At 36.2% G+C, this 105500-nt stretch overlaps 4 protein-coding genes across 5 annotated transcripts; all 4 read right to left on the bottom strand.

Annotated features, from left to right (window-relative positions):
- Window positions 1-25613: 25613 nt before the first annotated feature.
- LOC121411182 (PHD finger protein 14-like) lies at window positions 25614-63933 on the bottom strand. 2 transcript variants are annotated; one of them, XM_041603747.1, is made up of 18 exons: window positions 63843-63933; window positions 61788-61910; window positions 61167-61360; window positions 60559-60620; window positions 58284-58339; window positions 57549-57658; window positions 57059-57114; window positions 55049-55160; window positions 54504-54598; window positions 46910-46952; window positions 45913-46079; window positions 44986-45233; window positions 44008-44114; window positions 42511-42707; window positions 41341-41472; window positions 34383-34533; window positions 30070-30150; window positions 25614-28678 (listed from the first exon to the last, which is right to left on the bottom strand). In XM_041603747.1, the coding sequence occupies exons 1-18, from the start codon at window positions 63910-63912 to the stop codon at window positions 28637-28639; spliced, it is 2046 nt and encodes a 681-aa protein (XP_041459681.1). In that variant the 5' UTR covers window positions 63913-63933; the 3' UTR covers window positions 25614-28636. The 2 variants fall into 2 exon arrangements, with proteins under 2 accessions (XP_041459681.1, XP_041459682.1); XM_041603748.1 differs by having other exon boundaries at window positions 25614-28675.
- A 19071-nt stretch (window positions 63934-83004) lies between these two features.
- On the bottom strand, window positions 83005-84918 carry LOC121412043. The gene has a single exon (XM_041604954.1). It carries the CDS (start codon window positions 84916-84918, stop codon window positions 83005-83007), a length of 1914 nt encoding a protein of 637 aa, XP_041460888.1.
- Window positions 84919-85161: 243 nt separating this feature from the next.
- LOC121412042 lies at window positions 85162-86388 on the bottom strand. The gene has a single exon (XM_041604953.1). It carries the CDS (start codon window positions 86386-86388, stop codon window positions 85162-85164), a length of 1227 nt encoding a protein of 408 aa, XP_041460887.1.
- A 3450-nt stretch (window positions 86389-89838) lies between these two features.
- On the bottom strand, window positions 89839-91297 carry LOC121412041 (tigger transposable element-derived protein 4-like). The gene has a single exon (XM_041604952.1). The coding sequence runs from the start codon at window positions 91138-91140 to the stop codon at window positions 89839-89841; it is 1302 nt and encodes a 433-aa protein (XP_041460886.1). The 5' UTR covers window positions 91141-91297.
- Window positions 91298-105500: the final 14203 nt, after the last annotated feature.

Here is a 105500-nt window from a genome sequence, read left to right as displayed (position 1 = left end):
CACATCCACTACACATTTCCTATCTGTCTCACCCACACAAACCCACCGCACTTATCAGACAGAATAAGGGGAGAAATATACTTGTTTAATAGACAATATACACAACAAGCGGAACTCTTCAATTCCGGGAGATCTATAAGGCTGGCAAGTTATAACGTCCTTCAAATGTTTTTTTTTTAGATAATACCCCATCCTTTTCGGCTTTTTTGTTTCTTTTTTCATACTTCCGATTTTTTTCTTCGTTGCTTTCTACTCTTTTCCCGTCTTTTTCTTCCTCATCTTTCTCCATTTTTGTCAACTGAGTGTCATACTAGTGGGTCTTGTTACTTGGCAGCACTGAAGTTTTTTTGTACATTATTTTCAACACTCATAAATTTCCATCGCATGCCATTTAAAATCTGCCTTATCTGACTTTTCATATGCAAAATCTATTTAAGAATTACTAACATATTTACATAAAAGATGTCATGATGAATTTGAAAATGGATTACGTTATGTTCACACATGCGCAGAAACACTGATCACATGAGGTTGCTTTGTTCAATAAGCTGCATGCTATCACTGATAAATTTGTTAAGATATTTGGCTGAACTTTATCGCTCCATGTCTTCACTAATTTTTTTTTAGAATAATAAATGAACGGCATACAAGAAATGGATATATCAATCCCTAACAAAGTAATGAGCGCCATACCATCTTAACTTTGGTTTTGATAGTAAACGGCAAGGTGGATCATAAAGAAGAGGAACAAACATTAAAAAAAAATCAGCTATTTCAATTTGCACAATACAGTTTGTAATAACTTTATTTCAATAGATGCTTTGTCTTATCTCTCAAATGCGATTTGAAAAAATGAATTCCATTTCACGTTTGAGTCAGGGGTTAAAAAAGGCTTTGGGAAACTTTGATTTAATTAAGCTACATCACCAGTGAAGTTCGCCGGCGAACTTCTCCACCTCTATATACAGTGCGTATCAAAAAAAGTTTACACTTAGAAAAAGTCCTGTAAAATTCTACATTTGTAATATCCTAAAGATTTTTCCACATTTAACTTTGGTACAGATCCATTTAAGCAAATGACGATATAACTATATATAACGAAAAATATTTCCGCTCGAGTGGGTACCACTTACTTTTGAAAAGTAAGTGAAAAATGATTTGCGCAGAACTTTGAAATAGTTATGCGAATAAAAGTAGACCTTAATCATGAAGAACATGTTGAATTTAGCTAGTTAAATTTATTTTGAAGATATCTTTTACCTTTTTAACTTGTTTCCTTGCCCAAAACACTTCGAAGAGTGCACTGCGCCCCACCCCACTCCCCCTCACACAGAGGCCATCGTGACGATATTTGATTTACACTGAGCTGTGATTTACATGAAATGGCTCAGGCTTGATTTTCATTTTGTTAATCATTGTCAAGCTTGGAAAAATTGTGAAGAAGCAAGTATTAAATGACAAATGAAATGTAAACCCACTTTAAATGATAAAAACTTTGTGAAAAAATGCTGGAGATGTCTGATATAAACTTTTGTTCAGACTTAGTTATGTGCTCAGATCCAGCTGGCACAAAAAGGGTAAAGGTTGTGCTTACTAAGTATTGAAATTTCAATTTGGGTGGCAAAATTGTCACAAAATGCTTGAATGTATCCATTTATTACAATTGACAAAAAGTGCAATGGGAAATGTATGAGAAATATTTCGCAGGGTAAGTTTGATTTCGCCCTTTCCCCTTGACACAGTGTGAAAACGAGCATTTCTGCGCAAACAGATTTCTGCGAGCTTTACAAAAATGGACAGTGCTCACTCAAGTGTAACATTCTGTCAAAACTTTTACTTTCATTGGATAGATGAGACCCAAACCCAAGATTAGATGTGAAAACATTACCCACATGTTGTATATTTTTTAATTCCCAGGGCTTTTTCAAAGTGTAAACTTTTTTTGATACGCACTGTAGAGGTGGAAAGCAAACCGGAGAACTTCTCCTGTTTAAATAAATGACGTCCGAGGTCATTCTTTTTCTCTCCCGAAGTCCCCTGTACCGAGATTCTGCGTGCGATAGTTGCAAGCTCAGCTGAATGCTATGGCCAAGTAGATACCCTCTAACATACTTTTTTTTACTAACAATATATTTATTAAAAAGCATTTTTACATGTATAAAATGCGCTAAAATATAAAAAAAACATGGTGATATTTTTTTTCTCGTAATACTTCCGAAAGATGTTGTATTAATTTTTTATACCTTTTATAATAGGTAAGAAGTAATGTTTACAATTTTCTTTCGTTCTGCAATCGCCCATTGACTTTCGCCGGGGAAGAAATGTCAGTGCGAAAGGGTACATTTATTTTTTCGCCGGGGAAGTGAGGAATGCGAGGCAGAGAAGTTCGCCGGCGAAGTTCACCGGTGAAAAATGAAGAGGGCAGTATGAAAGGGGTATAAGACTCGTGTTGCAGGAGAATAGTTTTGATATTCTTTGGTATTACCAAATTATTGAAAATATATCAACATTTGTATAAACTAAACGACCTTTTGCATTTTTCAGGTTGAAGTAAGGGAAAGAATGTGGTTGTAAAATTTTGCGAATTCTACATTACTATTTCCTGTTTTCTAGAAAATCATGTCCATCCTAGAAACAAAAAAGGTTAATATAAATCAAAAGGGAAAAATAAAACGAGCATAACACTGAAAATTCCTTCCAAATCGGATCTAAAATAAAGAAAGTTATGAAATTCGAAAATTGTCCTTACTTTTCACAATGCGTTTTAGATACACGACTCAGTGACATATACAAATTAGAGTGCGAATGATAAACGGATTCACCGTTTGTTTTTTATTGTATGAATCATACAATGTTCCATTTTATTATACATTAGGACTCACTTGATTTAACCATAAAAGTTTATCAGTATGGCAATTATACAAGTCAGGAGGAATCTATACATGTTTATATTTCTCTTACTTTAAATCCTATTTTTAATGAACTTTTCATGATTCAGTTAGGTTTATATTTTATTTTAATAATTTTCCAAATTAAAAATCTTCCTTTAATTCACGAATTGCCTATATTACAAAATTTGTTCTTCAATAGACATTTTCCTTTTGTATCTCATCTGTGCTCATGTTTGCATATTTAATGTTTGTCCAAGGGTTCATAAAATGTAATCATTTCCAGCCCTAATTTCGCAATGTATAATTTTCACCAACGTATAATGATTCTAATTGCTAATTCAAGCATTACTCTATTCCTTTTTTGTTGGTTATTATCTGATTCAGATGAACTTAATCAAATCTATGACCAGACGACATAATGTCGAAACGGTTGAAGAAAAAAATCAGTTTGTAACTTCAAGATAAAGAGAGGGGGGGTCTCCAAAGTGGTTTAGGATGTTTAATTCGACCTCCAAATGCAAAACATGGTCTCATTAAAAGGCAAATCGAACAGAAATAAGGTGGGTATTATTTAAAAAAAAAATCACAAGAACTGACATATTAGTTTTCATCATTCTAATTACGATTTCTTATTGACGTTCATCGGTAAATATGAAAGGCAGACGATGCACCATGACCTTCACTTCAAATGATTTACATTTTACAGCCTTAATGCTTACGTTGTTGTCACATTTCCTTCATTTTAAGTTTACTTTCAGATAATCATATTGCATGTTAAGCTAAATTAGTCATTTCCAAACAGTGAGCAGTTCCTGTTATTCCCTATATCTCTTTAACCCTTTCACTTTTTTATCAAGATATGAATCTGTTGCCGTATTGAACATATTTCTTGTTGATTCAAGTTCGGTGGAGCCCTCTTCATTTACATTTAGATGAAACTTTCGGCGACGTTTATTAAGAATTCCGTCTACTTCTCTGGCACGCAATTACTCTTATTTCAAGATACATCTTTTTTTTCTTCAGACTAGGTTATTATTAAGACCATTATGAGAAAAATCAATTTTGGTTGACTTGGAATGAAGTTTAGGTATTGATTGATCACGGTAAGCTTGATATTGCACCCAATTAAGAAACCAGAGGCAAATTGTTTTAAAAATGGTCAACCTACATCGGTGACAGGGATAAGTATAGATGGACTTTAAAATGATGGAAATCGTATGGAGATCCTTTGGGAGAGCTTTCTCTTTATGAGAACCGCACTAATTATGTCACGTGCTTGGTTTATTGTCATCAACATCTGTAAGAAAAAGGCGGGATAAATACATTAATAGCGGACCCATTTCCAGCGGGCCGCGATTTATTGTCACACGATACTCGGAGATAAAAGTCATAAGTGTAGGCGACTTTACGAAGCCCGCGCAATTTGGCGTAGATTCAGTTTGGCTTTTAATCGGTTTCATTAGGGACCCCTTAACACGGCCGAACCAGTAAGTGCAAAGAGGTCGAGATGGACTCCTTAAAGAGGACAAGAGATCGTGTTTCCATACTAATGAAGGGCGACGAGAAATACTCTGTCCATTATACATGGATGGAGTTTTTTTATTACTGGATTCATAGTCATTCACTTTGTTGTCGCCATCCATGAAATAACTGTTTAGGGAGAAAACCATTATGCTTTGATTTGCAATTGAAGATGTGCTATGAATCTTAGTCATTCTTACCTCCATTGATTTTAGTTCACAAAAATGTGCATGAAATAGCACTAACCGGAGACTGGTGTATGTGTGTGAAAGTATGTGCGTGTGTGGAATTACGTTCTTATTATATCAATCGGATACATGTGTGATAATATGCGCCTGGGACTGACTTGAAACTGTCACCATCCGAAGGACTAGGCCCCAGACTAAAAACCGCGGACCATCGAAATATTTTGAACAATTCAAAAGAATATACGAATATTTGAGGCATCGAAGTTGGCATTTATCTTATTGAATTTTATCCACCATGCCAATTGAGTTTAAATGACTTTCTGCTGATAATGCGCAAAATGGAACACAGAACTAGGGATCGTTTCATGAAAGAAGTGGTCGGATGTTTTATTCGATATTTACCATAGTAACCGTGCCTGTCAGCCAATCAGAATCAAGGAAAGTTGTCAGATCTGAAAACAGTTGTCCGAAAAAAAAAGTTTATTAAACGCTTCCAAAGTCTATAGCTTTTTCCAATTATGTTTCTTGTACGATCACCTACACATAATGTAACCGGACACGAAAAAGACAAGTCATTATATTGTGCAAAACAGTAGCATTTTCATATCTACATAAGATTTCTCACTTTCATCAAAATCTTAACATTTTACGTCTTCGTTTTCTTTTCCCGTGTCTGGCTCTATGTCTGACTGTCTGAAACTCATTCTCGTTATATCTCCCGCTCGCTCTAACACATCATAGCATTCCACACTTGCACACACTACCACATGACAATGAATTTGTTCGACCCCTGTCACCCATATTAGGGTATTGGAGCCACTTTGGTGCAAACTTTACAATGTATTCTTGAATATAAACCAAAGAACCAAAGACAAATACGCAATCACACAAACATACGCACACACCCAACACACCCACACCTCACAATTACACATATACACATCCTCACACAGGCCGGTGTACCTCACACCACTGACCATACAAACTTGTCTAGCTATAGAACTAATACTCCGACATCCCCCAACTAGACAGACACCCTCATCCTCAACATCACCAACTTTCTTTTACCATTCGTCTCATCTGTTTCTCCCCTCCCTGTTTCCGTAGAGAAGTTCGATTCTCCATAAGCTGTCATTTTTTTTTTCAATGTTCTACACATAATCAAGGGTAACGCGGGGTTCTTTGTAGAACCCTTTCAGAACCAACGTCATTTCCCACCAAAATGTCATTTACCCCATCGTTAGTGATTCCTTTTTTAACAGTTTAATAGGAAATATTTCCTCTGACCTCTTTACTTAAAGGTGAAAGTTTCTTAATATGAGACCGCTAAACTCCCAATGGTCGACATACGAGCATAATGCAAAGTGAATATTGATTTGCGAAATTAGGTTAGGGGAGTATAGATTAATACGTGAAAGACTTCAAAATCGTAGATTTTGTAGGCCTACTAATGCAAAACTCGTATCAATATCTGTTTATGAGATGTTGCCATGGTAGCGAATTTGATTTTCTATCTCTCTCCCTCCCCCTCTTACTCTCTCTCTCTCTCTCTTAATTTCGTCGTCTTTTGATTTTGATGGTAAAACGCATTTATATGGTTTTAAGCCCACGCATGCTTGATTCATAATTATAAACCACACCATCGGCAGACAATGCAAGCATATTAAATCCTATAATTTCATATTGGTATCAAGCAATATAAATATAGTTTTTATCAACATTTCGTATAGATGGGGTTGTGAGGGTAAAATGATTATAAAATCACAGTATTGGCGATAAATACACAACAAAAAAAGTAAGTGCCCCCTTAAACAAACATCAATTACCAAACCAATGCGAGTTTTTAATATATTGTTACATGAGCGTGTAGGTAATTTTATAAGCTTCCCTATGAGTAATTGCTATGGACGTATTTTACGTCATGCTTCAGTGAGCACCGTCAGAAGGCAAAAATATCACTTTTCAAAAGTCAAAAGCCAAATATGACTTTGATTCAATTCAACCTATGGACAGAATTCTGTGCAAAAATTAAATCGATTTGTTTATTTATGGATGAGTGAGCACGCATCAAGGTGGGAAAATTGGTATTTTCAATGTCACAGACACATTTTAAAGGATAATAAAGTGATTATTGGGGGCAAATTCGGTTTCAAATGTGACTTAATTGCCGTTGTTTTTATCATCCATCATTTCTATCACCATACACTTTCCGAATTTTAAACATTTTCATGGTTGAGCGAGCACAATCGAAAACTTAGGAATGAATACTCTTTATACTGCATAAATGTATTCTTTTCCTAACAATTTCTCAGGATCAGTTGAAAGTATGGACAAATCAGTGGTGGATCCAGAATTTTAAATGAGGGAGGGGCCTATAATCGGGGGAGCCACTAACATTTTCAAATTTTAACATGATCTAACAAGTTGTAGAGGATACTACCATAAACCCCTATAATGATACGTTACAATTCAGGGGCCGCGGAACGGTTTTCAAAGTGGGGGGGGGGGGCGACTGAGCCAAAAGTGAGGGGGCTGATCATGCAAAAAAAATCAAAACCGTATGGTAATTTTTACATTTTGTACATGCTTTTGAAAAAAAGTTGGGGCTGAAGCCCAGCCCCCCCCCCTCCCGCTTCCGCAGCCCCTGCAATACATTGTGCTCACTCAACCATGAACATACGATATCAAAATCTGGTCTGAAGTGGTTGAATGATGGACAGTAAAACAGCGTTACACCAAAATATTCACCTGAAAACAACTTTTTCCCAACTTTGTATTTGAACAAACTGAAAAACGACTCTTGTGACTTTAAACCATTTGTCAAATTGTCATTTTTAATTCAATCTTTAATCACTCATGCATGACTCCACCGATCGATCTCACTTTTTCCCAGGAGTTGCTTAATGAGTGCAGAAAACCACCTATGAAATATCATATCTCAAACTAATTTGGTTCAAAAGTTACAGCAATTTGATTTAGGGGGGCTTACTTTTTTTGTTGTGTATATATATAAATATGGACTGCGGAAAAATAGTTTCTGCATTAAAAAATGTAAGGTTTTTTACCACATTTGTTACTTCATGAATTGGGCAAATGCGTCACACGGGATGACCTACAATGATTCGTAACTATAGCTATCTGCGCTGTACTAAAGATTGATCAATAACTATTTGATCGCAAATGTCGCAGAAGGGAGATGCGATATAGCATGATAAGTTTGCAGGATTTTTAGAGCATTACAAACTTTTTTTTATTCAGGCGGCCAGTGGAAATTACGACTATGATAATCTATCAATTTACCAAATATCGGTTGGTCAATGACCGCATCATCTACTGACGGAGTTTAGTCATAGGATCTTCGACAAACCGTCGGACTTTTGGACAATATTATTCTGTAGAACCTTCTTTCCGACCCATAATTTAGTCTATCATGTTTTTGTGCAGTCAACATGGTAACAATACGAAACCATGTAAATCCGTGCATTAATCATGTTAATTGAACTTGTTATATTGCATTGTTTTCTTCAAAGGTTGTCAGTTTTTTTGTACCTCCGCCCATATCTCGACAGCATAAAGTCAGAAATCTAGATAGGTGACAATAATAACCAGTGGCGTACCGTGGGTCACGGCATGGGGGGGCACCAGCAAAAATTTTGAGTCACTTGGTGAGCGCGCGAAGTTGTCAGGTATACTGATCTAATATAGACATTTTAAGGAAGCACTTGTAGTCATTGTAATCATAAATAAAAATACGCATCTCAGCAATCAAATAATGCGAGCGCGAAGCGCGAGCTGAAAATTGTTTATATTCAGACCTAAAAAGGGACATTATAATCGATTTTGTAATCATGATACGTACCTGTCTCGCTAAACAATGCGAGCGCGAAGGCGAAATTTTTGTATATATTGACCCCAAACAGGGAGATCTTAAGGACTATACTTTAGGAATCCCTTAATAGTATTCATATCTCACCATAGTCATCTAATGCGAGTGCCAAGCGCTTGCTGATTTTGTTAGAATTACATCTGAACACATGAAGCACTTTGTGTAGTCATTGTAATCATGATTACCATACGCATCTCACTAATCAAATAATGCGAGCGCGAAGCGCGAGCTGAAAATTTAGATAATTCAGACCTGAAGCGGGGCATTCTAAGGCTTGCTTGTAGGAATTCACTAAGACCATACGTATTTCACTAACCAAATGATGCGAGCGCAAAGCGCGAGCTGAAAATTTTTGATATTCAGATCAGAAAAAGGGACATTTTAAGGACTGATTTTATGAATTCACGGAGAGCAGACTTTTCTCACCAATCCACTGATACGAACGTAATCATGGACAGGAAATGTTTTATATTAAGACTTTAACATGGGGCAATCATTTTAAGTAGTCATTAAAAAAAAAGCATATGTCACTACATAAAACAATAATATATTTGGTGCATATTGACTTGAAACGGGGGCTTTTCGTAAAACAGGTTTATATATCTCTCTAAACAGACAATGCGAGCACCAGGAACAATAACAACATAGGCCCTGAGCAAATTATGTTCCATAAAGTTATGATAAAAATGTTTCCTATGTAATATAACGTAACATGATTATAATGTAATATACCATTATAATGAATAATTTCTTCTTTCCCACTACGTTCCTCTTCTTTTCTTCCTCTTTTTCTCCTTTTCCCCGGGTTTTTTTTTGTCAGCCGATGGGGGGGGGGAAGGTGCCCCCATGCCCCCCCCCGTAGTTACGCCACTGATAATAACAATGACATGGGGTTGCGGTATGTGGCCTGTATGTAGCCCAAGTAGTCCAAGAGCATAAGGCCAAAATGGGCTTAAGAAAGGAAATTTCAGGCAAAATGCTGATTTTTTCAAGATAGGTCCAGGAATATGTCTAGAATAACATACTAAAGTCCTCATGTATCCTCCTTGAGGGTTTTCCGTAATCCAAGATGGCGTCCAAAATTGCCGCCATTACCGAAAATTGCCATAATGCTCTCATTATCCGACCTAGACATCAAATTTTTGTGCATATTTCATGGTTTAAAGTTGTGAAAGAGCTATTGATACAGGTTGGAGTGAACATAAGCAGATCAGTAAACCCAAAAATTCAAGATGGCGTCTAAAATGGCCGCCAAAGCCTAAAAATCCACAATGTATCTATTGCTTATGTTAGTATATTTAATTCTGTTTCTATTCAATGGTTTTAAGGGTCAAGTAGTACATTTGGACAAGTTACAAGGACAGTCAGTGGTCAAGTATGTCAAAAAATCCAAGATTTCTTCCAAAAATGGGGTTTAAAATGGCTTATATTACATACAAATGGACATAGTACATTTAATATCTGCCTGGATATATGATTGTGGTGTCCAAATCACAGTTTGAAGGGAATGGTTAAAAAGACACTCAGTGGTCAAGTATGTCTAAAAATCCAAGACGACTTCCAAAAATGGAGTATAAATTGACGGCTGTTCCTGAAAAATTGACATAAAAATCAAAGACGGCTTGTAAAATGGAGTTTAAACTTGACATAGTTCATCTAATAACTGCCTGGGAGATAATATTTTGGTGTCTAAACCATGGTTTAAGGGTCAGATAATACATAAGGACAGGTTGAAAGGACATGCAGCGGTCCAGTATGTCCAAAAATCCGAGATGGCTTCCAAAAATGGAGTCTAAATTGACTACTATTACTAAAAAAATTACATATTTCATTAAAAATCCACCTGAGAGATATGATTTTGATGCCGTCTAAACTATGGTTTTAAAGGGTCAAAAGATCCACCAGGACAAATAAAAAGGACCGCCAGAGGTCTAATATGTCGAAAAATCAAAGATGACTTCCAAAAATGGAGTCTAAATTGACGGCTGTTCCTGAAAAATTGACATAAAAATCAAAGACGGCTTGTAAAATGGAGTTTAAACTTGACATAGTTCATCTAATAACTGCCTGGGAGATAATATTTTGGTGTCTAAACCATGGTTTAAGGGTCAGATAATACATAAGAACAGGTTGAAAGGACATGCAGCGGTCCAGAATGTCCAAAAATCCGAGATGGCTTCCAAAAATGGAGTCTAAATTGACTACTATTACTAAAAAAATTACATATTTCATTAAAAATCCACCTGAGAGATATGATTTTGATGCCGTCTAAACTATGGTTTTAAAGGGTCAAAAGATCCACCAGGACAAATAAAAAGGACGCCAGAGGTCTAATATGTCGAAAAATCAAAGATGACTTCCAAAAATAGAGTCTAAATTGACTGCTGCTACTGAAAAATTGAATTACTTCATTAAGAATCCACCCGAGATATATGATTTTGGTGTCAAACTATTGTTTAAAGGGTCAATAATACACTAATACAAGAAAGAAAAAAGGGACCGCCAGTGGTCCAGTATGTCCAAAAATCGAAGATGGCTTGTAAAAATGGAGTCTAAAATGGCTGTTGTTACAAACAATTTAACATAGTTCATTTAATAGCTGCCTGGAAAATGATAGTAAGCTGTCTAAACCATGGTTTAAAGGGTCAAATAATACATTACGAGAAGATAAAAGGACACTCAGTAGTCCAGTATGTCAAAAAAAATCAAAGGTGGCTGCCAAAAATGGAGTCTAAAGTGGCTGATATTACTTACAAATGGACATTAGTATATTTTACATCCGCGTTAGATATTACTAGTATTTTTGTGTCTATAGTTTCAGGAGTCAAATAATACTCTGGGACCCCTCACAATGATATGCAATCGTCCATTTTGCATTAAAATCCAAGAGGGCTTCCAAAATGGCGTGTAACTCCCATCACTTATAAAAGGTCATACTTAACTCTTTCAACGCGTACTTCGCACCGATGCACGATCGGTGCCGCGCGAACTTCGCATTTCATGCTCAAACATTCAGTCCACGGTATTTGTGCGAATTGTATTGATTTCCCTGGAGGCGGTTTTCATTCAGCTTCCGTTATTATCCACACTCAAAAGGCTTTCGCATGCAGTCGTTTTCAATATAGATTTACATTGCAAATTTTGGAGAAAAACGCGTTTTTTACAGCTTTTTTAGTGTTGCCATCATGGCTCAGAGGAGGTTCTTCTCCGTAGATGAAGCTCGTGAACTTATACTGGCGGGCTCTTCGGATTCACCTAGCTGCTTTTGTCATGGATTCCCGGGGGGGGGGGGCACTTAATTCGACGAGTGGATACCATGCGCGACCAAAAAACACGTAAAAAGGATGTCTTTTTCACGATAGGGCACGTTACGTACGTAACGTGATAAGGGTGTCAAAAACACAAAAATAATGAAAAAAGGGTATCTATTTCGCTAGGAAAATTAAGTGTTTAGGGTCGAATTTGCAGGGATGATAAAACAAAATTAAAATGTTTTATAAAGGATGTCCTTTTTACCCAAACACTTCGTGTTTAGAGTCCGATTTGCGCGAGGTGTAGAAGGTGGGTCGTACTAAACCAAATAAGGTAAAACCGATGACCGAAGGACCCGTAACAATAAGACATTCCTGTACTTGTTTAGGGGTTCATTTCAGGGAATATTTGCCAAGAGTATCGTTTTGTTTCCAATACCTGTTAAGGGTAGGGTTTCACATGCCAATACTTGTTAAGGGGTGAATTTTCAGAATATTGAAATTACGTGTTTAGGGTGCTTTTCGAGACCCCGTGGTCGCGCATGGTATCCACTCGTGAATGGAAGTGGCCCCCGGGCATGGATTCAGATTCGGAGCATGATGATATGTTTATATATATATATACATTGGTATAACGATTCAATCATTTATAAAATTAATATAGAAATAAAGACGGATGGATAAATGAAAATAGTTTGCAGGCAGACATACAGATAGAAAAGGTATATGCAAACAGTTTTGTAATGGGCATTTAAAATAGGCAAACATGTACCCGTGTACATTGTATGGTTGCTATAAAAATAGATAGAAATATGCGTAGGTGGGTAGATAGATGGATGGATGGATGGATGGATGGATAGATAGATACATACATGTAGATAGATAGATATATAGATGGATAGAGAGAGAGAGATATACATATAGATAGATAGATAGGTAGGAGGTAGATAGATATATACAGAGATAGATAGAGTCTAGAGAGATTGATAGATTTATAGATCGTTAAATAGGTAGATAGATTTATAGATAGATATATATAAATAGATAGATTTATAGAAAGATAGATAGATAGGTAATAGGTAGATACAAGATACGAATTTAGCAAGTGGCTAATAATGTAACTTGTTTGTGTTTATTGGGTTTTGTGCCAATCATTTACAAACTTTTGACTCAAAATATAGAGATATATAGAGTACAGTATGTCATTTTTGACCTGCAAATACCAAACTTGTTGTCTAAAGGGTATTACATAAAATTCCGAAGTATCTCCCTAAAAATCAATAATTGCACTCAAGGCCCCTCTCAGACAAAATAGACAGGATATAGATACAATAGTTCATTGAGTTACATGGTCATGTACTCTGAATAGGGGGCAGGATATGAGTACAATAAGACACACTTCTCAACCCTAATCTGGGCCCTAATCATCTCTTTTTCTTTTCTCCTTGATAACTACTTTTCTTTAGAAAAATGGTATATGTTTGGTATCAATGGAAAGCTTATATGATCCACTCTATAATGACAGTATTTTATTTGAACATGTGGTTATGTAGACTCTTATACACTAGGCTTTGAACATCCTTTACCATAATAGAATCATCTTTCTATGAAATTATGGATTATATACCAATTTTTTATCATTTTTCCCCAAAAAATTGATACAGTTGGAAAGCTTGTGAAATTTTCTACAACTTTGCTGTGAAGCATTTTCAATCAAAATGTTGGAGTAAAAAGATATAGCAAGTTGAAGTAAGTAAGTCTATATTGTTTACTTCTCCTGATGCCTCCTTGAAAATAATTTAGCACAGAGGGGGTTCATGGCCCAGCACACAAAGAGTTAATATCCACCTGTAAGAAGTGAATTGGCAACTATAGGACAAGAAAGTAACAAGGATGTTCAGCTTTTCATTATGTGCAAAAATCTAAGGGGGTAAAATTATTGAAAAATGCCTGCTGTTACCTGCTCCTGAAATCGTAAGCCATAGGATCAGTTTTCCCTAATGCATTTAAGAGTTGATACCGCAATTATTCCTCACAGGTGGATATTTTATGAATTAACGCTATTTTCAAATGATAGGAGTCATTGAGACGCCATCTAAGACTTTTAGGCAAAATGGACAACTGCATATCATTGTTTTCAGTCAAAAATATTATTTGACCCTTGAAAACATCGTATAAACACCACAATCATATCTCTCAGGTGGATTTTAAAATAAATTTGTCATTTTCCAGTCACAGCAGTCAATTAAGATTTTATTTTTGGAAGCCATCTTGGATTTTTTGACATACTGGACTACTGGCTGTCCTTGTAACTTGTGTCAATATATTATTTGACTCTATAAACCATGGTTTACACACCAAAATTATATCTGCCAGGCAGATATGAAATGAACAATGTCCATTAGTATGTAGAAACAGCCATTTTAAACTCAATTTTTAGAAGCCGTCTTCGATTCTTGGACATACCTGACCACTTTACTACCTGACCTTTTACACCACTGAATAAAAAGAAAATCAAAGATACTAACATTAGTATTCGACGAATTGTGGATTTTCAGGCTTTGGCGGCCATTTTAGACGCCATCTTGGATTTTTGGGTATACTGGTTTACTCTAACCTGTATCAATAGCTCTTTTTACACCTTTAAACCATGAAATATGCACCAAAATTTGATGTCTAGGGTGGATGATGAGTGGGATATGTCCATATTCTGTCAATGGCGGCCATTTTGGACGCCATCTTGGATTACGGAAAACCCGCAAGGAGGATATATGAGGACTTTTAGTGTGTTATTCTAGACATATTTCTGGACCTATCCTGAAAAAAATCAGCTTGTTACCAAAAATTTCCATGTTAAACCTAATGCTCTCGGCCTAAAGCTGAATTAGAGAAGTTCGATGTTCGATCTCTCGTGACGTCTTTCTGGCGGTGACTCTAAAATTCGTCCCAGTTGAAAATAATGATCTGATTGAATATTGATATGAAACACGTCTGCAAAAAAAAATATATACAGTGCGTATCAAAAAAAAGTTTACACTTAGAAAAAATCCTGTAAAACTATGTATTTGTAATATCCTGACGATTTTTCCACAATTCAGCATTGGCACAGATCCATTTAAGCAAACGACGATATAACTGTAGAAAAATATTTCCGCTTGAGTGAGCACCACTTACTTTTGAAAAGTTGGTGAAAAATGATTTGCGCAGAACTTTGAAATAGTTATGCGAATAAAAGTGGACCTTAATCATGAAGAACATGTGGAATTTAGCTATTAAAATTGATTTGAAGATATCTTTTACCTTTTTAAACTTATTTCCTTGCCCAAAACACTTCGAAGAGTGCATTGCGCCCCACCCCACTCCCCCACATACCGAGTCCATCGTGACGATATTTGCTTTACACTGAGCTGTGATTTACATGAAATGGCTTAGGCTTGATTTTCATTTTGTTAATCATTGCCAAGCTTGGGAAAAGTGTGGAGAACCAAGTATTAAATGAAAAATGAAATGTAAAGCCACTTTAAATGATAAAACTTAGTGAAAAATGCTGGAGATGGCTGATATAAACTTTTGTTCAGATTCAGTTATGTCCTCAGATCCAGCTGGCACAAAAAGGGTAAAGGTTGTGCTTACTAAGTGTTAAAATTTCAAATTTGGGCGGCAAAATTGTTACAAAATGCTTGAATGTATCTGTTTTATTTCAACTGGCTAAAAGTGATAGGGAAATTTATGAGAAATACTTCGCAGGGTAAGTTTGATTTCACCCTTTCCCCTTGACACAGCGTGAAAACAAGCATTTCTGCGCAAACAGATTTCTGCGAGCTTTACAAAAATGGACAGTGCTCACTCAAGTGTAACATTCTGTCAAAACTTTTACTTTCATTTGATAGATGAGACCCAAACCCATAATTATATGTGAAAAAATTACCCACATGTTGTATATTTTTTAATTCCCAGGGCTTTTTCAAAGTGTAAACTTTTTTTTGATACGCACTGTATATATACACGCGCGTGCACCACACACAAGCACATATTATAATGATGTCATGTATAGTCTATTCATATATGCACAATCACTATCATTAGTACTGCATCATTTTCACAACAGTCATTCATATTTGACCTCAAGCAGTGGCGTACAGGTGGGAGGGGGAGACTTGGGGCGTTTACCCCTCCCCCTAAAAAAAGCATGACCAAAAGGAAAAAGAGAAAAGGAATAAAAAGGAAAGATAGAAGGGAGAAATTTAATTATTTTCTGACTATTGTGTCAAAATCTATTACAAAATTGGATATTTGTAATAAATATATCGAAATTTTTGCTCGCTCGACTGTTTTTAATACCTTTTGCCCGATACGCAATATCTTGCCCCCTCAAAATTTGTTGCTAATTGTGCTACTGACCTAAAGGATCGGATTAGATTAATATGACTGAGAAGTCACACTTACAAAACAGTTATGAAAGTACAATAATACCTATCGAAAGGATTCTATTTCAAAATGAGTGACACTATTTGGCGTCGACCATGGATTTGAGTTTCGCAATTTATGGACATCTTCGTCAAGACACCATCATATTACTGGAGAAATTGTATGATATCACAGTTCAGAGTAATCCTATATTCTGTCACATGCAAATAAGTATCCCCCTCCCCTTTCCGGGTTCGTGATCATTGAATATTTTAACCAAGTTGGTGATCATAATGTTTATGGCTAGAAAATATATCTAAAGGCCACCGCACACCTTACGATCGGTAGTGCGACCCAATTGTGAAATAAAAGGTAGTAGAATTTGGCGCTATTATTGAGAAGTGAAATATCTTACTGTGTAATGTTCCAAATCATATTCGAATACCTATGTTCAAATATGTGACTGCTATCATCCTTTAATATTAGAATATAAACGAATTCAATTTCTAGTCTGTAATCTAATGCCAGAGATAATTGTGGCGTTCATACGACCGGCAAAAAATGAAATTTGAAAATCGATGTTTGAATGGCTATTATTTTGTGTGTGTGTGTGGACCATCATCCCTATTCCAATGGCAATTATTTTGGTGTGTTTTTTTTCTGAATGATTGGGAATATTTGATAAGCGCTGTGTGTAAATCCTTTTGCGATGTTTTTTTTTAATAAAACGTAATGAAATTTGATGCGAACATAAATTTTAGACATGAAAATGTGTAAAGTTTATGTTGTCGGACGAATAATTATATTCAAATGCATGACTATGGCACCATTATAATTAGAATAAAACGAATTGAATATCTAATGATTAGATGGCGTTATAGCAATCGAACGATTTGAAACTAATTTGGCATTTACTCCAAAGAAAGACCTGCAACCATCTAAAATGGTTATAATTGTATTCTTACGGTTAAGTTGAACCTCGAATAAATAGTTACTTTTCATTCACATTTTCAGAAAATAAGCAAAATGCAATTTATTCTAAAATCGGGTCTTGTACCAGTCGTAAGTTTGCAAAGACCTTTATGTACGTGCATATACTGTACGCCTGTCGATCCAATGCTTGGAATTAAGGTCCATCTCCGGTCATGAAAAATCCGTGCATTTCTTCATCGAGATTTAGATGGCGATTTTTTTCGCTGTGTATGAATGGTAAAAAAAAAACACACCGAAATTTGGATCGCTATCCAGCTTTTAATTTTCCTTGTGTAATATCAACGCATCTGAGGATTATACCACGGTCGGGAAACGAATTACAAGAGAATACACGAGAATACATGCAAGCGAGAGGGAACAAAACGTCTAACTTGTGTTCTTTTCTTTCTGTTCCATTTAAAATGGATTTTTGTGCATATCTTACGTGGATTTTCTTTGATTTTTTTTCAAAAGCAGGTTTTACATTATCTCTTTTTTTTCAATTATCTATTTTATTTCATTATATTTCTTACTTTTTTCGAGGGGGGAGGGGGGGGGGCTGTAAGTAAAATTCCCTCGTTTGGACATTAATTCTACTTTGATAAAAGTTTTAAGAAACAAAATAGCTCAACTTTGTTTTCAATCATATCGCCAATCCGTTATCATTCTCTTTAACTGTCCTCTGATTGTCCCGGAGACCAGTATTCATAGTATTCTGAACACGGGACTGCGAAGTCGGTTAAGCGTCTGCCCGTAGAACCAAATATCGTGGGTTCGAGTCCACCCCATGTGGATGGCTGAAGCCAGTGCGTTGTGTGTAAACGTCTTTCCCGTTTCATAGATGCTAGTGCATAGATACAGTGGAAAACACTCTGTCCCTCGGATAGGACGTTAAATGGAGGCCTCTTGTAGAGTATAGGTGTATTCGGATGGATCGCAGTTGATTCGGTTCTGGTGTGACCCGGCCTTTAGGTTCACACCCGACTTGAGAATACAGCGAGTTGCGTACACTACTCTCTGTCTCTCTTTAATGTATCCCTATCTTTCCCTCACTCAGCTTTCTATATCCTCTGTCTTCCCTTTTCTCTATTCCTCCCCTTCTCCACCCCCACACCCTCTTTTTCTCTCCCTTTTCTTTCTCATTATAATCGAAGTTTTCTTACACCTTACCCCTCTCAAGCTTTCTATTTGTCGATATCCGACCTTCGTTGATCTATAACAAAGAAGAACTTAATCATCCTTGGTATGAAATTGTCGAGTTGCACTCGTGCGGAATAGTCTTGTAATTGAATCCCAAATATAACCGAGGTAAAAAGAATGTAAATTATAATTTCTAAAATAAAGACATGATGTTGCATACTAATGGCTCTAAATTACCTTTCTATACCGTATAATAACCCCGTTTGATCGTTGGTTTATTCTCTTTTCAACGTGATTACAATTATTAACGATCCATGTCGCAAAAAAGTATTATTTGAATGAAGCAGATTGTTTATTTATCCCATCATTTTCATACATGATGACCATCTTAAACGACTATTTTGAATTTGGTTTAGGCGAATGTACAAGTGGCTAACACAGAATGCAATCAGAAATCTCATTTGCTAATAACAGTATTAAATAGATTTCACTGGTCAGGAATCATCAAGCAGTCGGGTTGAGTAAAGACAGCTTCGTTCTAATTTTAAAATATATAGCAGCCCTGCTGCTGCCGGACTCTCCCAAAAGGATTAAAATATAATTATCATGCAACGAGTGATGTTGCATAGATACAATAAACATCCGGATGTGCATTAGCAAGACATTTTAGGATGCAATACATGTCACTAAACTGCGCCTTGTTCCCTAGTTGAAAGATGCTCTTTTCCATCAGGTGGTGATGACGTCATAATGAGAATTTGTTAATCTTCAGGTCCCATGACGTAACCATCCGGCCGAACATTAAACTGTACATAGCATGACATGTAAGCCGATCTTTTAGAACAATATCTCTCAATACAGAGCAAGAATGGAAGAAATTCATTTGTTTATTAAAATGGGACGAGGACAAAAATTCTCATTTCTCACAGCAGACTCATTCGCTTGAAAATACTGATTTTCAAAGAAGAAATGTTGTCAATTTCTGATATCTTTTTCTCGCTCTTTCTTGCCCTGTCTCTTGTTTTGTCACTTTAACTCTCTCTTCATCACCCTCTCATTCATCAAGTCCTCACGCCCATTATGTCAACAATTGTAATAGATTCGGACTTTATATTTCAACCGATAGCGTTCAGATATAATTAAAAAAATAAATAATTGAGTTAATGGGCAGGGGGGGAATTAAATCTACACTCTTCCCTTCTCCTTTTGTTTGAAGCATTTATGTTCGATGAAAATCCCATTCTCGTAATTCACATGGATATCATAAAATCGTATGTATATATTTTCAGTCTTTTTTTTCCACGTAACCTTTTACTAAATTTTCAAGGCTTTCCAGGAATTGTACATGACAATTTGTCCAACTTGAATTCAATGTTCTGTTGATATCCTGCGTATATTCATTCTATTTTCATTTCTTCAGTTTATGATTGGGTCGGGGCATTACAAAGTGGACACAATGCTCGTATACTTTCTTGTGGCTGGGCGATGTACATGTATGAAGTGATAAGGGTCCCCCCCCCCCAAAAAAAAAAGAGGTATAGCAAGAGTGTCACTAGGGCGAGCACATAATACGTCCACCTGTAAAGCTGAAAATTGAGATATCGGTCAAGCAAGAAAAGTGGAAGGTGGCGACTTCACCTTTGACTGTCTGACCTTAATATCAATAAAATTCCTGAGATCTATGCTAGTATCATACAAACCAAATCATATGAGCCTAAATGTTAAGTTAAACTTAAGTTACTACGTTAACAAGGACTTCAGAAGGGTAAGATGTAAACATGTGACTGTGATCTTGACCTTTGACCTCAAAATCGATAGGCTTTCTGGGATCTATGCTAGTATCATACACACCAAATCATATGAGGCTAGGCTAAATTTAACTAAAAATATCACGTTTACAAGGACTTCAGAAGGGTAAGATGAAAACATGTCACTGCACCTTTGACCTCTTGACCTCAAAATCAATAAGCTTCCCGGGACCCATGCTAGTATCATACACACCAAATTATATAAGCATAGGTTAGGTTAAACTGAAGTTATTGCGTTTACAAGGACTGCAGAAGGGTAAGGTGAAAACATGTCACTGCACCTTTGACCTTTTGACCTCAAAATTGATAGCCTTCCTGGTATCCATGCTAGCATCATATACACCAAATCATATAAGCCTAGGTTAAGTTAAACTGAAGTTATCACGTTTACAAGGACTGCAGAAGGGTACGATGAAAAAATGTCACAATGACTTTGACCTTTTGACCTCAAAATCAATAGGCTTCCTGGGATCCATACTAGTATCATACACACCAAATTATATGAGCCTAGGTTAAGTTAAACTGAAGTTACCACGTTTTCAAGGACTGAAGAAGGGTACAATGGAAATACATCACTGCGACCTTGACCTTTGACCTCAAAATCAATAGGCTTCCTGGGATCCATGCTAGTATTATACACACCAAATTATTTGCCTAGGTGAAGTTAAACTGAACTTATCGCGTTTACAATGAAAAGTAAACCGACGGACGGACACTGAATGTGATACCATAATACGTCCCATCGAGACAGGCTTTACGTGTATAAAAAAGAGGTTTTCGACCCTGGATACATGAAAAGGGAACATGTACATATTTCACTACCCCCCCCCCCCAAAAAAAGATAATAATCATTAGATGCTAAGGGTGGAACAACAACTAAAAAAATTGGTTTAGGGTACTCCAAACCCAATCTGAGTATAAATAAAGGGGGCATTTCTAATTGGTTTATGAAGTGGTAAATTGTCTCTAGGTTTAATTCTGTTTTGTCTTATCCCACATGGTTCAACCCCAGGACATCCTACAACCAGTTCGTCTACTTACCATCTACTTACTATCTATATGCATACAGATTGATTAGGAATTATGATTATTTGACATAAGATCATTTAATTTATGTGCTTTGAATAATATCACTTTAATCACTTGCTTTCACATCTACAAAATAAACATGAATGATGAATAACTAAAGTCTGATCTCCTTAAAGGTGAGGAAGAGAAATATTTTGATCTGAAAGGTATATATTTCTTTAATAAAGAAACTAGGACGGAAATCTTTTTTTAAAACAAGGCATAAGCGATGTTGTGTCTCGCCCACTTGTTGCAAAATGTGAATTTTGTCTTTGTGACAGTATGCAACAGAATTGTATTAGAGGTTTATTTTGGAATAAGTGGGATGTAATAGTTTTTGAATATGTAAAGGGTTTCTTGATAAACTGTTACTGCATTGTCTTTTGCATGTAATGTCATTGTTTATATGGATTATAGATATTTTATGTTGAAGTGAGAAGGTAAAAGTGTTTGTGGTTGTAGCAAGAGTCTTGCATGTAAACTTTAACGTTGACTTGAAAATGACCAGGAGTCATAAGAGAGTCTTGCATGTAAACTTTAACGTTGACCTGAAAATGACCTTTGACCTTACCATGTGACCTCCAACTGCAGCATAACACGCAGGTCCCCCAAGTCCATCTACCATCCAAGTTTGGTTGAAAAGTGACTTATGGTTGTGGAGTTGTGTGTCATAAGAGAGTCTTGCATGTAAACTTTAACGTTGACCTGAAAATGACCTTTGACCTTACCACGTGACCTCTGACTGCAGCCTAACATGTAGGTCCCCCAAGTCCATCTACTTAGCAAGTTTGGTTGAAAAGTGACTTACGGTTGCGGAGTTAGGAGTCATAAGAGAGTCTTGCATGTAAACTTTAACGTTGACTTGCATGTAAACTTTAACGTTGACCTGAAAATGACCTTTGACCTTACCATGTGACCTCCGACTGCAGCATAAGACGCAGGTCCCCCAAGTCCATCTACCATCAAAGTTTGGTTGAAAAGTGACTTACGGTTGTGGAGTTATGTGTCATAAGGTTTGTGACGGACGGACGACGGACAACATTTGGATCCCTAAGTCTCGCCTTCACCTCTGATGGGCGAGACAAAAACGGATTGTCTATGAATTATATCATAAAGAATGCATTACTAGTACTTTTTCATTTAAAAGAAAAAATGGTTAATTACATATTTTTGAAGAGGTATTCTACATATGTGTAAAAGAGTTGGATTCATTGTGAACATTTTCATTTGTTATGAAATAAAAATTCTTTATATTCTCTTGAATAAACAAGTGGAATGCCTCTGGCCGTCTCACCTGCGTCACGCGGTTCAATATAGCAGCAGTGCTGACTATGAATACTACTCTAACTCGCACAAGATGTTCAGTGATACATGGTTACTCTTATGTCCAAGTTTAATGAACTAGACCACTTTTTATGAACTAGACCAATAAACTTACAGAGATATGATGGTTATTCAACAAAAAACCCCAACATGGCCAAAGTTCATTGACCTTACATGACCTATGACCTTGATCATGTGACCTGAAACTCGCACAGGATGTTCAGTGATACTTGATTACTCTTATGTACAAGTTTCATGAATCAGATCCATAAACTTTCAAAGTTATGATGGTAATTCAACAGATACACCCAATTCGGCCAAAGTTCATTGACCTTTGACCTTGGTCATGTGACCTGAAATGAGCACAGGATGTTCAGTGATACTTGATTACTCTAATGTCCAAGTTCAATGAACTAGACCAATAAACTTTCAAAGTTATGATGGTAATTCAACAGATACCCCCGATTCGGCCAAAGTTCATTGACCCTAAATGACCTTTGACCTTAATCATGAGACCTGAAACTTGCACAAAATGTTCAGTGATGCTTGATTACTATTATGTCCAAGTTTCATTAATCAGATCCATAAACTTTCAAAGTTATGATGGGAATTCAACAGATATCCCCAATTCGGCCAAAGTTCATTGACCCTAAATGACCTTTGACCTTGGTCATGTGACGTGAAACTCATGCAGGATGTTCAGTGATACTTGATTAACCTTATGTACAAGTTTCATGAACTAGGTCCATATATTTTCTAAGTTATGATGACATTTCAAAAACTTAACCTCAGGTTAAGATTTCGATGTTGATTCCTCCAACATGGTCTAAGTTCATTGACCCTAAATGACCTTTGACCTTGGTCATGTGACATGAAACTCTAATAGGATGTTCAGTAATACTTGATTAACCTTATGGCCAAGTTTTATGAACTAGGTCCATATACTTTCTAAGTTATGACATCATTTCAAAAACTTAACCTCAGGTTAAGATTTGATGTTGACGCCGCCGCCGTCGGAAAAGCGGCGCCTATAGTCTCACTTTGCTTCGCAGGTGAGACAAAAACCCCTCCAAAAGAAAAATTATGTTATTACATTCCATTAAAAAATATTGAGAAAATCCACTTTCAATTCAATTTAGTCTAACAACACAAAATAAACACGATTTACATGAACTACTTATGAACCAATTTTCTGTTCTACAAAGTACAAACCAAGTGCAAATATTACTAGGTAAAGTGGAAATAAGACAATCTCAGCATCAGACCAAGTAATGGTTGGACTAAACAGTAATTTATTAGTCTAGCCATGATGGTGTTAGATAAGTTGATATTTAGACCATCTACTTGTACTTCTAGACCAGAGCCGGCCGCACAGAAACGCTGTGCCTTAGCCTAACAGAGCGCTTATAGTACGCACAGTCACATCTTTCAGATTGTTTCGGATTGAAGTCAAAACATTTATTTCATTCAATATGTAAGTAATGCATTGCTGTTATATTAGGCATCGCTACCACATTGCCGATTGTAAAGGGTCTCTGTTAGAGCACTGTTAGCACTAACAATGTTTCTGTGCAGCCAATACAGGATACAATGTAACATGACATTTGCATATAGAACATAGCAAAAATAACAACGCATAGGCAATTTTGTGTCTCGCTCATGAAAGTAACCAGAAATATTGTGATTTGCGAGGGCACGCAACAGAATTGTATCAAAACTTCTTTGTGAAATGACTGGGATGGAATAACACTTGTCATAACACAGTCTTGCCCATAAACTTTCATGTTGACCTCAAAATGAACTTTGACCAAATACCATGTGACCTCCGGACACAATAACATGCAGTTTGGTTGAAAAGCGACTTACGGTTGCGGAGTTATGTGTTGTAAGGTTTGTGACGGACGGACGGCGGACAACATTTGAAATACGGAATTAGTCACATAGAGTGGTGTTAAACCAAGTTATTAGACAAAATTTGTGTAGTCCAATTGGATATCAAGACACAAAGAAGTAAAATGGACTACATAGCAATCAAACCAAATGGTAAGTAGACAAACTAGTTTTAGATGAAATAGGGTTAGACCATGTGGAATGATGAGGCAGGCATTAGTTGTAAACCCATAATTTTGCAGGGTTTTTTTTCTGTCACTCTCACTCTCAACTTCTCTGTCTTTGTATATCTGTCCTCCTCTCCTTCTCTCACTCCCTCCCTCTTTTCCTCTCTCTTCAAAATGACTTTTTCCCATTTCAGTAATTGGTTCAAGGAAACAAAACACAGTGTATACATAGCAAGTACATTATTTAATGGTACCAATGAATGACCCACTAATAATACAACCTGAACATGATCCCATGTATTTAAAAGGGAAAGACCACCTTGAAAAGTTGATGGATAAAGGATAAAACTAAACATTTCATCAAAATTGGATTAAAATTAAACTAAAAATAAGATGTGACATTTCAAAATTTTCCTTATTTTCACAAAATATTATACGCAAAACACAGAAGCATGCAAATGAGAGAGGTTATGGTTTGGTAACTTTAGTATTTCTTTTTAATTTTAATAGGATGAATTAGAGGATATGTTGCAATTTTTGAAGATTTGAAAAAGGAACGTCTTCATTTGAACACAGTAGGTTATAACAATGGTAATTCCTCATGATCAGGGAGGGATTAAATTTGATTCGCATTATAATGAGAACAAAATTGTAATACAGTATAGTAGTAAACCATATAACAAATAAAGACCTTAACTGAAAATGTGACATTGCTAGCTTTCTCATTTGCATATCAGCTGTGCTTGAAATTTCTTAGCTATCTGAACTGAGAAATTTTCAACATTATGCTTGTTTAATTTTCTATTTTTTATCCAAATCAACTTTGTTGGAGGTGGACCTTCCCCAATAAACTAAATGTTTCTGTCACTTATGTACTAACGAATAAACGAGCACAAATTATAATGAAATAACATAATACATAGAGCCTAATTGGTATACACCAATGACACAAAATAATAATTAATCATTTTACATGTATGTGACACTAACTGACACAAACACAAATTGAAATACTGCTTTGCTAAAATACATAAGTAATTCATCTCATTGTTACTGACATAGCTGAAATTATGTATTTTATCTCCCTTTTTTCTTGGTAAAATAAAATGGAAAACCTGACATTTTACATGGATTTTCTAGCCGACTTGAAGCACACTCACGAGCAGACATTGGGAAATTGTTATTAGTATATCAAGCGAAATGTGATGCCATCTTTTTGATCAAGAAAAAGGCAAATTTTTTGTGACCTCATAATTTTACCTTTCTTCAGTGTTTATAAAAGGAATGATTCTTTTCCTTTATATGTAAAAATGACCCTTGACCTTTTGACCATCCAATAAGATTACAGGCACCACAAATTTTTAAACAACATACATGTCTTTGTTCTTTAGACACTTTCACAAGGTCTGTAACCTTTTTGCCTCCATAAAAATATGCTCAAACTCAACATGGTCCAACTTGTTACCATTTTGGTCTAATTTTCACTTGATTTTAGCCCATTTTTTCTTACTTTAGACTACATTAGACTACATGATAATTAAATCCAGGTTGTCATCAGACCTTGCAGGATAGTTAGACAAAATGACACATGGATCAAAAGGTTTATCCAAAACAAAGACAGCCAATCTAGAAATAAACCAAGATGTTTGAGACCTAGCATACACAAATCCTCAAGATAACAAGTTCCTGTATAGAAACTGACAGCCATTTCCAAAAAATAAAAATAAAATTCATGGGAATGAATCCCTAAAACAATACTGCATTTATATGTTTTCATTTATTTTAAGAAATTGAGAAATCAATTTAAGATTTCATTGTCAGGAGAATAAATATATCATTCTCAAACAAAATGTAAATGTTGAAAAATAACTTGATTCTCTATGAAAGTTGTTATGGAATGAGATATGCAATCAAACATTTGTACTGAAAAAAGTTGATGTTCCAAAAAGCTATCATGCAAGGGCATCATATTTATCATTTTGAACTTACCACTGAAATGCAGTCAATAAACATATTTCTAAAAACACATCCCAAATTAAGTTACACCAACAAATTTGTTATGACCAAGCAGCTTTCATTATCCACTATACTACACACAGGATAACGACAATCGCCAGTTCCACAAACATCGGTATCGAAATGGAAAATTATATTTTGATATGTACAATTCAAGCCTAATGATGAATATCTGTTATTGTTCAATGCCTTCAGAGCTTGTAGTATACAAACCTATGGATTTTGAAATTTGCAATATCATACCATTGCACTCTGACGCTATCCTCCAAAATACACCATTGCAAGGCCACATACCTGTACACAAGCACTGTACATTTAGCTCTGTGTTTGATAACTGCACCAGTGATAAATTTACTTATGTTTCTTTTGTGAAACCACTGTTAGCTTGCGAAGTATAAGTCGCTGTAAAGTCATGTATGTGTACCGGTACTGAAAGTTCTGCACTACAAGTAAATTCAAAATGTGTAGATCTGTTTCCCCATTTCAAAATCTTGATCATTTTTAAAGAAAACTTCATTTTTCCATAGTGAATATTCTAACTTCTATCATATTTTCAAAAAATTAATGGCAAATAGTCTAATTTGTGCAACACTGCAATGGTATAAAATTTGGCCTAAGGTGAAAGAATCTATTCAGCAAGCCATACATGTATGTCTCTTTGGTATCTGTTAGAGCCAAAGATTCAAAGCCTGTATTAAGCTTTAGGAGTAGATTCAATAATAAGACTGTTATAAACCGCTTTTATCCATCTATTTTTTGTGAAAACTTTCAAGCATCCTATCTTACTAATGATTCTATTTTTTTTAAATGGCCTCCTAAACACTTGTCCTAGATGTGAAGTGATTTCCTGTCACAAAGCTACAAACATTGAATACATCCTGAACTTTGTTATACTTTCCATGTATTATAAATGGTCTCGTACAGGTATGAGTTATGATTATCTATTTTTTTTTTAAATTGCCTTTTTGGAGAAAATTATGAATTCCAATTCACAGGGCCTGTCTATTGGAACTTTTCCTATAGACATTGTACACATGGAGACACATAGAGCAATTCTCATTTATAACAGGGAGCATTTACTATGATGACTTGAGATCAAAGGTGCTAAAAACAATTTCTCTACATTTGCTAGAGTATATTATGCACCACTGAATATAAACATCCTATTAGACAGCCTCTTCGGTATTGGTACTATGAATACAGCAGAACAATAACAATCAGACTTATTTTGGTCAGGATATGCTCCTATCCTATGTGCACTACAGTGGTGGTGGTAGACATCATGCCATGATACACACAGGTACCACAGGAATCAAGCCTAATTAGAGATGGGTAGCATACTATTAGGTTGCAAGTTTACTTCCTTCTACACTCCATCTTAAAAGTAAACATTTTTGGGATTACATTTTTATTTATCAAAAAATGTTTATGCTATAGTGTTATTCTTAAGTGATTTTCAATGATTTTCATCCTGAAGTGATCTTTTTTCCATCTCCAACAGCAATTTCCATGTTTTCCATCCATTTTCTTTGATTGACAATCATCATCCTTATTTTGTAAGGACATTTTCAAAAAGATACTTTCACATAAAATTACATGTACATCCAAACAAATTTTTACATAACATCATCTACATCATAATTATAATGTAAATAATTTGAAGAGTGGCCAACACTTTTAGGGGGATTAACCAAAATCAAAAAGAAGCTTTTAATCTGAAAACTACAAGTTGGCAATGTCAGGGACTCGGATTACAAAAAAATATACCTGATTTCTGTAAGTTGCAACAGAAAAACGGTACTTCAGTAAAATGACGACTTCTCAGCCAATCAAAGCCAAGGATTTCTCTCTCTCTCTTTTTGCCATTTATCGATTGATTGCTAATCTTTGTGTTACAGAGTCCAAGTCCAATGGGAAACACCTGGCTCTGTTGTGTGTAAGAATACAATACCCCTATATTCAATGATAACAAATACTTCATATTGACCTCTGGGGCTTCTCATTGCCCATAACAAAATACCCTGGTGCTGCTATTGAACACTTTCTTTATTATGCCACTATTACCTGTATGCTTGATCATCATTAATCTCAGCCTATGCTTCAGTTCATCATCTTGACTTTCTCCTTGCCTTTGAAGTTGGTTCAGGCTGCTGAAATTAAAAAGCAAATATATACAGAGTGTGATTTACTTGCATGAATGTGGGGGAGAATTTCTAGGCACTCTTTCAAATTCACAAATTGACTAAGTTTGACTAGTCCTCACCAACAACTAAGAACAAGTGGAGTGCTTCTAGCCTATCCTGAATTACGTGATTCAATATAACAGCAGTGCAGACTTTGAAAACAAATATCAAATAATTTTTCACCAAAAACACAATACATATAATAATCTATGTTCATTGACCCTAATTATGTGACATACGCCTTGTGCAAGATGATCAGTGATATTCGATTACCCCTATGTCAACATTTCATGAATTATATCCATAAACTTTCAGTTATAATAGCAATTCAACGATAACCCCCAACATGGCCAAAGTTCATTGACCCTAAATTACCTGTGACCTTGGTCATGTGACCTGAAACTCGAGCAGGGTGTTCAGTAATACTTGATTACCTTTCTGTCCAAGTATCATAAACTAGGCCCACAAAACCTTTCTAAGTTATGACATTTTAAAAAGTTAACCTATGGTTAAGATTTTGATGTTGATTCTCCCAAAATGGTCTAAGTTCATTGACCCTAAATGAGCTTTGACCTCGGTCATGTGACATCAAACTCTGGCAGGATGTTAATACTTCATAACCATTATGTCCAAGTTTCATGAAATAGGTCCATATAGTTTCTAAATTGTTGATGACACTGCTACCGTCAGAAAAGCAGCGCCTATATTCTTGCTCTGTTATGCAGGCAAATAAAAAAAAAAAAAAAGCTCGATGTTGATCCGACAAACGTTTCATCAAAATAACAAGAACCATTCATTTTAAAATATGAAATTACCTCTGGAATGGAATATGCATTGGCACAAGGTTTTTGAAACATATAATAATGAAATTTATTTTGCTGGATGTGACTTCAACTGAAATTTCCAGAAATCAATGTTTTTAGAGTTGAGAAAGAAAGGAATATATTTCATTTTCTTGGTCTTTTATAACTAAATAAAAATAAATTCAAGGAAACTTGAACAATACAGCAGAAATATGAAATGTGAAATTTTGGGGAAAAGGTCCTCCCCCTCCTCCTGTACACCAACACTGCACATTTTTTGAAAAGTGGTTAAATGTTTTCAAAGGAAACTTAACAATTCAGGCTTTTATGTAATCATGGACTTCATGGCCTTCCCTAGTGTCAATTTAATGAATTCTAAGTGTTGTTTCAAATGTACCAACACTTTACATTTCTTTTCAAAGTTGTGAGCAGAAACATGATTGATTTCGAATCCCCCAAAGGATTGTTTATTGCAGATTCAATGTTGTAACATTTCAAAGATCAGAGTACAGTGCAGAGGTGATGAAGGAAATGTTCTTGGCATAGTAAACTTACTACATCATCATTGTTATCCATGTTGAGTTGTTTCCTTTTTGCTGCTGTCCTGCTATTTGCTTTTCCCTTTGGTTTGGTGACCTAGAAGACAGTAACATCAAATGAACTATTTGATGATTAACACATTCTAATTGGTATTCATACAGGATGGCAAACAAGGATTTTACCCAGCTTTCGCCTATAAATGCAAAGGCCATAATTCAACAAGGTGGTTTTGGCAGATTTCCTGTATGAATTATGCTTACATACAATACCATGCATATTAAAACAAATGTCAATGGTGTTTTGCCACATTGCGCTTGACGCCTATTGCCATGGTTGAATTCACTATTTCACACAAGAGCCCACTGTTTTTAACATGGGAAGCATTAATTCAAAGCAGTGGATTCATGAATGATATAGCATGCTCATCCATGGCAACATGCATCAATTTCCTTTTTGAAAAGAGGACGCATTAATTCAAAACAGTGGATTCATGAATAAAATAGTGTACTCAACCATGACAACATGCGTCAATATGGAAAAATGTGACAGAGCAAGCATCAGCATTGGCCATTTTTTAATATATTTGGTAAATCAGCCTAATTTATGCAGGAAATTTGCATAAACCATGGGTTCAATCAACGGTTTTCAAAACCACCTTTGAGAATTCAGGCTAAAGGGTGAACAAGAAGAAAGCTAAAGGCCTGGTCCAACTGGCCGACGGACACAAAACATATAACAGATATAGCGGACAAGCAAAATTTTGGGGTGTATCCATCCATTTTCATCCGTTCCAACCAATGGACAAAATGGGCAAACAATGAAATCAAAGTGGACGGATGCTCGATAGAGCATACGAAACAAAGTGTACACCATGGAGACATAATGTTTTTTCAACGGATGGCAAGATTATTTTCCGTTTTACATACTCTCTGCAGTCGCAAGTGCAGTGGGACCAAGCCTTAATTCCTGTGATGATCATTTGTATGGTGTGTTATCAATAACTTGTTCATTTAGGCTCATACTCTGGACTCGGGTTTAAATTAAACCCTGGATTAAAGTTGTGGTTTTACTATAAATAGCCAATTGGGGCACAAATCTCTATTAGTACAGTTTCAATTTATTGATTCACATGACACTGAAATCATTCATAAGTGCTGGGAATGATAACTCAAGTATTTTTTCTTCATTATGCAAGCAAATGGAAACAAAATAGTAAACATCAGGAATATACAATGTACATTGTAACCAGAATTTTTAAGTTTTTGGCTCCCCATAATTTTAGCACAGAGTTAGACCGGAGTCTAAGTTTAACCTAGTCTCAGAATATGGGCCATTGAGTTCTCAATTATATCATATCTCCAAAACCTTAAAGTTAAAATGTGAAATTCAAAATAGAAGATACACTGACCCAGTTCCACAAGAAAGGATTTATATTCATATGGTTTCAGTTTTCAGGCAATAGATCAAATATGCCATGTATCAAGGCAAGAATATACTTTATTATGGTTTCACACTTTTCTGCACGTGAATCATGACATAACCTAATAAAAAGGAAGTTCACATTGAAGATAACAAGGCATATTAAAGCGATGTTGTGTCTTGGCCAATTGTGGAAATAACCAGAAATATTGCGATTTGCGACAGCACGCAACTGAATTGCATCAAAGGTTCATTGTGAAATAACTGAGATGGAATAACATTTGTTATAAAAGTCTTGCATATAAACTTTAATGTTGACCTCAAAATGACCTCCGACTGCAGCATAACATGCAGGTCTCTTAAGTACATCTAAAACACAAGTTTGGTTTAAAAGAGACCTACAGTTGCAGAGTTATGTGTCATAAGAAAATCTTGCATGTAAGCTTCAACGTTGACCTGAAAATGACCTTTGTCCTTTCCATATGACCTCCGACTGCAGCATTACATTCATGTCTCCTATTACCTCTACAACCCAAGTTTGGGTGAAAAGTGACTTACGGTTGCTGAGTTATGTCTCATTATGTTTATGACGGATGGAGGACATTTGGATCCTTTAGTATCGCTTCTACCACTGGTGGGCGAGACAAAAATAAGAAATATTTCAATAACAGTCTAGCATGTAAACTTTAACATTGACCTGAACGTAAACTTTAACGTTGACCTCAAAATGACCTTTGACCTTACCATGTGACCTGCAACTGCCCCATAACATGCAGGTCCCCTAAGTACATCTACAATCAAAGTTTGGCTGAAAAGTGAGTATGTGTCATAATGTTTGTGACGGACGGACGACGTTTGGATCCCTTAGTCTCGCCTTCACCTCTGGTGGGCAAAACAAAAAGAATAAATATTTCATTAACAGGATAGTCAGAAGAAAAAAGTCATATCAAATTGAAAGTTGGGAAGAAGTATCCAAAGCCATAACATACAATTTTAAAAACATAATTTTGTCTGAATGCAAGCATGGCTTCTCAACTTACAGGAAAGAGGGAGTTAGAGTCTAAATGAAAAACTTGATGAGTTTGTTTTTAGCTATCCAAGATTAAATCCTACTGCCACCACAAGCATACTTTGAAATCAGGGAACATTTATAACACGGAAATGAAACTTTTGAAACATTTGGACTTGTTTTGAAAGAGAAAAAAGTCATATATCAAATTGAAAGTTGGGAAGAAGTATCCGAAGCCATAACATACAATTTTAAAAACATATTTTTGTCTGAATGCAAGCATGGCTTCTCAACTTACAGGAATGAGGAGGCGGAGTCTCAATGAAAAACTTGATGAGTTTCTGTGTTTAGCTATAGAAGATTAAATCCTACTGCCACCACTAGCGTACTTTGAACTCAAGGAACAGGGAAATGAAACCTTTGGAACATTTAGACTTGTTTTGAAAGAGAAAAAAAATCAAAGAATAAGAACAAAGAAAATTTGAGAACAAGTGGAACGCCTCTGGCAGTCTTGCCTGCATTACGCAATTCGATATAGAAGCAGTGCTGCCTTAAAAAAAAAAGCTAATGAATAATTATTCACAGGAGAAAACACTAAAATATTATGTCCATTGACCCCAAATGACCTTTGACCATGTGACCTAAGACATGCGCAAAACAATCATTCATACTTGATTACCCTTATGTTGATGTTTCATGAGCTAAATCCATAAACTCTCTAAGTTATGATGCCAATTCAAAACATACTCCCAACATGGCCAAAGTTCATTGACCTTTAAATGACCTTTAATCTTGGCCATTTTCCTGAAATGTGCACAGGGTAATCAGGGATACATTGCTGCTCTTACTTCCAAGTTTCATGAACTAGATACATAAAATTTCAAAGTTACGATGACAATTCCTCAAATAACCCCCACATGGCCAAAGTTTGTTGACCCTAAGTGACCTTTTACCTTGGTCATGTGACCTGAAACTGGCACATGATATGATACATGTTGCTCTTATGTCCAAGTTTCATGAACAAGATCCATAAACTTTTTAAGTTATGATGACAATTCCTCAAATAACACCAATATGGCCAAAGTTCGTTGACCCTAAGTGAATTTTAACTTAGTCATAAAATAATAAAATACGGTAAATAATATAGGATTTGTATAACACACGTATCCACCTTGCTAGGTGCTCAAGGCGCTTCTACCTAAAAAGGTCTCTTTTTGCTCTTTCTCATGGTGATACAAACTCTCTATCCATAATGTTAACTTTGAAAATTGTATTACATATCCTCCTGTAGAAAGAATACATGATCTTCTGATAGATGTGATAAAAGAGGCAGTTTAAGTGACATGTATACAAAAGTACTGGGAAAGTGGTTCACAAGTGACATCACACATCTTTGTCGCATTGCCAACTGAAGGATCTCCATAGCATTAGTGATCACAATATTCAAATGTTTATAACTTTCTCATTATCTGTCAGATTTATTTCAAACTTTTGTTGATCTGTTTCTTTGATTTTATGGTTTCACACAATCTTGATTCAAAGGTTTCATTTTCCTTTAATGAATGTTGTCAGCTATATTTCAATAAATCTTTGGTTTTGATTGCCTGAGAAGCGCTAGCATCTCACTGTTACCATGGTAACAGTAAGAGAATAACAACTTGTCCATTCCGGCAAACACCATACTTCTGGTCAGTCACTGTGGGTCAAGAAATTAAGAGATAATGCATCAACCATTTGAAGTAACGGGGGAACACAGACTGCGTCACCTTACATTTGTTTGTTACAAAACTTTCCACCTTGGGTGATGGAGAACACTCATTACTGACAAAGTCCCAAAGTAAAATCAAATCTTTCATGAAAGCTGAAGACAATGGCATTAGAAATAATCATGAAATATTACCCTTTTGGTAGTCGGAAAGTCTGTATACTGAGTGGTAAACTTGAGAGGCTCCTTGATGATACGTCTCTTGCGTCTTGGCTCCTCTTCCACTTCCTTACTTTCTTCTCCCTCGCTTTCATCACTGCTACTGCTTACACACTCTGAACATTGCCTGGGGTAAAGAATGAATTACTCATTGTTTAACAAAATCACTTTCTTCTGCTTCATTCTTAGATGGCCTCTGCATGGTAGCAAATATTTGTAGGGTTTGTATTAACCCAAGGCCATCAAGGTGACATCTTGGGTGCAAACCTCAACTGCCTTCTACCCTTGAAATTCTCTATACACATAATGGTTCAAAGGCAATTCTAAAAAAAAAAATCTCCTTCCCCTGGAGGTTTACTTTTGTCACATGAATATAAATATTGGACATGGCCATTTGTTGATAAGCTTGCACATTCTTGCGAAACCTTCACATTAACATTTGTGAGCCCCCTAAAATGGCGCCTAGTGCTCTGTGGCTGAGCACACTTTCATTGTCTCCATTCAGACAGTCAGGACCTAATATTACACCACAGACCCGCAGCCTGGGTCTCGTTTTTATCATAAAGACTTGTTATAATAAAGAAATGCACAATTTCTATAACAAGTCTACTATCTGCCAATCAAATAGAATCATTTCAGTAGCTTTAATCTGTGATTGTAATTTTGTTATTTTTACAGGTTCCATGAAACGGGCCCCTTGTCTCAGACCTGGGTTTGTGTTGAAGAAAATTTGTTGTCCAAAATAATGCAAGGATTGGGATTAGGTTACGGATAGATAATTTAAGTGTAAGTTTAGGTTATAAGTTTCGCTTAATTTACAGCTTTACAATGATAGAATTTCACCAGAACACAGATCATGTAACCCCTGCAATTCATTGAGTGACCATGAAGTACCTATCTATTACACATTAGTTATTTAATGTCCAAAGGGAATATTCTCATCCTGATATTTTCCACCAATTCATACCAAGTTAAAGAATTATATTTTGTATTACGTTGCAATGTATAGTACATTATAAAGATGGGTAGTTGTAGTTATCTTTTTTTCAATAAATTTGGTTGAATCAATACATTAAAAGAAATGAAAATCCTGTTAATTTTTTTTGTAATTTCAATAAGCACATTGTTGAGTCAAGCCTTTTTGGTGGTAAATTCTAACAATAAATATCAGATCATAAATTCCAACATTCACCAAGCATGTAAAGCTTTAATGATAAAATCTATCATTTCACCTGGTAATACCGTAAATTCATTCATTAAAAATAAATCTATGTAATCTTTGGATTTACCTAGACTTTACAAGCTTAATAAAATCTACTTGTCTATGTACATCAAAATATTTTTAAACATCATTGACATCTTGGTAAAATTTCTCATCATAAAAAATGGAAGCAATCATCAAAAAATGTCTCTCTGACATAGGGCTGAATTAATTAAAAAAACATGATGGTATTCTCAAAAACGCTAGTTGAAAGTGTAACAACTCTAAAATAAAAATAATGTAACTTTCTTATCTGCACCTATTTAGCGCATCCCAGGAAAAAATGTCTCTCTGACATTGGGCTGAATTAATTAAAAAAACATGATGGTATTCTCAATTAAATGTACAGGACTAAAAAGGTCATTTCATGTTCTAACTTCTACAAAAAAATCATTGGTATCGCTTCAGTGGTTTTGAATACACATTAATTGATCTATATTATGTGATAGTGGTCAGCACTGTCTAGCATATCAGCCCCCTTTGATCATCCAGAATCTGACCAGAAAAATATCCATGATCTAACAAGGCTCATCAAATTGCATCCTTGAGCACGTTCACAGCAGTGTGTGATAGTCCATTTCAAATTTCATAATGAGAAATGCACAATGATGGAGACAACAGGTCATGACTGTTTCATGCCTAATTCCAACAATTGCATTTCGTTTTATATTTTTTGTTGTTAAGTTACTGGGGTAAGGTTAATTCACTGTACTGAGCACATAACTCCAATTCTGCGTTCTCTTCATTGGCTCCGCATACATCACCGTGTCTCTTTCAAAGTTCTCCTTCTTACCCACAAAATTCTCAATGACCATTCCCAAAAATATCTGACAGATCTCATTTCTTTACGCTCTAGTACCTTCTCAAGACCTCTCCATTCATCGTCTACGATGCAGTTAACTCCTGGACCTCGAACCTCTACAAAGTATGGTGACCTTTATCTTCAATTCCCCCTTCCCTTTGGAATAAGCTACCATCTTACATTCATAATGCCAAGTCTGTGAATCAGTTCAAAACCCTACTTGAAATCTACTTGTTTAATAGATGATTCACAGTTGTGGGTCAGTCAATTGGAGGTGCACACCAGTTTAAGATTTTTTATTATTAGTATAGTTGCATTAGCTGTGTCACTTCCCCTGCCACATCTTTTTTTCTTCTTTCTTTCTTTTCTTTTAATTCCAAGTAAAAACCATAAACAGAACCAGTGCGCTTACATGTAGAAACACCAGTAGTACGCGTCTTATAAATGTTATGTATCATTATTATTATAAAGTAATTGTTTCAGTAAAAAAGTCAATTTTACTGGTTATGTTCACTATCGTAGAGTGTGATACTCTTGTGGTTTGCCTCCATTGTACAGCTTTTAGTACTCATCCATCATTTGAGAATAATACCTTACTTTAGAATTAATTCAGCGATATGTCACAGGGACATTTGTTCTGGGACGCGCTGTATGTATTTACATGAGCATTCTAATAAGCATTAGTGTATAATTCCATTTCATGACCCCCTCCCCCTCCATCAATTAAAATATAATAAAGAAGTGCTTGACTAAGACATTCAAAATTATCAATCACAAAACATGAATCTCTGTATTTCAAAGACTTGTGCATGTTACCTCTTTAAATCATAAAGTGCAGGTGTCTTAATGAAATTCTTACATGTGACTTACCACCCACACTTAAGTAATGCAGAATGTCAAGCAAACCTATAATTCCATTATGATTACTTCTTAAACTGTCATGATTATCTCCACAAGTAAAAAAGAAATACATTAAGCAAGATGGGATTTTCAAGGCAGGATTAAATTGCTAAGGGCAATACCCTTAGAAGGTATTTCCCCTAGCTCTATTTCTAGTTACAAGAGATGATTTTCTAAATTTGCTTGATTTGTTCTAAATTTGCACCTTCAGCATAAACCATTGATCTTTATCAATGCCTCTTCTAAATCTCTGAGATATCAATTTAGCACTGACATATAAATATTCAAAAGATTATTTTTACTTGACTGATCCACGATTGATTATATTAAAACAGCTCAGAATGACATTTATATTATTTTGGATGGCTCAGAATGGAATACTAGAAATATTCTAAGAGTTGGGGCAAATATTCTGAAAATAGCAGACGAGTGGAATATTGGCCCTAACAAGTGGAGTATTTCTGGTATTCCATGAAATAAAGCTATCTAAAATAATTATTATTATCTACACCACCCCCCCCCCCAAAAAAAAAAAATTGCTAAAAAACCAGTTAAACGAGGCAAAGCAATCTTGAAAACTACATCCCAAGGTGGTTATTTGAACTGGTTTGGAAGATCGCTTCTAAGACCTCTTTGACTGTTCTCGTTACACGATAAACTAGTTTTAGGGCAGTAATGGGATCAGGGTCTTAGACAACAAGACTGCTTTACGTGAAGTGGTTTTGAAAACCACTTTTCGGGTGATCCGAAGGGAATGCGAGCAAAGCGATCTTCCAAACTGGTCTCCTGAACTGATTTCCAGTAAACAAGTTTTAGGTACAATTGTAGTTCATCATGACTTAATTAAGTATCATTGTGCTCTTTGCTTCGCATCTCATTGCATTTATTGCAGTACATGTTCAATTTTTCATGCATTCACTCATGCGCACTAGACTGTTGAATACGGTCTCATATTCAATAGCAACTTTTTTACAGGAGCCTAAGGGAAATTTGTCAGATTTTGGACCTGTTAGGAATACGCTCTAAAATTTTACAGGCAATTGATGCAGACCAAAATACAAATTGTTTTTAATTCATCACTAAAAAAACACTCTATAATTAGAGGGAATTGAATGCCTTCAGGTGGGATACATGAAAATATTGGATGACCTGATATAAAACATTAAACAAGATGCCACACTACAAGTCCATAGGATTTATAGCAAGAATTAACAATTAAGGATTCTCTACAAGAATACTGTCATTCAATATATGATTATCATCTCTTGTGCAATTACAACTGCATGGATAGATGCCATTCCCAACAAAAATGCTTGAGAGGAATACACGTATTGATTGGAAAATAAAATAAGACACTATAACTAAACTAGCATTGAACTTGATTTTCAAGATATGATTCTACATGAACGGTCATTTTTAGCCCCTTCCTATGCTTTCTAGCAGAGAAAATCTTTCATTATTCTGAATAATTTTCAATGAGAAAACACATGTATGCAACAACATTACACAAGTGTAAGGTTGTACTGTACATGTACAAACATTACACAAGTGTAAGGTTGTACTGTACATGTACAAACATTACACAAGTGTAAGGTTGTACTGTACATGTACAAACATTACACAAGTGTAAGGTTGTACTGTACATGTACAAACATTACACAAGTGTAAGGTTGTACTGTACATGTACAAACATTACACAAGTGTAAGGTTGTACTGTACATGTACAAACATTACACAAGTGTAAGGTTGTACTGTACATGTACAAACATTACACAAGTGTAAGGTTGTACTGTACATGTACAACATTAAACAAGTGTAAGGTTGTACTGTACATGTACAAACATTACAAAAGTGTAAGGTTGTATTGGTATAACAGCTGCTCAATACTGTGTTATCTATTTTTAAAATCAATTTTTATACTCTGTTAGGTCGTATGTTATATTAGGTGGTCCAATTTCGAGAACAGGGTAAAAATGGTCAAAAATAGATGTTTTCATATGTTATACATGTAGGTATTACCATTCTTCAAGCTTTAAGCTAAAATACCTTTGTTTTAATGCTATATTGGATCACCCTAGTATTTAGCAGTTGTATTTTTGGAACATCAATGCTTACATCCATTAACAAAAAAATAACAGAAAAATGATAATCTGTTATTGCATGCATATTAATTATATCTAATTTTTTAATGTTTAATTTTTGCAAAAAATGACTGTCATCTTACATTTACTACACCATGGATAGAAAAGTCTTTTTCAATGTTACAAGACTTTTAATAAAATACTATGAATGAAGTTTACAAATTGAATAATTGACATTTTTTCTCTCAAAATTTTACAAATTAAATAGGTTGCAGATTGGAGCTAACATGCACATGTAACTAATTGCATATTTTCAAAATTATCAAATTTGAACAAAATTTAGATGTTCTTTGCATTTAAACTGACTAGAAATATTAGGCTGACAGTCAAGATACATATTCTGACATAATAAATAGAATACATTATGACAGAATAATACATGTTTAAGAATATACATAGCAAGTATTATTGCTTGTTACAATCAACATACTTGGCAAGAAAGAGGTTCCAGAGCTCAACTATTTTTTTTCTATGAATTTTAACTGTTGCCTCTATAGGCCTACACCTACATGTACATGTATTTTGTTCATATGCCTCATGAATGGATACAAAATCAAGAATGCAAGATCAAAGTGTGAGCACAAATTTATATTGTATTACTGGCCATGAGTCAAATAATTACCCTGAATATATAATTATTATATAATAATAATAATAGGCATTTATATAGCGCCATCTTATCTAAAAATATTCTATTCCGAGGCGTGTTGTTATTATTATTATTACCCCGGCTTTAGCTCGAGCTGCCTTTCAGCGCTCATGCATTCAAGGAATTAATCCTGCCGGGTTATCAAAATATTGTGAACATTCATTTCTTCATTTATGGATTTCATTTTCAGGTAAAACACTGGCAGGTCAAGAGTTTGTTCTGTTTGGCTTTTTTTTTGTAAGTACATTTCATTGTAGGATCAGCCCCATCGTGCTGTAGCATATGGCTCTAATTTCCATTATTACCAACAAAAATATGAATTAGTAGGTACAGTATAAATGGCTTGACTTATTCCATTGGGCCTATATGAGTATATTCATGCAAAGATATGTTATTTGTGTATATTGTGGATATGTGCAACTGAGTTAATTACACTCTAACAATCCATATATTTTCTTTACTGTATTCATGGCATAAAATGCATTTGCCTTTAAGTGGTGTAAATCCCCTGTATTATGTGCCATGTAATTCTGTTAATGCTACAAGAATTGCCAACACAGAGCAGGGAATCACGTTTTCATTGCTATACTAAATAAGATTGAGGTTATCAGTATGGGCAGATCTATCCCCCCCCCCCCTCCCTCCCCAATTCCTAATAGAAAATGTACATATACTGGTAATGTACATATATCACAAAATTGGCAGGACTCAACATTAGTTTTCTTTCCAGAAAAGCAACGAACCTGATCACTTCTAAGACCATGTTTTCAATTCCTTGCTTGTTCCCTCTTTTGATGTCATCCCCATTCAGTACCAGTAGCCAGTCATAACAGATAACCAATAATAACAAAGTCACCACTTGCAATCAATCACTATTTCAGACCAAGTCTAGGCTACTGATAACAAGCGATAAAAGTATGAAATGGAAGATGTGAAATCAATCACCAATCAACTGGGCAGAGCCTGGACCCAGTATAATTATCATCATACATTGTGACACATAATACATTATGATACTGTCCATGAAGAGCACAATACACAAATCCCTATGGCAGGAGGTGATAAGTTACTGATATTATCTAGCAAATGTGGCAATACTGTGTTACTCTTTGTTACTGTCTACTGATAATGCTACCCATACCAGCAACAAGGCTGAAAAGGCTCTTTATAAGACTACTTACCAGACACTGAAAGCACTCTTCTTTGGTAGGCGTGTCAGGGGTGGGTCCAAACATCCCATGTGGTAGTATTTCTTGCAGATATCACATAGCACCAGAAGATGCTGGTCATGGGACTGTTCACAAATACCACACCTGAAAACAACAAAATCATTTAGGAATTGTTGGATGGTGTAACTCATCTGGCAAATGTATACTCTCAATGTAGTAGGATACATTAGTGGTTAATTCACACAGAAAGTACTAAGTAATTTACTTTTTACATGTTCATGACAAAAACTATTGGGCAAAATAATACCCCTTAATATTGGTAAAACCAAATGGTCAAAGAGCAAAACTCAAATGAGCTAACTTCAACCCTGCTCCATGTAGGGATATGGGTGTGATAAATTCATGGCATTTCTTTCTTCCTGAGATTCTATGATGAAACTATTCTGTTTTTTTTTTCAAAATCCTAAGACATAGTTTAAACACAATAGTGGTAGATGTACATCCGCATTATAGCCAACTCAAAGATAAATTAAGTATTCTGCATAAAACAGGAATACGCAGATATTGGATCCATCATGCAAGTATAGTAAGGTTGGAAGTGAAATGAAAGTAGAGATTAATACATAGTAAAGAAAAAAGAAGCAGACGATACAAGAGATGAAATGAGAAGTACATAATATACACAGATGGAAAAACAAAATGATTGATAAATAAGCCCACACAACTAGACAATCTACTGTGATACAATTTCAGACATGTATCTACCATTACCAAACACAGGCTTGATAAAATATTCTTGCTTAGATTCTGAATAGAAATATATGCAGGAAAATTGAAATTACAGCATCACTTGCCTTCTTGTTTTAGAAAATGCAAGAATGGTTTCATATGAGCAGTCATGCAATCACCTATGATCTATACAATTTGGTCTCTATTTGCATAGGCCTTTATTCCACATGGCATGCTTCCCTCACACAACCTTACATGCTAATTATTTATAGATTGATTATTCAGACTCTGAATTAGGTAGACTTGATAAGTCGAAATGTATTGACAGACTGCTATTTTGAATGTGAATCATTATTTCAATAGCATATCAGCAGATCACTACTGCGAAGGAGGCTTTAGACGCAACGGCGCAAATTGAAATAAAACAATGAAGGAAAAAAGGTATATAATTACAGATGAATAACCCCTGGAGATTTCAGCTCTTCTTTTTCTTCTCTCTTAGGTGGTGTCTTTCGAATTCGTGGTAGGCTCAGGACTTGAGGTTGCTGCAGCTTCTTTCCTGCCAACGTTCCCAATGTTTTCCACATGGTTTCCACATCACTACGGCTCTCGGCTTGAGAAGACCGCAGCTCTGCTACTTGCACAGAAAGCTGGTCATGTTAAGAAAAACAAAGAAAGAAAAAAAAACAGGTTAATTTACTGCTTCTCATACAATTATGATGATCAGAAAGTTAGTCATCGAGACGCCTATACAGAGACGCAATTTGGATAGCAAGCAAAGCATGAGATTTATGCAAAATAACAAAATATTACCAGAAATTTGGAATACAAGACTCAGCAACTGATCATACATTTGCCTCTAGGATTTCATGGTCAATGCAATGAATCATTAAAATTAGTCCTACAATACATCACTTAACTGTGTGTGCTACAGGGCCAAGATCACTGTCATTCCAACATGAGTGATGAAATATAAGCCAATTTTACAGTTAATATATTGAACAGAAGTCCTTTCTTTGAACTTTTTTTTCTCTGTAACCATACACATTTGAGTTTTATCAAAATGTAATATGATCATAATCACTTCGAAATGCAACTTCAATGAGCTGAAAAATAATTTATTTATCACGAGAAAGCCACGTTAAGCAATTCAATGACCCAGAAAACCCATAACTATTCAGATTAACAACATTATATGCTCTCAATATGCATATCTATCTAAAGTTTGAAGGTGACCTGTCAAATGGTTCTTCTGTTGTAGCTAGATTGAATGGACAACCCAGAGATGTGCATTACCAAAACATGATGTGAAAACAATCGACTCATGCATTGTTGATTGGTTGTTTTCACAAGTTGACAAATTGAGAGTTTCCACAATGCATTCTGGCAATATGGCCATAATGGATTGCGATAGATGTGCCTCTGCATGTAACCACCTATTTCTAATTTATTGTAGTTATCATTATCATCAACACCATCATTTTCACAATAGGAATACATTATTTTCTTCATTATCATTGAAGCTCTCTCTCAGGTGGGCCGCGAGTAGTTCCAAAGGGAGGACAAAATAGCAGAAAACAATGATATATTTCACAGACCTCTCCAATTGGTCTATATGGGTCAAACAAATCTCAAGCACGCTTAGGAATTATACATGTTGCAACGCATGCACATAATATACTATGATGGTTTCAAACTTCGATGTGAATTGTGTATGTAATTAATTGTCGCCCATTTACCGGACATTTGCTAATGCAGATTAGTTCTCAAACTCTCTCTGTTTCGAATGTGCTTCAGAGCTCTGTGTTCGAATATCAATAATGTTTTTTCATTAAAATGGATGTTTTCTTAAAATTTTTGTAGGTGGGCGTCAAAAAAATCTGAGAGTCAAAAGGGTCCTCGAGTAAGAAAAGGTTTAGAAGCGCTGTCATATAGGAATAAATGACTTACCCGATCATACTTGGTGCGTAACTGACTTTCAAGAGATTGAAGCTTCTCATTCTGCTTCATCAAATCATTGAGACGAGACTTAAAGGTATTCATCCTCTCATCTCGATCTGAATAGAAACAACAAACACTCAGAAATTATTTAATAATCTATCAGTAGTGGCATGTAGAGTAATTTGATCTAGATTTTGCCATAAAATTAACAGCAAATGATCTTTGATACTTGATAACACTTAGGTCTTAAAGACAAATGAAGTAGTTGCAGTAAACACTGATTTGACGAGATAGTGTGTAAAACCAAGCTTAATTGTCACTATATCATCAAGGATCTAGATCTGGTACAGTTACATAAACTGAACTTTGTGAATCTTGAAATCTACGCTGAAAAATGTTCACACTGTAGATCACCAACACAGATTACGCGCACGTGGGACAGTGTATTATTATTGCTTAGAACGTCGGCCCGACGCTTGGCCCGAATCCTGTGCTTATTTGCTAATTTCTCAGCAATTACACAATTTCTTCCAGAATCCTTTGGCACATATTTTTTATTTATATGAAAAGACACTTTGGTGGTCATTTCATTAGATTCTATACAAACTCATTCTGAAATCGTTACCACATCCATGGAGTAGGGCCTTACACTCGCATTATGTCCTAATTTCAAAAACTAAACCTTATGTAAAGTTGAATATGCAAATGTTCTTCAATGAATATCTCCTAATTGATGACTGATCTATAAGACAATAACACCTGAGAAGAACCTGACCAACAGAACATAAATAAACAGAACAAAAAACTTAAGTACATCGAAAAGCTTCAATATGCCTGTTTTTAATGCCATTCTCTGATTTTACAGTACCAACACTTATTCAGGGCATAAATGATATTACTGAGACAGAATATGTTGTTACTTACAATTGAAGAAGAGTAGGGCCCCTTACACAGAGGCCACTACAGGAAGAGATCCAGAATACTCACCAATGCAGTAATTGACAAACTCTGCAGAGAATGCTGGAGGGATATGCCACTTTCTGCTGACCTGCTGACTACTCTTGTGTCTCACGTGAGCAGCCCTCATGCTGTCAACAGTAAAGCCCATCAGTTCTGCCTTCCGCATGAGACGCCTACAGGCCGACGCGCTGGTGGTCAGGGCCCGGGGAACCTTCTCTGGGGGTATCCAAGGATCTGGCTTCAACCTTCTCATAGCCTTGTACTGGTCTTGGAATCTGTTTGACAAGTGGGGGGAAAAAAATGAAAGGGAGGGGGGGGGAGGGGGACATGGTGAAATTTGTAAACAAAGTACTTCCTCTAGGTGGATGACTGCAAGATTATGTGATTCCTACATAAAGAATACTTGAAGATTAGTTTCCCAAGATGAGATACCAAAAAAGACCAGTCTCTGTAAAGTTTAGACTCTTGGTTGTTGTATTCATGGTAATGTGTCATAAAAGGTTTAACAATCAACTCTGCGTACATATCAAACAAAGCTGCAAGTAACAAATGTTTCAGTCAACAAGTTACTATAAAGGAAATCAATTAAAGTTGTACAACCAAAACACCAAAACATTAATACAGTTGCAAGACATCCTCAATAAATGCATGTATATTATTTTCATTTGATACAATTATAAATGCCTTCAATAGGAAACCTTGATAACTTCTGTTCAAAATTTTTTGTCACATTTCTCGGGTACTTCAGATTACCACTTTACTGCTAGCTAGGAAGCATATTACACATAAGCTATGTGATTTACCTTTCAAATGAATAAAGAATTAATGGTGACCTTTGTGACTGTATAAATCTCTGGGTAAAGTTATAAAGAAAAAAATGTGGGATGCATTTATTTCAGTTTTTCTTTATGATATGATTACGGGACTCAGAATGGACAATGCATGGTAACAGACCTGAGAAATTTTGCATGTACTCGATCGGGCAGGGCAGCCAAACGCTGATTGACTGAGCTTGCTTGCTTCTGATTGGATTGGATAGCAAGCCAGTTCTGACGCTTGTAACGACGGATGCCCTTCTCAACATGAAGCTTGCAGTAAGCGTAGAATGGGTCTGCTATCGCCTGGTTCAAATAGGGAATAAACATACAGCACTATAGCTTATGGCAGTTTGTAAATTAAGGGTAGGTATATCAAGTGATTGATCAAACAATATAAGCTTAACAAGTGGAGCACCTCTGGCAGTCTCACCTGCATTAATGCGATTAAATATAGCAGCAGTACTTACTTTTAAAATGACTATGAAATAATTATTCACCAAAAAAATACCATTCATATAATATGCTACTCCGTTCACTGATCCTAAATGTCATTTGACCTTGATCAAGTGACCTCTAACTTGTGCAAGAAGAGCAATGATACTAGATCACCACTTTGTTCACATTTCATTAACTATATCCATAAACTTTCAAAGTTATGATGGCAATTCAACAATTACCTACAACATGGCCAAAAGGTCATCAACCTGAAATGACCTTCAACCTTGGTCATGTGACCTGAAACTCGCACAGGATGTTCAGTGATAGTTGATTACTCTTATTTCCAAGTTTTATGAACTAGCTCCATAATCATTAAAAGTAATGATGTAAAATTCAACAAAGCGGCGCTTTTCAATTTTATTCTGATCATAAAAAAGATGAAAATAATTGAGTTGAAATATTAATGTTATTTCTAGAGTTTTGGCTGAAAAACTATTTGCACAAGACTTGTACTTAAATTCACTTTTACTTCTGAATGTCACGTAATTTCAGAACAGCATACCTCAGGGTCACAGTTTGTTGCAGATTTAATGCCAAACATGTAATAAGGGGTTGAATCAGCCCCCCCCCCCCCCTTCGTCTTATTTATGGTGAAACTTAAATTTCTGATTTAATAATGTATAACGAGCATGTACCTCATCAATTGAAGCCTCTGATAACAATCCTTCTCTCTGACCACTGTAAGAGATAAAGTAATGAAATTAATTACTTTACAGAAACAACAATGGAATGATACAGCCCAATCCTTTCAAATCACAATTGATTTTTACTGATTACAACTGAATGGCGCTGAGTTTGCACATAATACAGAGTGCTATATCTTATCGACTGTGGAAAAATATGCATTTTGCACTGTGACACATCACATGTTTGGATCAAACTATCAACCTTGCAGTTTTTAGAAAAAGGAAGTGGAAGTTCTCCAGCTGTAAAAATTATATTGTATATTTTGATAGCAAACTGTCCTACCTGCCTCGTTGATTTAGCACCTCATAGAGTGATACAACAGTTTGGATGAACAATTGCCTTTAAAAGTGCAGTCACCTACGATGTAATGGTTACAGCCCGATAGACCGCGGGTCCAATAGACCACGGATCCAATAGTCCGCGGTGTGGGTAAAATTATGATCAGGACAATATAGTGAGATCCATGTCATCAAGAGGTCAAAAGGTCATTGATACGAGTCCATGGGGTTCTATAACGATGACCCACAGGACAATCGCCCCCTGACATCTACTTCAAGGAAAATATTATCTCCATATTTTTATCGTCGGGGACTTTTACCCCCCCTGGAAATATGCCCTTTTAGACGCCATACGGAGCCTCTAAAATGCCATCGACTTGACGACATGGCTAGATACTTTATCTTGCCATGTCGACTAAATAAGCTTATTATGTCCGCATGGCAAGATACGTTATCCTGCCAAGTCAGTCCACTTATAAAAGGTTATATGTCAACATTGTATCTTGCCAAGTCGACTTAAATAATTATGTTACATGTCAACATGGCGATATATCGGGATTCTTGCCAGGACTTGTACACTTCATATCTCGCCATGTTGACATATCGACTTGGCAAGATAGAATATATCGCTATGTCGAAATAAGATGCTTATTAATTACTTAGGCGGCAGAAGCGGGGGGGGGGGGGTGCTTTCCCCCCTAAATTTGAGGTGGGAGGACGGTCCCCCTTAATTTTTAGTTGAGATCCTTTTTTTGGTCGTCAATTTCTTTTCTACGTCCCCCTAAATTGAGGTAGACCACCCTAAAATATTTTTGGCCCCCCCCTAATTTTGGTTGATAACCATCTTTTTTTTTCCTTGTCAAAATATTTTGGTGGTCCCTCCTAAAATTTTGGTTGATTTGCTTGTCAATTTTTTACCTGTGTCCATCCCAAAATTTCAGGTGGATCCCCCTAAATGTTTTGCCTTCGGCCGCCAATGATTAATTAAGACATGGTAAGATAAAGTACCACGCCATGTCATCATGTTAAGGCATTTTCACAATTATTATTTTCATATTATCTGGGGTAATTGTCTGGAGAGTAAATTTCCGGGGGGTGGGGTAACAGTCCCCGGCGGTAAGAAATATGGGGATATTTTCCTTGAAGTAGTTGTCAGGGGGTGATTGCCCTTATTGGGTTATTGTTATAGAACCCAGGCGCGGATCTAGGATTTCAAGGGAAGGGAAGGGGGAGCAAATTCGACCTGATTTTTTTTGGCGCCCATGTGTACTTTTCGAAAAATGGCGCCCATGCCCTCCTGGCCAGGCTAACTTATCTTATAATCACTTTAAAAACAATAAAGACCACTTTTTAATGTGTTCTTGAAAAAAATCCATGAATACATCAATACCAAAAGGTGGGGGACACAGGGGCGGTTCCAGCCTTCGCCAATAGGGGGGATGGGGCGGAAATTTGTTTCAGCCATATTTTCCCCGATCGGCAGCTCGAAGTTAATTTTTGTTTGTTTCTTTGAAGGGGTAGTCTTCATTAGTCACTTCTTGGCTTTATTCTCATAAAATAATACATAATATCATAATCCTCTTCTATATGATGCGAGCGCGAAGCACAAGCTAATTTTTGGGGAAATTTTATGTATTCTTTCCTAAAATTTGAACTGATTCTGGGCAATATTTGTTATCCTGAAAAAGACATGTATGCAACGTAATAATTACTACGAACGCAAAGCGCGAGGGGAAATGAACTGATGAAAAAGATACCTGTTAAAGTAGCATTTAACAATCAAATAATGCGAGCGCGAAGGGCGAGCTAAATCTTTTTGAAATTTTCACCCAAAGATAGGAAATTCTAAGCACTTTTTTAACTCAAGCAGAATAGGTATATGAGTAAACAATTAAAGCAAGCGCGAAGCGCGAGCGGGAAATTTCTAGATTTAGTCCTATAATATTTACTGAACGAGACACTCTATTCATGATTTGTAAATCCTTAAAAAATATGAGTATTTAATAATGCGAGCGCAAAGCTCGAGCAAAAAAAAAAACGTTTTAAACTGGTACCTGTTAAAGCTTGTGTATAGTTTTGGTAAATCCACCAAAATGCACCTATCACTATTCCAATTCATTGCTAGCTAATATAAATGGATATGCCCTATAACAGTTATGATGTGGAGGATATGAAATGAAAATGTGTTTTACAGGATAAATTTTGCGATTTTACATGGAAATTTAACTTGATCGGGTCACCCGATCAAATTAAAATATCTGTAAGTTTTTGTCTTTCAATTAAATCCTATTCCAAATCATGGAATGGGCTGAAACGTTCAAGATATGTTCTTTGTCTGTAACTTTTGGATATCTAATCACTAAATTTATAAGATAAGTGCTTGAATGCCCATTTTTTTTTAGTTAAAAGAAGCATCAGCGAAAGAGGGCGCAATATATCCAAGGTTTGAATATTTGAAATTTTCTCAGAGAAGTGCAGTTGGAAAAATATCTGACGGTCTCTACGCTTCAGTAAGACTGTCATATTAGATGATATTCGATTATCAATCACATTATTGACCCTTTACCAAAGCTATACACAGGCTTAAAGGACTGCTTGCACTTAGCCATGAAGGCGTCACATATTTCAACAATCAAAAAATGCGAGCGCGAAGCGCGAGCTGAACATTTTTGAACTTTTTGAAAGAAAGAATGGAAAATTTCAATCAGTTTTTGTAATCGTGAACAGGATAGCTATGTAATTTAACGATTGATGCGAGCGCGAAGCGCGAGCAGAAAAAAAATCGAGATTAGACCTAAAAGTGGGCCACTCTGTTCATGTTTTGTAAATCATCAAAAGGATGAGTAATATGGGGTCTTCCTACATTAATACCCTTTACCAAAGCTATACACAGGCTTTAAGGACTGCTTGCACTTAGCCATGAAGGCGTCACATATTTCAACAATCAAAAAATGCGTGCACAAATCGCGAGCAGAAAATTTTTGATATTGTGATCTGAAACTGGATAGTGATTTAAATTAGAGAACAAGTTGGGTATCTGAATAAACATGCGCGAGCGTGTTTCATATTTAGACCTAGAATCTAGGCATTCTAAATACAACTTTAATCATGAAAATCATGAAGCTTTGATAGTCCGATCTGAAAAAAAAGAGTAAATTTCAGCTTTATATTTCTAGCACTTTGTAGAAAAATTGTAAGGTGGATATGGATCGCACTTAAAAAAGAGCTGATAATATTATTACTTTGAGTTTTGACATAGGACCGGGACATCCTTACAACATGCCATCATATGAAAATGATGACTATCTTCCTATTCATCTTGCTAAGCGCGAGATGGAACAAAGGGGCAATTTAATTATTAAATTGATATCATATTTATTAATGCCTAATGAGGGCGCGAAATTTCACTTTTGTGATTATGAATAGGATGTATCAGTTTATATATTTTTGACCATTAATGCGAGCGCAAGTCGCGAGCTATAATTTTTGATAAACTGTCATGAAAAGGGGATTTTAAGTAGTTTGTTGTATAAACAATATTGAAACATTTATATAACTCGCCAATCAAAATGCGAGCGTGCAGCGCTCTAGCTGATGCGCCTTAAAAATCAGACCAGAAAAGGGATATTTTGAAAACTTTATGGAATACACGAAAATAAAGGTACCTGATAAATCAAAATTTGCGAGCGCGTAGCGCAAGCAACAAATGTTAACATTCGAACCATAAAATTGACATTTTTACAGAGCACTTTTTAAAAACCAATTTGTAAATTACACAAATTAATGAAAGTTTGATTTCCGAGGTGAAATATGTGTTGTATATTGACTTCCAAACTTGATATTCGAACTCCACATTGAACAATATGTAAATCACCTAATAGGCAATGTAAGCGCGAAGCGAGAGCGAAAGTTTTATATAGTTGCACGAAAGATTCTTTTTATTTTCCAAGTCTTCCCCTCATCTTATTTTATGCCTTCGTCGTCCTTCTCTTCCTTTCTCCTCTCTTTTTCCTCCTTTTTCCTTCTCTCTTTCCTTTTTTATGCTCCGCCAAGAGGGGGGGGGGGGAGCTCGGCCCCCTGGATCCGCCTATGGGGACAAGGGGCGGGAAAATATGACAAGCAAAAAAAAAAGGTTATCATCGACAAAGTAAGGTCATCTCGTCCCAAAATACATGTTTTATTTCGATTTAGAATGATGTATTTCTATGATTATCAAAGACCAAAATAGTAAGGGGACATTTGATATTGTGTCCCCCCCTACTATTTTGAGTAGGTGGGACACGTCCCCCTGTCCCCCCTGGGATTTCCGCCCATGATGTAATATCAAAGGGAGCGCGAAGCACGAGTGATTTTGGGGGGTTTCAATTTGGTTTAACTTCTCACCAGAGTAAGCCCTACTAGAATATTGTGAACGGGAGCTGTAGTTTCTGTACTGTTGTTTTAGTATACCCTCAATATTATTAATGATAACCTCTAGGAAATATGCAATCTCGACTAACTATCCTCATCAGTGGCGTATTTATTCAGCATGGGTGCAGGGGGGGGGGGGCGAGGGCAACAAGATAAAAAAATAAATGAAATGGGGGGGGAGTAGACGTTAAACAAAATCTGAGATTTTATTCTTGAAAAACACATTGAGGTATCTCACAAGGCCTAAATAAATAATGAGAACGCGAAGCGCGATCTCATTTTTTAAAAAGGATTTTCCTGAATTTTATCCTGAAAGCCTAAGTCAGGGGCGGACCCAGCTTCCGCCAATAGGGGGAGGGGCAATTTTTTCACCCATATTTTCCCCGATCGGCCGCTCAAAGTTGATTTGTCCAAGTGCCGTAATGAGCCATCAATTTCGAGGGGGCTCGATATGGCGTATCGCATAAAATTAATAAGAAGTTGGCAGTGAGCGAAGCGAGCAAGCAAATATGTTGACACTTTTATTACAAACATACAAGGTCGTGATAGATTTTGACATAATATTTGGAAAATAATAGTATATCTCATCCTAATCCCTTTCCTTTTCTCTCTATTTTTTCTTAGCCTTGATTCTCTCTTTTTTTTTTGTTAGGGGGGGGGCAAACGCCCATGTCCTAACAGTCATTTCCTAGATTTACTTTATAAGCAACTAAATGTGTTATAATTTCATAAGCCATATGCAAGCTACAAATTAAATTTCATGCATATTGTCCTGAAAATTTAACATTCTGGGCAATGTGTTTTCTTTGTTCATTATAATTTCTTGCAATGTAATTTAACGTAATGTAATTTAATGTAATATTATGCAACCTAATGTGATATAATCCATTATGCTCTTAATAATCCTTATACTTGTATTGCTTTAAGATATAAATGTTAAGCGCTTAGAAACTATTGTAATAAGCGCTATATAAATGTACATTATTATTATTATGTTTGTGAATCTGAACAGGACGCGTATGTAACTAGATAATTACCATGAGTGCGAAGCGCGAGCAGAAATGTTAAATATTATGGACTGGTCGAAAAGTTAATCATTAAGACGATACATATTTCAACGATTAAACTGATTTTTTTTTTATATTCCAACCTAATAAGATGAGATTTCAAATCCCCCAATCGGACATTCGACATTCATTTCCATCTCTCTTTTTCTTATCTTTCTTCCCATCTTTCTCTCTTTTTAATATTATTCTCTTCCTATTTTTCTTCTTCTTTTCCTTTCTTTTCTTTTCCTTCTTTTCCCTCTAACTCTTTTTTCTCTTTCCCCCATTACTTATCCCTCTTTCTTTTCTTTCCTTTCCCATTTTTTCTCTTTTAATTTTTTCTTCTCTCCCCCTTCCACTCTCTCTCTTTTTATTCTCTTCTTTTCCCCTCTTCTCTATCTCTCTTTGTTCTTATCTTTCTTCCCATCTTCCTCTCTATTTAAATATTCTTCTCTTTCTTTTTCTATTTTTTTCTTCTTCTTTTTCCTCCTTTTCCTTTCTCCTAGCTTTCTTTTCTTCTCTTCCTTTTCCCTCTTCTCTTTTTTTCTCTTTCCCCCTGTTCTTCTCCCTTTTTCTTTGTCTTTCCTTTCCCCTCTTACTCTCTTTTCTATTATCTTCTTTTCCCCATCTTCCTCTCTATTTTTATTCTCTCCATTCTCTCCTTTCCCCTCTCCCCCTCTTTTTTTGAGCGGGGGGGGGGGGGGGGTGGGGGGGGGGGTTGGATGAGGCAGTTCCCCTTTGCCCCCCCCATGGATCCGCAACTGATAGAACCCCATGGTCTCGTATCATTTGACCTTTGGACCTCTCGATGACATTTGATATATCTGATCATTTTTACACGCACTGCGGACTATCGGACCCGCGGTCTAACGGACCCGCGGTCTATCGGGCCCGCGGTCTATCGGACCCGCGGTCTATCGGGATGTCCCCGATGTAATACCCACGGTGTATTTGCGTGAGAAAACGCTAGCCTCCTAAACCAAAATACAAGCATTTATCCCTCAAGCAATTTCTCTTCCAATTCTTGATTAAAGGGATGGTCAAGGCTGGAGATATTTCAATAAATTGAGTATAATTCACAGAGCAATATGCTGAAAATTTGATCAAAATCGGATAACAAATAACAAAGTTATTGAATTTCAAAGATTTGCATTACTTCGGTGAAACAGTTTTAGGCATGTCTTCATGAATATTCATTAGGTGGGCTGATGATGTCATATCCCCACTTGTTCTTTTGCATTTTATCATATAAAATTAGGTTTATTCAATTTTTTTTCTACCAAGAACAAAAGGATTGACAACAGATTAAGTGCATTAGTTATTAATTGCCGCAACTAATTTCATCATAATAGAGACACATCATTTACACATGTATTGAAAAAATGAATCAATTATGATTTCATGTAATAACATAAGAAAAAGGAAAGTGGGGATAAGACATCATCAGCCCACCTAATGTATATTCATGACAATGTGCACAACTGTTTTCACAAATTATTTATAAACTTTAAAATTCAATAACTTTGTCACTTGTTACCTGATTTTGATGAAATTTTCAGCATTTTGCTCTATTTATTTAGACATAAATATTTTCAGCTGTGACCATCCCTTTAAGATTAGGGTAAAGACAAAGATACAACATTCAAAAAGTGAACTTATATAAGCCAGTCATTCACTTTTAAGATGACTTCTCCTTGGTATGAGTGGTTACCAGTATTTTCATTCCAGCAAGACAAAATAAAATTGAAAAGGGATCAAAACTGATACTAAAATATTGATCATTCTGGCTATGAAAGCTAGAGCCTCACCATGTAACATGAAAGAAGTTTCTACACATTCCTGCATCACAGCTGATAGCTACTCCTGTTTGACTAAACCTCTCATCTTCACAGTAGCTGCATGACTGCAGAATAAAAGAAGTTTTACAGAAGCATTCAAAAACAGGCATGTCATGGTGTTAATATAAACATTTAGGATGAAACATTCCTTTAACTATTCATTGTATGAGGATATTGATGCACGTCTTCTTGCCAAGAATTATTCAAGTTATTTGATATCAATAACAAAAAATAATGATTACCCTCAAAAATATTTTTGCAACCAAATTTCCGATGCAATTGCTAATGATCTCTAACAACTTTAACATTTGCTGACAAGCGCTGCATTAAGAAGAAAGATTTGTATCATAAAACAGTGATAAAAACATGTATGTTAATCAATAATTTAACACACACTTTGAAATGAGCATGTGAAAATTACCTATTTGCCTTAATGAAAAAATAAAACCTTATTTGCCTTATTGAAAAAAATAGGCAAATTTTGCATAGTAACAGTGGTTAGAAAATGAACAGACCTTTGCTCCCCACTTTGCTGGAGCCATCTCAGAAAGTGTGACCCATCTCAGCTTGGCAACATCAGAAAATGCAACCCCAGGAACGTACAAGGCACAAACAACATGTACCCACCTACAAAAACAAAACATGGATCAAACTCAAAAAAAGCTGACCAAGCAAGATCAGTAACATAACAAATTCCTTCTTTTTAAAATTACAATTGACATAGTAAAAGGTAACATCCATGGATCTGCCTCTTGCAGTATTTACAACTTTTATAATGCCTGATTTATCTGTATAAGGCAGTATGATTTAGAACATTGAAGCTGAACATGAACATGACTCTTGTGGAAGAATTGAAATAAACCAACGTTGGCCCATTCAGAGGAGCATAATCTCAAGACATATAAGAGCATTTACTTTTCAAAATAAAAATAACAAATAAAAAAATCAATTTCTTTTTTTTTCTTACTGAGTGGAAAAGTGTAAATTTGACTTCACAGAATAGATGCTTAATTTCACTCATTCCCTTGATCTGATTGGTTGATCGATTTCACATGTAGTAAAGTACTCTGATACTGTAGGCTATGTACGTTTAAAGCAGAGTTCAGTGGGAGAGAGTATTTTTGCTCAAATACATAATTCCCACTGTCACAAATTGTGTAACAATCATGGAGTAATCGCATTGACTATATCAGATCTAGATTGTAGTGGATCACAGAAAACTTTTAACCAGTCCCAATTTTTTCGCCATCAGCTACGAAAGGTCAAAAGTTGCATTCATTTGAGATCGCACAATAGTGGGAACAAGGTTTAGTCAATAAACCCTATCACTGTTCAGCAATTAAAATATAATCAATACCAGGATGTAAAAAAGCCCCTTGATTTGGGATGTAACAATGGTACCAACAGGGCATGGTTGTTAGAACATGCCTTTTGTGCCTTTTAACAAGGTGAAAAGGGAAGACCACTAAGGACTTTGTTATATGATTGTGAAGTCTTATAATATAACTTCTGAAGGTTTCCATGACAAATAAGAATAGTGCAGTAGGTTTCACAACATGCCATGTATCTTTCTGGGCAAGTGTTGGTCCTGAAAAGGACTAGCCAAACTTTCAGTTTGGGTGGTACTTATTTTAAGGACGAAAACTTGCCCCAAAAAGATACATGGTGTACTAGGAAACCTACTACGCTAGTCTTATTACACAATGACAAAAAAATCATCTGAAAACTAAAACAGTGTCTTTCTACATTCTAATGCCAGGGGCCAGTTTATTTTCACATACCTGTCACACCTCAAGAATAGTTGCTCCTTTACAAAAGCAAGGGCAAAATGATCATTATACAAGCACTTAAAAAAAAAACCCCTGAACACGCAAACCCGCTGCAAAAGGAGACTATACCACTGCACTTTTACTGGTTTGTGCTGTTAATTCTGACATTGGGACAGTACTTGTGGTCATTCTAAATAAATCCATGTAAATGTCTAATCTCCTCAACATTCGCATATTAGTCTGCAGGCACAGACTCTTATGGGCACTTCAATCAATGATCAAGACACAAGTTCAAATTCACTAAGTATGCATTCACCTTCTGCCCTGGAGACCAGTGGACTAAAAATATCAACCGATTTGACTATTTTGTGCCCCACAAACACAATCAACAAGCTATATATTGCTCCGGACATCAATTCCCTGACCCAAGTGTGTTATCGATGTTAAACTATTTTGCATATCCATATCAAATCATTTCTGGTCACAAAGCACAGTTGTATTGCGCACAGCCAATCCATCCATGTCATTGTCCTGACACACTGCCATAGAAAGAGTCAAGAGTACTGGTGGTAGAGATAATGAAGTGTTACATCTTTTAGAAGGAGCTTCTAACTACATTAGATGATACCAATATGTAATTCTTAAACATCTAAGATCAATTTTAAGTGTGATAACACATATTTCTCACAATTTGTTTGGTCAAAAAATAAGCTATACATGTGACACAAAAGGGGCATATTCAATGAAGCAACTCACCTCCCAGCATCTGTTTCCTTGAATGCACCTCCAAGATTAGGACATAACTCACAGGTCTGGCATTGACAATAAAAAAATGGGAAAAGAAAATACAATGGGAGTTTCAATGTAAGAAGTAATTTCATTTTCAAAAATTTTGAACCAACTGATTAAACAACTAATGCTAGGGCATATATAAGAAGAGGAGTTATTTTTTACAGGGCATAATGAACTTGATAAACATCTTTCTTCAATATTCTAAATGAGAGATAGAATGAAGGAGAAGATATACCAAAGAATACACATCTTTAAAGACATGCTTCATCGAAAAAATTGTTATATTATTAGTATTTTTTTAGTTAATTTGGAACTTCAACAAGGAAAATAATTTTTATTCACTTTTTCACAAATAAGAAGATGCCATTTGTTTCAAAATCAAAACGTGGACCAGTCGTAGTGTGTACACAGAGCGTAACACTCACGACCTTCATTGCAAAAGCTTCAAACTCACCGGATTAAGGATTCCTGCTTTACATGGATCACAGAACCACGGCTCTGTGGAGCTAGAAGTCTGATTGCTGGATGTCGAATCTGCATCACTTTGGCTCTCACCATAACAACCTAGTTGAAAAAATACAAACATGTTAAAGGCTCATTCATGTAATAACAAAATAAATATGTCATCAAAGGTATGAGTTGTGACATCGTAATGTGATAAGTATGTTCGAACAATTGATTGATTGATTGAATCCATTTATTTCATTTCGTTAAAAAGACATTTACAAAGTATAACATACATGATTATCACATAATATGCCAATATACAAATACATGAAAATATGAAATGAAATAAGAGAACTTAAAGAAAGGCCTTTAAGGCTTTGTGTGTAAAAGTTCCCTCAAATAGCTGTACATTTTACATTGCATTACAGGCATATAAGAATCAATTTGTTATGCCCCCCACCCCCTTTAACAAACATCAGAATAGTCTTACAATGGTATTATGAACATCCACACGCAAACCATAACACACAAAACACACTCACCCCACACGACACATCCATCAGCTATCAAAGGAAAATTTTGAGAAATGAAGTGTATAATGTGCATCAATTAGCTGAAGTATGATTTTTATCAAAACGTATTACTGTAACACTCTTCAAAATTTTTGCCATGCTTTGTCACATCATATCTGATACTTAATATGCAATCGGTTTTGCAAATAGAGTTGTAAAATTAAACAAACCTTCATGGACTGGGACTCCACACATGTCACATTCTACAATCTCATCTGTGTCTTCACTAAAATAAGGGAAGAAAAAAATATACAAATAAATCAAATATGTCCATAAGAGACCATTGACTAAAAAGTATAAAATTTCACACAGACAACTTTAATGTATCAAAAAGAGTGAAATGCATTCTCTTCACACTCCTTAGAATAAATGTATTTCATACAAGTATTATTACTGATTAATTTATGATTATAATAACACTACCCCCCCCTGCCTCAAGAAAATTGTTTATGCTCCTTGACATGTACAAGGAGAATAAATGATGTAGGAAAGCAGCAAAAACTCTGCTGAAAGACCTAGAAGATAATCATAAACATCTTGACCCTCATAAGATTACATGTATATACCATGTGAGTAAAAAAAAACCCTTGGCACCTCACAAATTCCCAATTTTACAAAAATATGTCATGAATACATAATCATTTTATAAGACCTGAAAGAGTATGTTTTCCCTAGTAATTTGATACCATATTTATGTGGTTTGTGTTATCGCTTGTACAGAGAAATTCTTTGCAGCAATGTAAAGTTTGGTTTTCGCCAAATTAAGGCATGACTGCAATGAATGAATCCAGATTAGGCCTGGGACTTTCGGATTTTTTTCTTTTCGGGTACCCGTGGTAATTTTCGGGCGGGTACCCGAAAATCATGTCGCTCGAAATATGACTGGTGGAAAAACCCATACACCCCATGTAGGTGACGTCATCAAGCCAATGCGATGCAAGCCAATTTATGAATGAAAATATAGTAAGTATGCGCATTGCAAGCCTCCCGTGCGCCACGCAGTATTCCATCGAAACAAGTCTGCAATACTCTGTCACCTCGTACCAAAATTGACCTAGAATTCCACTTTTCTATATTTTATATGAATTATAAAAGGTATTCTCAGAGGATCTGTTTTCTCACCGATACTGCACAGGTAAGCAAATTTTTATTACTTCTTGCTTTTCCGTCAAAATCTTACGAAGTATAGTGTCGATATTACATCGTGTTCGTGAGTTTGTAGAATCTATCGCTACGTGAACAAAGTCAATTGATTTCCGGGTTTCGGAGCGTCAAATGCGCCAGCCAATCACGATCGTGTTACCATTTTCGACTTATGATGAACTGAAAATGGTATCAAGAACGTGATTGGCTGGCGCCTCGTATGCTCCGAAACCAGGAAGTGGCTGGATGACGTCACTGCGCTGCAAAAGAAACATGGCGACGATTGCATGATCTCAGTCACATCATCATCACTTGAAAAACTAGTATATTTATGAATATTTCGAGGGTAATTGGTGAGATTCAAAATGAGACTTGTGTACTTTTGTGATGAGTTTACAATCATGTCTTACACTACGCAATACAAATCAAATGTACGGTATACTGGTGAGCAATTTTCGGGTATCGGGTATTGATTTTTCTACCCGGGTACCCGAAGCTTCCGGGCGGGACCCGGGTTTTAGTCCCAGCCCTAATCCAGATGATATCATAATTCTACAAGGATTGTATTAAAATCCATTCCAAAATATATTTTTGGTAATTTTCATTAAAATTGTTTAACAAACACATTTAACATCGATTCTCAAGTTAATTTCATTGAAAACGGATTCACAAACTCATGTAGGATTTTGACCTCATTGGCATCCGGATTCATTCATTGCTGTCATGCCTTACTTTGGCGCAAGTCAAATTTACATCACTGCAAAGAATACCTGATTATCCAAGCATAAAGGCATGCAACATAAATATGATATCAAATTATTTGGGAGAAGATACTCTTTCCAGCTAGATATAATTATGTGTTCATGACATTTTTTACCCTTAAATTTGGAATTTGTGAGGTGTTGGTTTTTTTTTATCACATGGGAGAGTGAAACCTGTGTAAAAAAGAGAACCAACTGAAGACAGGATTTGGTATTTACGGAAAGGTTCTTGTCATATAGGGGAAATTATTCAGGAGAGACACAAAATCATGGTTTTTGTAAACAGGTGGTCATTCTATACTGGTGGTCATTAAAACAGGTCTCAATGTAGTGTAATTACTGTGGCTCCCATCTTTCAAAATTATTTATAAATGCTGGGAAATGGTTATTTCGGGAAATGGTTCTTTCAGAAAATGCAGTAAAATCTCTATTTAATGATAACCTTCATAAACAGATTAAAAAATTTTCTTTAAATACTGTCAAACGTTTGGGATATACCACCAGCTATTTTTGTCAACGATAAAAGATGAAACATTCTTACCTATTCTCTCCGAGACACACGCAGCAAATTACTATTTTCAATTTGTCACCGGATGAGTTTGGCTGGATATATGGAGAAGGAAAGTACACAAAAAATATCAGACAACCTACAGCTTTAGACTGTAAAAGAAGGGAGCATTTAGTCATCCATGACAAGGAATCTTCTGCATTGGGGGAATCAACTGTATCATGTATGTGTGAGGTAAAGTATTGTGTGCCACCAATCTTTTCAAAATCCTCCTTACCCCTCAAGTAATTTAAATTTTCACAGAATTTGTGGAGAAGCAAGTTCAAGTGCTGTCTCAAGTTGCATTGCACTGCAACATAATATTTCTAGAGCAGAATCATTCATGACATTGAATAAAGGAGAACACAATGTTAAAGGAGAGAACATTTTGCGTCATTTGATAGGTCATGTGCTACAATCCAGCCATCACAGTCATATGCAGGACTCATATGAAATCAATATTTTATAACAGGTTTTTTTTTATTCAAAATATTTTAGCTTATAGTTGTTGCTATCCTCCCAAGTCACGTACAGAATCTGTGATCCAAAAGAACTTCATCTTACACAAGATTTTATATCATTTCTTTAAAAATATGGCTTACCGACTGAGAGTGACCTTTAAATCTCTTAGCCTTTGCAATCATTTGATCAACCGTAAGCTTTGCCTCAGTCTCACTGTCTGATGATCCTCTGTCCAGGCTGCTTCCACTCCCTTCATCACTCTCATCCTCATCACCATCATCATTGTCATCATCACTGCTACCAACACCTCCATCCCCATGAGATCCTCCAGAATCTACAAGTCAAACAGATGTTTTGAAAATCTTTGTTATTGTAAAAAGATTTGTTGTGGTTGCGTGGGAGGGGGGAGGGGGGGGGAACTTTTGCTATTGGAATATACATGAAACATTTTCGTGATATTGCAAACTAATATTTAGATATTGTGAATTGCCAAGAGATCACTGGGCTAATTCACCCCAACTGTAAAAAAAAAATCCTTTGCAACATGGAAATAATTCCATGGGATCCAATAAAAGAGATTTTTTCCCCTGGATATTACTGAAAGTACTTGAAAGTTTCATATTAAAGTTAAAGCAATTTATAGATCAGATTATAAAAATGTCCTATATACCTCTTCTGTTTAGAGTTGAAGAGATTTTGGTGGTCCCATATTTTAAGTTAGTCAAAGTTTTCTTGTATTAATAAAATGAACACATATTTACCACTTTCATGATCTCCTTTCACTTCAAAGTCACTATCACTGTCACTGTCACTCAGACCAAAGTCTAACTGCAAGAGATGATGATCAACTGGTTTGACTCTTCTCTTTTGTGGGTCTCTTTGGTCTGTGCAATGTAAGAAAGATAATCACAATAATGTACTCTTCTGGACAGCAAACTATATGCCTACACGAATAGTAATTATACTTGCTTATATAGCGCCTAATACTTACTTTGTCAGAAGTCTCTAAGCGCTCTACAGTATATGAAGCATAATCACCCTGGCTTTAGCAGTGCAGCTGTTACGCGCGCTGCGTTTCAAGAAATAAATTCCTGCCAGGTACCCATTTACCTCACCTGGGTTGAGTGCAGCACATTGTGGGTCAATTTCTTGCTGAAGGAAATTACGCCACGCCATCTTCTCTTCAACCTCTTGGTGATAGCGGACGCCGCCGTGAAGTTTTTAAAGGTTGTATTATTGATGGAGCTCGTTGCGTTACTATCTTACATCATTTATGATGATATACATCTTCTTTTCAACCTCGTGGTGATAGCGGAACCTGCCGTGAAGTTAATGAAGTTGTATTATTGATGGACATCTCTGCGCTACTCTCTTACATCGTTTATGATGATAGACATCTTCTCTTCAACCTCGTGGTGATAGCGGATGCCGCCGTGAACTTAATAAGGTCGCATTATTGATGGAGCTCTTTGCGTTTCTATCTTACATCGTTTATGATGATAGACATCTTCTCTTCAACCTCGTGGTGATAGCAGACCCCGCCGTGAACTTAATAAAGTCGTATTATTGATGTACATCTCTGCGCTACTCTCTAACATCGTTTATGATGATAGACATCTTCTCTTTAACCTCATGGTGATAGCGGACCCTACCGTGAGCTTAATAAAGTCGCATTATTGACGGAGCTTGTTGCGTTACTATCTTACATCGTTTATGATGATAGACATGTTCTCTTCAACCTCGTGGTGATAGCAGACCCCGCCGTGAACTTAATAAAGTCGTATTATTGATGTACATCTCTGCGCTAATCTCTAACATCGTTTATGATATCTTCTCTTTAAGCTCGTGGTGATAGCGGAACCTGCCGTGTAGTTAATAAAGTTGTATTATTGATGGACATCTCTGCGCTACTCTCTTACATCGTTTATGATGATAGACATCTTCTTTTCAACCTCTTGGTGATAGCGGACCCCGCCGTGAACTTAATAAAGTCATATTATTGATGGACATCACTGCGCTACTCTCTTACATCGTTTATGATGATAGACATCTTCTCTTCAACCTAGTGGTGATAGCGGACGCCGCCGTGAACTTAATAAGGTCGTATTATTGACAGACATCATTGCGCTACTCTCTTACATCGTACGAGATCAAGAGATTATTCCAATAATTCTAAATCGCTAGCACCTCACATAAAAATACTTATAAAAGTAGTCCCGCCAATCGTTTGACATGTGATCTATGAGAATTATTTTCATTTTATTTTCCTTTGCGTCTTTGCTCGGAAGATGCATCATTCGTTTATCGTTCTAATAAAAATCACTCATTTTCAGATTTTATTGTAAAGCAGTAACACCTCAAAACCCTTTTAAAACATGTTTCAAACGATCGCGCATGTTGGCGACTTCCATTCCAATGCATTCGTATTTGTGAAATGCGACTGTTTGTCAGGAAGATGGATGCCCGCGACCGCAAACAAAATTTTGATGTGTTCCTTTGTTTTTAAAGTTGCCCGACGCGACGGGAATTTTGCACTGTAAGCATGGTAAGTCCCCTAACTAATGGTGGCTGCACGATAGCGAGCGGTCTGTGTATGAGGAGAAATTTAAAAAAAAAACTCCTCGAAAGACGAAAACAGACGGCTGCCAGCTGTCGACTAGAGCTAGCCACTACTCACTAGGCCGGGCCATGCCATGGCAGCATCCTGGGCTCCCGCCGGCTTTGCCGCGGGGTGAGAGCCAGACTGGCCTGCGCCTGGCTACAGCCCAGCCTATGCCAAGGCCAGATAACACACTATTTTAGGTTTTCAAACTTACACATTGCCTTGTACAGGAATTGTACTTGCTCTGGCTCTTCATTAGATCCATTTGTCTCGGGGTCTTCCATCTTCCTCTGATTAAATTATGCCTTTCTATACATGTACCGTAGTTGATTCACGCAACGCGACCGAGCTTAACAATCTCCATCCAGAAACCTAGAGGGCTTCAACATTTTCCAAACTGCTCCCTTTGGGAGCTTACGTATACGTAAGATCGTATCTCTGTGTGCAAACTTAGTTTTTCGATTTTGACGTATTTTGACCATGATCCAACTCTATGGTCTTACATCACTTGGCCTAATCTTCAGAGATGTGCTAACAACATTCGGGCTATAGACCCACTTACAGGGCCGTCGCCAGGGGGGTGCGGAGGGTGCGAACGCACCCCCCTTCAGAACAAAAAAAATAAAATAAAATAAAAAAAATAAAAAAAATCATTACACGAGAGCAACAATGGGCATGGAGCGGCTGTCTTCCCTAGCTTTGATACATATCCATTACAACTATCCTCATGACACAGAGAAGATAATTAATAGATTTGCTAATATGCATCCCCGGAAAATGGCTTTGGCCAACCTCGTCTATGTTGACCAGTAGGCAGTACATTTGTATGACCATCTAGCAATGGTAAGCCAGTATCCTTCACAGACACCGAAACTGCATTGAGGAACAATAATAGGCATGTTGACCAGTATATGTACTTTCTATATCCATTCTGGCCGGCGGGCTATATAACTGCATGAAATTGAGTTAATACGTCGTTTTTTGTGTTTTTGTGGTTTTTTTTCATAAAAAGCACCCCCCTTAGAAAAAAGCTGGTGACGGCCCTGACTTATTAGTTCAATACTATACCATTTGGTTAAATAACCACGTGGTCTAATGACCCCTAATGCCACTTGATCTAAAGTATTATTGGTCTGACCTGGTCAGACTTCTAACTTGGTCTAAAATAGCCATTTGGTATATGCCCAGTTGGGCCAATTGTCACTTGGTCTAATTTTGTCTAAATTAGTCCAAGTGACAAAATGTGTCACTTAATTAATAATTGCATAGCTTATTGTCTGTTCAACTACTACTAGTTAATAATTTGTCTAATCCTCACTTGGTCTATTATACATATTGCAGTTGGTCTAATGTGCAGTTGGTCTAAAATTTCCATTTCCGGTATTTTCTTTTCGTCTAATTTCCAGATAGTCCAACATTCATTTCGTCTACATACCACTTGGCCGGTTTACACTAATTTGGCCGGATAATCGTTTGTTCGGCTCTTCCCATTGGGCCATCACAGTTTATTCATAATTTTTGTTATTTGTGTTTTTCTTGTTCATTTTTGAACCTGGACACTGCAGAATTTTAATATTGCATTGCTAGTTGTCCGATCTAGGCCTTATATTAGGCCTATCCATTATTTTAAATTTAAATGAGAAATGAATGGGGATGGGAAAAAATAACAACAAGCATGGGCGGATAAATCCCAGGGGGACAGATGGGACGCGTCCCCCCTACTCAAAATAGTAGGCCGGGACACAATATCAAATGTCCCCCTCAGTTTTGGCCTTTAATGATGGAAAGAAATATATACATCGATCATTCGAAATCGAAATAAATCATGTATCGAAATGATTTGGGGTGATAACCTTTTTTTTCTTTCTTCTTTTCTTGCTTGTCAAATTTCCCAGTACCTGCCCCCCCCCCCACCTTTGGAGAGATCGATTTTGATCCTTGAGAACAAGCGAAAAATTAATAAAGAGGAAATGATAATGATAAAGGTTGAATGAAGAAGCCCTAACTAACATTAAGAAGAAGAAGCCTAAGCTTGAAGAAGAAGAGAAGCTATTGAAGAAGAAGAATAAGAAGTATAGAAGAAGAAGCGTCGTGGCCCGGGGTCGTGGTCGTGGCCCAGTGGATTTTTCTCCGGACTTTGAAACAGAGGGTCGTGGGTTCAAATCCCAACCATGGCGTAGTTTCCTTTAGCAAGGAATTCATCCACAGTGTGCTGCACTCGACCCAGGTGAGGTAAATGGGTACGGCAGGAAGTAATTCCTCAAAAAAGCTGTGTGCACCTGAATAGATAGCCAAGCTTAGCTGCGGGTAATAATAATACAGGGCCAGCTGGTAGAACAGTTTTCGGAACTGAAGTAGCTACCCTGGGTAAATATACCGTTATACCATAGAGCTCCATGGTTATACTATTATTAAAGAGGAAGAAGTAAACATGCAATAAAGAAATTATGACAGCTTTCTTTTTACCTTTCGTCTAAAGTTTTTGTTATCGATAACTTATCATTATTATCCTCTGTAATATGCATATTTCAAGATTCAAGGTATACGCATAAAAAGAAATTTGGTTTTCAATGTCTTTAACAATAAAAGATTGCTTTAAACGATTAAAGCATTTTTTTCAAAGCTCGCTCACACTACCCTCGCTTGCCGCATTTCTCCCATAATTAGAAGCTTGAAAGACATTCTTGGACATCATTCTGTTGTCCAAGTACTGAAAAATCGCTCACTCGCCTCGCTCGCTCACTCACATTAGGATTAACTTCAGCAGTTTATACTTTTAAAAAATCATTGAAATAGCCATAAAAAATACATGATAGGCTTTTAAATGTTAGCGCAAATAGAGATGGATGGTGTATATAAGCCCAAATTGTTAATTATACGTAATCATTTGAAAGATGTTTTGGGGCACAATTCTGTCTTCCGCCTACTTAAAATTTGCTCGCTCGCTCACTCTCCCACATATTGATTATTAACTGTAATTCAGTAGTTCATATCAGAGCAAGACCATTACAACATAGAAATCGAAAAAATCGTGATTGATCTTATATATAACAGACAGACGGTATAGTATGATGCACACGGTTATGATATACCCCCGTATACATAGCCCTTGAGCCGAATACGTACTGCCAAGAAAATAAACCCAATTATGCGGCTAATAGCAGCATAATTTGGTATAATACCCCTTCAATAAACCCAATTATGCGGCTAATAACAGCATTATTTGGTCGTAAAATTGGAGGAGGACAAGAGTGATCCGCATTATTTTGATGCTGCTATTATCCGCATAATATATAGCAGCATCGGGACAAGATTTTGAGTTTATGAACGCATTTCCAAATAATGCGGATAATTTCCATGGTGCGGTCACAAGGTCACCCTTTTCCAACACAACCGCATTGGAGGGGGCGTGTCCAGTTGCAGAGGCGTCGATCCTGGGGGGGCAGGGGGGCGATCGCCCCACCAATGAAAATATTGGGGGGGCAAACATATCATTTTGCCCCCCCAATAATTTCGGATATGGCAAAAAAACGAGATTGTAATGTTCAGCAAGCGAGAATGAGATACACAACACGTTCTTTATTTAAAATCGTGCTCAAAATGCCCGCTTTTCTGACCAGAATATAAAAATTTTCAGCTCGCGCTCCGCGCTCGCATCATTTCTGTGGCAAAAAACCATACTTTTCATGATTAAATAGGTGAATACCAATGTTCCTTTTCACTTTGAAGCCTCAAAAGAACTCCTGCTTCGATTTGCAATCATCTTTTCTTGGATATACATGTATATATCGTTCTTTATCAAAAACATCCATTAAACTGTCATTTTTTCGGATCCATAAATCAAAATTTTCAGCTCGCGCTTCGCGCTCGCATCTATTCTTCTTTAAGATACCAATCTTAATCATTGGTACCAAAAATGCTTACAATATCAAGCTTTCAGGTCAGAATATAAAGAAATTTTAGCTCACTCTCGGCACTCGCATTATCTGTGTAGTGAGATATGTATCCTCATCATGAGTTACTACTAAACAGGCACGCTTTCCTGTGAGTGTCAGTATACTAAAAAAAAAAATCAGCTCGCGCTTCGCGCGCGCATTAATTATATATATATATATATATATATATATATATATATATAATATATATATATAAATATATATATATATATATATACATATATATATATGTGTGTGTGTGTGTGTGTGTGTGTGTATGTATATATATATATATATATACTGTATGTGTGTGTGTTGTGTGGGTGTCGTGTACGATCCAGCGCCTTTGGAACGTTAATGATTTTGCCCCCCCCCAATCTGAAAAATGGATCGACGCCCCTGTCCAGTTGTCATGACGATTATCCGCCTTTTTCAGGACAAGCGCTCGTAAATATTTTCGGAGTTTGTGGAGGATAGGTTGATGAAAAGGTATAGTTTGTAATACCCCTTTCATAAACCCAATATTATGCGGCTAATAGCAGCATAATTTGGTCGTAAAATTGGAGGAGGACCAGAGTTATCCGCATTATTTTGATGCTATTATCCGCATAATAGCAGCATCGGGACAAGATTTTGAGTTTATGAACGCATTTCCAAATAGGCCTAGCGGATAATTGCCATGGTGCGGTCACAAACCCCTTTTCTAACACAACCGCATCGGAGGGGGCGTGTCCAGTTGTCATGACGATTATCCGCCTTTTTCAGGACGGGCGCTCGTAAGATAATGCGGCTTATTTTCGGAGTTTGTGAACGCAATTTTTATTGAATTATCCGCATTACTCTTAGCTAATTGGAGGATAGGTTTATGCTATTTTCCGCATAATAGCAGCATCGGGACCAAATTTTGAGTTTATGAACGCGTTTCCAAATAATGCGGATAATTGCCATGGTGCGGTCACAAGGTCACCCTTTTCCAACACAACCGCACCGGAGGGGGAGGGGGGGTGTCCAGTTGTCATGACGATTATCCGCCTTTTTCAGGACGGGCGCTCGTAAAAATAATGCGGCTTATTTTCGGAGTCTGTGAACGCAATTTTTATTGAATTATCCGCATTACTCCTAGGCGGCTAATTGGAGGATAGGTTTATGAAATGGGTATTAGATATACGAGCGCTAGCTAATAAAATTTGCCAATCAGACCTGAAAAGGAATATGGAATACACGAAAAGGATAGGCGTATAAACAAAATACAATGCGAGCGCGTAGCGTGGGCTGACATTTTTTTTCCAGCAAATAATCTTCGTTAGAAGGTGATGGGCAAACTGTCCTGACGAGGCAAGCCGGAGGTATATAGCTATCAAATTCTGCTAAAAATCTCACTGCTAATTAATGCTAATTTATGCGTTAAATCAAAAGTTTGCTCTAATTAACAAAACAATGCCCCTAAAATATTCGTAGGGATCTGATTGTAGTTTGAAAAGATTTCAACATCGCATTTCTTTTCTTATGTATTTCATTGTTTTCTAAATTTCTCATGTAGGCCTATTTCTTTGTTTTTCGACTTTTTGTTTATACATTTTTTTTTCAATGGAAATTGTCGGGAACTTTATTTTGACCATAAAAATGGAACTTCTTAATTTTAATCAGCAAAAGGACATTTATGAATGTTGTTATTTTTTGTTATTTCCAATAAGTCTATTCCCCTCCCATTATTTTAATCACTTTCATTACTCCTCTTATCGTTCTTTATTATTCTCCGTCCCCTCCTCTTTTCGCCTCTGCCTTTTTGTAGCCCCTTTTGTAATCTAAAACCACAATTTTTACTCAACTTTTCAAAAGTATTTTTAATGCTGGTGCAAAATAAACTTCTTCGAAAATCTATTTATCTATTCGGGCATATTCATCTATCTATCTATCTATCCATTGATCCATCCATCCATCCACTCACCTATCAATCTATCTTTCTATCTATCTGCCTGTCTGTCTGTCTGTCTGTCTGTCTGTCTGTCTGTCTGTCTGTCTGATTGTCTGCCTGCCTGTCTGCCTGTCTGTCTGTCTGTCTGCCTGTCTGCCTGTCTGTCTGTCTGTCTGTCCCCGGTCTGTCTATCCATCCATCCACCCACCCATCCATTGATCCATCCATCCACCCATCCACCTATAATCTATCTATCTATCTATCCATCTTTGATCCATCCATCCATCCACTCACCTATCAATCTATCTATCTATCTATCTATCTGCCTGTCTGTCTGTCTGTCTGCCTGTCTGTCTGTCATCCACCCACCCATCCATTGATCCATCCATCCACCCATCCACCTATAATCTATCTATCTATCTATCTACATGTATCTATCTATCTATCCATCCATCTATCCGTCCATCTATCCGTCCATCCATCCATCCACCCACCCATCCATTGATCCATCCACCCACCCACCTATAATCTATATCTATCTATCTATCTACATGTATGTATCTATCTATCTATCCATCCATCTATCCGTCCATCTATCCGTCCATCCATCCACCCACCCATCCATTGATCCATCCACCCACCCACCTATAATCTATCTATATCTATCTATCTATCTATCCATCCATCCATCCATCCATCCATCCATCCATCCATCCATCCATCTATCCATCCATTCATCCATCCATCCATCCACCCACCCATCCATTGATCCATCCATCCACCCACCTATAATCTATATCTATCTATCTATCTATATATCTATCTATCCATCCATCTATCCATCCATCCATCCATCCATCCATCCACCCACCCACCCATCCATTGATCCATCCACCCACCCACCTATAATCTATATCTGTCTATCTATCTATCCATCCATTCATCTATCAATCTATCCATCCATCTATCCATCCATCCATCTATCCATCCATCCACTCATCCATTCATCCATTCATCCATCCATCCATCCATCCATCCACCCACCCATCCATTGATCCATCCATCCACTCACCTATCTATCTATCTAATGTTTTCGCCATATAGAGCTATGCTATCGATGTAAGTAGTATACATCGGTACGTACCGAATTGAGACTTCTTTTTTTTTCCATAAGAATGCTAGTCTTAATACAGTTCGCTAGAAAAAATCAAATCAATATAGAATTCCTGAATGTTATCAGTACATTAACATTTTCTAAAATATTTGATTTCAATTGAAAATAATAAAAATTTTAAATTCATTAAGAAGTATGAAATTATCTTAATCATACACATTTATGAAAATCTACTCTAAGTGAATTTCGAAACGACTGAATTTACATACCGGTATAATGTTAAGGTCGCCATTTTCAACAATTCGAGGAGACGACTACGGCAGACTGTCCAAAATTTCATAAGTTTTGCTGATATAAGACAATTTAATCTTCCAAAATGATGCAAGGTTTAACATGGACGAGTTTAAAGCACCATAAAGCGGTAATATATCCTTTTAACTCTTTGTTGAATGTATCTTAACTCACAAAACAGTGACTTTGCTGAGCTGAATTTGAACTACAGTACAGTAGGCCTACAGACAGATCAAGTACCGGTACCGGTATACGGTAAGTCCTAGTACGGTAGTAGTCCTACTCCTAGTGAGTGATTGTAAAATTTGTAGGCCTAGTATATTACCGACCGGCCTTGTATTACCGAACGCACAAATCGTACGCGTCAGAAAATAATTTCATAGGCCTACGCTCAAAACACTGCAATATCCTTCCAAAGGGAACTTGAATAGAGAAATGACAAAAAAATTGTCAAAACACATGTTGAAAGTCTAAATATTCTAAAAATAATAAAATAGGCATTATAGGGTCAAAAAAGCTCATCAGTGATTTTGACGTTTTCTCAACTTTTCTAGCAGGGTGACCAGATTTCACAAAATGAAATACGGGACAATTGACAAACGAAGATCAACAAAGAAGCCCCACACAAAGTGTTAGACTTGTGAAAAAAATATAAAGAATTGGAAGAGAAGGTAAACGAAACAATGAAGGAGAGAAAGAAAAGAGATAATTGAGAAGGAAAGAACAGTGAAGAAAATAAAGGAAAACAGAAAAAATAACAAAGTTAGAATAAAAGAAGGATGAAAGAAATAGTAAAAGAGATAAAAAAAGGTTTCCGTCATTCTTTGAAATGAATATAGAAAGAAAGAAAAAAGACAGAAAGAAAGAGAAAGGAAGGGAAGATGAATAAATTTCTGAAACAAGCCTTGAAATAAGTGGGCGCTGAGCGCAAATTCGCGCTCATAAGCCATGCAATTGCGCCCATAAAGCCCCAAAATCATCAAAATTTTGACGACCGGGCGCAAATATTTTCCAGGTAATTGCGCCCGCCGTGAGTGAGCAGTGAAGCCATATCATACATGTAATTTAAATATCTGAAAAGCCAACTGAAATCAAGTAACTTTCAATTTACGATAAGCACAGTTTTAAATTGCCAAGTGCGTGTTTTTTTCAGTATCATAAAAAGTGAGCTACGTCCGTCTTTTTTTTCTGTAATACATGCACGCGCGTGCTTCCAGTAGCGGTAACAGTTTTTTCCTACTTCACCATGTGCAATTTCTAATGCACAAATTTCCATTCGGGATTTCACAATTCTGTGATATAGTAATTCGAATTGCACAGGAGATAAATCCCTGTTCACATTACATACGATGTGAGTCTTTTATCCTCACAGTCGCCGACTTTGCTTGTCAAAACGGAGCCTTAATGAAAATCACTTAGCTTAAAGTTGTGAATTATAGCTTTTTAATTTCTTTCTTGGTGAGGGGTAAATATCTGACAATAAATCATCAAACAAGGCTCCATCTAAAAAAATAAATAGGAGGACGCCGTGCACTTGAGTGTGGTACTTGTATGCTGTTAGTTAGCCAGTTTGAGCTAATGTTCTCTGCCAGAGCTCTGGGTGAGAATTCTATCAGTAATGGCCTAAGTGATGGTGATTTTCTGTTTCAGATACAGTTTAGATTTCATGTTAATTTTTGAAAAGTGTCAAAAACTTCATGATTTCTTCATTGTGATGAATATTTAAGTTATTAATGAATACATTTTCACCAAATTTAGACTCTCCCAGAATGAAAGGCATTTTCTGTGGAGATCTGCGTTTTCAAATAACTTGTGAAAAACTTAAGGTACATGAACCTACAATACATGTACATAAAAAATTTACATGTAGCCTGTGGCTATGTGCTGGAATTTGAATAGACTGAGTTAGATATTGATTTAATTTCTTCATTTCTTTAACATAATTTATATGCAATCCAAGTGCACCTCACAGTCACAATCATACACAACCACTCACCCGCACCCTTGATTCTAACCATGAAAAAAACCTTAATTTTTTTTTCTAAATTTATTATTATTTGATCTGAATTCTCTTTCGCCATCTCTCTCTATTTTTTTATATGTTTATTTTATTCATTTATTTAGATTTTTTTTTTGGGGGGGTCATTGTTGTGGTTCATTAAAGATGAAAAATTAATAAGCCCTTGTGTGCGTGGTTGTAAAGGGGATGTGGAGTGAGGGTGTCAAAACTCACTTAAATCTGATTTCTTAGATGTTTGAATAAGCCTATATTACTTACATGTAGCATGCTATTCATGTACTAATTAAAAAATTGCAGGAGCTGTGCTTACTACATGTATAAACAAATTTGCGGTGTGGTTCACCGTTATATATATATATATATTTTTTAATTGCCCCCGGTTCCAGAAAATTGCCCCTGGTTCCTGAAAAAAAGCCGTGAGCCAGGGGCAATTTAAAAAAAAAATTGCCCCCGGCTCACAGGTGCTTATTTCAAGGCTTGGTCTGAAAGACAAAATAAAGGAGAGAATTAAAGGGGGGAAAAGTAAGAAAAAGGAGGAAAGAAATGATAAAGGAAATAAACATGTTTCCTTCATTCTTTGAAAGAAAGAAAGAAGAAAACTGGAAGGAAGGGAAAGAAAGAAACAAAAGAAAGAAACAAAGAATAAGGGAAAAGAATGAGAAGGGGAAAAAATAAAGAAAAGAAGAAAGAGTGGAAGGGAAAAGGAAGCCAAGGTAATTATAAGGAAAGAAAGAATGAAGGAAATAAAAAAGGATATTTAATAAAGAAGGAAAGTAAGAGAAAAAAGGAAAGAAAGAAAAATGAACAGAGAGAGAGAGAAAAGAAAATGTCTAGGAAAGGAAGATAGGAAATAGATAAATGGTTTATTAATAAAAATGAAGACATCATCGCGGCTAAGGCCGAATTGCGATGTATTCACAAGGTAATAAAGTCACAAAAAATATTTAAACAATAACACAGATAATTACAAAATAAATAATACGGATAAAGTATTGGAATAAAGACAGATGGAACAGAAAAGGGCAAGCAGAAAGGATAGGGTATATATAAATGAAAGAAAAAGGGAAAAGTTCGAACTTCAAGTAAACAAAAAAATCCAATCTAATAAAAATCATAATTTTATTTAGTGTTTTTTTAAATGTATTTTTAAATTAAAAAAATAAAATAGTTTAGAATAGAATAAAATTTCAAAGTGAAACATATTGTCAAACTTAAAAAATAGATGAAACATCGCGGCATCGTGCACACCAAGACTCAAAACGAAAGCTGAAACAACTAGATCTATAAAAAGTCAATAACTTGTTCCTCCGATTACACCTCCAAATCATTAATCTGAGAATCCATAGTATAATTATAAGAATTTCCCGCCGATTTTGTGATTATTTTGGTGGAAAAACTGTTTATCATGTGAGATTGTTTTCACCATTGAGAATTTGCTTCGATCCTACATGCCTAGCTAGTAGCCTGCCACACAGAGGCAGGAAGCCAGTTCGTTTGCAATGTATTGGGTGAGCAAGAAATCACCGTAGAACTTGCAAAAGTTTATAGTTATCAATTTAATTGTTGTCCCTGCTTCGTCAGCTGTTGGTTATTTAATAAAAATTCGGCACATTTAAATGTATTAACTACATTTTGTTCAATGTTCTGAAATACGGGACAAATAGGCGTCCCGGGAAGGGTTTGTCGGGACGCTGGGACACAGGAGCAAAATACGGGACAATCCCGGGAAATACGGGACGTCTGGTCACCGTTTTCTAGGGCTAATAGTCGGAACGTGTGCTTTCTATTGAAATTTGTATTAGGCCTAGTAATACAAATTTCAATAGAAAGCACACGTTCCGACGTTCGGTAATACAGTCAATACCTTTTTCAAGTGACCAAAATATTTTACATGCGAAGAGGTGTCCGATTGGAAGCTTATATCATAAAAAGGAAAAACAATTTCGGCAGAATTTTACATATTTATATTTTGTAGGTAACTGTGAATTCATGGTGAAAGTTTTGTTGAAATATATGAGAATAATTTGTTTGATATGATTAAATTCATGAAAAGTGTTCGGTAATACGATCCACTACCATACCGGTACCGGTATTGTATCGATGTAGTACCGGTACCATACATGTACCTCAATAGCTCAACTCCCCTCTAGTTCAACTTCTCATGTTCGTGCAGTCTCCACTCCGCTTCACCTCGGTACCGCTACACACTACGCTCGGGTCACTCACATGCATGCGAGGTTAGTAAGTAAACCTTGGACAATGTATGTGATTTTATATTGCATTTTGACGTTTTCGTTCATCACACGAATGCGAGGGAATTAAAAGTCACGCCAAAAGTAGAACCTTCAATATTTCTCCACCACGTAAATTTTAATCTTATGAACTTAATTTTTAAAATGTTGAAATTATTTATGAAAATTAATTTTATTTTTTAACGCTTAGGCCTACCACTAGGCCTACCTCCAAATCTTGGCCAGGATACTTGGTCCGATCCGTCCGTAGATCCTTAATACTGCGGTGAAACTTACGCAAACAACAATCGAAATGCAAAATTTTCCCTATTGAACAGTCTCGATTCAAGTCGTTGGTGCATAATCATGATAATAAATAGTACTATTAGTAGGGAGTTTGGTGACTTTTTGAAATCTTGAAGGAATCCCAACAAATTTGATACCATTGGAAAGCTTGTGAAATAAGAAAAATAATGGTGCTTCAATCAACTCATAGTCATTTTCTGATATATTGACAGAGATACATGTATTCCAATTTACAGGGGAAAATATGCATATTTTGTTCTGTCAAAAAAAATATTAAACGCTTGTTTGAGTGGGGAGTAAGCCTGAGTCAAATCGATTTTTAAATCTGTGTTCGATCGATGTCATCGAGCGCCGGTGCAGATTCTGCAAAATTGGTGCATTGAAAATTTTTTTTAAAAACGTCGGCTGGCCGATTTGTTTGGGTCACACAATCAACGATCGCGCCGGCGCTCCTACTGCGCTCCTGAAAAAAAATAATGAGAACAAAAAATTGCGCTCCTAAAAAAAAGCTAAAATTTCTCATTTTACATCTTTAAATCCATGAAATGGCCATCTTTTTTCCATAATTCCTTGAAATTATTTTAATTTAGTTGATAACTATCAGAAAAATGAAGAATATTCACCTCTTTCCCGACTCTGATTTGAATTTAAACTTGGTAAATATTGTAGTCCCATAGATTTTCATGGCAACACATTGGAAGTCTACATGTGGGACTACAATATTTACAGAGTGTAAGTTCCCGACTCTGATTTGAATTTAAACTCGGTAAATATTGTAGTCCCATAGATTTTCATGGCAATACCATGGAATTCTACATGTGGGACTACAATATTTACAGAGTGTAAGTTCAAATCAGAGTCGGGGAAAGAGGTGAATATTCTTCATTTTTCTGATAGCTTTCAACTAAATCAAAATAATTTCAAGGAATTATGGGAAATAGATGGCCATTTCATGGATTTAAAGATGTAAAATGTGAAATTTTAGCATTTTTTTTTTTTTTGAGCTGGAGCGTGATATTTTGTAAACATATTGACCCAGGCCTAGTTTCACCACAGATTAATAAATAGCTACACAGCTATTGCATGTACGATGCTAGGAAAATCTAAAATTTATCATACATGTATTGTATTGAATTGATTTGAGCTCCTCAAGGAGAGCGATTCTGAGGAATAAGGAAAGCTATTTATTGAGCTCCACAAAAATATAAACGTGAAGGACTGAATATTTAACAATAATTTGCATGTTATTTTATTTTTATTTATTTTATTAAAACATCTTTATACAGGATAACATGTTCAGATAAAATACACTGTTTTTCAACACGGTCCTGTTACATAAAAATATCAAACAACAATAAAAATGCATAAAAACTTAATTGAGTTAAAATACTGGGTATACTTAATTTACAATAAAAGTTGCACAAAAAAATAGAGCAGGAAAATAGAGAGAGGTAAGACAGAGATAGTGTGGTTAAGTAAATGGCAGAAGTAGAGAGAGAGAGAGAGAGAGAGAGAGAGAGAGAGAGAGCGAGAGTGAGGGGAAAGAAAGGAGTGCAACAACATAATACAGAATTAACTATACAATCAACTATACAATAAAATATGGATAAAAAATCAGTCTACTGTCAGTTTAAAAATACTTGTTTTTGTACGATCTCTTGAAATGTAGGAGGTTAGAAATATTCTGGAGTTCATTTGGCAAGGAGTTCCATGTCTTTATTGCACTAAATTTAAAGGATTGCTTGAAACTTTCAATATTTGGCTTAGGTAATACAGCATTCAGTGAATCAGCGTTACGTGTATACATTCCATGTCTATCAATAAATAGTTCAATATCATTACATAGTCTAATAGGGGCAAGTCCATATATACATTGGTAAGCTAAAATACATAAAAAATAATCCCTCCTTGTATCAAAAGATTGCCATTTTAGTTTCTTCATTAAATCTGTACAACTAATAGAAAAATCATATTCTTTCATTACAATACGTGCCGCTCGCCTTTGCAGTCTTATAATAAGTTCCCTATTTTTCAATGAACAATTTCCCCAAACAGAACAAGCATAATCTATACATGGCTGAATAGTTGTTTTATATAACGTATTCAGTAAATCTGGTTTAAGAGTTGAACTTAAATGTCTTAAAGCATGTAACTTAAATGATATTGATCTACAAAGATGTTTGACATGAACATTCCATATGAGATTACTATCAACTTCAACACCTAAATATCTTACAGAATTAACTTGTTTAAGTTGCTCACCATTTAGCTTTATATCCAATTTTCCTTTGTTTTTTGAATAACGAGTTGAAATAAGCATAATATTTGTTTTAGTAATATTGATCTTTAAGCAATTGTCATTATACCACTTATCAATTTCATGTAAACATACCTGTAAATCACGTTGAATATTACTTAATTTATAATCGGAAATATACACAATAACATCATCAGCAAAAATATTACAAACAGCAGTCGAAATGCATTGTACAATATCATTTATAAATATCAAAAATAAATCCGGGCCTAATACTCCCCCCTGTGGAATTCCAACTGTTAAATCAATAGGGTTTGACTGTTTACCATGACATCTTACTGATTGCTTCCGGTTTGTTAAGTAACTTTTGAACCACATAAGTTCTGTACCTGATACTCCATACTTTTCTAATTTAAATAACAACATTTCATGATTAATTGTGTCAAAACATTTAGATATATCTAAAAAACAAGCGCCTACCATTTCGTGATTATTAAGTGAATCATACCAGTCATCTATAACACGATGGAGACAGGTTACTGTAGAGTGGTGTTTTAAAAAAGCAGACTGATCAGAAGTTATCAAATCATTGTCAATTAAATAAGAATGAAGACATTTCTGAACTAATTTCTCCATGATTTTGGCAAGATGGCATACAACTGAAATCGGTCTGTAGTTAGAACATGAATCCTTTGACCCCTTTCCTTTATAAATAGGTGTTACTCTTGAATACTTCCAGTCATCAAATACGATTCCATTTTTTAAAGAGTAATTGAAAATACAAGTCAACGACGAAAGTATGAGAGATGATGATATATTAAGAAGTTTACTATCAAAATCTAAAACGTCTAAGTTGCTATTGCAACTGAGATTAGATAAAAGCCTCAAAACCTCACTCTCTGATATAATTTTCATATCAAAAGTATGAATACACTTTGGGTTTTTCCAATTCGGTAGTTTGCAATTATTAAAAGAATTAGTAATATTTCGCCCAACATTAGCAAAGTGTTCGTTCAGGTTTTCAGGACTAAGGTCATTATGAACAGAGTTTGAATATTTCATATTACCAGTAGCCATATTAAGTTTTTTCCAAAGCTTTTTAGAGTCATTTTTAAACTTAGATGAAATTTCACTAAAGTATTTCTTTTTTGCTTCACGAATAGACGAGAGAACTTTATTTCTTACTTTACGATATTCATCTTTAAAGTCATCATTATCGTCTGACTTGTCTTTAAGGTAATCACGTTGATATATAAGTTCGAGAATATCATTAGTCATCCAAGGATTATATCTATTCTTTACCCGTACTTCTTTAATAGGAGCATGTTGATTACATATAGATAAAAATGCATCCTTCCATTTGAACCATATCTGATCATTAATAATTGAACTGTCATAATCATTACCATTAAAATTACATAAAATATCACATTTACTAATATCATTAAGAAAAGAAGATTCATCAAATTGTTTAAAATCTCTAAACCTGACTGTTTTATGTTGCAATTCATGAACATCAAAATTAATGCAAGTAAAGATTAAATAATGGTCGCTCAACCCAATTTTAGCAACATCACATAAAACATGTAGGTCAGGTATTGTTGTAAAAATTAGATCAATACATTTAGAAGACCGAGATGTAGTACGTGTTGGTTTGGTTACTATTTGTGTAAGAGAATATAAACATTCAATAGTATATAATGGATTGTCAAAAAGTGCATCACCAAATTGATAATCAATATTGAAATCCCCTAAAATTATCATTTCTTTGTCTTCCATAGTCATATTTGAAAGAAAGTCTGAAAAGTGAGTGTAAAAATTAAATAATATAATTAACATAATGATAATCATTAATATGAATTAAGAGCTTGATGTGAAATATTTGTATTTTCTTTCAATTTTCAATGACGGACATCACATGACGATCGACTTGTCTAAAAAAGTAATTATCACGTCAGGATTGATTCTTGAACATTGTCAACATGCAGAAACTCTTCAAGATCGTAATACAGTCAACTTCGCCTAAGTCGAATCTCTAGGGACTGAGAAAAAACAATCGACTTACACGATTTTCGACTTAAGAGATTTATGAATAAGTCGAAGAAAAAAATCGACTTAGAATAGATACGTGTGTACATGTACAGCTGTGTTATGAATGTGCACGACTTTGTCCGATTGGACGTGTATTAAGATACATAGCCGCATCACATCGTTGGCGGCTTTACGAGGAGAGGATGGGGGATAGGATTTGGATTTTTGTGAAGTAAATAAGTTTTTAAAATCCTAACATACCTTCGTCTTCACAAAATACGACCTCTAATTCTCGTTCTATGTGATACTGATTAAAATTCCAGTGTATATAATCCTTGAATTCGTGGCGTGTATTTGTTTTTTGCAAACGAATGAGCGTGCATGCTCACTACGCTTGTGCCTGTGCATTTCTAGTTCTGTTTATGATGTGATCGGGGTCAGCAGCACCTGGCCTGGGCATGGGGAAGAGAGTCGAGCCGAGCGCGAGAGCAGGGTTGAAGGAATGAATGTGTGCTTTGTTGTGGACGTAAAAAAATGAGGTCATAGGGAAGGAGGAAGGGGCGGGTTAGAGAAAGGCTACAAATTTCCTTCTTTTCATCTCCTTCCACCTGTTTTAGCAATATACGTTTCTCATTCAACCAACCGCCGTTCCTCCACTTTGAAACAAAAAAAAATCGCTTGTCATTTTGCTCCAGTCTTTCGTATGCCTAATTCTTTTTCTCGATTATTTTGGTTCTTTTTATTTTCCCTCACTATCTTGTATCCTTCTATTTAATATCATTACTTCCCACTTTCGTATTTTCTCTCAAATTATGTTGTCTTTCTTCTTTCACTCACTCCTCTTGTATCTCTTTCATTTATTATCTCCTATAATTATTCTCTCAGATTATGTTCTCTCTTCAACTCCCGATGTATCTTAATCTTCGTATCAGTACTCCTCACTATCTTCCGTATTTTCTCCCTCTCATTTATCTTTCATTAGGTTTATGTTATCTGGTTTATGGTTTATGAAGAAAAAATTCAATCTGTAAAGAACAAACAATTGAACCGGCAATTAGACATATTTTGTCTAAATGAAATCACACTTTGAATTGTACTTTATCAAAATAAATGATGAACCTGAATGAAACATCAAACCATGTCTCTTTGTGTGATTATTGACTTTTGCCAGCTCTATCTTAACTTGCAAAAGAACCATAAAATTATCAGTAGTAATCATAATTATCTTCATGAAATATCTGCATTATTTTCCTAGCAAATATTCAAGAAAAAGCTACACCAGTAATCCTTTTGATGTTTGTACTGGAAAATAAATATCCAGGAAAATACAATAAATTCAACTTGAATTTAAGTATAAAAATTTCACTTGACAAATTGTAAATCCTACTCAAAACAACTCTTTAAAAGTTTGCTTAAATTCTTTTGACTAACCACATTAAATTGCTTTGGTCTAGTTTGATTCATAATACACTCAGTTATTTCATAAATCTGAAATGCTTGTATAATATCTCTGTCAATATTCCATAGATATATAAGCTTTCATAACCCTGGACATTGCTACTCATTGCTTTATATAACAATGCAAATTTAGTGTGCTAACTTCAGTTTTGGTTTCATGTCCCAAATCTACGTAGCTTACATAGGCCTATCCCTCTTTCTATGCAAAGAAACTGTTATTTCTTGAATAATTATCATCAAAATAATTTCTCCTCAACTCAATTATTTCTTTCCGTTCTCCTTGTCATTGACAAGTATAACACAATGAATTTTATACCATTTTTTCATACAAGACGTGTCGCATTTTGTAATCTATACAGCGACCTCACAATATGCAAAATTTATGCAAATGAACATTTAACCACGTGAACCTGAAGGTTTTCTTCACTTTCATTTTTACATTTTAGATAATTGGTTCAGAAAACCTTTTAAAACAATATCTAAGCACACTTACTTCTTTGGCAGGAACTACGAACTTTGTTTACATAATACTATTTGGACAAGCTTCATCCTAGCCGGAATCTGCTACTTTTCGGAGAAATTTCAGGCCCTCGGTCGAAACTTGTTGCTCGATGTTTTATGACATGTTTCGAAGCTGAAATTTTAGGCCGAAACCGATTTTTACCTATAAACATATATTATGGTATCTGCAACAAATAAATAGTTTCGATCATCGAAACATCCTCCCGCCCCACCGGATGAGACCTTTTGAAAACTTGAAATTTCTCAAACAAATATATATCACATGACATGCAAATGAATAAATACATGCATAACATATCAATAATTTTCAATGAATTGAGCTCAAGTGAAAGTTCAGTCTCAAAGTCTTTAATTTAGTCAATATAACCTTCTGTTGGGTAGATAACCGCTAGTTTTGTAATGGGTCTACGATACTCTCAGGAAACAGTTTTTAGCTTCACATTTCGAACTTTACCATCAGGTCCCGGATAAACCTGAATTATTCTTGCTATAGTCCACTTTCCACGGATTGCATTGCTCTCTGCAGTCATTACAACGTCACCAACTCTAACGTTCCTTCGATCTGTGTTCCACTTTCTACATGGTACTAGAAGTGGTAGCACGTTTTGAGACCACTGCTTCCAAAAAGAATCCACTATTAGCTGAACAAATTCTACACGATCGCGAGGATTCTTGGTTTGCTTAAATGGACCCTGTGGGACATTTCTAGAAGACCTACCTAACAACATATCATTTGGGCACAAATAATTTCCATCATCTGGGTCATTGCATTTCCGTCCTATCGGTCTCTCATTCATAAGGTTAGCTACTTCAAGAAAGCATGTATACAACTCAAATGGTGTGAGCACTTGCTCACCAATTGCTTTCTTGATTGATATTTTGGCACTTTTAACAAGAGATTCAGCACACCCATTTTGGTGGGGTGCATTAGGGGTGATGAACTTCCACTGTATCCCCTTATCTGCACAAAAATCTTTGAGCTCATCTTCACTCCATCCCGATATCATCTCGCGAAGTTCGCGTTGAGCTCCCACAAATTGCGTTCCATTGTCGCTAAGGATCTGAGCTGGTCGTCCCCTCACTGATAAGAATCTCCTTAGGACTTGGAGAAATTCCATTGTTGAACAGTCAGTTGCCATTTCCAGATGGACGGCACGCGTATTTAGACATGTAAAGATTACACCATAATGCTTGGCCCTCTTATTACGACCAACCTTTACTTGAAAGGGGCCAAAATAGTCACAGGAGGTGTAATGAAATGGTGGAGTGTGAGGTGCGACATGATTACTGGGTAAATCAGCATCTTCTGGGTCTCACGCTTGCATTCTGTTGACCTGCATTTAACACAGCGATGCTTGACGGTTTCGCCAAACGATGTCCTTGTAAGATCCAAAACTTGCGTCTCGCCTTGGCGGTTGTCGTCTCAACACCTGGGTGTCCAATCTCATGAACGTGACGTGTGAAAAGTAGAGCTATGTGATGGGAACCTGGGAGTAGAGCTGGATGTCTAGATTCATATGATGTCACTAAGTTCTCAACTCTTCCTCCTACTCTGATTACTCCTTCGTTATCAATGAAAGGAGTAAGGGTTCTGAACTCTCCTCTCTCAAATCTGCTTTTCAGACCCTTTTGCGCTTCCTTTGTCCAATATAGCTCAGCTTTCTCCAACTCTGCTGGGGCTAATGTCACATCAGCTTCTGGCATGGATTCTTTCTTGAGCTTTGACTTGAGAATCCGTACAAATCTGAGAACGTAGGCAGTCACTCTGACTAACTTTCGCCAACTTGAGAAATGTTCAGATTCGATGGGGGCAATTGATGTGCTGTTGACAACTAACACTGTCTGATTAATCTTTCGTCTCTCTAGATTCTCAAGACACTGGTCAATATTCACCTTGTCTACTGGCCACTCTGTTTCGAGATGCAGGAATCTAGGACCGCACTTCCATTCTTTCATAAGGTCGTTTACTGCGATTCCTCTTGACACTTTGTCTGCTGTGTTATCTTCACCAGGTATATGTTTCCAGCTTGAGGGGTCAGTGAGAGTCTGAATCTCCCCTATTCTGCTTGACACAAAAGGCTTATATATCCTGGCCGAAGACTTGATCCACTGTAGAGTTATCATGCTGTCCGAGAAGAACATTACTTTCTCAACTTCTAATCTCATCTCTTCAGTGATCGACTTGTACAGTCTGGCAGCTAACACGGCAGCCTGTAGCTCCAATCTGGGTATTGTCAATGTCTTTAATGGTGCTACCTTTGACTTGGATGCAACAAAGCGAGTCTCGAACTTGCCATCTCCGGTTTGCCACCTTAGATACGCACATGCACCATAAGCATTTTCTGATGCATCAGAGAAAATGCACAACACTGGTTTACCTTGAGCTTCAGGAGGTGTTAGACATCTTTCGAGAGATACTTCATTCAATCCTTTCATTTCCTCGAACAGAAGCCTCCAGTCCGCATCTTCTTCTTCAGTAAGAGGATCGTCCCAGTTGTAGCCTCTTTGCCACAATTTCTGCATCCCTATCTTGGCTCTTACAATCACTGGGGCAGCAAATCCTAGGGGATCATATATGTGGGCGATTTGACCTAGGATTTTCCTCTTGGTTAATCTTTCTTGACTCTCTCCATCTAATCTTGAATTCAGTACACTGTCTCTCAGCTTTACTTTGTAAGAGAAGGTGTCATTTTCTCTGTCCCAAACTACTCCTAGGACCTTCTCCTCAGCTATGTCATCTAGTAATTTCATCTTTCCTTGGGTGAGGTCTCCCACATCAGATTCATTGGAAATCCACCCTTTGACTTTGAAGCCTCCGTCATTTAACACTTCATCTATCTCTGCACTTAGTTTCCTGGCTTCATCTACAGTCTGTACAGAGTCGCATATGTCATCCATATACACATTCCTTTTCAAAACAGAAGCAGCATGAGGATGTGTACACTCTCCTTGTTCTGCTGTAAGCTTCAGAGCAATCTGGGCGATTGCAGGGGCTGGTTTGTCACCGAAAGTGACAACCTTCATCATGTAGACATCAGGTTCTCTGTTTCCATCCATGTCTCTCCATAAGAACCTATGGACATGTTGATCTCTCTCAGGGATTGACACACGATGGTACATCTTGGAAATATCCCCACACAAGGCCACTTCATTTTCCCTAAATCTCAAGAGCACTCCGACCATACTGTTCAAGAGATCGGGACCTTTCATCCAGTATTCATTTAACCGATGACCTTGGTAAGATGCAGAAGAATTAAAAACAATTCTGATATGGGTGCTCTTTTTTTTTTATCTTAAACAGCATGATGTGATATGTAATGAACTGGTCCTTCATACTTCTCGATGCCTGCTGCTGTGAGTTTCTTAGCAAACCCCATTTCTTCCAGTTCATAGATTTGCTTGTTGTACGCTTCCGTGTGCTCTGGGTTTCTATATAGTCTTTTTTCAGTTGACTCAAGGATTTTCACTGCTTTCCTTCTGTGAAGAAGCTCTGATGATCTCTTCCTCTTCCTGTTCATCAATGGTTAACTTAGTCTCTTGGCACTGACAACTTACACCTTGAGATTCCATTCGCCAAAACTCTGACAAGTCTGGACTCTGAACTGCTACATGAAGGACATTGACACATGTGGTTCGCTTCTCTGTGCCACCAAAGATCACCCATCCTAATGGAGTCTTTCTTGCTATGCAGTTACCTCTCTTCTTTAGTTCACCACCTATTATGTATTTTGGATGATCTATTCCAATCAAGATCTCCACTGGCCCACTATCTCTGTTCAGGTTAGGGATATTAAATTGATCTGCGAGGTCTTTCAGACTAACAGCTTCTTCCTCTGTTATTGAAGGGACGCCGACAACTTCAATAATCTGGTGTTTCTTGGTTGTGTTTGCTTCTCTAATCGGCACTCTATATCTGAAAGTTTCCAACTCTTCTTCAACGTCGCCAAGCTTTTTGATTGTGATGCTCGTTTTGGTGCCTTTCAACTGGAGTCTCTCGGCGAGTGAATTTTTGATCAAACTAACTTGTGAGCCGCTATATAACAGGATGTTTGCTCTAGTATCACTGTCAACGTCTATGGATAAGATTGGCAGCAACGATGCTCCAACTGTAGTGGCAACGTTAATGTCATTTTTACCGCTCTCATTTTCCATCTGTTGACTGGCTTCAAAGTGCAACAAAGGATGGTGATAGTAAGTGCACCCTTGCTCTGAACATTTCTGCCTTCTACAGTTTGCTATGTAGTGGTTTTTCCCTGCTTTCTTTAGGCAGCTAAAGCAGCATCTATTCTCCTTGAAGAACTTCAGTCTTTCTGGGGCAGCCATAGAGATTATACGCTTACACTGATCTACCCAGTGTTCATCAGTCTTGCAATGCCAGCAGCGATGTTGTCTCTGAGCTCTGTCTCGTGGCTGCTCTTCATGGTATCTATCACTATGGTCTGGTTTGCTCTTTTCTTTGTATGACAAATGATGAACATTTGCTGACTTTCCTTCACTTTGCATCTGTGATCTCAATGGTGCTGACGCTCTCATCCTAGCTTTCATTTTCAGGTTCAGCCATGTCAACAAAGTTTCAAAGCTTGCAGCTTGCTTCTCTGATTCTTGGTATCTAAACCAATTCTTCCTATCAACAGCGCACATTTTTCTCTCTATGGTTGCTAACATGTGACTGTTGTCCATGTCACCCTTCTTTCCTACTAGCTTAAGGATGTTCTTCTAACAAGGTTGACAAACTCACAAAATTTGTTGTCTTCGTTCTCTTTCAGTGGTTTGAATTTGCTCAGGTCGTTGATTATTGTATCTGCAACAATTCTAGCATCTCCATACATGGAATCTAATAGATCCCAGGCAGCATCATAATCCTGACCTATGCCTTGGATTAAGTCGTGTGCACGGCCAACGAGACAGCTTCTCAGGATTGTCATTGCATCACGTTTTCCATAACGCGAATCAACCATGTGAACGAAGTCTGACTTGAATATCTCATAGTCCCGAACATCTCCAGCAAACTTGGGTAACTTCGGCTTCTCCACCTTAAAATTGCATCTAGCATCTGACATACCTGGAGAAGTGTCTGGGTTCTGCAGTGGAGGGGGATACAAGATTGCCGATTCTGGAGGTATAGGAGACCCTCCCTGCATTGGCAGCATCTCTAACTGTGGTAGTACTTGTTCTGTTGGCGTCTTGACTCCTGAGCTGGTTTGAGAACAGTAATCTGTAACCTCTGTCTGCAGTTTCAGGAATTCTTTCTGGCAATCATCCATCCACTGTTCCTCTATCTCAAACTCAGCATCATCATCAATAGTCATAGTAAAGTTCTCATGGGCTTCTTGTAGGTCTCCATATGCTTGCTCAAACTTGCTGTATGCAGACTGAATTTCTGGCACTTCTCTGTTATTGTATAGCAAGATCTGAAGACCGTTACTGTGCCTGGTAAGCCTGGCCTTCGCTCCCCTTCTCTTGAGTTTCAGCGACTTCTTGTCCTCCACCATCGTAGGAACAACTCAGCGAAGTTCCACCAGAAATTGAAGAGTATGGTTTATGGTTTATGAAGAAAAAATTCAATCTGTAAAGAACAAACAATTGAACCGGCAATTAGACATATTTTGTCTAAATGAAATCACACTTTGAATTGTACTTTATCAAAATAAATGATGAACCTGAATGAAACATCAAACCATGTCTCTTTGTGTGATTATTGACTTTTGCCAGCTCTATCTAAAGAACCATAAAATTATCAGTAGTAATCATAATTATCTTCATGAAATATCTGCATTATTTTCCTAGCAAATATTCAAGAAAAAGCTACACCAGTAATCCTTTTGATGTTTGTACTGGAAAATAAATATCCAGGAAAATACAATAAATTCAACTTGAATTTAAGTATAAAAATTTCACTTGACAAATTGTAAATCCTACTCAAAACAACTCTTTAAAAGTTTGCTTAAATTCTTTGACTAACCACATTAAATTGCTTTGGTCTAGTTTGATTCATAATACACTCAGTTATTTCATAAATCTGAAATGCTTGTATAATATCTCTGTCAATATTCCATAGATATATAAGCTTTCATAACCCTGGACATTGCTACTCATTGCTTTATATAACAATGCAAATTTAGTGTGCTAACTTCAGTTTTGGTTTCATGTCCCAAATCTACGTAGCTTACATAGGCCTATCCCTCTTTCTATGCAAAGAAACTGTTATTTCTTGAATAATTATCATCAAAATAATTTCTCCTCAACTCAATTATTTCTTTCCGTTCTCCTTGTCATTGACAAGTATAACACAATGAATTTTATACCATTTTTTCATACAAGACGTGTCGCATTTTGTAATCTATACAGCGACCTCACAATATGCAAAATTTATGCAAATGAACATTTAACCACGTGAACCTGAAGGTTTTCTTCACTTTCATTTTTACATTTTAGATAATTGGTTCAGAAAACCTTTTAAAACAATATCTAAGCACACTTACTTCTTTGGCAGGAACTACGAACTTTGTTTACATAATACTATTTGGACAAGCTTCATCCTAGCCGGAATCTGCTACTTTTCGGAGAAATTTCAGGCCCTCGGTCGAAACTTGTTGCTCGATGTTTTATGACATGTTTCGAAGCTGAAATTTTAGGCCGAAACCGATTTTTACCTATAAACATATATTATGGTATCTGCAACAAATAAATAGTTTCGATCATCGAAACATTATCGTCTCTGTCACTCCTCTTGGATTTTTGAAAAACTGTTTTAATCATTCATTCGTTTTTTTTCAATAGGCCTACTGGCTTTCTCCATTCTTCTCACTTTCGCTTATCACATCATCAACCCCTTGGCATTCTAGCCCTCTCGTCTAGCCAGTAACAAAATTCACACGGCCAGAGGATCTAGAGGCTGTCGTCGTGACATCTTTTTATTAAACAGTAACAACAAAACATGTGGTCAAAACACACATGGTCATTGAAGGCAACGCCTACATTTTCACAGATAAAAACAAAGCATTTTGAGTGGTCAGTTCACTCTAGTTCGCACTTAGTAACTCCATATCGTTTACATATAATGAATGTAATTAAGTAGGGGATCGAGAGGGCCAATGAAAGGTGGTGGGTGTGTCTTGTGCAGACTTTGTAGTGGGAGGGATAAAGAAACTCCACGTGGATCTGTCATGTGGTGCCCTGTGCATTTTCCTCTCTAATATGGTGTACAAGTCATGTAAACACAACGAATACGATTGTTTAAGCATAGAGCTATTAAAAGCTCCATGGTTTAAGCATAGGCTACTCTTTAAAGGGATACATCAAAGCGTTACCACGACATACGCAGGTACAATGTCAATGAATCTGTGTAATTAACTTGCAAAATGAAGAGATTCGTTTCAGAAACAATTTTAACAGAGTTTGACATGATTAAAGCTTTAAAATTATTTTTTGCTTTTGATTTCTTTTGCAGTACAAATAAACAATTAAAGCTGCACATGAAAAAATGATGGTGTGATGATGCCGTACTGAAATTAAAAACGTTTAAACACGTCGGCTTCATGAATAAATGGTAAAATTGTACAAGACAGAATATAAAGCTACAAGTAGGTCTTCAGTTTGCAGAACATGATAACAATTTGGTAAACATAAATAAGACGAAGGCGTACATAGTAAAAAATAACTTAGCTTGTAAAAAGCATCACTGATGAACAGATATGAATGTTTCAAAAGTAAAAAATGAGTAGGCTTATACAAAGCAGCTTTAATACAAGTTAATTATTGTACGACATGTTATGGAAAGGAAAAGACATGTTACTTGAAAAAGTCGGTGATAGATAGATGTTTGTTTTTGACGGTTCTGAAGTTGGCTCATGAGGTACGATTCATATCTGTCCACGTATGACCCAAACTCCTCAGAGCATTCATTTGCCAGATTATAACGGCGGATTGTATCTATTGCAGCAAAAGCTTGTTTCAAAGTTGGTGGGTCGGTCACACTGCTCTCATCTTCTACCGGATCTTCCTCGGGGTCCTCAGGTGATGTTTTGATGGATGCTATGATTTCCGCATCTGTCAACTCCTCATGGCATTCTATGTTGTCATCAACATCGATGTAGTCATCGAGTGGTGGAACATTGTCCAGTATGTCAGTTAGGCGATCCAAGATGTTCCTGAACTCCCTGTTAGTCTCACGTGGATTGGGAATGGGATGGGAGCTTCATGGGCCGGATCCTCATGGGTAGCTTCATGGGGAGCTTCATGGGCCGGATCCTCATGGGCACGTTCATGGGGAGCTTCATCATCCGAGACCTGATCACCATCCTCAACATCCAAACGCACAAATCCCACGCTTTGGTAGATGTTTGCGATTGTGGCGGGGGTCACCTTAGCCCAGGCAGCTTTCAAGGCAAGAATTGCGTCAAGGAGATCCCATTTAAATGGCGGGTTCATTTCTGCTGCCGCGAGTCGTCGTGACGCCAGGATATGTCGATAGTGGAGTTTCAGATTCCGGATGATTCCTCCATCCATTGGCTGTGTCACACTGGTTGTGTTGGGGGGCAGAAACACAAGTTCAATATTTTCCAGTGTGATGTTAGGGTGGGCCGGGCAGTTGTCAACAACCATGGCAATCTTCCTGCTCTGCCTTCCCATCTTGTCAAGTTTTCGCAGCCAACTTTCAAAGAGACTGCTGTTCATCCATGCTTTCTTGTTTGCCTCATATTCGACTGGTAGTGTTTTGACATTTTTGAATGCTCGAGGCCTCTTGCTCTTTCCTATTACTAACAACGGCATCTTATCACTTCCGTCCATATTGGCACACACAAGGGCGGTGATACGTGTTTTAGACTGCTTGCTGCCATGGTAAGACGTACCAGTGAATCCTAGTGATTTTTCCGGCAACATCTGCCAGAAGATGCCTGTTTCATCAGCATTGTAGATGTCAGCAGGGGCAAAGCGAGTCAAAATATCCTTGAGTCCTCCCTCCTTCCATTCACTCACAAGTTTTTCATTCACTCCAGCAGCCTCCCCTGCCTTACTGATGCGTCCAATACCATGCCGTTTCTTGAAACGTTCCACCCAGCTCATCGTAAGAGGAGCGTCATGCCCAAATTGTTCTGCAAAATGCTTGGCCTTAGTGAGAAGCATTTCCCCATCCAAGCGCAAGTCTGGCTGAGATTCCTTTTGGCGAAACCATAAGAGAAGTGCGGCATCAACATCATCAAATGTTATTGTCTTCCTTCTCTTTAAGTTCCCTTTTCGGGCATCCTTCGGGGTTTCCACTGCCTCGATAATTTTCTCTTTGCACTTTAGAATATCTGACGGTGTGTTTGGCTTTAAGTTAAACTTAAGTGCGACATCTTTCCTCTTCATATTTGGGTTTTCGTCGACAAACTTGATAATTTCGTACTTCTCATCGTACGATCTTGTGCTTAATTTTCTCTTAGCAGGCATGATGGGTGGTTGTTCATAGCGAGAGGATCAAGTCAGAAAGTGATAATTCACTCACGCTACATGCAAGGATGAGGAAGGAGTGGTGTTACGTAACCAGATCAAAACAGCTGACACAGCTTCATCATCCCACTTGCCGAAATGTAAAAAAAAATGGAGGACCGATAATAAAACACTGTTTATCTGTTGTGTCGAGTCTGTGATGGCGAAAAAATTGATCTTGAACAACTCGTGTATTTCGAATGAAAAGCAAAAAAAAAAAAGAGAAATAACATAAAAATAAAAAGATGAATAAATAACTTCCCCTTAAAGGAGCAGAAGGAGGTTGAGGATTCTTAATAAATGAATCGCAACTGTGCAAGGTTTTCCATCAAAAAGATGTAGTGCATTGAACCAAAGACCACACATATTGCGAGAACGCAAGACGGGTGAGAGAGAGAAAAAGAGAGGGAGAGAGAGAAGGAGACTTGAGGAGGAATGTACGATGATGCTGGCATAAACTCATGTTTATGTATGAAGGGGGAGGGCAGAGCCGGCTCTGTGTGCGGCATGTGTACGTGTTTGCAAAGGTCTCGTGTGTATGTGTGCATGCGTATATTATGCAAGCGCTGGAGAACAAGTGTGATTCACAGAACTGACACAGAATGTATTGGGAATGCTGTTCAACCAGAGGCGTCGATTATGGGGGGGGCAGGGGGGGGCGATCGCCCCACCAATGAAAATATTGGGGGGGCAAACATATCATTTTGCCCCCCCCCCAATAATTCCGCATGTGCTAAAAATAAAATAAGATTGTAATGTTACACAGAAATCAGCAAGCGAGATTGAGATACACAACTCGTTCTTCGTCTAAAATCGTGCTCAAAATGTCCACTTTTCAGATTGGAATATCAAAAAAATTTCAGCTCGCGCATCATTTTGATAACAAAAACCCATACTTTCCATGATTAAATAGGTGAATATGGTCCCGTTTTCAGTTCTAAACCTCAAAAGAACTCCCACTTCGATTTGCAATAATCTTTTGTTGGATGTATATATCTTGTTCTTTATTAAAAACGTCCATTACTCAATTTTTTTTCAGATCGAAATATCAAAATTTTCAGCTCGCGCTTCGCGCTTGGATTAATCTGCGGGTGAGATATGTATATATATATATGTGTGTATGTGTGTATACATATATATATGTACACATATATATAGGCATATGTGTGTGTTTGTGTGATCGAGCGCCTTTGGAAAATTGATTCATGATTTTGCCCCCCCCAATCTGAAAAATGGATCGACGCCCCTGTGTTCAACGGTACATCTTGGCTCGTGTTTAATGTTTGGACAGCGAGTGATTTCGTTCGACTTACGTAATGTAAATTACGTGCTTTTTCCAACTTTATTGCTCTGTAACTCGATCGACTTGGGCGATTATTCACCATATAAAAATCGGCTAATAGAGAGAATTAATACACGTAAGTCTATGAAGAAAAATTTGGACTTTTTTTTCCCCTTCGACTTGTCCGACTTTTCGACTTACACACATTCGACTTTGGCGAAGTTGACTGTATTACCATATGATAACATTTTACATGAAAAAACAGAGAAAATTGCGTTTGATGTTTTTCCCATCAATTTGAAGCTACATTGTAGTTTGTGCCCAACTTTGGGCGCTGAATTCATGAATAGAAAATATGTCATCGAACGCGCATGCGCTTTGTGCTTCTTTTTCTAGGAGCTCGTCCAGAGATGGAATAAAAATAATGCCAGTATAATACTATATAAATACTTCCATGTGAACATAACATGACATACTTTGCTGACATCGTCAATATTTTAGTATTGCCATAAAATCTTATTAAATCGTAATTATTTAACATCCAGTAATAATTCATATGAATTTAGAGTTCGATCCGCGACATTCGTATTTATTTCGATCACATGCTCCTGTGTCTAAAATAAAATATTGAAATATCAATTATCATATCAGGATTAATTCTCGAACATCGTCATAATTCATATTCCACAAGCTTTCCTCACAATCTCTATATCAGTATGAATACCAATTCAAATGACCATCCAGAGAAAATTACGTATTTATTCCCATCAATTTGGAGCTTGTTTTGGATCCAACTACCTCGCCAACAACACAATCTCAGGCAAGTTACAGCTCTCTCCGCTGGCTGGCGCTGGCAAGCACGCCTGTCATTCCGGGAGAGTGAGTGTACGGGGCTGCGGATAGGGCAGGGTGGGGGGTTATTCTGAAAAGTCTCGTAAATTTCCACTTAAATTTCCTTTTAAGTTACCCATTTAATGGAGCGCTAATGTACCTCCAAATTCGTATTCTGAAAACTTTATTAGCGCTCAATTAAGTCCCTTTAGGCCACTCCCCTACTGAGGCGAATTAGCCAATCAAATGTGCTCTTACAACGTAAAATTTTCTTTAAGCGCGCAGTGTCTCTTCACTTTGCTGCCGCGCAGCGCCCAGCTGCTGCAGGTGCAATGCACCGCGATCTTGATACAAAGAATTTTTGCTGAAAAATTATGCTAAAAGCATTTGCATCGGAGATTAGATGTTCGTTATGTTGTTAAAATTAACTGTTGTCTTTTCCCTTTCTCTCTCATTTACTGTACCTTTGTGCTTTTCTCTTTTTTTGAACGCGTTCTGATTTTCACATCCCCCTATTTGAATCCATTTGTAGCTTTTTTCTTTTTTTTTAAACAATATTTTATTTACCTCTGTCTCAGGCCATGATAGGGGTTCTTCTTTAACCTAATTCCTACTTATTTTAAAAACTACATACTATTCATTTATTTGAGAAATCTTCTCTTACAAAAACCTGATTTGAATAAACATTTTAAAAATCAAACAAGCTTAATTAAAAACCCCCGAAATTTCATCAAAATTTGATGTACAAACATTATGACATTTACATGTATAAGTTTTTATAGGTGGGGAAAACAATGGCATCACTCACTATTTTTTTTTCTTTTTTATTTTATTCTATAAATAAATATTCATTTAAATACTAAAGGGGTCTATGCTTACTTTTTCAATGTCACAAGGTTTAATTCACCCCTGCACATTGCTGCATCTACCGTGATTTAACAATTTCATTATTGTCAAAATAGTGTGCAAAAACAAAATAGTTTATTATGCTAATAATAAAAGAAAATATAGAAAAATAATAGTCATATTTTCCCTATAAGTACACAATTTCTGTCTCCTTTTCCCCCTTTTCTAATATCTTTATTACCAAATTCTTATTATTACCTATTTCTTATTTTACTTGTTTTTATATACAACCTTTTTCCCCTTTATCCTATTCCCTTTTTATACCCCTCTCCTTTATTCTCTTCCTTCCTCCTAATTTTTGTCGCAGTATTAAACTGATTTGATGATATTTATACGAAATGAAAGCCACATTTAGCAAGAAATGATGAGACTTAATGGACCTTTTATCACCATTATCTTTCCCCACTGGAAAGTCCGCTGATTGAGCGCTATGGGACTTTTCAGAATAACTGGTACCAAAAGTCTCGAAACTACTCAATTAAGTCTTCGCGCGGTCATAACGCGTACTATTGCAATTATTATTATTAGTTGCCTTGCACCACTATGACATCATAGATGATCATGATTACCACTTTTAAAAATTCATAGCTATTTTATTTGTCCGATATTGTTCAAAATTTCACCTATCAAGTCTGATTTTCCTTTTTCCTCTAAAAACAACTTTTTATTTCGGATGGATTCCCCTTCATGCTTGGAGCTTGAATTGAAGGCGGCCTCGAAAGGAAAGTGGAAAGAAAATCAGAATACATGTACAGTGCAATTTGATTGAGTTTTAATTAGGACATCTAATCGTCACCTTGCACAATAGTGTGAGGGTGGTGTGTTTTGATTGACTTGTGAACACTAATCCCTCATTTCTCAGAAGTTACATTCTATGATCAATGTTCTTTTCTTTGTAATGGGGGTTAGAAATATCCAATTTTGCATGTGCTTAGATTGTCCTCTTTAGTTTCAGTTGGGATATTTAACTGAAAATTCATTAACTGGCGATTTTTTGTGTGGGTTTTCCCATGCCTGTTCACAACTTTTTTAGTATTGTATTGGTTACTTGGTATGTAAATTGAAAATTCATATAGTGACGCCCTCTTTTCCTCTTCTCTTTCATATTCAGTTGATTCCGCTGTTTATATCAGTAGGAACAGGAGCAGCATTTGCAGCATTCTATGTGGCTAGGTTGGCATTGAAGAACCCAGATGCAACGTGAGTTAGACATTTTGTTCAGTTTACAAAATTTGATTTCACTTGTCATCAAATTGGTTTTGATAAAAATTAAAAGCAAAACAATAAATAAAAATAAAGATTAGGCTGTTTTTGCAAAACTTCCAAATTATTTAAGGATTTTCAAAGTTTTTATTTCGTGACATCACATGCAATCAGCTTCCTCGTATTCAATGTGATATATGCAAAAATGTACATTATAAATTTCTGTTTAAATGCCATTTCTTCAGAAAGGATGTTTCCTGCGTACATTCAGAGACATATTTGCTTTTGTGTGATTTTCAATCAACATGAACCATATGAGAATATATTGCACATGATACTGGGAAGCTACTCACCTGTGGCATCACAACATTCCACTTTTAAAGGTCAAGTCCACCCCAGAAAAATGTTGATTTGAATAAATAGAGAAAAATCCAACAAGTATTATGCTGAAAATTTCACCGAAATCGGATGTAAAATAAGAAAGTTATGACATTTTAAAGTTTCACTTATTTTTCACAAAACAATGATATGCACAACTCAGTGATATGCAAATGAGACAGTCAATGATGATGTCCTTCACTCACTAATTTCTTTTGTTTTTTTTATTGTTTGAATTATACAATATTCCATTTTTTACAGATTTGACAAAAAGGAAAAATTCGAGTATTAAACAATGCCAATTCCACATGCTCAGGGAGGAATTAATGGTTGTTTCACAGGACAACAGGGAGAAAATTGGAATATTTCACATTTGATATAATTAGATTCAAAAGAAATAGTGATGTCATCACTCTCCTCATTTGCATACTGAAATGGATGTAAATTTAACTGTTTTGTGAAATTACGTGAAACTTTAAAAAGTCATAACTTTCTTATTTTTCATCTGATTTTGATTAATTTTTCAGTTTTATGCTTGTTTGAGTTTAATAGGTGGGGCAATTGCCCCTCCCCCCCTGGATTGAAGCCTCTGCATGTACATGTACGTTTAAAATTACATGTAATTGGAAATAGGTGAAACTGATCCATGACTCTCAAGCAAATCTTATTCATTGATGTTGTTTCTTTATACCCAATTTCCACTGTCACAATTTGTGCCACGAATGAAACGGTTAGCCTAGAAATGGTGGTCGAACTTCTTAAGTAATCATAGTTGATCGTATCAGATCATATAATATCCTATCAGATCAGTCATTGAAGTCAAAATGATCATAGAAAAAAAAATGAATTGTTCAAAAATAGTTGCGATCGCCGATCAGTTACAAAGTGTCAATCGTAATGGATCACATGACAGTGAAAAAGAGGTATTAGTGAAAAAATGTAATGTATTTAATTCATCAACAGTGTTCAATATTGATTTAAAAAGAAATAACTTTATCCGACCTTGTTAGACATGTGATGTGCAATTCCAAAATCTTATTTTGGAGTAAAACTCGTGGAAGTTGATAAACACAAAGGGGGTTCATAATCACCCCTTAAAATCTGTTGTATGCATCTCCTTTACATGTACTGTAGGAAAATCTGAATTGTACAAAAAAAATAGATGTGGGACTTAGTAATAATTATTATTCCAACCAATTTTCAATGTACTAACAGCTAACTATTTATTTTTTAAAAATCTTCAGTTTTATAATGTGAAGACCTTCAGTTTGCATCAAATTTAAAGAAAAGAGGCGAACATAAGTTGCATGAATGGTTTTTAAAGATGTTGAATTTTGGTACAAAACAAAGTGGAACGCAACTATACAGTGCGTCTTAGAAAAAAGGAAACCGGAATTCAGTGTAATTTTTTGCCATTATTATCATAAATTTGCTTCATGAAATGTACAAGTCTAGAAAGATAACTGATATATTTCTCTTTCATTTGAGATCCATCTCAACATTCATAATGCACGCATGACTGAGTTAGAAGTTAGAACATGGAAAGTGATGCTACCAAATATTCATTTGCACAAGAAAATTACGATTTTGAGTGAATTTTTCTGGCTTTTATTGCAATCTATTTGGAAAACAAATTTCACAACTTGCATACCCAATTTTTCTTCTTCCATATCAGACCAAAAGTGTAACATATATGAATGATGCATGGTCGAGAAAAAGTTTGAAATCATGCTTGATGACGGATTGTTGGAAAACAAGCATTTCACTTTCCCAACATAGCAGCACACAATAAACGCTGAATGCTGATCGGGTTGGGGAAGGAAATCCCTTTATTGTTGCAGACTGGAATCTATGGCTATGGGATTTTAATGTTACAATGGTAATAATTTTATCTCAAACTTCTCTCAGCCTTTTCATTCATTGCTACATTTTACTTGGCTTTGGAACATGTTTGAAAGGGGTAGGCGAAGCAGAAAATGGGTACATCACTTTTTACAAGTGTAGGGGATTTTGGGTCGGAAGATTGTTTTTGTCTCTCCCACCAGAGGTGAAGGCGGGACTTGGGGATCCAAATGTCATCTGTCGGTCATCTGTCGTCCGTCCGTCACAAAAATTTTGACACATAACTCTGCAACCTTAAGTCACTTTTCTACCAAACTTGGGTTGTAGGTGTATTAGGAGACCTGCATGTCATGCTGCAGTCGGTGGTCACATGGTAAGGTTAAAGGTCATTTTCAGGTCAACATTAAAGTTTACATGCAAGACTCTTATGACACCTTACTCCGCAACCGTAAGTCACCTTTCAACCAAACTTGGATGGTAGATGGACGTGGAGGTCAACATTAAAGCAAGGCTCTTATGACAAGTATTATTGGGCAAGTCCAAGAAAAGGTCACCCTAGAAGGCAAAATTTCATATTTAATTTCAGAAGTTATCTTTGGTGGGGTAAGAAAGCCCAAATGTTGAATTTTAAAATTTTATAAAGGAAAATTTGATAGTATGCATATTTATGCTAATTTGGGGCACCTAATTTGCATAATTGGTAAAATTGGCGTTACAAAAAACTCATAGAAAATAAAAACAAAACTTGTCAGATTTAGTCATAGGTGGGACATGGACCCCCTAACATCTTATTACTTTTTTTGGGAAAAAAGTGGTGTCATCTAATTTATTATGCAAATTAGGTCTTGTCCAAGGATGGAATGTCCCATACGTAACATTTTGAGGATGTTTTTTTAAGTTATTTCTCAAAATACAATACTTGTATTGTTGCATCTCTGGGAAGTTCTAATTTAGAAAGTATGAAAATGTTATACCCAAAAAAGTTTCAAAAATATTGCTTACTTTTTAATTAAAAGTTAATTAAAAAATTGTTTCGTATGGGACATTTACACACAATGTCAATGGGGAGATTTGTGTACAAAGTGAATGGAGAAAAACAAATTTCAACAGTGCTCTAAAAAGTGATTATTTACCTTTTCTTTAGTTTTTAAAGTCTGATTTGTTATGAATAATGATTAATGAAAACAATTGAAGTGAAAAAATTGTGAAAATGGAAAAATATGGAAAAAATAGAAATACATAAGAAATTCATGAAACCCTGAAAAACAAGAAGAAAAAAAATGCTGAAATGGCTAATTTTCTTTTCAGTCATATCAAATATGTCTCAATAGAACATTTTAAAAGACAGAAACTCTTGTATTTTCATGTATTAAATTATTTCAATTTTTTGAATTATGGGGAAAATTGTGTACGTTCTCTATGGGGACAAAAATGTCCCATATGTAACTGTGCCAGATGTAACACATCATTAATTTGTTTACAGTCTGTAATTAGAGGGATTTGGCTTATGACAAGAAACTTGCCTTAGACATACTATGCCCTTTTTACACAGGATTTTCTTAACCCCGGACTATCGCTAACCCCGTACTATCCTTAACCCCGTACTATTTTTTTCCTTTTCACACATGCCAAATTGTTATTGCTAACCCCGGATAAGGAATGCTTGCTTTTTACACACGAAACTCGCTAACCCCGGACTATTGGTTTTTGTCGATCATTCGTAGTACAAGTGCTTCACTCGCCACTTCCTTAACCCCGTACTATAGGTGGGGCCAAATAGTACGGGGTTAAGCTTAGCCCACTTTCGTTTTACACATGCGATCTTAACCCCGTACTATTGCTCTTAGCACCGCAATTGGTGGGATAACCCTGCTTTTTTGCAGGGCCAAATAATCCCGTACTATAGGTGGGGTTAGCCCACTTTGCAAAAACGCTGTGTAAAACGAAAGTGGGCTAAGCTTAACCCCGTACTATAGGTGGGGCTAAATTGCCATTTAGCCCCACCAATAGTACGGGGTTAAGGAAATTTTAGCCTGTCTAAAAAGGGTATTAGAGTATTGTGAATTCTATCACACAAAGTTACAAGTTGTCAAATGAAATACTTTCAGAGAATTCTCAACTTGGAAAAAATGTTGTAAAAATTGTCTTTTTTCCGTGTCCCATACGTAACGGCCCATCTTTTCTCTCTAAAAGGTCAAGGTCAAAGTCAAATGTCACCGTTTTTTGCATGATTATTCTTCTAGATGTCTACCATCATGAGGGTACTCAATCTAATCAAAGTCAACTAACACTATTTTTCAGGTCATTAAATCCTCTGAAATGTCCCATACGTAACGCGTGCTAATTCTTGGACTTGCCCTATTCCATCCCAATCATTTTACAATTAAGTTTCAATACAATTCTCTTGCATGCCCTGGCAAATCACGATATTTTCTGGTTATTTTCAAGTGGGCGAGATGCAAAATTGCATATAAATGTCTTGTTTTTAAAGTGGTTCATCATGATCCCCTTATCCAATATTCAGCTGCCCAAGTCTCGTTTAATCATTTAAAGATTTTTTTTTCTTAAGTTTTAAAGTCAGAATTCAATCAACATTTAAGCCAACTACAAAATCCCACCACTGCACATATCACCAGTAGCCCATTGTTTACCGCTTTGTTGGAAATGCTTGTTTTTCAATGTTCTGTCCAATAGGTAGGAGTCAAGCATGTTTTCATGCAACTTTTTCTCAACAGTGCCTCAATCATATTTTACCCACGAGGTCTCGTATGAAAGATGAATAATTGATATTTAAGTTCTGAATTTTATATTCCAAACAGATAGCAGTAAAAGAGAGAGACTCGCTTTTATAAATTGTAATTTGCTTGTGCAATTAGAATTTCGCTATCACCCCTTTCCATTGTTCTAACTCAGTCATGCATGCACTATGAACTTTGAGATGGATCTCAAATGAAAGAGGAGAAGCAAATCTTTCAATTCATGTATATTTCATGTAGCAAATTTATGATTATAATGGCAAAAAATTGCACTCAATTACGGATTTCCGGTTTCCTTTTTTCTGGGACACACTGTATACCTACAAAAGATACTAGAAAAGTAGCTTACCAAATAAACGTTTTATTTGAGACTTCTGTAGGAAAGTCATGTTTCGCAGGTAATAAAACTGTTAAAATTGTTTTGATTCAAAGAAAAGAAAAAAAAAGTAATCAGTCACTTTTGTTCATGTCCTTTTTTGTAATGCGACTGACCAACTTTTAAGACTGTCATGGCGTTTACACTTCATAGAGCCTGCAGTCTTCCCCAATGTATTGCTGTCAAGCTTAGAATAAACTTGACAAAACACTCACCATATAATGTGACTGACCTAGGAATTATTCATATGTTACATACATATATCAGTCTTGTATTACACTGTTTTTGCAGGTGGAGGAGAGGCAGCAACCCTTATCCATGGCAAAACATAAAACCAAACCAGAATATCAAGGTAATACATACATGTATATGTAGCAACACAGAACATTCTGATTCATTATAATTTAGCAGTGACAAATTTGTTCCTAATCAAATGATTGTTTGAGAGTGTTGACAGTACATGACCTGGGGGTGTTTCTTAAAGCTGCTCGTAAGTTAAAGGAGAATGAAACCATTGGAACAAGATAGCTTGTGTGAAAACAGAAAAATCAAAGAAGCAGATCAACGAAAGTTTGAGAAAAATAGGACATATAATGAGAAAGTTATGATCATTTGAATATTGCGATCACTAATGTTATGGAGATAGCAAATTGGCAATGCGACAAAGATGTGTGATGTCACTTGTGAACAACTCTCCCATTACGTTAGTATATATTTCACTATAATTGCCTCTTTTATCACATCTATTCATAAATCATGTGTTCTGTTTACATGAGGGCATGTAATTCATATTTTTAAGAATACATCATGGATAAAGAGTTTGTATCCTCATAAGAAAAAACAAAAAGAGACATTTTGAGGGTATTTTATAGTCCACCAAAGGGAAAGTTGTTCATCAGTGACATCACACATCCTTGTCGCATTGCCAGTGTGAGGATCACCATAGCATTAGTGATTGCAATATTTAAATGCTCATAACTTTTTCATTATTTGTCCGATTTTTCTCAAACTTTCTTTATTCTTATTCTTTGATTTTTCTGTTTCTACACAAGCCTATTTGTTCCAAAGGTTTCATTCCCCTTTAAGAGCGACTTAAAGAACAACTGGTGAACATTTCTTACACGCTAAACTATCGCTAGTGAACATCATACATTTAGAGAAAAAGTATGTTTCATCAACTCATTTGTTGATGCATAAAATGTGTAATGAAATATGAATTCAGAAAAGAAGAACATTAAATGATAGATAAAATTTTTGTGCAAACTAAATTATTGGAAATGCTTTCCTCTGAGTTTTGCAAAAGATTTGGCACTATTGCATCTAGATTTAGATAAATATGATAATGATTGTCATGGTCATTATTATATTTTGTAACATAACTGATGAGAAATTTAAATGCATTTCAGCCTCAGGTACCTTAAATTACATTATGGAGTGTTGTGGCCCAGTGGATTAGTATCCGGACTCTGAAATAGAGGGTCGTGGGTTCAATCCCAGCCATGGCATAATTTCCTTCAGCAAGAAATTTATCCACATTGTGCTGCACTCAACCCAGGTGAGGTGAATGGGTACCTGGCAGGAATTTATTCCTTGAAATGCCACAGCGCTGTAAAGGCTGCGGGGCTAAAGCCAGGGTAATAATATCCAAGTCCTTTGGAAGCGCATAGAGATGTTATAATGTGTTATGCGCTATACAAGAACTGACTATTATTATTATTATGTTTCATAAATCATATTGTCTATCAATCCTCAGTTTTTTAAATGATCATGAGACTTCACATGTCTTGTATGTGGACATTCAAATGCAAAATTTATCAATAATTCTTATTGTTTTTTTCTTTCTCATTGTCATTCCAGTTCTACTCGGCAGGCAAGATTGACTTTCAGAACCTTAAAAAGAATGGTCCTGAATTTTGAGTGTACAGAGTGTGGATTTATTGTGTAACGATTATATAATACTTGTGTATAATAATAATTAAAAAAAGGCAATGCAGATACTGTTTTATTCACTGAACGCTTCAGATTAAGAATTCTGCTCATCTGGAGTGACTGCAATTTTTGAATTTATACAGGTGGTATTTAATTCTTAGATGGAGTACATTTTCGTTCAGTATTTTGCCATTTTGATACATAAATTGATTTGTATTCTTGTTATGAAATACACATTTCCTATTACATATATGAAACCCCAACTTCTTTAATATTGCATTAAGCACACATTGCTCTGTGGGATTCCAGGCATTTTACAAATATCTTTTATCTTTAGTAATTTTTGTTTTTGATATCTATTCACTTGTCCGAAATATGTGTCAATCTGTTTCATATCGATGCAGTTTAGAAAGAGGAAAATAGGGCTGTTCTGAATTATTGGTCCTAAAGCACAAATATGGAAATAGAGAGGGTACATGAATGGGCTGAACTTTACTAAGCACAAACTATCAGACAGCTCTCAAGGTAAAATAATGTTATTAAATTTTTTTTGCTCATTTTCCTGACTGAGTTATTAATAGGAGCTTACATGTAATACAACAGCACAAACTTAAAAAAATAATTTATTTCTCTTTTCACACTGCCCTGACTGTGTATTGAACATGTTCTGAACCTAGCAGAGCACAAAATGTGATATTATCTACCTGGCAACATTTTAAGTGTTTCTGTATATTTCTGTTTACAAATCGAACTTGTTACTCCAATGAGACCTACAATATTGTACACCTGTCTTGCATATTTGTAGTAAGCATTCTCCAGAAAGCAATATGCCTTATGTTTGTTAAGCGATAGAAAATTGTTTCAATAAACATTTGTTGTAAACAAGAAATAGTGGATTGACTGTGATGATTGTTTGGTATGAAGCCAGGATATGTCTTATAAGCCAGTTCGTAGTTCCTTTCTGCGCATGATCAGAAGATTCTACGCATGATCAGAAGAAGGTCATTTGTACTAAAGTGACATGGTGGTTTAAAATCTAATGAGATAAACATCAACTTTGATGTCTTGATTATTCATATATTCTTTTGAATTGTCGTTTTCATTTACATCCACAAAAAACAACAATGCTTCCACGAACGACTGGTATTTCACAGTTTGTCAAGTACATTGTGCAACATGCTAAGATATGCATTCAAAGTAGGAATGCAACAAATACCTTCATTAAGTGTTCATTGGTGTGCTATTCTAGTCACCTGGTCTATTCAATTTCTTCATTCTGCTATGTAAGGCAAGCTTACGTAATATCGTGTTTTGAAATCTGCCTATCATGATGAAAGAAATGAAAGGTCATTTGACCAAAATTGTCCATGAAGTAACTACGAACTGGTCTATTCTCAGACTAATTGTGGTGTTGATGGCTCTCCATAGCCGCTAATGGCAGAGACTCTATACGGTTTCAATATTATGGCGGTGTTTCATGACATATCCATCTGAGTTCTACATCTCATTCTGCCATTAAAATTATATTCAGATTCTGAATTCATAATGGATAGCGCCTATTTTAAGTTCCATGTTTCCCAGAAGTTAACAAGAGAGGGTGCTTTTTGAGGTTATTTCGAACCGGTTAATTCCCCCGAATTATCAGGGCTTCATATATTCACTTGGTCTACTAAGCAGACAAACTATAGTATAAGACCATTGGAATGAGACCAAAAAAAAGAAAGAAAGAAATAAAGTGCCCATTGAATTTCATGTGAGTTTTCTAGTCATGGTTATAATTACCTTATCGCTTAACATAATTATTTCTATGACTCTATATTGTGAAAAAACACACCTACAACTTGAAATACAAACGGAGGGAGAATAATGATAGAACTGGGCTCTGTTTAAACGAAAATGCTTACATTCCCCTACCTAATCCATTATTCCTGATTGATTCCAGTGGCATTATTAGCCCATGGACCTATCACAGGTCCGTGATTAGCCCCACCCGCTCCTTCCTGCCTTCTTCGTGTGTAGGTTCTCTCTTGATCTTTCAAATTTCTTTTTAACAATCAATTTTTCCGATCATTTGTATTTTCGATTTCACTTTCAGGAATTTGCGTCTTCATGTATAAGGGTTGTACAGCTATACAGTTAAACAGAGAGGTTTGATGTTAAAGGAATAGAAGAAACAAGTAAAAGAAAATGAAATAAAAATGGAAGAAGAATGAGGAATAAAGAAAGAATTAATGAAAGGAATGAAGAAAGAAAGAATGAAAGAAAGGAAGGAAGAAAGAAAGGAACAGGTAAAAGAAAATGAAATAAAAATGGAAGAAAAAGAAATAAAGGGAGGAGAGATAAAGAAAGGAAGGATGGCAGAAAGAACTAAAGGAAGGGTGGATGGAAGGAAGAAAGAAACTCGACAGGGAGGAATAAGCAGTTCCGAAAGCGAGTATGGGCCTACGTGGTAAACATATTGCAATTGTTTTCCCGAACGATTCAACCTGAAATCATAACGAGGAGTGCGGTATATAGGGCTAGGCCCAATTCTTGACAATTATCCTGAAATTTTCAGCTCATTCCATGCCTAATGAGGTCCCGGAGGTGCCACTTATTACCATGCGCGACAAAAAAAAACACGTAAAAAGGATGTCTTTTTCAAGATAGGGCACGTTATGTACGTAACGTAATAAGGGTGTCAAAAATACTGAAAAAGGGGGTATCTATTTTTGCTAGGAAAGCTACGTGTTTAGGGTCAAATTTAATTGCGAGTGTATAAAAATTTAAAACTAAAATGTTTTATATAGGATGTACTTTTTGTCCTAACAGTCAACGT

The sequence above is a fragment of the Lytechinus variegatus genome, chromosome 3, assembly GCF_018143015.1.
Source record: "Lytechinus variegatus isolate NC3 chromosome 3, Lvar_3.0, whole genome shotgun sequence".
Classification (NCBI taxonomy): domain Eukaryota; kingdom Metazoa; phylum Echinodermata; class Echinoidea; order Temnopleuroida; family Toxopneustidae; genus Lytechinus; species Lytechinus variegatus.
Note: the sequence above shows the minus strand (reverse complement) of the source record. Positions and strands in the feature narration are given on the sequence as shown.

Coding starts and splice junctions, on each gene's coding strand:
- LOC121412042 (XM_041604953.1), bottom strand. CDS start 86,388: ATGGACAACAGTCACATGTTAGCAACCATAGAGAGAAAAATGTGCGCT.
- LOC121412041 (XM_041604952.1), bottom strand. CDS start 91,140: ATGCCTGCTAAGAGAAAATTAAGCACAAGATCGTACGATGAGAAGTAC.
- LOC121411182 (XM_041603747.1), bottom strand. CDS start 63,912: ATGGAAGACCCCGAGACAAATGGATCTAATGAAGAGCCAGAGCAAGTA. Junction 58,340..60,558: donor GTGTGTCTCGGAGAGAATAG/GTAAGAATGTTT, acceptor CCCTTATTTTAG/TGAAGACACAGATGAGATTG. Junction 41,473..42,510: donor TCTCCAGGGGTTATTCATCT/GTAATTATATAC, acceptor TGTTGTTTTCAG/GTGTGGTATTTGTGAACAGT.
- LOC121412043 (XM_041604954.1), bottom strand. CDS start 84,918: ATGAAAGGTCCCGATCTCTTGAACAGTATGGTCGGAGTGCTCTTGAGA.